At 37.5% G+C, this 122,648-nt stretch overlaps 7 protein-coding genes and 1 long non-coding RNA gene across 13 annotated transcripts; 6 read left to right on the forward strand and 2 right to left on the reverse strand.

The window, feature by feature from the left end:
- Nucleotides 1–402: 402 nt before the first annotated feature.
- On the reverse strand, nt 403–1,728 carry LOC127661373 (chromosome transmission fidelity protein 8 homolog). The gene is made up of 4 exons (XM_052152027.1): nt 1,655–1,728; nt 1,442–1,533; nt 1,232–1,349; nt 403–999 (listed from the first exon to the last, which is right to left on the reverse strand). Exons 2-4 carry the CDS (start codon nt 1,462–1,464, stop codon nt 766–768), a joined length of 375 nt encoding a protein of 124 aa, XP_052007987.1. The 5' UTR covers nt 1,465–1,533; nt 1,655–1,728; the 3' UTR covers nt 403–765.
- Nucleotides 1,729–9,841: 8,113 nt separating this feature from the next.
- LOC127661369 (TBC1 domain family member 15-like) lies at nt 9,842–22,904 on the forward strand. 3 transcript variants are annotated; one of them, XM_052152021.1, is made up of 17 exons: nt 9,842–9,912; nt 12,306–12,401; nt 12,673–12,744; nt 12,967–13,108; nt 14,696–14,900; nt 16,664–16,766; nt 17,477–17,674; nt 17,830–17,958; nt 19,825–19,928; nt 20,629–20,723; nt 20,882–20,998; nt 21,261–21,361; nt 21,535–21,634; nt 21,744–21,841; nt 21,969–22,085; nt 22,179–22,265; nt 22,448–22,904. In XM_052152021.1, exons 1-17 carry the CDS (start codon nt 9,889–9,891, stop codon nt 22,652–22,654), a joined length of 1,995 nt encoding a protein of 664 aa, XP_052007981.1. In that variant the 5' UTR covers nt 9,842–9,888; the 3' UTR covers nt 22,655–22,904. The 3 variants fall into 3 exon arrangements, with proteins under 3 accessions (XP_052007981.1, XP_052007980.1, XP_052007982.1); XM_052152020.1 differs by lacking the exon at nt 9,842–9,912 and adding an exon at nt 10,064–11,896; XM_052152022.1 differs by lacking the exon at nt 9,842–9,912 and adding an exon at nt 11,327–11,878.
- A 1,548-nt stretch (nt 22,905–24,452) lies between these two features.
- On the forward strand, nt 24,453–29,304 carry LOC127661654 (tryptophan 5-hydroxylase 2-like). Its single transcript, XM_052152468.1, has 11 exons — nt 24,453–24,557; nt 25,063–25,206; nt 25,471–25,654; nt 25,864–25,958; nt 26,080–26,147; nt 26,327–26,523; nt 27,338–27,473; nt 27,560–27,686; nt 28,188–28,283; nt 28,360–28,493; nt 28,798–29,304. Exons 1-11 carry the CDS (start codon nt 24,456–24,458, stop codon nt 28,970–28,972), a joined length of 1,458 nt encoding a protein of 485 aa, XP_052008428.1. The 5' UTR covers nt 24,453–24,455; the 3' UTR covers nt 28,973–29,304.
- A 5,236-nt stretch (nt 29,305–34,540) lies between these two features.
- On the forward strand, nt 34,541–40,445 carry LOC127661793 (uncharacterized). Its single transcript, XR_007972789.1, has 3 exons — nt 34,541–34,665; nt 34,788–34,884; nt 39,825–40,445. It is a non-coding gene; the product is annotated as an uncharacterized LOC127661793 (long non-coding RNA).
- Nucleotides 37,599–45,725, reverse strand: LOC127661792 (uncharacterized). Its single transcript, XM_052152687.1, has 8 exons — nt 45,210–45,725; nt 44,905–45,018; nt 44,606–44,719; nt 44,306–44,419; nt 41,605–41,796; nt 40,455–40,611; nt 39,801–39,989; nt 37,599–39,471 (listed from the first exon to the last, which is right to left on the reverse strand). The coding sequence occupies exons 1-8, from the start codon at nt 45,394–45,396 to the stop codon at nt 39,279–39,281; spliced, it is 1,260 nt and encodes a 419-aa protein (XP_052008647.1). The 5' UTR covers nt 45,397–45,725; the 3' UTR covers nt 37,599–39,278.
- A 5,951-nt stretch (nt 45,726–51,676) lies between these two features.
- On the forward strand, nt 51,677–61,998 carry LOC127661196 (zinc finger protein 143). 4 transcript variants are annotated; one of them, XM_052151803.1, is made up of 16 exons: nt 51,677–51,928; nt 53,220–53,344; nt 53,452–53,544; nt 53,792–53,887; nt 54,164–54,244; nt 54,419–54,603; nt 57,357–57,425; nt 57,541–57,645; nt 57,755–57,830; nt 57,904–58,029; nt 58,160–58,339; nt 58,474–58,701; nt 58,861–58,958; nt 60,263–60,418; nt 60,539–60,682; nt 61,673–61,998. In XM_052151803.1, exons 2-16 carry the CDS (start codon nt 53,236–53,238, stop codon nt 61,754–61,756), a joined length of 1,830 nt encoding a protein of 609 aa, XP_052007763.1. In that variant the 5' UTR covers nt 51,677–51,928; nt 53,220–53,235; the 3' UTR covers nt 61,757–61,998. The 4 variants fall into 4 exon arrangements, with proteins under 4 accessions (XP_052007763.1, XP_052007762.1, XP_052007760.1 ...); XM_052151802.1 differs by having other exon boundaries at nt 51,679–51,928; nt 53,804–53,887; nt 58,822–58,958; XM_052151800.1 differs by having other exon boundaries at nt 51,680–51,928; nt 58,822–58,958.
- A 757-nt stretch (nt 61,999–62,755) lies between these two features.
- LOC127661996 (wee1-like protein kinase 1-A) lies at nt 62,756–73,983 on the forward strand. The gene is made up of 10 exons (XM_052153007.1): nt 62,756–63,744; nt 64,232–64,437; nt 64,761–64,827; nt 64,946–65,118; nt 65,210–65,478; nt 65,629–65,718; nt 65,816–65,901; nt 66,007–66,177; nt 69,663–69,808; nt 72,894–73,983. Exons 1-10 carry the CDS (start codon nt 63,271–63,273, stop codon nt 73,045–73,047), a joined length of 1,836 nt encoding a protein of 611 aa, XP_052008967.1. The 5' UTR covers nt 62,756–63,270; the 3' UTR covers nt 73,048–73,983.
- Nucleotides 73,984–74,220: 237 nt separating this feature from the next.
- LOC127661997 (switch-associated protein 70-like) lies at nt 74,221–99,759 on the forward strand. Its single transcript, XM_052153008.1, has 12 exons — nt 74,221–74,456; nt 75,950–76,090; nt 80,915–81,088; nt 83,474–83,701; nt 87,765–87,911; nt 88,117–88,225; nt 88,974–89,155; nt 93,548–93,655; nt 94,998–95,164; nt 97,368–97,566; nt 98,358–98,454; nt 98,861–99,759. The coding sequence occupies exons 1-12, from the start codon at nt 74,361–74,363 to the stop codon at nt 98,977–98,979; spliced, it is 1,767 nt and encodes a 588-aa protein (XP_052008968.1). The 5' UTR covers nt 74,221–74,360; the 3' UTR covers nt 98,980–99,759.
- Nucleotides 99,760–122,648: the final 22,889 nt, after the last annotated feature.

A 122,648-nucleotide genomic window follows, 5' to 3' on the forward strand; every position in this document is an offset into this window, starting at 1 on the left:
ATGCAAGAATCCTGACTTATTTTCCTAGGCCACTTTAAATGATGGAAAATATGTTGTTACTTTCATGACATTGTTATGAAATTATAATTATTCATATTCCACAAAGGTACATTTCACTGAGAAAACATAGTGTTTTTAAACTAAATGCACAGTTGTTTTACAGATCGCCACTGTGGCAGCTTACGGCTACTTAAAGAATCTACACTTCCACAGCATAAAATACCTAAAAACGACCATCATGGTCTTTTAACTTCACATTCATTTTTTTACTAGTTATATGTATTTATGTAAATTATGTATGTAAAGGGGATTTCTGTACATAAATGTCCCTTATTATTATTTTGCAAACACTTGTAGGTGAGGTTTTGATCAAATAAAACTTCAATTCAATAATGTGTGGTTTCTTGTTTCTTTTTTAATTCAACTGGCAGGTAACATTTCTTTAGTGGCAAATACATTTAATTATTCTTCAATAAACAACCATAAGAACATCGTCTGACAACAATAAATCAACTTATATTCATCCACTGTTTGACTGTTAATTCACATATGACAAGTATACTATTTAAACCTAATTCTCTGATTTATACTGCGATTTAATCAGTGATCAGATAGTATAAATCAATACTCAAAAAGACAACTTTTCATTGTTTGTGATTACAAACAGTTAAGAGATTACTTGAATCCTGCAGTATGACTTCTGAATATCTGTGAAGCAGTTCTAGAGTTCTGTGCCAATCAGTCAGTGTGATGTTTTGAAATTGGCTACACTTTCTTCGGCACATTAGTGATTATAGGTTTGGGTCGGTTTTTAAAGATGAGTTTCTTTTTGATGAGGGCAGTGACAGTGTAAGAAGTTGCTTTCTCTTGGTTGGTTTCCATAGTTTCCTCTGCATCCTTAGAAAGTCCAGAGTGCTTCATCAGAACAGCAAAGGGCTTCTCCAGTTTGACCTGTTTGCCATACAGAATGTGATGTCCAACTATAAGGACTGGAACACCCTTGGAGAGAGGACAGAGTATATGGCAGGTCATTAAATCAAGAATTCACCATCAGTAAATGGATACAGAAGTAGTTTCATCATTAAAGTCCTTTAAAAATACATTACAATTCAAGGGGTACTGCAGGGGTTACAATACTTAAGAAATGCAAGCAACAAAACACTCTGTGTTGTTCTAATTAGACCTTTAGTTCTTTCTCGGTCATCCACCTAAACATTAGTGTAAAACAAACCTCTTTTGTGTAATGAAGGTCGCCCATCAGATGTCCAGCTAATCCTGTGTTCTGTCTTGACATCATTTCTCCCTGCAGCTCCACCAGCAGCCATTCAGCTGGACCATCACCAGCATTACTAAAATAATCATCCCATATTTGCTTAGTGAAAAGGAACAAGCACTTTTATTTCATATTGTGAAAACAATGGACTTGTATCTTCACACCTACCTTGATATGACTATTTGAACCATTTTTTAAAAAACTGATTTCGACCAGGATTCACAAATCAGTTTATGCTGTGTATACATTCTTTAAAACATCTGAAACAAACAACGTAAAACAAATTTAAATATTCCCCCCGAACATTCCGCAGATTATCTACACGCACAAATGCATAGAGACATACTACACAATATAATGTAACTCACAGCAGTCACTCACTTTTTAGACTGTAAATGTTCCATCCGCAGTTGTTCATGCTCTTTTACTGACATGCACAAGAACTTTCCCGCCAGCTGGAATTATATTTCAAAATAAAAGTCCTTAGCGCACAAAGCTCCGTCCTGTTTTTTTTTTTAGCACGTTTTGTACCACCAGAGGGCAGTCGAGCAGAACCCTTTTACGTAAAGGGCCTACAATCTTAGCATAAAATAGCATGTTTCATAGACATTCTGTGGATGGAACTGGCGAGAACACAAGAGGACGCTTTAAATGGGATGTCTTTGGAGGAGATTCTTCAGTCAGTGCGCTGAATAAACTACTTTTGTGAGAAAACAGATCACCAGTTAATGAACTGACCACCTGTTCGCTAATTTTCAACATGTTTTACACAAAAAAAATCCTTAGAATGAACTATGTGTGGAGTCTACTACGATAATATTACTCTTTTCTAAGAGGAGACGCGGAACATTTTGCGACAGGTAGGTGTCAGTTTACGGCTCACTCCAATCATTTTTTTGATGTCTGCAAAAATTGACTTACTGTCGTAACACGCTAGTTTTTTTTTATTAGGAATATAAATTATACAACAATATTTGGCAGAATGAAAGGTCATAACAACATTGAAGCTTATAAGAAACGGAGCACACAGGATAAAACATAAGTCTTAATTATATATATATATATATATATATATATATATATATATATATATATATATATATATATATATATATATATATACGGCTGTATTGCATGGATATAAAGTAAGAGTAAAGAGACCATGGAACACTTTGTGTAAAGTCTTACTGGAGAACTGGTGACCATCCATCATCAATGAAGGAAGATTGGGGGGTTGAACATACAGTATGATGTAGAGCATTTTTTTGCCATCAAAAAGATAGCAGATGGGATGCTTTGGACAACCTTATCATAGTGTTTACGGTTGCACTGAAAATTTATTTTGGACCAAGGTTTTCAAAAGATAAAACATTTCCATAATTGTCTAGTAAATGGATGACAGACCAAATGTTGTTTTCCATCCAATCCTTGAAATATAAGGACTTATTTCTAAAACAAATGAATCTGCAATACCAAACATGGAACACAATACCAAAAGTGGTTACTTTTTACTAGAAAGGTTCATGATCCAGTGGTCATTTAGACTTTAATGTTCCATTTATACAGCCAAAGTCAATGGCTTGTAGCACACCATCTTCATAGTCTTTCAATATAGTCACTTTTTTCAAATAATGAGGTTTTCTTTTCCAAATATAATCATAGTTTAATTTATTGATGGTTTTAGTAGCTTTGTTAGAGATAGACAGAGAATAAGCTGGGTAAATACATCTTGAAAGGCTTTCCGTTTTGGTTATATAGATGCAGCCAAAAAGAGAAAGATCTCTATTTAACCATCTGTCTAATCTTGATTTACATTCATCCATTTTGTTCCATACATATAAGGTTTCACTTAATTTAGGATATTTTGCTATACACTCATCTAAAGGATTATTAGGAACACCATACTAATACTGTGTTTGACCCCCTTTCGCCTTCAGAACTGCCTTAATTCTACGTGGCATTGATTCAACAAGGTGCTGAAAGCATTCTTTAGACATGTTGGCCCATATTGATAGGATAGCATCTTGCAGTTGATGGAGATTTGTGGGATGCACATCCAGGGCACAAAGCTCCCGTTCCACCACATCCCAAAGATGCTCTATTGGGTTGAGATCTGGTGACTGTGAGGGCCATTTTAGTACAGTGAACTCATTGTCATGTTCAAGAAACCAATTTGAAATGATTCGAGCTTTGTGACATGGTGCATTATCCTGCTGGAAGTAGCCATCAGAGGATGGGTACATGGTGGCCATAAAGGGATGGACATGGTCAGAAACAATGCTCAGGTAGGCCGTGGCATTTAAACGATGCCCAATTGGCACTAAGGGGCCTAAAGTGTGCCAAGAAAACATCCCCCACACCATTACACCACCACCACCAGCCTGCACAGTGGTAACAAGGCATGATGGATCCATGTTCTCTCATTCTGTTTAAAATTCTGACTCTACCATCTGAATGTCTCAACAGAAATCGAGACTCATCAAACCAGGCAACATTTTTCCAGTCTTCAACTGTCCAATTTTGGTGAGCTCTTGCAAATTGTAGCCTCTTTTTCCTATTTGTATTGGAGATGAGTGGTACCCGGTGGGGTCTTCTGCTGTTGTAGCCCATCCGCCTCAAGGTTGTGCGTGTTTTGGCTTCACAAATGCTTTGCTGCATACCTCGGATGTAACGAGTGGTTATTTCAGGCAAAGTTGCTCTTCTATCAGCTTGAATCAGTCGGCCCATTCTCCTCTGACCTCTAGCATCAACAAGGCATTTTCGCCCACAGGACTGCCGCATACTGGATGTTTTCCCCTTTTCACACCATTCTTTGTAAACCCTAGAAATGGTTGTGCGTGGAAATCCCAGTAACTGAGCAGATTGTGAAATACTCAGACCTGGCACAAACAACCATGCCACGCTCAAAATTGCTTAAATCACCTTTCTTTCCCATTCTGACATTCAGTTTGGAGTTCAGGAGATTGTCTTGACCAGGACCACACCCCTAAATGCATTGAAGCAACTGCCATGTGATTGGTTGATTAGATAATTGCATTAATGAGAAATTGAACAGGTGTTCCTAATAATCCTTTAGGTGAGTGTATGTATACACAAGTATTTGACAGTAGTTTTAATAGGGATGCCATATGCAGCCTCAAGATGGCAGTCATGTATAGTTAATAACACAAATTTTCAAGTTCAATTGTAAATCAGATGCTTTTGAGAATGAGGCAATAATTTCAATGGCCTTTGGGACCTGCTCGACATTTTTTTTAGAAACAAGGTTGTGTCATAAGCCAGTTGACTTATAATTATTTGGCTATCAAAGACATTTAAGTGTTTGATATCAGAATTTTTGATGAGGATTGACAGCATTTCAGCTGTGATTATGATGAGTGAGGTTGAAATGGGGTAACCTTGTTTTATGCCTCTGTAGATAGTGAAGCGAGGGGTAGTGACACCTGAGAGAGATGTTGAGCTTTTAGTGTCATTATAAAAACATTTTATAATGTTCCTAAATTTCTCCCCAAAGCCACAGATTTCCAAAGCCGTATCAAAGGCCTTATAAAAATAATTGATATGCTCATTATATTTAAGTAAATCAAGGACATGATGTATTGATCTACCTCTCATAAATCCTGATTGAGTGTCACTTATTTTTTGAGAGAGACCCTCTTTTATTCAATTTGAAAATATATGTTAACAGTTTGTAGTCGTTGTTTAAAAGTGTTATCGGTCTCCAGTTGTCCAAGATTTTGGGCTCTTTGTCTAGTTTTGGTATAAGAACAATTACACCTTGCCTCAACGTCTGTGGAAGTGACAGGTTGTTTATAGCTTCTTTAAGTGTTTAAAATAAAAGTGTTCTGATATGCTCACAGAAATGTTTATAAAAATTGGCTGTCAGGCCATCTGGGCCAGGGGAACGGTCAGAGGTCAAACACTGCATCGCCTATTCAAGATATATGTGATCTCTGCCTCAAAGCTACTTTTGAAGTCCTCATTTATTTGAGGAATAAAATCTCTTATTTTATCAAAGAAGGTCTCTGCTACACCAGCAGAGAATTTTGAAGAATATAAATTGCTGTAAAAGAAGTACATTTTATCAGTTATAGTTTTAGGATCAGAGCATTCATTCTCATTAATGACCAGTGTTCATATACTATTTTTTTCCTGATGGGTTTTCTCTAATCCACAAAAATAAGAGTTTCTTTCTCCTTCCTCGATCCATTTTGCTTTGGATCTGATGAAGGCTCTGTTTGCTTTCTTTGTATAAATATTATCTAATTTGGTTTGTAGTGCAAGTCATTTTCTTTTGACAGCATCCAGTATGGCTTTATTACAAGATAGACTTATCTGTCTTGTCAAACTGGTCTCCTCTAGAAGGGCGCATTGTTTTAATTGTTTACTAAAAAAAATCAAAAAATTCTTATTCTAAATTTTAGAAATTCCCATTTGGAGCTATAAGATAGGAGTTTAGAATCTTGGGTAATTTCATTAATGATGTATTTAACTCCTTGGCAATATGCTTCAGACTGCAATTATATATGCATATATTTCCAGCAACCTTTGTTTCGATTATGAGCATTAGTGGGTTTTAAAGTAAGACTAATAATGCAGTGGTCAGATAGGGGAGCAGAAGATATAAAGCATTCATATACTAAATCCTTTACACACTGTCAGAGATTAGCCAAAAGGCAATCCTTGATTTAATTGAACCATCTGGCTTAAACCAAGATAAGTTTTTCAAGTTAGGGTGTGTAGTGCGCCACGGGTCTGACAGATTATGAGTGCTGTAAAAACTGACTAAATGAGGGTTGTTGTGATTGTTATAAAACTTGGTGGGAGAGCGGTTTAACTATTCATTAAATACCATATTAATGTCTTCTAATATAATATTAGCTGTTGGATAACTTAATTTCACATTTTTAATAAGATCGTGTCGTGGAATATCGCAATGAATCTCTCTAAGTTGTAAGAAAACTCTCGGAGTCTTGAGTTCCAGATGCCAAAGTTGTAGTTTATTGAACACCAACAAACATGAGACCGGCCAGCTGTCCGTTCTGACTCATTTTTCTAAGTTCTCAGTTATATACCTTTTTGTTATCTTGTTACCCACTGTCTCTGACCCATGAGGTCACTGTCTTGTCTCTTTCCCACCAATATGTTCTTCGTTCTTTGTTAATTAAATATTGGTGGGAGATCCCTCGTCTATCTATTAAAAAGAAAAAGAAACATATATCTTTGGTAGCCTCTCATAACTTGACCTCATGTTACAGTTCATGGACAGAGTACATCACCTCCTAGAAACATCTGCGTAAACAGCCATGTCTCCATCAAATACTTTTTATCTTTTTCCTGCATTTTCAGCACATTCCCTCAATGGGCAGCCTTGTTTGTTCATACACATTATTATTTGAAAGAGAACACCAGCTGCAAAATTATAATACATTTAGCTTATTAAAACAAGACACCATTCATATAATAACTGATTAAAAGTATCTTTGAAAAGATACATTCCAGCACACCAAGGACTCTCATCAGTGTACTATTGATTAACAGAAACACTTTTTGGTTTTGAAGAAATACACTTGTTTTTCAAGGTTATATACCATTCTTTGTGTTCTCTGCAGTATCAACACTTTTAGTAACCTCATATGCTCTCTCCTGGCTCTCACAAAAGCCTGGAAACTCATATAAGTATTTTGATATATAAAAACATACTAGAATATTGAAAATATACTATAATCATCAATTTCAAAAAGTAGGTTTTTGTTCTGGTTTATGTTGTTATATCCATAAACATTTCCCAGAATAATAAAGGATTCTTTAATTGAAAGAACACATAGGACTCAGTGGCCACCTGTGCTCCTTTTGGATGTAACTATTTTCCCAGGGAAGTTGTACAGTGTCTGCTGAACGATTGGTTCCATGAAAAAACTAACATTTTATCACCCCATTGATTGGACCAACATTTTTCATCCCCATCATTAGAGTGAGTCTCTTGTAGCAGAACAGTGTGGTTTCTTGCTTTTACTAAAAAAGAAAAATTGTCTTTCTTTTAATACAGTCTCTAATGCCCCTTGCATTAAGTGAAATGAAACAGAAATTAGAATCAACAGTGAACATTAAACAGTAACTTAACACATAAGGATAATTACACGAGGTATATTAGCAGGAGAAAACTGCTTTGGAATGCAAACATAAGGCAACGTTCCTTTATTAAACAGTCAACTTGAATGTCCTTCTTAGAAATGAAACGAGTGTCTCACATATTAGTCAGTAAAGTGCTTTCAGTAGTGAACCATTATGAGAAAGTGGTAAGGGAAACACAATTCTTTTCCCATTTATGTAGCCAGCTGGGCCCCTGAAATAGGCTCGCTGACCTGCTTCTCTGGCTTGCTTAATATGTGGCCACACGGCTGCTCTCGCCTATGGCAAGCCGTTTTAACTTTTATTCATTTCCAGGATATGAATTCTTGATATCAACAATTCAATTTTCACTAGTTAAAATGATAATTATTGATATCAGGAATTCGATATCTACTAGTAACAATGGCAGTTTTTGATATCAGAAATTAAATTTCCACTAGTAACAATGCTAATTCTTGATATCAACTATTACATTTTTACTAGTTAAATGCTCATTCTAGATATCAAGAATTGTATTTCAACTAGTAAAAACTATAATTCTTGATATCTGTAATTGGATTTTCACTAGTGAAATGTCACCATAGGCTGCCATTCAAAATCAATTGTTGATATCAAGAATTGATTTCTTGTTGAAATTCCAATTTCACATATCAGAAATACAATTCGTACTAGTAAAAACCTTTATTTTTGATATCAAGAATTCAATTGTCACTAGTTGAAATGTCTATTCTTGATATCAACAATTGAATTGCTACTAGTAACAATGTTCATTTTTGATCTCAATAATTCCATTTTCACTAGTAACAATGTTCATTTCTGATATCATGAATGTGATTGTTACTAGTAAGAAAGCCATTTTAGATATCTGAAATTATATTGATATCAGAAATACATTTTCAGATATCAAAAATTAACATTTTTACTAGTAGCAATTCAATTGTTGATATCTAGAATATACATTTTTACTAGTAACCACGTAATTCTTGATATCAAGAATTCACATTTTTACTAGTAGCAATGTAATTATTGATATCAAAAACGATATAAATACAAAGCTGATATGTGTATTCGGAATTATAACTAGTAAGAAATCAATTCTTGATATCTAGAATAAGCATTGTTACTAGTGGAAATTTAATTTCTGATATCAAAAATTTCCATTGTTACTAGTAGATATCGAATTCCTGATATCAATAACTATCATTTTAACTAGTGAAAATTGAATTGTTGATATCAAGAATTCATATCCTGGAAATGAATAAAAGTTAAATCGGCTCGCCATACTCGCCTCCCCGTCAGTTTGTAGGATGTGCCCGATCGCTTGGTCAGACGCCAGAGCTCATCCCGGTAGTGCCTCATGGTGAACTGCATTATTACTTGGCGATATTTATTTTGCCCAGGCGGTGCACCGACTCGATGATACAGTCCATCTTGTCAACCCAATGTGGAGCGATTTTAAGTAGAATTTCTAACACCCTTTCTCTTGCTCTTTAAACCCGCGCAGTTTCAGATTCCAGCGGCGTTTGTAACGCTCTACTTCCAAGATTCTTTCTTTTAAAGCGTTATTTTCTGCCCCGATTCTTGTCACCTCCTTTTCAAAAGTTTGAGTTTTGGATATGCAGACTTTTGTTTCTTTTGCATTAAACCACGCTTTGGCCACTTGTGCAATCATAGCACTTTTGTTTTTCGAGCGTTGAGTATAGTAGCATTGGATACCTCCGCCTCGCTTTTGGATTTCTTGGACGAGACCGGTTTTTAAATAAATAGGGGTGTCGGGAGGAGGACAGCACACCTTCGTGGATGAGGTTTCCATGTTGTTGATCGTTAGCATCAGTGCAGTAGTCGTGAGGGAGAAGTGCTATAGCACATATAACTTTTTTTGTTTTAGAAAGTACGACAAGTGTAACATTTTGGGGTACGAACAAACGGAGCACTCAGATTAACGTGTGCTCACTTCGCCATCTTGCCAGCAGAGGTCCCGTAACACGCTAGTTGCCCGCTTCGTTCTCTCCTTTTTGCGAAAAATCATGTCCTCTTTGCAGTGCGTTCGCTAGTCCGAACAACAATAAACAACAACAACTATAATAATAATAGTAGTATTAGTAATAGCAAACCATTTGTCATATAGTAATAATGTATTGACAGCAATAATGATAATTATAATAATAATCATTTTAGAGATATAAGCATGTCACTTATTAAAACATATATAATAATAATAGGAAGAAGAACAATAACAAACAACAAGAAGAAAAATAATAATTGTATAAAAATAAAGTAAATTTGTTAAAACGCATATTTATTATTATTGTTAATAATAATTGTATTTCTATTATTACACAAAGTTGTTTATTTATTATTAAAAATGAACTATTTTAATTAAATGCAAGAATGTTCGTGCGCATGCGAGGCGCTGGCCATGCGGAAGATGACTCGTCAGTGTTGTTGTGGATCGCTGACAGGCACGTGAGCTAACAATCGACATGGCGGCCACAACTCCTCCCAAGGTACTGAGCATGCTACTCTTTAGGTTAATTCACCGTCCAAAACGAAAGAAACCTTCACTTTAACAGTGATTCGTTATATGGTTTGGTGTAGATGTTCTGTTTGCTGAACTGTTTAAGAATTTATCGGTGAGAAATCGAGAATATATTGGACTGATAAGCTGCTGTGTATAGCAACAGTTAGCCTGGCTCCTAGCAGCCAAATACACTGACAGACAGCAGCTCAAACTGTGAAAAACACAGCCCCAGGAAGTCAGTACTGATAGTATTGTGCCGTCTGGATAGTAGAATCTTAAGTGTTATTTCTGTGTTCTGTATTCATGAGTCATGAGCTGGCTGGCCTGTGTTGTAAACTAACACAGTCATATTTTATGTAAATCTTAGAAATTATTTGAGTTACACGACAGGTTATCCAACAGAAGTTAAGCTAGTATCCGGGGACGTTTTTGTTGTCAATATTGTAAAATAAGTTTCGCTTCTCACTCTGAGCTAACTATTGGCACAAACTTCACACTCTTGTGGATCATTTCTCGTCTGTGTTTACAACTCATGCATGAGCAAGCACCTTAGCACAGTAATGTTATGACGTTTGAGTATCTTAGTAAGGATATGCACAAAATAATCTTTCAGCTGCCATTACAGGTCCATTCTGAAAGTCTAGGAGAAATTACCAAATGTGAAATGCACATAGATTTAAATATTAGAAATGTATTCCCTGAGCTATACCAGTAGGATATTGTATTTGCTTAATTATATTAAGTTTTCTGAATTGTTTGATGTCATATGTTGTTTTTACTGTCAAAGAACTTGAAAGAACATGGTTTGTGTCCCTACTTGGCAGGAGATGCCAATCCTCAGTTTGCAGACTAACCAGCCTTTCCAGTCACAGGGAATGGAGTACTGAAACAAGTTCTAGAAATGTTTGCTTTCGCTGAACAATTTAGAGAGATGGATTGGCTTAAAGGGGTCATGACATGAGGAATCTTTTGACATACTGTATAAGAGGTCATTGTACTATAAAACATACTGTAAGTTTCAGAACTCAACTTGCTCCTCACTGCAAATAGAGCATTTGTTGAAACTCGTTTTCTACTTCCTTCACATTGTGATGTGTCACTGTGGTGGACATTTGCTTCTGACCGCCTCCACAACAACACATCAATGCCTACTTTACCTTATCACTTCCATAGCCCGCAAGGCAGCGGTGAGCAGTAAGATGGCAAGTAGAGAGAGCAGGTTGGATAAGAGCAGAGAGCCAATCATAACAGTGTGCATGCACTGTCAAGTCTTAAAGGAGAAGCAGCACCAAAACCGAACATATCTGACAGAGGGTCAGAATGGGGTGAAAAATTATCATATTTTACAAATATATAATTGTATTTTGTGCAAAAACCTCAAGGAACATATTCAAATAATAAAAAAGGTGTGTCTCGAATCCGGGGCGTGCTGAGTGACTCCAGTCAGGCTTCCTAAGCAACCAATTGGTCCAGTTGCTACGGTGAGTAGTCACGCTGGGGTAACCTCCTCGTGGTCGCTAAAATGTGGTTCTTGCTTTCGGTGGTGCATGTGGTGAGTTGTGCGTGGATGTCATGGAGAATAACGTGAAGCCTCCAGCATGCTAGGTCTCCGTGGTAATGTGCTCAACAAGCCACAAGATAAGATGCGCGGATTGACGGTCTCAGACCGAGACCAGAGGCAACTGAGATTCGTACTCCGCCACCCGGATTGAGGCGAGTCACTACACCACCATGAGGACTTAGAGAGCATTGGATGAGACCGATTATTAACCGATATATTTTAAATAAGTGGCAAGAAGAGTGGAATATGTGCAAGAACAATAAGTTGTATGTAATTCATCCGGAAATTTCAAACAGACTTTTTATCAATTTTAAAACAAGATTTGATCAAGTGGTCTACACCAGATGCCGTATAGGTCACGCAAATCTGACCCATGCCTTTTTGCTTAAAGGTGAAGACCCAACCCTATGTATGTTTTGTAATATTCCCTTATCTGTCAAACATATTTTACTAGATTGTCCTGGTCTTAACACAAGTAGAATGCTCTTTTATGAAGTTACCTCGTTAAAGGACTTATTTAATGAGATTGTGCCTGAAAAGGTTTTGGATTTCTTATCATATATTAATCTTAAAAAAAATATTGTATAATATGACTTGCTATTTATATTTGTTTTGTTTTTATTGTATTTATATTATATTTGTTTTTTGTAATTGAATTCTTGCCATGAAAATAGCTTTGATCGCTGACATGGCATTAAATAAAACATACTACTACTAGAGAGCATTGGGAATTGGGCATCCAAATTGGGGAGAAAAGGGTAGTAAAAAAAAAAAGTGTCATGACAAACAATGTAGATATTTACTTTTTCTTTTTATAGGTGGTGTTTGAACATGAGGGAGTCTTCATTCACTCATCCCCAGATGAATCTGAGGATCACGATTTAATATCAGGGTTCCTCCGGATCATTGATAAGGTATGGTGGTTGTCAGTTGCCGATTTTTATCAAATTCTTCTTATTTGATTGGGCTGCTGTTGTGAATTAAGATTGTTATGATTTATTCATGTTTTACCTGAATTGGATCAGTGTGACCTACATTATTAAAAAGATGTTATACTACGTATTTGTATCATGATTAGGACAGCTAATATAATTTTATGATACTCACATCTTGCCAAGTAAATTAAAATTAATTTGCAGTTACCAGTTTCTCTCTGTGTATTTCATAAATTTTTTTTAACTACAGGATGGTGAATCCCTTGTGGAATATAAACCTTTGGAGGATGCAGATCCCTCGAACATGTTGTGTGCCTGCAAGGTTTGTTTGTTCGTTCATAAATAATTATGCATTATCTGTTTCATCTGTGAAATTTTGTGCATTTATGTTGATTGATAGTCACAGTTAGTCAGTTTATTCACCTGCAGTCCTCTCCAGTATTGACATGTATACAGTTCTGCAATGCTCTATTACTGTTATTTTAAGATTTTAAATACTTTTACATATGCTGATGTCTTTTTTGTTATTTACTCTCGTGTAAAGGACTCCAGCTCAGTTGTGGAATGGACTAAGAGTTCAGAAGACAATCCTCACCGTCCTGTTGACCATCAGCTGAGCTATGAAACAGAATGGGACGTGATCAGTGCCATCTCATTCAGGAGGAAAGCCCTCGCCCATGGAGAGGGTAAATATTACACATCTGGGACCGGTTGCACCAGATATATGTACATTACAACTTAGCCTAGTTGTGGCGTAAATGGGCGCTAAGTCAAAATTTACGCACTACTAAATATTTGAGAATTGCATCTTTAAACTTAGGTAGAATGTAACCCTACCTATAAACTAAATATTTACGGGAGACTCTGACCAGGAGTAACGGATGGAATAATAAAGCAAACTCAATAAATGACTCAGTGTACTCATGTTTGTGACATGCTTCAGTTGTTTCAACATAGCCAATATGATGATGTTGCATCTTTTTCAGCATGAAACCAATCTAACGGTGCACTTTCCTGTGTACAGCTGGTGTCAAGTTTCAACATATATGAAATAGATATTAAAATGAATAAATATCTATTTTTCCATCCTTTAGTATTTATTTATTGCCCCTTGTTCATTTTAGATACAGTTATTAAATATTGTTATTACATAAGCTAAATAGCCTATACCATTAATGAAATCTTGTTTTATTACATATCGTATTTTAATGGGGATATAATTTATTACAGCTGACAGTTACATGAGCAAACAAGGTTTGAACATCAACCGTAACAAGATCAAATAGAAATGTATGAATTTTTAAAGAGCACCTATTATGGTTTTTCAAATATTTCCTTTCATGTAGTGTGTTTTATAGCTGTTTGTGAATGTAAAAAAAGTCTGCAAAGTTTCAAAAATCAAAGTGCACCACAAATGGTGTTATTGACTGCCAAAAGAAAGAACCAATTCTGAACACCTGAAATGAGTCGTTAGTAATTCCAGACTTACTTCCTGTCCTAACCTTTTGGTAATTTGGTAACAAAAAACCCACATCTGGTCTTCATTGGCTGCTCGCGAACAGCTTTGACCCACCCTCAAACACTACACTAAGCGGTAGACCAATCACAACAGACTGGGACATCTGACCAATCAGATCAGAGTATAGAATGAATGCTTTAGAACAGATCATTGAACGAGTAGTTTTTGACACTGGGGGGAAAAAGGTAATGCTGCAATTTATTATGAGCAAATTAAAGTGTTTTTTCAACTTGGATGCATGTAAATCTATTGTATGAGACCTTTAAAAGTAAATTAGGCACATTTAAAAACCATAATAGGTGCTCTTTAACTTCTGTGTACAAATTTGAAGGCTGCTTATTGGATAAATACAGTAAACATCATATTATGTGACTATGCGTTACTTTACAGAGAGCTTACAACCTACTATTTAAGTCTTGCCTTAAGAGCAGGTGGTGCAACCAAATTCAGCACTGACTTAGTTACAAACTAACTAGTAGTTACTAAACCCTTAGTGTGAACTTTACATCTCAACTCAAGTGAGACCTTACGCACAGCTGGTGCAACCCTACCCTGGTGTGTCATGTGTCTGATGGTTATTTGTGTATGATGTCGTGGTGGAAGAATTAACAAAATTCTGCCAAGATTTTACAACTCCTGGTGCTAATGTTTGTTTTTTGCTCCATCAAGTGGTTCTTTTCCTCCACATTGTGCATTAAAATAATTTAACGCACACCTAACTGTGGAATATCCCTTACTTGTTTTGTTGTCACAGGTGGATCAAACCACATAAATTACCGGAACAAGTGGGCCTTCTCCTTTAATGTGTACGACCTCAGATCTATCACAGTTAAATGTGAGGAATGGCCATGCCTCGTTTTCCGCTTGAAGGATGGCACAGCACTGCCAGCTATTCATTTCCACCAGGGAGGGAGCACAGCATTCTTGGATAGCCTGAGGAAATCAGTTCAGATAAGCAAGTAAGTGTAGTATAAGGGGTTAATTTTCTGTCTGAATGGGTCAAGCCCCATCCTTGGCTTGGCTATAATAGGCAAACTTGTACATTTGCTTAGAATGTATAAGCATTCTATTTATGTTAGATCTGAATGATTTTGCAGTGGTGTTTTTCTATGGGAGCTGTTGACCAGTAGAGTGCACCCCCGAGTTACAGACCTTCTACAAACAGTTTTAAATCTGATCTGTTTTGAGAGAGATGTGTACTTATTTAATGTTGGGAGAAGATCTGCTGAATTCATGATGAAATTATACAAAATTATTCATATTTTACCTTTAATTTAAAAGAATATTTCACCCAAAATTTTTAATTCTCTCATCCTTTACGCACCCTCATGCCATCCCAGATGTGCATAACTTTTTCTTCTGCTGAACACAAACAAAGATTTTTAGAAGAATATCTCAGCTCTGTTAGTCCATACAATGCAAATGAATGATGGCCAGAACTTTGAAGCTCCAAAATGCATATAAAGCAGCATAACGACTCCAGTGGTTAAATTCATTTCTTCAGAAGCGATATAAGTGTTAAATATTTATGTCCTTTTTTACTGTAAATCACCACTTTCACTTTCACTTCCACGGTCGTCTTCTTTTGTTTTTGCCGATTTGCATTCTTCGTGCATATTGCCACCTACTGAGCGGGAGGATAATTTATAGGAAAAAATTAAATGATGAGAGAATTTTCATTTATGGGTGAACTATCCCTTTAACTTCTGTGAAAATTTTTGAGTTATGATACAAATAAGTCATTGAATCAAAGTTTTGAATCATTTAATTGAAATGAACCATGGAATAACAGAAACTAATAATTTAAAAACTGACTAGCTTAAAATAAAAATGTAAAGGAATCTTCCAGATTCAAAACAAGTTAACTCAATCGAAAGTATTCGTAATGTAGCATTATGTTGATTACAATATATAGACTAGTGAATGGGGGTGGGCTGCAATGTTCCCGATGTTGCTTAATTTGATATTTTCAGCAAAATCATGAATATATAAATATTCCATAGAGCAGCCCTGTTGGGTTGTACATAACCATATGTACCATCAGACCTCTTCTCCTGAATGAATATAGCTTAATGCTTTCATTATTCCTGTCCTTATCTGAAAAGTGATCCCTGACCTTTTAATACACTAAATACCACAGGCATTAAGATTACTCTCTTAAGACTCATCGCCTTGTGACCAAACACAATCCTTTATCCGAAGACTTGCCTCTTTAAAACTGAAAACATCAAAATGCAACCCAATTTGCATGCAAACGAGAAGACTGTGCTGGAATATCTCAGCACCTTTGAGGAAGTCCTGCATGTATTCGGTGGCGAGAGGCTGTGCTTGTGAGTCATGTAAGGTTGAACCACAGCTGTTCGTTAGAGTTAAGGCTTCATGAAAGGGACAGGAAGACTCTCCTCTCACTCTTGTTAAATATCACACCAGATTAAATCTGGCTGTAAGCATGCTGAATTCAGTGCAGCCGAGGAACAGATAGCTGTTATTAAAGTTCTTATCTCAGGCTCCATAATGAAATGTAGGCTGGGCTTTGTTGGCTCGGCTTCTGCTGTCATTTAACACAAAGAGCGATATGAACAATGATGTCATATGTTTACTATTCAAATACTTTGCTCGTTTGTTATGTTTACATCTATAGTTATTGATGGTTTTGCATTATTGAGCTGTACAATGTATCTTCATATCATTATGCTGATTCCATTGTCTCTGTCTTTTAAAGGAGTCCGGATGATGAAAATGTCCTAATTGTCAACACCTATAGCAAAGCTTTCTCACTGTCCTTTGAAAATCTTCTGGATGACACAAACTATGGCTTTGTACAGGTATGTGAATTATAGTGAGAACACTATGTGCATTGATGCATTGATCTTTATACTCTGTTATAATCTCCAGTGTTTTCTACAGAGGGTCCAAAAATGTATTTCTAGAAGTGGGTTATGTGGTGTATAGCTTTATTTTACATTCATGGTCAAGGTTTTGATAATGTTACCGTGACAGGTCTCATGTCAGTTTCAGGGAAATTTAGGAAGCGGGAACCTGCTTACACACTTAAGTGTTGTTTATTGTGGATTTTCAGCTTACACACAAACAGAATAAACGAAATCGCTCAAACTTCAACATAATGGAATGCTATCTCTCCTAACACTGGCAGCATTGTCATAAGGCTCCTATACCGCTCTCTCTCTCTCTTCAATTACGGCTCTGGCTGCTTTTTATCTCTCTCCAGCTCTCACTGCAACACAAAACAGCTGTTAGAGATAATTTCTCCCAGGTGACAATCCTTACCGCTTTCCTCCCCTGGCCTCGTTTGCCACAGAACATCGCTCAATCATACCCCCATCTCCACAGTTACTAATGAATGGTATTATACATGGTTTTTGATAAAAACCTAGCTTTATTGTATTATGGCGTTGGGTTAGATGAGATTTTGGGTGGTTGGAAAAGGTTGACAGTACCTAATTTGTGTGATAGATTGAAAGTCAACAATGTTGTAGCCTTCACAATGATTTCACAAACTCACTTCCCCAAACAGAAATTCAAGAAGGATCCCTACACTACGACGCTAGGTGGCTTTTCCAAAGTCACAAACTACATCTTTGATGCCTTTTGGGCACCTGGGTTAGAGTGTCACCAGCGGCCAGTGGAGGAGGTGGCAGACCTGTTGGGAGAACTCATTCCCGGACTAGAGATAAACCAACAGGAAGAGCCAGGATTTGAAGTCATCACCAGAGTGAGTGGATATAGATCTAAATCTAATCCCTGCTGAGATTCAGGTTCATTCTAGACACAAACAGCCGACCTGAGGCATCCTGTACAAAAAATACTTTGACTGCAAACATGTGGTTGTAAAACAATCGACTTGAAGTGTGTCTATGTGTTTGCCAGCTTGATCTAGGACAGAGGACAGTGGTGCAAAGGACAGAGCCAGTTACAATGAAAGAATGGGCCAAATACCAGGATTCAGAGGGAAGAACGAAAAACGTACCTCACATAAAGAATCTTATATTTAAAGGGGTAAGCTTTATTTTATTTTTTTTAACCCCCTGAGATCCTGTGTCCACATGCGTGGACATTATCTTTTGGCTTTACTTTAGGCTACGCATAATATCATTTCATTTACACTGACTGTTCTCAGTAGGGCTGCCACCAAACAAAGTTTTTCAAGAACAGTATCATCTATGAGTGCTGCAAATGACCTCAGACATTTTGGCTTATGAGGTACTTTGAGTTCAGATCACTTTATTTCCACTGAGCAGTTCATTGTGAACGCAACTCTGCAGCCTATACATCTGTCATTAAATCATTAAATAATTCAAAACACGTTAATCTCGAACCATGATTTATATTCCAGTGATTATTATCATCAATATAATTATATTGTTTTATATAAAAAATTAGAATTTTTTTATGTCTTCATTTGTGTAATAATTTTCCGCCATGGTGTTAAGACGGATTCTTGCTTGAGGCTAAATGGAAAGATTTGTGTGTGTGTGTGTGTATATGTATATATATGTATATATATATGTATATATATATTATTCTTTTATCACGTAATTATTGGTATTACTTTTTCGTTTAGTTTTGAGTGCAATTTGAATATATATATTTGAATGAAATACAAGCGCTAATACCGGTGTTTGTCGTTTTTATTTGGGATTTTTTCTGCAACCAACCAACCAATCAAAACTTGGTCGATCAAGACTCTTCGATTAACCTTTGGTCGACTATCGGGGGCAGCCCTAGTTCTCAGTTCAAGAGATTCTAGGCTGTCACTAAAGTGTTAAACTTTCAATGCCCCAAGTCATATGATAAAACAACATGGCCCCGATCTCAGCTTAGTTTGTCTTTTGGGAGAAACGGCAACAAAACTACATCTGGTAAGTAACCTCATTAAGTGAGTCAAAAGAGTAGTCTCTAGTTTCATTCAATATGCCATTTTAAAATGTCATTGATTTATCGGGAAATTGCATGCCGTTAATCACGATAACTACGTACCTGGACTGTATGCTCATTTTCCTTAAATTCCTATAGTCAGTGTGCATTATCACATTGAGAATTAGTGGATGCATCCAAAAGCTGGAAAATGTTACTTTTAGAGGCTGCATACAGAGTTAGATTGAAAATAAAGTGCATTTGAAAGACAGACAGACAGACAGCACACTGGAGGTTGAATCATCCCCTAATTAGTAAGCAAGGGAGCATTCTATAGCTCTCTATGCAGCCAAGTGCATTCACTCCTAACATCGGGGTCAAAAAGTTCAGTTTCAGGCTGCAGATGAGATCACTCAACATTTTTGACAGACATGGGGCAATGGTAATCAGTACATAGATTAACAACTTTTCATGCAAAATTGTATATGTTTGGCAGCTATTGGATGGTGCTGGCCATTACTTTGAATCAGAATTATGTACGCTAATTTCTGATGTAATGTATGTAATAATGTATGTAAAACAATATGTAAAATAATGTATGTAAAACACTACTTTCTATAGCTTGGTATTATTTAAAATTTCACAACTTAGTCACAAAACTTTTTAAGAAAACTATTTGGTTTTCTTAAAAAATGTCTAGTAGTTAAAAATAAAAAAGGGAAATGGAAAATGCACAAAGCAGTCATGCTCAGATCTCAGGAGGTTAAAGCAAAATATCTGTAAAGTCTCTTGATACAGTGTTGGCATACATCACAATCTGACAGGTTTGGATGCATTTCCTTTAAAATGTTATATATTCAAACTTGGTAACTTGGTGGAATTTAAAGGAGTCTGAAATGAGCTGTTGTCATGTGACCGTTTGTCCATCTTTCAGTAAGACCACCAGATAAAACAGCATTTCAGAAGATCAAAATCATCAAGGTTGTTTTGTTGTTTTGATCTTAATAGGGTCTTTGCCATGTGGTGAGAAAAGAGGCCTGGAAGTTTTTGCTGGGTTATTTTCCATGGAACAGCACCCACGAAGAAAGGAAACTCATCCAAAAGAGCAAAACGTATGTACAGCGCCCTCAGGCCACGTCCACACTTTTACGTTTTCTTTTAAAAGCTCATCTTTTTCTTTATGTTTTGGCCTTCGGTCCACACTGAATCTCCTTTTTTGACAGCAAAAAACTGAGCTTTTCGAAAACGCTCGCTCTCCCAAGTGGATAAATATGAAAATGTGTCTTTGCGTTGTAGTGTGGACAGGGAAAGCGGAGATATCTGAAATCAATGATGTTTTTGTTGTCATGTGATGCAGTCATGTGATCCATTCAACCCAAAACAATCAAGATGGTGACCTATGTTGTTGCAGCATTGCTGTGCCTGTTACTACTAACTTTTGGTGTTGTGAAAAATAAATGTTCATTTGTACAACCTTCACAATGCATTCCTTCAAAGGCGATGGAAAGTTTACTCGATATTGCTGTCCAGCGACGGAACACGAGGACAATTTCATTTCAGACCGCACAAGGAATGCTGTTTTTTTTGCATGCGTATTAATCTGATTTAAGCATTTTCATATGTTTCAGTGTGGACAAGCAACTTTTGGAAAATGCTTGAAAATGGCAGTGTGGAAAGAGAATGTTTCTAAAATGAAAACGCTGTCTTTAAATGTATCTGGATTATTGTGACTGTAGCCTCAGTGAATCAACAAGAGTTTGATTAGAGCATGATTATTAATTCTCGTAAGATATTGTTTTCTCATTTCAACAGGGATGAATACTTCAGAATGAAGCTTCAATGGAAGTCCATCAGTGTGGAGCAGGAGAGGAGGAACTCTAGGTTACGAGATTACCGGAGTCTAATTGGTATTTCCGTAATCATATTGAAAATTTAACTCTAGTTCTCTTAAAAAAAAATTCACAGAGTAGTAAAAACAATTGCTTAAAGGAATAACTTTTGGAAATCTAATCAACACATGCAACTTTATCTGCAATTAATCTTTTGATGAATTTGTTATCTCTAGAAAAAGACGTCAACCGAACCGACCGTAACAACAAGTTTTATGAAGGCCTGGACAACCCTGGTTTGATGTTACTACATGACATTCTGATGACGTACTGTATGTACGACTTTGATTTAGGTGAGTGATTTATAAATGTTAGAATTTTTTTGTTGTGGGGGAAATACAGCACAGTTTCTCTTAATAAAAAAGGCACCTTCTGTTATGTGTTCTGACATGTTGGTATGGACATTTTAATATTTTGTTTTAAGAATTGTCTAAAATCCTCAGGCTAATGTAATTTTGGACTTTAATTGCACATTTAATTATTTTGATTATGTCATCGTAAGTGCTCTTTAAAATAATATTGCCTGTATTCACCCAGTTTCCAATTCCTGTGCAGGGTATGTGCAGGGCATGAGTGATCTGTTGTCTCCCATTCTCTTTGTGATGGAGAATGAAGTTGATGCTTTCTGGTGCTTTGTTTCCTTCATGGATGAGATGGTAATGACTTTATCTTGATGGTTTTGTTGCACAAAGACATAGTTGCATCAATAAATCATGTTTCTGTCCTCATGCTTTTGCTGTTGTGTGCAAACAATTTAAATGTAGTAAATGAGCTAAAATAACTGCATTTAAAATTGGCATTTTATTAAGATGTACAATGTCTGTTACAGCATGAAAACTTTGAGGAGCAGATGCAGGGGATGAAGACCCAACTGATCCAGCTCAGCACCTTGCTACGGCTTTTAGACCTGGCCTTCTGGAACTACCTAGGTAAGAAATCCAGAAGAATACTTATTAGAATTGCTTTTTTCTTAATAGTTACTTCATAGTGTTATTGTGAGGATGCCTTTTTGCTTACTTCTGTTTATATGTTTTGCAGAGGCACAGGATTCTGGGTACTTATATTTCTGTTTTCGGTGGTTATTGATCCGATTCAAGAGAGAACTTCATTTTCAAGATGTCCTTCGCCTTTGGGAGGTGTGTAATAACAATCCATTTTATTTTCTGTATACTAAGTTTATAAGTGTACATGACAACTTGAGCTGTTCTATCAGAATTTTGATTTCACTTAGGTTGCTATTGACATTAATATTTTTGTTGTCAGGTCATGTGGACCGGACAACCTTGCCAAAACTTTCACCTTCTGGTGTGCTGTGCCATGTTAGACTCAGAGAAACAAAAAATCATGGACAGAAAATATGGATTCAATGAAATCCTAAAGGTTAGCTAATAGTCTTAACTATAACTCCAAGTGTGTTAGTCTAATAAATTAGCTTGTGCATAAAATTAATCTATTGATATGTTATATTTACAGCATATAAATGAACTTTCCATGAAACTGGACATTGAAGAAATTCTTTGCAAATCTGAATCCATCTGTATACAGATAAAGAATTGTAAGGTAAATCTGAATAGTGATTCACAACATGAAATCTGTCCCATTACTCCAGTACAGTAATCAATGAACACTTTCTTGTGTATTGTATTGAAAGTGTTCATTTCTGTTTCAGCAGTATGTGATTTATTCTGTAATTGTTTATTTGTACATTTATATCCAGTTTTGTTTATTTTATTCCCTCTAAGGACTTGCCCCATTCAGTGATTGAGTTTCTGGGTCTCAACACAGTCACTGAAACCTCTGCACTATTAGAAACCAGTGAATATGGAATTCTTGAGTCACCTCAAACCTCATCACGATCCACGCACAGACAAGATCACCTCGCCTCCAATGGCCATAGTCACTTAAAAGAAACAACACACTATGGCTGCAAAGTAGCATTAATTTCCTAGTGTACAGCACTACATGATGTATAGTACAGATTTTTGTAAGCCCCTGTATCCAAGCAGAATGAACATTATTGGATAGCATTGTAGATATTTGTAACCAAATGCCACATTGTAAAATATATTAATGTAAATCTAGGATCTAAAAGGATCCTAAAGCATTATTTTTGTAATTTCTTGTACCTTATTGTCTTTAATTGAATAACCATTCCTTCTCACTGTATATACTTTTCACAATGTTACAGGGATGGGGCTACCTTTGTTCAATATTAAAGTATTTTTTTTTCTTATCAGTTGCCCTTCTCCTAAATCATCCAAAGATTCAATTTAAAACCAGTCTTCTGCATATTAGCTTGTGTTATAACTCAGAATGCAGTTTGCTTGAAACTGAGCTGAGCTCAACTGAAAAGTTTTGTTGTTTTGGAGAGAAAAGGAAAATTCAGTGGTGGTGGAACTGAATTTATATTTTACAATGAAACGACCCAAACTGTACCGTTCCTTATGCTTGCTGTTTTGTCAGTTCAAATTAGCCATTTAGTACTATGTAATATTATTAATAGAAGATTATCCATAAATAAATAAAAAAAATAGTTTCACTATAAATTTGCAAAGCCATAAATCTCAAAACTCTGTTAAAAAAGTGAGAGAATGACAAATGGACCCCTGGAAAGGTGTGTCACTATATAAACTAAAGTCAATAGTCCCAACTAGCATACAAATTTGGCCTCTAAAATGTCTCCGATTATTTATAGTCGGTAGCATTCGTTCAATCCACGTACTCTGACATTTGCAGATGAGTCGGTGAAAATACTGATTGAGGACCAAAATGTCTTTTATCCATTCGTAACAACAGCCCACAACAAAGCCACTCAGAATCAACTTCCATCTCTTTCATATCCTGTTTCACAGGAAATTGCCTCAGAGGCAGCTGATAGCTCACTGCACACCACAGTAATGTTATCTTTCTTCCAGCTCTCTTTCATTAAAGGAACGGCAGCATTCTGTGCACTGACAAACATTCACTCATTCAGCAAAACCCATAAACAATAAGGACAGAGGACACTTTTGCCCTGGACATGTTCTTGTTGGATGCAGGGATGCTAACAACAATAGATGCTGAAATCTGCATTATTGTTGTTAGCATCCTTTCAATTTACCTTGGTTTTTGCTCTATTCTCATTATAGCTCATAAGAGTTTTTGCTTATCCTTCATACCGAAAATGTAATTGCTGTCACTAAACCCAACGTCTAAAGGATGCACTACGCAAAGGTGGTGGGTGACATTTGCCATTGTGCATTTTGAATGTCTCCCTCTCTTTATCTTCCAGCAGTAAGCAGTTAAAAACACAATTTCTGGAAATCTTGAAATCTGAATTCTTTAGCTCAAGATTTAATTTCGCCTTTAGGTAAGATGATGCACTGAGCTTATCCACTTAAATCAGGGGCCTGATGCGTCAGCATTTTGTAATGAGGGAGCAGCCTCCATTAGAATATCACCTACACTGTGAGAGAGCGGCTCTTATCAACGTCATTCGTCACAGTATATAATCCAAGCTCTGCTACTGATGGGAGGAGTATCAGGTACTGAACCACAGCCAAGGAGCTGCCTATGACTTAGGGGGGGCTGTTCAAATAGAAATCATCTTAGGCATTAGTACCTTTACCATATGACATGCAGGGAAAGAAGACGTCCCAAGAGACAGTAACTATGTCCTCTGAACTGCAAGCTTGTCCGAAGGGGACTCCAACAGCCCCTAAATCACCTGTGGGACTTCTTAGGAAGAGGGGTCAACAAGCAGTCCCCAAGATGCAACCTGCTATGATGATGTTCTCCAGCAAATACTGGGCTCGCCGAGGACTATCTTTGGATTCAGCAATGTTTGACCAGCAACACCTTGGAGCCTCCATGGTGCGTACTGAAAGTTGTGATAGACATTGACATTAGTAACCTTTGATAGTGCAATCTGTGTTTTTGCCATGTCAGATATACATATTATTCATATATGGGGAAACAGTGACTTCACTTAGGGACTATGTGAAATAATATTAGATTTTTGAATTTTGTTTTACCTAATTATTCCATCAATCTTATATTTACACTGGAAAGCTTATTGAGAGGTGTGTTAATTGGGGATGCTGAATGTAGAGAAAAATCTAATGAATGTGAAATGACTAAATTCTCTCATTTCATTTCTTAGCTTAAGTTCAGGTACAGTGCCATAAAATGTTTTAAAACCAAAAATCTGTCAAAGGCAGTTAAGGTCAACGTGTCTCTATGAAAATTCTGCTGTTAAGGTCCTTTCATGCAACACTTTCATTTAAAGCACTTAAAAAAAAAAGAGAGAGAGATCTGCTTTAATCTCAGGCCACATTGCATCTTAAGAGTTTTATATTCACTAAACACCTCCACACAGCTCCGTGGGACATCCTTTAATCGGATAGACGAAAAACCTGACAAAGAGGAACATAAATCCACTCATGACCTTGGGAAACTATCAGTGATTTTCTCTCTGAAGAATGAAGTGGGCTGTCTGGTGAAAGCCTTGAGGCTCTTTCAGGTTAGTGAATATCCTTCCATGGGGTAAGTAAAAAGTACATTTCAATGAATGTATCCAATACAGTACATTCATCCCAATGTAGAAAATAGCCCAACTTACCTTAATTCACTATACTTACGTATGAATAAGATACTTCAAGCATCTTGAAACGTTTCTTCATTCTGTAATGTTGACACTGTGATGCAGCCGTGACAACAAGTAGCATCTTGTCATTTTAGTAAACTGACTGAGCATTGTCTCTGTTTGCTGTACCTATATTTAAAGGAAAAGCATGTGAATTTGGCCCACATTGAGTCTCGTCGATCCAAGAAAGTTACCAATGAGGTGGAGATATATGCAGAGTGCAATTGCACAAAGAAGGAGTTTAATGAGGTGGTGCAGTACCTGAAAGATCATGTCAACGTTGTCTCGTATAACACGCCTCAACATGTGTGGTCGGAAGAGACTGGTAAGCCTCTCATATGCTTGTACACGTGCATCTTTATTTGGAGACACTAGGTCATTTCTCAATCAGTTTTATTAGAAGCACTTTGATATTGCTTTGGATTTGCTTGAATGGAGTATGTACTTGGCTTTGAAATGATGCTAATGTTGTTTGGCTCTTATGTCTAGACTGTTTGGACTGTGTGTGCGTTTTGGGTGGGTTGCCAAGTGGAGAAGGAATACCCTGGTTTCCCCAGAAGATCTCTGAGCTGGACCAATGCTCTCATAGAGTGCTAATGTATGGTTCTGAACTGGATGCTGACCATCCGGTAAGTAAATCTGCTAATAGTTTTGTGGCACTATGGTATCTTGAATGGTACCTCCTTTCAAGGATGTACAATATAGACTGTTTACTCGTGAATTTAGAGATTGTCTAATCTCTTGTTGCAGGGATTTAAAGACAAGGTGTATCGGCAGAGAAGGAAGTACTTTGTGGAGGTTGCAATGAACTACAAATTGTTAGTATTGATTATAGTATAGTTGATATTCTCATACAGTTAATATTGGTATTGGGTTCCTGTAGCTCTGGTAGAGCATGGAACTACTTACACTAAGGTCATGCATTTGATTTGATAAAAGTTGCTGAGGTTTCTTCCATTTCTTCCTTATAATGAATCGGAAATGTTTTGTTTAACAGTGGGCAGCCAATCCCACGGATAGAGTACACACCAGAGGAGGTAAAGACTTGGGGAGTGGTTTTTAGAGAGCTGACAAAACTTTATCCAACCCATGCCTGCTTCGAGTATTTGAAAAACCTCCCTCTTCTCACAAAGCATTGCGGGTACAGAGAGGACAACATCCCACAGCTGGAAGATGTATCTCTATTCTTACGAGGTAAAAGTGTGAAAATCACATCCATGTAAATGCTTTAAAAAAAACTTACTTAAGGGATAGTTCACACAAAAATGAAAATTCTCTCATCATTTACTCACCCTCATGCCATCCCAGATGGCCAGATGTGTATGAATTTTTTTATATTTTGCAAAACACAAAGGAAGATTTAAGAATATTTCAGCTCTGTTGGTCTATACAATGCAAGTGAATGGTGGCTAGAACTCTGAAGCTCAAAAAAAAGCACATAAAGCCAGCATAAAATTAATCCACATAACTCTAACAGTGGTAAATCTATATTTAGAAGTGATATAATACGTGTGGGTGAGAAACGGATCAACATATAAGTCCTTTTTTACTATAAATATCCACTTTCAGTTTCACATTCTAAAAATTAAAGTACAGATTTATGGTTATAAAAAAGGACTTATATATTATATACAGAAGGCATATATTAAACCACTGGATTTTTGGCTCTTAAACACTGCTTTCTCATATAGCTTGTTTGACAGACAGACCACAGCCTTCATTGGAAGTGTGGTGCCAGAACATGAATGGGGCAGATTTTTGGAGCTTCAAATGTCTGGTCACCATTCACTTACATTGGACCAACAGAGTTTAGATATTTTCTAAAAGTCTTTGTTTGTGTTCAGCAGAATAAAGAATATCATACACAACTGGGATGGCATGAAAGTAAGTAAATTATGAGAAATATATATTTATTGTGAACTTTTTCTTTAACTAATATATTCAATGTTACAATGAAGAAAAAACTGATCTCTATGAAACATTAATATGGAGGTTGTGAACATTGCAGAGAGGTCTGGATTTACCGTACGACCTGTAGCGGGGTATCTTTCACCACGAGACTTCCTAGCTGGTCTGGCGTATCGAGTGTTTAATTGCACTCAGTATATACGTCATAGCACAGACCCGCTCTACACACCAGAACCGTAAGTCGCAAACATATTATTAGTTTTTTTACTCTTATCACTTTTAAGCTGTAAATAATTTCCATTTGATCAATGCTTGGCCACAGTGACACCTGCCATGAACTACTGGGTCATGTACCACTCCTGGCAGATCCCAAGTTTGCTCAGTTTTCACAGGAAATTGGCCTTGCCTCTCTTGGTGCTTCAGATGAGGACGTGCATAAGCTGGCAACAGTAAGTGTGACACCAGCCAAATGAATCTTTAAATGTCATCTTGACTTTGCGCACTTGACTGGCACAGGTTCTTAACATAATCACAAATGATACCGAAATAAAAAGGTCACGGGATTGTTTTGTGGTTTTATTGCAGCATTTTACTGTCAAGGTTTGATCTATAGTGTCGAGTCACATACATTTGCACTGAGTTTAAATCAGATCAGTGGCTCTATGTGGCGAATTTCAAGAAGAGACAATCAAATCTGGAGATAAGGCCTTTGGGGCCCCAAATATGAGTGGATACTTCTCATAAGAGCCTCATATGAGAAGAGAGGACAGAATTTAAGTACATTACTTGCTTAAGCAATACAACAGCTCTTATCACACTTAACCATGGTATATTGCAAGATTATAATGACATTTCTACTAGATAATTGTTTTTCTGTACCTTTTATGCAACGTTTATTATGTAACAGGTTTTACACACTACTGTAATAAACCGCTGTGCTTTTTTGTCAGTGCTATTTCTTCACAATTGAGTTTGGCCTGTGCAAACAGGATGGTCAGTTGAGAGCCTATGGAGCAGGTCTATTGTCTTCTATTGGAGAATTAAGGGTATGAAGCCAACATAGTCAAACATACTGCACATGTTAATTATTATTTGAATGAATAATTTTCTTTGATTCTGCAGCATGCACTATCTGACAAAGCAACTGTTAAGATGTTTGATCCCAGAACCACATGCTACCAGGAGTGCCTCATTACAACATTTCAAGATGTTTATTTTGTCTCTGAGAGTTTTGAAGAGGCAAAAGAGAAAATGAGGTAACTATACAGTTCATCTATTTAGTAATGAACAGAAATCTAATAACTGATTTCATCAGTGTAAAAGAGACACATTAGGACTTTATTTGACATTTTAGGAATGAACATTGAACAAGAATTTAAATGGATAATACATTATTTAAGTATTATCAAAACCATTTGGCTTTTTCGTCTGTGGTACATGAAGACGCTGTCATTCCTTTACATTTGTAATTGTATGAGGATAAGTAAATTGCATTTGTTTGTTGTTTTAGGTTGAAAAAAACCCTTTAATTCATGATCTAACAATGTTCTCCCTTAACAGGGAATTTGCTAAAACAATAAAGAGGCCTTTTTCTGTCTACTACAACCCGTACACTCAGAGCATTGATTTACTGAAGGATACCAGGAGTATTGAGAATGTGGTGCATGATCTACGCAGTGACCTAACCACTGTCTGTGACGCCCTGGGAAAAATGAACACGTACCTTGGGATCTAGAGCCAAAGCTAACAATGATTACATGGCTTAATTGCAGATGAATTATGAATGCAAATGCAACTTTGTGTTTTACTTTAGAAATATATTTTAATTAAAATTACATAAACTAAATACTGTAACTGTTGCAACCTGTATCATTTCAATATGAAGTTAATTAGTGTTGCCTTGTTATCAGGATGTACACTAATTAAAGGCGTTAACATGGCACAGTCCTGAAATACTGCAACCATATTCATTATAATACATACATAATCAACATTATAGTGTAATAAAACAAAATGTGACTAACACATTTTTTACCAGGACACCAAGGAAAACAAGATTTAACTTTATTCAAGTCATCGCTAGTTATCAAATATTGCCTCTTTGTGCCTCTGATAATTGTAATGTGCTTATTAAAGAATTATAATGGATTATTTACTTGTTTAGGTGTTTTATTTTAACTACATATTGCAGCATGCAGCACATGATGCTAGTTTATATATACATATATATATATATATTACCCAACAACAAAAATCAATGTATAAATCATTAAGCACTGTTCTGATTTCAATGCCATGTACGAGTTGGTTTGTGGTATTTGCATTATGTGTTGCTAAGAATGTCAACTTCAATAAACCATTATATTTTAGCATTACATGTTGCTAAGCACTGTGTTGAGAACACGTGCTATTTTATCTTGACAGATGCTTCATGAGAAGTTTACTGACTTCACAGTAATTTTGTGTAAGCAAGTTATCAAACCACAGGAAATTATTCAAGAGCATATTCTGGGTAAAAATACAGATTTCCTGATGCAACAAGATCTTCATTTGAACAATCTTGATATCGATTCTTAAATCCCAAGATCTATCTTTTTCTCTGTGAAACTGCTGGTAAATGTTTCGATTTCACTCACCAGTGATTGAGTAGTATATTGGCTAAGAAGTTCAGAATACTTTCACTGTGTGTTTAAGGTAAAAGTTTGTTTTGACTCGTCCAAAGACAAGATTCACACAATACATTTGTCATTTAATAATGTCTCTTTTAATACCCTTTCTTCTCTTTGCAATCAATTGTTGATCAAAAACAACAAAAAAAAATGTAACATTTAATTCTAATCACGAATAGCATGGATGAGGTAAACAAGCATTAATATGCATCATTAATATGCACCCTCTTACAAGCAAGTGCTGGTTTTCTTAAAGAGATGGTACTGATGTATAGCACATGTTCTACAAATCAATGTAAATACTGAAGTGTTTTGAAATTATGCATCGCACAACAATCATGTAACAAAATATAATATCATATTTATTGATGGGGTAATTGGATTTTGACATTTTTAAAAAGCTCAAATGTGACCAAAAGGATGTAAAGGTACCCTTTATAATTAACAGAATTAGCTGTTTTCATATGTAAGCAAAATGGATAGTATAACTGAAATATACCCATATGAATCGATATTGAATCAAAATCTGAATCAAAAGCTTGTGAATTGGAATCGAATCAGTACATTTTTATCAATACCCAGCTCTAACAAGTAGTATAGAAATAAATCAAAATTGTATTAATTGTATACCACATACTGTGTGGGTTTCACAGTAATACTACTGAAAGACTGCCATGCTTATGCAGTCATGTCAATGGACTTCATCATCATCATCATCAACGATAAATGCTTTCTATTCAGAGAATCAGATTGCAATAATACATAATTAATGTATTGCACATTATACAAGTATATTATGAAAGTATGAGTAATTTATTCAGTAAAATAGCTTCTGTATAAAGCATTCATAGGACTATGTTTAATAGTGAAAGTACGAGCTTTCTACAAGCACAATGCAACGAGAATTTACAGGATTGAGACTAAACAGCTGTGTGGCCACAAAAAAGCCACTTGTTGGTGAGGCTAATCAGAAAAACAACTTAATTTTGCAAGGGAAGATAAATAAAGATGGGAGCAATGGAAAAAGGTAATGTTCTCTGATGAGTGCAGATTTACTCTATATAAATTTTTCACACACTAGGTTTTGGAAAGCAAACGATTGCAGGGTGAACTTCGACAGCAGTGAATTGGAGTGAATGGGAGACCACAGCAAATATTATTTTCACTTACCCATTTGCTCCAAGAGCAAAAGAAAAAATCCACCATTACATTTGAATGACTTTCCAGAAGAAGAAAAAAACAGAGCAGTATATTAAGACAGCAAAGAAACCCCCTTGCAGCTGTGGTATTTCAGTTTTTACAACTAATTCCAGGGTAATATAACACAAAGAGTAACGTTATAAACGTATACACAATATTTAAAAAAAAATTATCGTATTAACAAAAAACATTTGCTAGATTTACGCTGCTAAATAAGGTGGAAAAGTGCCATCACGGTCTGTGAAAAAGGTCTATTCCAAAGCAATGGGCGCGTCAGGGTAAGAAGGGAAGCACCTGTCCCATCAATGGATTTTACATTCCCTGACAGCCTGGGCATATTCCAGGACAGCAATGCCAAGATTCATCAGGCTCAAACTGTGAAAGAGTGGTTCAGGGATCATGAGGAATCACTTTCACACATGAATTGGCCACCACAGAGTCCTAACCTTAACCCTATTGAAAGTCTTTGGGATGTGCTGGAGTGCACTTTACGGAGTGGTTTGACTCTCCTGTCATTAATACAAGATCTTGGCCAAACGTATATATATATATATATATATATATATATATATATATATATATATATATATATATATATATATATATAATTTAGCCGTGGCCAAAAGTATTGGCAGTGACATAAATTTTGCATTTTACAAAGTTTGCTGCATCAGTATTTGTAGATTATTTTTTACATGTTTCTATGGTATACTGGAAAACAATGATAAGCATTTCATAAGTTTGAAAGGCTTTTATTGGCAACAACATTCAATTTATTCAAAGAGTCAATATTTTCAGTGTTGGCCCTTGTTCTTCATAACCTCTGCGATTCACTCTGGCATTCTGGATATCAGCTTCTGGGCCAAATTCTGACAGATGGCGATCCATTCTTGCCTTATTAGTGCTCAGAGATGATCACAATTTGTGGGCTTCTGCTTGTCCACAAAGAGAACAATATATATACCTTCTTCAACAAGCCTCTGTAGAACGTTTAAAAAGAACACTGAGGTTATCTATGGGATTAAGATCCGGGGAGTTGCCAAAATTTCAATGTAATGATCTCCGAGCCACTTCATCATCACTCTTGACTTGTGACATGTTGCTCCATCATGCTGGAAAATGCATGGATCATCACCAAATTGCTCCTAGATCATTGGGAGAACTTGTTCTTAGAGGACGTTTTGATACCATTCTTTATTCATGGCAGTGTTTTGGGGCAGAATTGTGAGAGAGCCCACTCCCTTGGATGAAAAGCAACCACGCACATGGATGGTCTCAGGATGCTTCACTGTTGGCACGACACAGGACTCATGGTAGCATTCACCTTTTCTTCTCCAGACTATCGATATTTCAGATGTCCAAAACAGTCGGAAGGGGGCTTCATCAGAGAAAATAACTTTGCACCAGTCTTCTGCTGTCCAATCCTTGTACTTCCTGCAGAATGTCAGTCTGTCCTTGATGTTTTTCTTGGAGAGAAGTGGCTTCTATGCTGCCCTTCTTGACACCAGGCCATTGTACAAAAGTCTTCGCCTCACTGTGCGTGCAGATGCACTCACACCAACCTGCTACCAATATTGAGCAAGCTCTGCACTGGTGGTGACACCATTCCGTAGCTGACTTCTCAGGAGGAGACAGTCCTGGCACATGCTGGACACTGGGACACTGAAAGCCTTCTTTACTGCAGTTGAACCTCTCTTCTTGATGATCCGGTAAATGGTTCTTTCAGGTGCAATATTCTTTACAGCAATTTCCTTGCATGCGAGGCCATTTTGATGCAAAGTGATGATGGCTGCAGGTCTATCTTTAGAGGTAACCATTGCTAACAAGAACACAATGATTGGAAGCACTTCTTCCCTCTTTTTATAGCAATCAGTCTGCTCTTATAAACCAATCAGAATGATAGAGTGATTTCACCTGACTAGTACTCGTTCACACTTTTCCAGGTGCTGCTGATATGATTAGTGAAATTATGTTAGCTGGTAATTTTGTGCCAAGGCCAAAAAACAGTGAAATTGAGGTTTTTGTGATAAAGTAAATGTTTTTGGCCAATGAAGCTTTTTTGCAATTATTTTAAATGCATCTGATCACTCTTCACTGTAATCTAGAAACAATGTGAATCAACACCACAACAACGGAAGCAGAAAACTTTGCGAAACACAAAATTTATGTTTGGCCACGGCTGTACACAATACATATTATCAAAATAATCACTAGTTGCAGCCCTAATATATATATATATACATATATTAGGGCTGCGGCTGTAACTAATTATTATTTTGATAATCGATTAATCTAACGATTAGTAGAACAATTTAGTAGTAGAAGAGAAATCGCCCCTGGATTTTACATAGAAACTTGCCCCATTCGACATATCACGGTGCCGTTTTGCGGCCCTCTTCAACCTGTCGCGGCCTGTTCGGCATAACGCGGTGGCCCTTTACAGCTTATCGGTGCCCATTCGGCCCTATTTCGCGGCAGTCTTCTCTTTACTGTTGTACATGAAACTGGTGTTGAGCAGGTAGAATTCAATGAAGCTGTCAGCTGAGGACATGTGAGGCGTCTATTTCTCAAACTAGAGACTCTGATGTACTTATCCTCTTGTTTAGTTGTACATCTGGTCTTCCACATCTCTTTCTGTCCTTGTTAGAGACAGTTGTCTTTTGTCTTTGAAAATTGTAGTGTAAATCTTCAGCATTTTGGTAATTTCAAGCATTGTATACCCTTCGTTCCTCAAAACAATGATTGTCTGATGAGTTTCTAGAGAAAGCTGTTTCTTTTTTTTGTGTGCCATTTTTCACCTAATATTGACTTTAAGACATGCCAGTCTATTACATACTGTGGCATTTCAAAAACAAACACAAAGACAATGTTAAGCTTCATTTAACTAACCAGGTTTCAGCTGTGTTTGATATAATGGCAAGTGATTTTCTAGTACCAAATTAGCAATTTAGCATGATTACTCAAGGATAAGCTGTTGGAGTGATGGCTGCTGTGATGTTTTTTGTGACATGCCCATGTGGTCTTACATTGCAGGTTTTGCTTAAATGCAATTGGGTTGTTGACATGACATGGCATTTGTGCTGTCACACAAGATAAAAATAAATAAATAGTGTTGTCATCATTTAAAAATGCATTAAATGATTTAACATTTATTTGCTTTATGTCGACCTGTTATTATACAAACTGCATTGTCATTAGATTTTTAAATTCTTTGAGCAAAATCTCAATATTTTCCTATGGTGTGACTGTCTCAAGCAAGGTTCAATAAATTCTAACTTTTATAAATTAAAAAACAAATCGTACAATTTTTTATAAATACCACTGGCATAATTTTACAAGTGTCTATTTTAGTAAATGGCAGTTCCTTTTTTTTCTTCCTTATATTTCTAAAAGAACAGGAAGTTGATACATTTTGTCACTGAAAACCACGTTCTCTGGTGTGACACCATATCCTCATTTTAAATTGGGCAATTCCATGGAGGAATTTATTTAGCTTCTATAACCCCATTCAAGGTCATGTTTCTGAAGCCCCCTGTGAAGGCAAGGACATGTGCACATGGTAAGTTTTTGTCTCTAAATTGTTCAAATATTTAACTTGTTTCAAATCTCTAAAAGTGTTAACGTTTTGTTGTCTTTTGGAGTGACACTCTACATTTTTATTTATATTATTACTGTAATCAGGACTCAAGAGTCTCGAGCCCCGAGCCCTCCAATGTCGGACAACAGGCCAAATATGATTTACTCTATTGAAGATTACATTTGCATGCAAACTACTAAGGTATAAAATGTGGTCCTTCATTCTTTGGATTCTTTCATTTTTGGACAGAAAAATTGATTGGGAGAGAGAGAACACGAAAGTATAAAGAGGTTTATAGAGGTTATAAATGAACAGGGATCCACGGAGAAGGGAGGAGATCCTAAGAGAACGACGATGAAAATAAATAGTTTAAATGTTGCTTAGAAAAATGCAACAATTTAAAAATTTAATTAATCTGATTGAATATACTTTGAGCTTCAATCATATTTAGCTGTGCTGCATAGTACAAGGTTATGATTGTTTTGTTTTTTTATAACACATGAATAATTGAGTGCTTATAACTGTAGAATTATGCAATTGGAACACAAAATAACAAAAAATAAAAAAACAGTTTGATATTGTTTTTATGAAATTAAACTTTCTTCTTTGACATACTACCATTTCTGTCCTTTAGTGTGACATAATGTCCTATAGTGTGACACATAAAAGAACCACAAATAAATTTTTATCTCAAAATATGTTTTAAAAAACTGTTGAATATTACAAGATATAACCATCACTCATCTTAAACTGGTAAATTTTCACAATTTTTGAAAGGATGACAGCAAAGTTTGACTTGAATTTAATGAAAAAGTCCAAAAAGTTCAACAGCTAATGAGGGGAAAAGGTGTTATTCATAATAAATAAAAAAAACATCATGAAAATAAGTGTCTAACAATGAATAATAATAAATCTCTCTCATGCTCTTTGTATATTACTAAATGTCACACCATAGGACAAATTTACAGCAAATTTACAGTGAAAATGTGCAAAAAACAGTGAAAGAATTGACAAAGTTAGTGACCCCCTTATATTTTCTTAAATATCAGACTTTACACTGCATAAATAGATGTATTTTTTTTTTTTGTAACAACATAAAAATCCAGCTTCTTGCTGATGGTTACAATGCGAGTACTAATAGACATAACTTCACTTTTGCCAGAATAAACCTACTTCACCTGTTTACTGCTGCATCACATCCATTTCTAAAAATCTTATGGCACAAGCATTAAAAAAGATTATAATAATAAAACAGTATTATCTAATTAGTCTCGGTAAAGCAAGCTATAAGAGAAAACAAGGTACTTTTACTAACACATTTTTACTATTCTCTGCATTTAGGAAAATAAAGATACCTTTCGTTCATTAAGAATTTTTTGAAAACCCTGAAGAACAAGAAGATCATTTGGATATACGTGACTACAAATCCCTTCCATAATAATGACTTTACATAATCACAGTCTTTATATGAGTAAAAATGGCATACAACACACAAAATGTAAATATGAAATATAACATAATAATTATGAATAATTTTAAGTGTACTTATCTTACAAAATCAATGTTCTAGAAATATTTTAATGACCATGTACTTTCATGAAGTAGCACCGGTCATATGAGAAACTTCAACAAGCTATATTGGAAACTTCACTTGGATTGCTGCAGCTCTTGAGTTGTTTGCAATTTTCCAGCATCCTGTTTACTGCAGAATATTTGTCTTGCACGAGCAATGTAAAATGTAGGCCCAATACAGGCCCCAAGACTGGGGAAAGCATGGAACAGATTCAAGAGATCGCAGTCTGAGGCGGTAAGATGGTGTTGATCTTCTTCAGTTAGTGTCATGATGTAAGGGGCCAGAGCCAGAAGAGGAGCATAGATTATAACTGTTGGGATTAGAACCACTATAGTATTCTTTAGTGCTCTGTTCTTTATGGATGACCCACTTCCTCCACCAGTTTTGCTGTCACCTGGGCCCTTTTTACACAGTACAGACACAATGCCCACAAGACACCCCAGCATGAACAGTAAGAAAAAATCAAGAATGATCGACAAGTATGCAGCCACTGTGGGTAGTCTGAGGTAGAAGGTCACCACTGCAATGGAAAACGTAAAGACCCAGATTAGGGCAGAGCAGAGAGCTCGATACTCCCATTTACTCGCTAGTTTCATGTAGAGCACCGCATGTCCCACGGCCATATAGCGTTCTGCACACATACTGGTCAAGAGGAGAGGACAGCCAAAGATGTTGAGGATTGAGATGGCCTCTGAAACTGTGAGAATCAGACCAGAGCGTCCACTAACAGAAAGGTACATCTCAAGAGGAATAGAGATAGAGAAGATCATGTTAACTAGGGCAAGATTGAGCCCCAAAACTTCAGAGGGTGATAGTGATTTGCTGCCTCTCATTAGCAGCCATAGCAGAGCCACATTCGTTGGGAGAGCCACCACGAAAGTAAAGATGCCAAATGGTAAGCTAATATAAGAAGCATCTTTTGCATTGCACATATCCACAATGTTAAGAAACAGCACACTCCAATGATTTTTATTGTTAGTGGTATTTCTGTAAATTTGTAGATTTGTAGTGTTGGTATATATTTCATTTGTTGTGTTGATTGCCATGTTGATTGAGCACTGCAGATACAGCAAACAACAAAGAATATTACTTTTAATCCAAAAAGGCATTCAAACGGTTAGACTTTGCTTTATACAATGGGGTTAAACAATTCACAATCAAACTCTGGATTCAAAATCTAATTTAAATCTGGAAATACACAGAAAATTTTAGGACTGATATAATGTAAAAATAAATTAGAAATATTAATAAGACTATTATATATATGAGCAATTAAAATGAAATTAGCAAATTTGATAGATTGACCATTTTAGCTCTTTTGTAAAAGGTCAGATTTATTTGCTCTTTAAACAATTAAAACAAAGGTTTTGTGCAAACATTTGCAATTTTCACTCAAATTGTTATGCTCATAATAATTTTTTTAATGGAAAACATAGCTCATGTTCATACATAGCTATTAAAATTAGTACATACAATTCAAATGAGTACAAAATACTGATAGTGTTAAGACATACACCTACCGTGTGATGTGAGAGAAATATTGTGTCTGCTGTATCTTCACGCTCTTCTTGATAGATACATATATTTTCTAAAATACATACTTTTATCTCAGTCCTTGTTCAGTTGTGTCAATGTAAATGAAGTAAAATTATTTGAATACATGTTATGGATCAAGTACAAAGTGTCCACCCAATGAAAATCAGGGATTTTTTTTTCTTTCTTTTCTGGTTTAGAAACAAATACTAACCAAATCAACAGGAGCATCTGGTTTCACTTAAGAAAAACAAGCTGTTTTATTTAGTGTAGAATACTCATAATTGAATGAAGGGAGACACGTTCAAAAAGATGGACACAACAATATATTACAAATTAGTGCGCAATAAGTGCATTTAAAGTGCAAATTTTACAGTTAGATTTTAAGTTAACAATGGTTAAGCTTGATACTTTATGAATATTGTAACAAGAGTATATTCTTCTGTTTTTACAAGAAATCATTAATGAAAAATGGTGGTAGATGACCACCTCAAAGTGATAGTTCACCCAAAAATGAAAATTCTCTCATCATATACTCACCCTAATGCCATGTTTATGACTTTCTTTCTTCTGATGAACACAAATGAAGATTTTTAGAAGAATATATCAGCTTTGTAGGTCCTCACAATGCAAATGAATGGCGGCCAGAACTTTCAAGTTTCAGAAATCACTAAGACTGCTTGAAAGTAATCCATATGACTCCAGTGGTTTAATATATGGCTTATGAAGCAATGTAATTACTTTGTGTGAGAAACAGATTAATATTTAATAGCTTTTTACTAAAAAATCTCCACTTTCACGTTCAGAATGTGAAAGAATGTGAAAATGGAGATTTATAGTAAAAAAAAAAGTCTTCTCACCCACACCTATCATATCACTTCAGAAGATATTGATTTAACCACTTGAGTCATATGGATTACTTTTATGCTGCCTTTATGCAATTTTTGGAGTTTCAAAGTTCTGGTCACTATTCACTTGCATTGTACTGACATACAGATTTGAAATATTCTTCTAAAAATCTTTGTTAGTGTTCAACAGAAGAAAGAAAGTCATACACATCTGGGATGGCATGAGGGTGAGTAAATGATGAGATCATTTTCATTTTTTGGGTGAACTGTCGCTTTAATGCAGATCTCTGAACTGTGCAAAACAAAACATTTTGATTAGTAGTTATATTCATTTGCTTACAATGTCATCAAAACTTCTTACAGTATGATTACATTTAATTAATGATCTGACAAGAATAACTAGGCCCACCCCAAAATATTTACAATACAAGAAATGTACTGTATTTAAACATTAAAATATCTTTAGCTTTCCTGCAGAAATATCAAAGTGCTTCTCTTGGTCACAAATTTCTTTTCAATCTCCTCACCATCTATTTGGCTGTATCTATCATCATTCTATTCTAAAGTGTTTTCAGTGTTGTCTTTGCCACATTCAGAGCTGATGATGGGAAAATAGAATAATGGTTGCATACCCTTTGAGTCTATGAGTGGGTAACAGAAGGATCGTGTGTAGTCTTGTTTTTTGGAGGAGTAGAAATTTGTACGTAAACAGGGTTGTTGGTGGAAGTGGTGGGGTTTGGCTCAGTTTGGACCCTCTGGAAAACAAGGGCAGGGTAGATTTGGCTGTTGGCTTGGTATGTGGTATGGGGGCTTCTCAGCAGGCTCTCCTGACTCCTAGTAAGAAGGGAGAAAAGCTTTCTAATTTAATAAATCATAGAATGTTGAACCTATTTTTAAGTCTGCTGTAAATTATTATGGGTAAAAGGTTTATATTCACCAAGACATGAAAATGTTGTCATCGTGTTTTTTGGTGGAACACACAAGGAAATTATAAGCAGAATGTTGGAGTCTGCCATCCACAGTTACCATCATATTTATTTTCATACATTGAAAGTGAATGGTGAAATTTTACCTAACATCTTTTGATTTTCACAGAAGAAAGAAAGTCATACAAGTTTGGAATAAATTAAGAGTGAATATCCCTTTAAAATGGTTCTCCTTACCTCTCATACCCTCTGTTCTCATAGGCTCTGACCACCTCAGAATAAACAGGGCTACCAGGAGGCAGTGGTCGGTCGAGACGCTGGGACAGGTTGAAAAGTTTAGGTGGGGGGAATGCCTCCCAGTCCAGCTGCTCTCTTTGCAACCAGGATGGGCTCCTACAAGATCTAGTACTCCGCTTTTCTCTTCTCCTGAGGGTCAGAAAAATAATGATTTTTGAAGTTTAATGTGTAACACCATCATCAAAACTATAGAGCACAGCATATTTGCTTATGCCTGTATATTCAAGGAAATGTAAATACTCATTCATGAACAGATGAATATCAGGATCATACATAATTGTTTAGATTATTCTATTGAGAGATCCCAAAACTGTTGGCATGTCCTCATGATTATGACTGATTTTTTAAATTAATATGAATGTGCAAATAATGCAATAAGGTTTTGTATTGTGTCTAAGAAAACCCCCGTACTTGTGGTACAATCACTGTAATGCATGGATTATAGTGGCCTACTGCTTTTATAAAACAGCAGCTACAGAACTATAATAAAAGACACCAGTGTTCAACAAACTCTTACATTTATTCCACTATGTAATACAGTTCATTATTTTAACTGTAGGCTGTTTGACAAGGTTTTTTTAAAGTGACTCTAACCTGCTCCTGCCTGTCCGTTGCTTTTCCCTCTTTTTACTGATGTGCTCTTGACAACAGCAGAAGATGAAGATCACACTCATGAGCAAGATGACCACCCCACTGACTATAGAAACCAACAAAGCAATGCGAAGTCCCTGGTCATTTGGCTTAGGGATGCCTGGAAAAATAATGTGATGCTTTTAACAGATATAATTCTATTTACAAGAAACAGAGAGAAAAACTGCAATTCATTATATTATATATTTAAAAGCTGAAGTGTGTGATCCCAACCAGCCTAACATAGTAACACTGGCTAGAGTGAGTCTGGGGGCAGAACTATCTGTTTGACAAATATTTTTGCAGGCATTTTTGGAAAACATGTTTGAAAACAATCATTAGTTTTGCTATTCCATTTAGTGACGCTAGTGGTCTATTATACACTTTTGAAATGACAAATTTCAGCATTAATCTCAATAAACAGCATTTTGTGGCATGATGTTGATTACCACAAAAAATACTTCAACTTGTCCCTCTGTTTCTTTAAAAAAAAAAAAAAGGAGCAAAAATCTGGGTTATAATGAGGCACAACGAAAATGAATGTGGGCAATTGTGGGAGGTTTAAAGGCAGAAATGTGAAGTTTATAATTTTATAAAAGCACTTACATTAATTCTTCTGTTAAAACTTATTTGGGCTGCATAGTTGTTTTAATCTTCATTTTCACAGCCATTTTATTGGTTAGGGTGTTGTGTTGTCATGGCAACAAAGTTGTAAATCTGGCTATAACTTTACAGAGAAAAGGTTAGTATGGTATTCTATCACACAAAAATCACGTATTATTTTATGTCTTGTGGCTATACTTTTGAAATAATGAGTATTCTAATGTTTACTAATTGGCCCCTTGGGATGAGTCTAAATTAACTTTTGTGATAATAAATAATATGCCACAAATGCTGTCGATTGAGCTTAACTTGTATTGAATTCAGAATATTCTTTTTAACCTGAACATGTCCTACAGATAATAACAGACATGTTCCCACAGTATATTTAGGGGAAATAAACAAAGTTTTCAATGTTCACAACAATAGAATGGAAATGGATCAATTTTTATTTTTTTTTCAAACTATTAGGACACATTTCTCCCCATAAAATATAATTCAATGGCTGCCATACTCTCACAGACTGGAAGGTAGCTGCTCCATCGAGGGGTGCCTGCTTTCAGGAGACAGGTGATTTTCTCATGGCCAACCAGTTGGTAACCCTCCCTGCACCAGAACACAAGCATAGAGCCCACAGATACCCCTGTGCCATGCTCCACATAGTATGATCCCCGTCGAGGGGGAAGCAGAGACATACACCTACGTCCTGTAAGAACATATTGACAGACAGAATTGGTCATGGACAATCAGTCACATAGATAAGATCAGAGCAAATAGACTTATACCAACATGAATTTAATTTTATATATATATACAGTGGGTACGGAAAGTATTCAGACCCCCTTAAATTTTTCACTCTTTGTTATATTGCAGCCATTTGCTAAAAATCATTTAAGTTCATTTTATTTCCTCATTAATGTACACACAGCACCCCATATTGACAGAAAAACACAGAATTGTTGACATTTTTGCACATTTATTAAAAAAGAAAAACTGAAATATCACATGGTCCTAAGTATTCAGACCCTTTGCTGTGACACTCATATATTTAACTCAGGTGCTGTCCATTTCTTCTGATCATCCTTGAGATGGTTCTACACCTTCAATTGAGTCCAGCTGTGTTTGATTATACTGACTGGACTTGATTAGGAAAGCCACACACCTGTCTATATAAGACCTTACAGCTCACAGTGCATGTCAGAGCAAATGAGAATCATGAGGTCAAAGGAACTGCCTGAAGAGCTCAGAGACAGAATTGTGGCAAGGCACAGATCTGGCCAAGGTTACAAAAAATTTCTGCTGCCCTTAAGGTTCATAAGAGCACAGTGGCCTCCATAATCCTTAAATGGAAGACGTTTGGGACGACCAGAACCCTTCCTAGAGCTGGCCGTCCGGCCAAACTGAGCTATCGGGGGAGAAGAGCTTTGGTGAGAGAGGTAAAGAAGAACCCAAAGATCACTGTGGCTGAGCTCCAGAGATGCAGTCGGGAGATGGGAGAAAGTTGTAGTAAGTCAACCATCACTGCAGCCATCCACCAGTCGGGGCTTTATGGCAGAGTGGCCCGACTGAAGCCTCTCCTCAGTGCAAGACACATGAAAGCCTGCATGGAGTTTGCTAAATAACACCTGAAGGACTCCAAGATGGTGATTAATAAGATTCTCTGGTCTGATGAGACCAAGATAGAACTTTTTGGCCTTAATTCTAAGCAGTATGTGTGGAGAAAACCAGGCACTGCTCATCACCTGTCCAATACAGTCTCAACAGTGAAGCATGGTGGTGGCAGCATCATGCTGTGGGGGTGTTTTTCAGCTGCAGGGACAGAACGACTGGTTGCAATCGAGGAAAAGATGAATGCGGCCAAGTACAGGGATATCCTGGACGAAAACCTTCTCCAGAGTGCTCTGGACCTCAGACTGGGCAAGGTTCACTTCCAACAAGACAATGACCCTAAGCACACCACTAAAATGCGAAGGAGTGGCTTCACAACAACTCCGTGACTGTTCTTGAATGGCCCAGCCAGAGCCCTGACTTAAACCCAATTGAGCATCTCTGGAGAGACCTGAAAATGGCTGTCCACCAACGTTTACCATCCAACCTGACAGAAATGGAGAGGATCTGCAAGGAGGAATGGCAGAGGATACCCAAATCCAGATGTGAAAAACTTGTTGCATCTTTCCCAAAAAGACTCATGGCTGTATTAGATCAAAAGGGTGCTTCTACTAAATACTGAACAAAGGGTCTGAATACTTAGGACCATGTGATATTTCAGTTTTTCTTTTTTAATAAATGTGCAAAAATGTCAACAATTCTGTGTTTTTCTGTCAATATGGGGTGCTGTTTATTCAATAATGAGGAAAAAAAATTAACTTAAATGATTTTAGCAAATGGCTGCAATATAACAAAGAGTGAAAAAATTTAAGGGGTCTGAATACTTTCCATACCCACTGTATATATATATATATATATATATATATATATATATATATATATATACACCATATGTGTGTGTTTAGTCTGAACTGGACAGCAAATAATCCATACCATATGTAATATATATATATATATATATATTACATATGGTATGGGTTGATTTTACTCATGTCATGTTGTCATGTTGTGTCATTATTGTAGACATATGTATCCTTTGCAGTGATACATCTCGTGCATCTTTGTATCCTGTGGTGAACCACAATACATTTTCATAATTGTGTACATGGCTGTCATCTATTTGCATGGTGGTCTGAGAGTAAATTACACTTTGTATTCATATCTGTGACTGTCTACTCTATATGTCCTGCCTCTTAAATGTTGCATCCCCTCCCAGCTTACTGACAGGAGGCCTCCCCTCTTTTGGAATAGCATCCGATTAAATAAAGATAAGGCCCTTTATCAAATATTGATTTATTCCTCTAGGCTCTCCTATTATTTAGAACATGTGAAAGTGCACTTAGTGCCACCCAGCTGACATGTTCTGTCAAGGCTTTCTGAGCACAGGTGAAGAGAGGTTTGTGCTATGGTGTGCTAAAAGAGTATGAAGTGCTAAAAGAGCCTTGTTAAAAACTCTGCACAACTGTTGTAATGAAACAATTTATAACCAACAGGAAAGTAAATGTATTGTGTAATTTTGTATATCATATCATGTCTTCTAACACAGCCACTGTCTATAAATCTGTCCATTCATCCAACTATCTATCATTGTGTGCAGTTGTTCTCACCTGTGTTTTTGTTGCTGGATGGATCAGTAGAATCAGTCTGATGTTCTGGTTCTGTTGACTGCTCCTCCGTGGATGGAGCAGATGTGGTTATGAGCAGAATGGGGCTCAATGAGGCTGCATGAGTGTGTGGAAACCACACAGTCAGTCCACGTACAACTCACAACAAGGGCCACACTGATATTATCATCATTGGCCCCCAGGGGCCACAACACAAGGATCAAAACAGCAGATGTGTATGTATGTGTGCCTCCATCCATCCATCTATCCATCCATCTACTGTATCTATGCAGTTATTCTCACCTGTGTTGTTGTTGCTGGATGGATCTGTAGAATCAGTCTGATGTTCTGGTTCTATTGACTGCTTCTCCGTGGATGGAGCAGATGTGGTCATGAGATGAATGGAGCTCAATGGGACTGCATGAGTGTGTGGAAACCACACAGTCAGTCCACACACAACTCACACGAAGGGCCAGATTTTAACATCAAACACCCCAAATCAAGGCTCCATCAAAACAGCAGATACTGTATGCATGCATGAATGTATGTATCTGTCGGTCCATCCATCTATTCATACATCAGTGTGTGCAGTTTTTCCTCACCTGTGTTGTTGTTGCTGGATGGATCTGTAGGGTCAGTCTGATTTTCTGGATTTGTTGACTGCTCTACCATGGATTGAGCAGATGTGGTCATTAGCAGAACGGGGCTCAATGACACTGCATGAGTATGTGGAAAACCACACAGTCAGTCCACACACAACTCACAACAAGGGCCACACTGATATTATAATCAGATGCTCCCAGCGGCCACAACACAAGGATCAAAACAGAAGATGTGTATGTTTGTGTGCATCCATCCATCCATCCATCTATCTATCTAATCTATCATTTTGTGCAGTTTTTCTCACCTGTGTTGTTGTTGCTGGATGGATCTGTAGGGTCAGTCTGATGTTCTGGTTCTGTTGACTGCTCCTCCGTGGATGGAGCAGATGTGGTCATGAGCAGAATGGGGCTCAATGAGGCGGTACGATTGTGTGGAAACCACACAGTCAGTCCACATATAACCCACACCAAAGGCCACACTGATGTCATCATCAAAGGCCCCCAGGGGCCACAACACAAGGATCAAAATAGCAGATATGTCCTCAGGTTATTACAATAATCTGCATAGCAAGATAAACATAGCAGACCATAATCCATCCATACTGCCCAATGAGAGAATATCACCAAGAAACCAATTGCTCCTATTGAAGACGTTTGTAAATATACAGGTTTGTGAGATCGTCCAAGCACATGCTCATAGCTCCTAAAAAGTTCAGTTCTTTGTGTCTTCTTCTCTTGTCCTTTTGCTGTATTAAGTGTAGGTTTCCCTTTGTGTGTATTCAGCCTCTGATCTGTCTCGCCGTTCACTGCCTCTGTTATCCTACAGCATACAGTGAGGCAGTCAGGGCTCTTACATAACATGAAGGGCACGTGTGAATGCAATTTTGTGCACTCTTAAATCCCTGATCTCATCTCTCAAATAACCCGTGCATGCTCTCTCTCTCCCTTGGGACAGCCGAGGGTGAATTAAGGCATGTGGTGATGCCAATGTAAGCCTCTGTCTCATATCTAAATGCAACAAAAATAGAGAGGCGATCTGTAGGCACACAGCATATTATATATTTATAATATTTCATCTGATCAACATGTTGACAAATAATGCATCACGATTTCTTGTGCACCCTGAAGAACAATAACATGTGTGCTTGCATATGTGTGTATAAACAGTGTGATGCAGCAGATGGTGTTTAAAGATGGCACGTGGGCCAAACACCAGTATGGTATGAATTTTGTTCACTCGAATGAGCACAGTGGGTTTGAAACTCACAGTGTAGGGTGTCTGTTAGACTGTGTGGGATGTGTTAGAGAGATGCTATTGGGAGGTTTTCTCTCTGCATAATACTAAAAAGGTGGTAACAGTGTCACTATCTGTACAGTATTTCAGTGTTCACCATAACAAGACAGGGTACGATAAGATGTATGTAATGCAGGCAGTTCCTTCTTTAATCTAGAGATTATTACAGTGTTTATCCTCATCTATGGTCTTATTGTAGAATGCCCTATGACTGTTTCTTAAATCATGGAGTAGCCACAAGATGGACATGTTACCAAGACACAATCAAAAACATGTTTTTTTGGTTTGTTTGTTTTAGCTGTATTCAGTCACATCTGTTGTATTTTTTAAATTTTTGAAACTGTGTACTGGAACAACACTAAGAATGTTGACTTCTATGAGGGATTTGATACAGTATGCAAAAATGTGTTACCCTTCTGACACTCACTCGACGTTGTGTCGATGAAGTGACACTAGGGGTCACTCTTGGGAGCCTCATTCACCTTCAGATATTTGAGAAAAGGCCAATGAGAATTGGCGAGTTGAATTTGCACGCCACTCCCCACAACATACAGGTATAAAAGGGAGGCCAGCAGGCAAGTTCATTCAGACTTCTTCTTCAGAGCCGAGTGGTTGTATTAACAGCAAGCTGAATACTACTGCCATCCATTCACCTCTCTGCGAAGCATTGCTGTTGGATAAATGCCGCATTCCAGCTGTTCTCTCTCCACTCTGCACTCCGCTGCAGATTACCCTGGGCACTTCGACAGTGATTTAAAGAGCTTTTCCTCTAAAAGAGTGTTTGTTTCTTCTATTAGAGCAGGCACAGTGACGTTGAGCGTCTTTTTAAAGATGCCTTTCCGTCTCTGTGCCGTTCCTGGATGCGGTCGTTAGCTATCTGCCTCTGAAAGTCACAATCACTCCCTCACATGCCTGGGCTATAAGCGCGTTGGGGAAGTGTTGTGGATGATTTATGTTCTCACAGCGAGAGCGTAACCATGGCAACGTTGTGGTCACGGCTATCCTTCTTTAGAGGGAAAACCACTTTGGCTGTCCCCCTCGTGGCTCCTCTTGCCTACGGGTACAGGACCGTTTTGGTTGACGCATGAGGCGATTCAGGGCCATCAGTGGATACGGTTCCGCTGGGTGAATTCCCCACGGACAGCCCACTCCCCGGTATGCTCATTTGCTTCCATCCAGCACTGGAATTGGACACAGGCTTGCCTCACTGCCAGCCTTATGTCTCTTCTGGAGCTTGTGAGCCAGATGAGATGTCGATCGCTGTATCGGAGAGCGCCTTGGTGATGTCAGACCCTGAGGACTCAACTGGGCTGCCATGAGTGTTGGGCTTGAGTGGAACGTTTCCCCCGCCCCCGAGCACTCGTGGGTTGACGACTGGGTACCATCCCCCAAAAATCACCATCCTGCCAATCATCATGCTGGTAAGCACCCAGTTTTTTATGTGTTTATTCCCTACGTTAATACCTGCCCCATCACCCAAAATACAAATTCTGGGGCAGAATAAAATCTGAGAGCTCAAGACCTCACAGACATAACTCTGAACCCTCAAACAAAACTCTTGAATCTTAGTACAGAACCTAAACTTGGGCTATGTCTCCATCCTCCAACTGGCATCGCCAGCAAGTAGGTGTTTCTTTTAGACCAAGCCTTTCCAATCTAGAGGGAGTCTAATAAAAACCAATAGAATCTTAAATGAAATGAGGTGCACCCTTGCATCCCTAGACATAGACTTGACATTTTTAAAAATCCTTCCCCATTCTTCACCAGTTGGTGGCGCTACAGTTTAGGACGAGCTCCCACCCTTACGGTTTGAAAGCTGCACATCTCAGCAACTACAGCCTGAGTAAAAACAGCATGAAAAAGTCAATTTCTCGCAACATAATATTGGAGGTTGACCGCAAAGCCTGATGTACGCTACATCGGTCAATATCGAATGGATGGCTAGGATTAAATGGGAGAGGTTTTGGTGCCTGTGAATCAATGTCAGAGTATGAGGGATAAGAAACAGAGTCAGGGAAGCGTTTACGCTTTCTAGCTGACTTGGGACCAGTGCGAGAATGGCCAGCCATATCCAAAATAATAAGAGTAAAGGTGTTAGTGTTACTGTGAGTATCAGTCATATGAGAAATAGAAACAAACAATACATACACATTCATATATACCCAGTTTAGGGCTGCACGATTTGAGCAAAATCATAATTGTCGATTTTTGCCTTAGATATTGTAATTGCGATAATTAATGTCCATTAAAATATTAAATTACCATGACATCACAAAGTAAGCAACCGTGTGGTTCTTCGGAGTAGCAGGCTTCAATAGTGGATATGAGCTGTGGTCCAGTTTCTTTTAAGCATTATATTGTATTGTTTTTTATATTGTAATAATGTTTGTGAAGGTAAGGCAAATAAAAAAAATATCTATGGTATGGAATTAATTAAATTATTGCTAAATTACTGCTTAAATTATTAGTTCACGTACAGTAAATAATATGGCATATTCAATATTAAAACTTATAACAGCCGATTTAAATCGACCAAGTTACTCTGTTCAGTAAGACCTTTTTCATGGAGAGACAGGGGACCATTCATCCCGTTAGATCTTCAATGGTGATCTTGTTCATGTAAGATCATCATTAGGTCATTTTTGGCCTCAGTGGTTGCACTTTGGAAATTAAGAACAGTCATATGCTTTCGGAGTTTGTGCGATTCCTGAAAATTTTAAATCTACCAATACCAGCTGTGTGGCAAATGGGTCTTATTAGATGGGTTTCTTCAGTATTCATTTTCCTGTGCCACCACAAACGGAGGTGGAACATAAAGCATTAGTATCAGTTGTCATTACAGATAGGACAGAGTAGTCCTCTGTCTATGCGGCTCTGATTGGCCATTGCCGTTTCATTGCTCAACGGACATGTTGGATTGGTTAGAATACTCAACCGCTGCAAAAATACGTTGTAATTGAAACCATTGACGCAACAGGAGCAGATTTAAATTGTACGCTGTAATCGTCAGTTTCCAATTGGTAGCCAACATTGTGTTCTTAAAAAATCCAAGTTTCACAGAAACTGCCAAAAAAGAATTATATAAAAAGTAGGGATGTTGATTTAACACGTTAATTCAGTGCGATTAATTTGACCAAAAATAATGCATTAAACAATTTACGCAATTAATCGCATGCCCACGGACCATAATAAGGGAGATTCCTGAGAAATGCAAGCTTGAAGTACCACCTGTTTACTCCAGAAGGCAGTAAATGAAATTTCAGCTGTATGAGCAACGTGCAGTTTATACAGTGAAGAAAACATTCAATTAGGCAGAATAACAAAAGCATGCGTTCTTGCGTTCAAAACACTCGAAGGAGTGCAAATGCGAACTAAGGAATCTCAAGATGTGTTTAAAGATTGAGTATTAAACTATATTTAACTTGACACAGTGACCTAAACATTTTATGTTTATGATGCAACGCACCCGAGACGCTACACAAGCATGTCTGACACAGGTGTAAATTGACGGGCTCTTAAACAAGCCCTCATAATAAATCTCCAACTGATTGACAAATTCACTTGTGTAATGGATTGCTGTGAACTGTATGCCAATGATTGACTTATGATCAATAATATGGTAGTAAACAATACATTGTATTCTAAAGCCACTTTTTGTATTGTCTTATCAATGATTAACTATTCTGCTACAGGTATGTAAAGCATATTAATTATCTGAATATATATATATATATATATATATATATATATATATATATATATATATATATATATATTCAGATAATTAATAATTAATAACACACACACACACACGTTGGTCTACCTATAATTATGATGACTTTCCATAGACATAATGATTTTTATACTGTACAAACTAGTTTCTATCCCCTAAACCTAACACAACCCCTTAACCTAACCCTCATAAAAAACTTTACGCATTTTTACATTTTCAATAAAACATAGTTTAATATGTTTTTTAAGCTATTTAGTTTATGGGGACACTATAAATGTCCTCATAAACCACATTTATAGCATAATGCCCTTGTAATTACCAGTTTGTAATCACCATATAATTGTAATCAGTAAAAACATACTGATCAAATAGCCATGTCATATGCCATTATAAAGCTCTCAAAGAGTAGAATGCAACCAGCATAATTGTTTTACTCACAGACAAAAATACTGCAAGCAGTAGCTAAGTACATGTCTTTGATATGTATATTATATGTACACAGGTGTACGCTTATAACTTCACAAAAAATACACAGAACATAAAATACATGACACACAATGTAATCAGATGCATAGATCTTTAGATAAGGAAATTTTTAACTAAAAAAAAAACATCCTTTATTCACCTTTGTTGTAAACAGTGTTGGGTGTAATGCATTACGAAGTAATTCATTACTGTAATTAAATTACTTTTTCATTGAAAAAGTAAAGGGGTTACTCTTAATTTTTCAGTAATTTAATTACAATTACATGTGATATAATTATGTTAAATACTATATAGACTATATAAAAATTCTATATAAAACAATAGTGAATTTAAAATTGAATGTCTTAAGTTAAAATGTTTTCTAATTTAACGCTGCCCCCTTAAATTCTGTGGCCAGTTCATTAATATTTTATTTTATATGATTTATTTGAAATAATTAAAAGACCAGTTTCATGTCTATCCTTATATTTTTCATCTGGTCGAGGTTGATAAGGGTTTTAGAAAGTAATTAGAAATAAGTAATGCAATTACTTTTCAGACAGAGTAATTAGTACAGTAATCTAATTACACTGTAGATGTAATTAGTAGTTAGAAATGAATTACGTTTTTAGAGAAACTTACCCAGCACTGGTCGTAAGGACTTCGAATGGCTCCTAAATATTAATAGAGTTCTAAATTACAAATAGTATCAAAATAATCAAAGCAATGGTTTTATTTATTGGCCTACTAGTGTTCTAAATCAAAAAGCAAAACAACAAAGGAAAATAACGAGAAAGAAGGGAAATATTGTTTATTTATTTATTGCATACAAACATGTATGCAAAAGTAAACATGTAACCTATAAAAAAAAATAAGCAAAGTTAAATAAATGATGTAACTCTGCTTTAAAATGATTCTCCATCACAGACTACTCCACATTCCTCAATCAGCCAAACCAGCCAAGAGGAAACGAGCTGTGCCAACAGATGCCACTGTTTAAACCGCATAGCCAATGGTTTCTCTTCCCTTTCTACCGCACTGCATTGCCCATGTATCCTCACTCCATCCATGGCATGTTAAGCTATTCAATATGGCTACCAAGCCTACTTTGACACACAGTAAAATGTGCTTTTATAAAACCTTTAAAACCATCGTTCACACTTTGATGTTTGAAGAAATTCAAACAAACAACCCGGCATCGATCTGCAAACTGACAATGTCATGCCAGCACAATGCTGTGCTAGATTTGCTTATTCATGCTTGAACAATACATACAACAGACCAGAATGGCGTCTACAAGGTGCCCCTGAACATGAATTTCAGACGGGGAGCATTTCATAGACCGACGATGAACAAATGGGAACGTGGTAGTAGTGTTCTTTAGCCAATCACTTGCGCGTATTACGGATCGGTCGGCCCTCTGGCGGAGAAACACTGCTGCTATACTGGTTCTGGGGTTGCGTTCCCTGCATAGCGTTTCCTGCCCTGGTGCATGGTGGTCGAACGAAGGGATTGTTGGAAATTTTTCGGAGGTTAGTATATAAATGTGTTTTTACCCAGTGTGCCTTATTTCCTCAGACGCCGCTTAGCTGGGAAGGGCGCTGATGGAAGTGTCGTGGAAGTGGAAGTGGGATTCAGTTTGAAATAAACAAGTGAAAATGCATCGGAAGCAGTGTTTTATTTATTAAAGGCAGTTGGACGCGGTTGCAACATTGTAACGTTCCGATTATGACTGTCAAGTTACCGCAGCAACAAACTCAATTTTGGCTAACGGTCGTTCCTGTATGATTTAACGGCTGTATATATGACAGTATTGCATTACACTTACTTTGGAGGTTGTATAGTCTAAAAATATCAACGTTCACTATGTTGTGTAAACAAAAGGACATTGCGAAAGTTAAACTTGAATGAATTGTAGCACATTCGCTAACGTGTTAGGATGTGTTGGCATGATGTCAACTAATCAATTTAAATACATAAATAACTTGAGCTGTGGGTGGTTTGTCATTTCTTATATTATTAATCAATTAAGATTTTGTTGTCGATAATTAACGTTTAAAAATATGTTTCGTAGATAACTGGCCGAAATGGAGATTAATGAGGAAGTCAGCGCGTTAGCACATTGTTTTCATTGAAGACACGTATTAAGCAACATGTCTTTTATTATTTTCTTTCCTCCCCTCAATTTTAAAGAGAAATGTAATGGTTCTTGCTGAATACTAAAGTTGTATGCTCTATGAGCAAATCAATAGTACAGGCTGCACTGTTCTGCACAATATAACAATCTGGCAAATTTCAGTGCTAATTTATTCAATATGATGGTTCAATCTGTATAATCAGATATTTATTACACACCTAATCTTGATACTACGATTTGGCATAAATGTATATAAATATATTACATTAATAAAGGAAAATAATTTAAACTGCCATGAGATGGTCATATATGAGTACAGAGGCACAAAAACATGATCCTAATCAAAAACTTTATATAATACATGTAATATTTTTTTTATTCCAATTTGTATTCGCAGTGCATATATTTTAATAAATAAGTGCTTTTATAAAACCCATACAAAGGCAGTTCATACTTGTCTAATGCAAAGAAAGTGTACTACCAAAATGTTTTAAATATATTGAATGAGGATTAGTTGCTATATATATATATATATATATATATATGTGTGTGTGTGTGTGTGTATATTTTTTTAATTAATAATTTATTTTACAATAGGGGAACCTCAAAACTAATGACAATTTATCGTCATTATGTGTTTTAATGTGTCCAGGTTTTAACACAAAAATATCATCATCGTTAATTAGTTTATACAGGTAGATCATGCTGTTAGCCCAGGTGAATCGAGACACACAGGGCATGGAGTTCCAAAGTGTTGATGGGGACCCACAGCAGGTCACCCTATGCCTGACCGAGGCAGTAACAGTTGCAGGTGAGATAAAAGTGTAAACAAGCCTAAGCTGACATATCTGTAATAATATTATTCTTTGCGCATATTACAATGTAGTAGACTCATAACAGCTAACTGTGACCATACAGATAGTGACAACATAGAGGGAATGGACACAGTAAGTTTGCAGGCGGTGACTCTGGCGGATGGCTCCACCGCATATATCCAGCATAGCCCTAAAGGTACAGAAACTTAACATTTAGTACTGCTTTTCTACATGCATTAGCTAATAATCAGGTTCCTTTGCTGCTGTACTCCATACGTTTATTAAAATCACATCTATGAATGTGTCACATCACTGTCTTAACACATTTGAAGATGCAAATGTCCTCCTGAACATAATTGAGCTTACAATAAATATTGTGTAGTATCAAAACCTGCACAAATGTATTTGCTCAGCTGCTCTTCAAGTCTTACAGCATTTCATAGTTTCTTTCACAGAAAACAAAATAATGGAAGGACAGGTGATCCAGTTGGAGGATGGATCTGCTGCATATGTCCAGCACCTACCAATGTCGAAAGCAGGTATTTCACATTGACCTAGACATGTTTAGTTGCAAATCGGCTAACGGTTGTTTAATTGAGAAGCATGGTGATTGTAGAAACAGCAAACTGCAGGTGCATACTACCCTAGTTTACCCTTAAGGGTCATTGGGGACCTTCTAAACCACAATAAGTCTTGTATGTCTAATGGAATTTGACAAGTTTAATTAGACACTTCAGTGTTGTATAGACCACTGGAGCTTCAAACTTTAGAAATTAAACTGGTGTAGAGCTTAATGTAATGTTCTTATTTCTTAGGTGGAGAAGGATTGAGTCTAGAGGATGGTCAGGCTGTGCAACTGGAAGATGGAACAACTGCTTACATTCATGCACCTAAAGGTATGTCTCTAAACAACTATCTACTATTGTGTGTTGTGTATCAAAAGATACAGTTATCCTTCAGACAAATCATTTTACAGTTTTGTCTTTTTTTAAAGAGTTATTATTTACTGCTTGGTTATTATATTAATTAAGCAAAAATCAATTGATTAAAAAACGTGTATTCGTTTTTAGAAACGTATGATCAGGGTGGTTTACAGGCTGTTCATCTGGAGGATGGCACCACTGCATATATCCAACATATGCCCCAGTCCAACACCATCTTGGCCATCCAGGCAGATGGCACTGTAGCAGACTTGCAGACAGAGGCCACGATCGATGCTGAGACCATAAGTGTGCTGGAGCAATATTCAACTAAGGTCAAGATCATTGCCCTATTCTGTGTACAGAGTTTAACTCACCCAATTGTACAGAATATTCTCTGATAATCTCTGAAAGGGATGATTATGAATAGCTGTTAAATGTGCAGGTTGGGATTGAAATCCGAATTATTTTGACCCCTTAAACCCGCCGGCAAGTCCAAAGGGGGGTGCTATGTCGCAAAAACATTTTTATGCTTAAAACTTTAAAGTCCATGTATACATAAGTCAGGCATATGAGGTATAATTGGAAAGCTTAGAATATGATCTTTTCAGAAATACAAATAAAGTTGAAATATTTATATGAAAATATGTCTTTCACATAGCACCTAAATGGACAAACTTATTTTTTATGTGCTGATCATTGCTGCTGTAAGCCCCAAGAAGCCAAAAACGTTCTTGGCTGAATAATCCAATTTTCTATCTTTTATCTTATAGATCCAGAACAAAATATGCCATCCAGCAGGAAAAGCATGATATACAAAACTAAAAAAGAAATGTTGATGATAAGATATTATATCATCGTAACAGGGAGGATCTCAGCTTTCTAATGACACTTAGATTGAGCTTCTAGTCCACTCCAAGTCCCAGATATTCAATGAACAATGATGGTTGTTCATTAACTGAAAATTAGACTGAGGGTGCTTCTCATTTCTTAAATATGTACCCTCATTTTCTTTCCTTGCTTCCTAGCTCCACCCTCTTAGGAAACAATGAAATGATGGAAGGAAAGGAAATAAGGACAGAGGAATCGAAGCAAGATGTATTTGTAAAATGGAATGTCCTGCTCACTTAAAAGTGCTGTTTCTGCGCAGCTGCAGTACCTCGGCATGCTTGCTGTTATATTATTGAAACTTTATTTATAAATATATTCAAGATGTACTGTTGAAGTATGTGACAATTATGGTTTATTTAAACTGTAAATGTGAAATTTGAATTAAAACTATTGTACAATATTTAAAAGGGGAAGATAATTTATGCGTGCCAGGTGTTTTACCCAAAAAGACTTCAGCATATGATACTCCTGTGCTTCCTCACTCAAGCTTCCTTTGTCCTCCGTCTTCACCTCCTTGTGGTGCATTTAGAATTGATACATCCTTAACGATGTCAGACTTTTATCAGTTTCCGGGTCAAAGGCTCGAGTATGAAGCAGCGAGAAAACGAGTATGCACAAATTAAGAAATAAGCACACTGAATGTCTATGGACAAGGACATCCGTGACCTACATTTCAGATATGTACAGTGCATCCAGAAAGTATTCACAGCGCTTCACTTTTTCCACATTTTGTTATGTTACAGCCTTATTCCAAAATTGATTAAATTCATTATTTTCCTCAAAATTCTACAAACAATACCGCATAATGACAACTTGAAAGAAGTTTGTTTGAAATCTTTGCAAATTTATTAAAAATAAAAAATCTAAAAAAATCACATGTACATAAGTATTCATAGCGTTTGCCATGACACTCAAAATTGAGCTCAGGTGCATCCTGTTTCCACTGATCATCCTTGAGATGTTTCTACAACTTGATTGGAGTCCACCTGTGGTAAATTCAGTTGATTGGACATGATTTGGAAAGGCACACACCTGTCTATATAAGGTCCCACAGTTAACAGTGCATGTCAGAGCACAAACCGTGCCATGAAGTCCAAGGAATTGTCTGGAGACCCCCGAGACAGGATTGTAGTGAGGCACAGATCTGGGAAAGGGTACAGAAACATTTCTTTAGCATTGAAGGTCCCAATGACCACAGTGGCCTCCATCATCTGTAAATGGAAGACCTTTGGATCCACCAGGACTCCTATTAGAGCTGGCTGCCTGGCCAAACTGAGTGATCGGGGGAGAAGGGCCTTAGTCAGGGAGGTAACCAAGAACCTGATGGGTTCAACTTCCAACAGGACAATGACCCTAAGCACACAGCCAAGATAACAAAGGAGTGGCTATGGGACAAGTCTGTGAGTGTCCTCGAGTGGCCCAGACTTGAACCCGATTGAAAATCTCTGGAGCGATCTGAAAATGGCTGTGCACCGCTGTGCACCGACGCTCCACATCCAACCTGATGGACCTTGAGAGGTCCTGCAAAGAACAATGGGAGAAACTGCCCAAAAATAGGTGTGCCAAGCTTGTAGCATCATACACAAAAATACTTGAGGCTGTAATTGGTGCCAAAGGTGCTTCAACAAAGTATTGAGCAAAGACTGTGAATACTTATGTACATGTGACTTTTTTTTTTTTATAAATTTGCAAAGATTTCAACCAAACTACTTATTGCCAATATTTTTATAAACAAACTGTGATGGAGAAAAAAGTATAGTACTTGGTGCCATCTAGTGGAATAAAATAAGACTTTTCAAAGTGAACTGAACCATTATAAGTTTACAGAGTTAGGGAATGTTTTGTTTTTGCTTTATCACAAGATTTCAAGCATGTCTTTTTTTTTTTATTTGGTATTATTTGGTGGGTTTTCTGAAAAATGAGAACTAGTTTTTGCAATTAGTCCACAGTATAGTAAAGGATGAGGTTTTTAAATTTGATTGGTGCATTTTTGGGCTGCCGTCTGCAATTTTTAGAGTTTAAGGGATTTCACTCGTATAAATTTTTTTTTTTTTTTTCTGTGCAATTAATGTGCATTATGATACATAAGAATCATATCATAGTCAGTTGGTTATCCATGCAAACTGTCAACAAATTATACAGTATTATAAATTCAACAGTATAACCACAAATAAAAACATGTGTACTTTTCTTGCAGATGGAGGCCACAGAATGTGGTACTGGGTTACTCGGTCGAGGGGACTCTGATGGCAGTGTCCATATGCAGGTGTAGTATCTACTGATACTATCTGCATGTTCACAATGTTTCAATCAAATAAACTTTTAAAATAAATACTTTGTTGATGATTTGGTTGCCCTTATGTGCTTCGATTGTCCTGCAGGGTCAAGAGAGCAGATCTCCTCGAATTCAGCATGTTGGGGAAAAAGCCTTCCGCTGTGAACATGATGGATGTGGAAAACTCTATACTACTGCTCATCATCTAAAGGTAAGATTAAATCATTTGCTGTGTGTGATACAGAGATGATTGTTTTTTGTCTCTGCAGTAATTTATCCACTTCTTAATGTGATTTATGTGGCATTCCGAATATTCCTAGGTGCATGAAAGATCGCATACTGGGGATAAGCCATACATTTGTGATCATTTGGGTTGTGGCAAAAAGTTTGCAACAGGTAATTATTTTGCCATAAGCAATTTTTTACTTTTATTTTGTACATATAACAGTTTTTAATCCTCTGTTTTCAGGGTATGGCCTGAAGAGTCACGTCCGAACACACACTGGAGAAAAACCATATCAGTGTCATGAGCTCAACTGCCTCAAGTCATTTAAAACCTCTGGGGACTTACAAAAACACACACGAACCCACACAGGTTTGTTTAATATCTGGCAGGCCTCCAATAAAGTGGTGTTTTAGCTTCAGGAATAACTTGTCTTTACAATAGCATCTACACATCAAAGTATTCAGTCAACTGTGTTTTTAAATTGACTTTCTTTTTGCAGGTGAAAAGCCTTTTAAATGTCCATTTGAAGGCTGTGGGAGATCTTTCACCACATCCAACATTCGTAAGGTCCACATTCGTACTCACACAGGTGAGAGGCCATACTATTGCACTGAGCCCAACTGTGGAAGAGCTTTTGCCAGTGCCACTAACTACAAAAACCACATGAGAATCCATACAGGTACTTGCCTTATCTGCCCTATGGTCACTTCAAACATCAAATGAAGAATCAAACGACATGCAGTAATGAAACCAACAGCTTTTCAGACTGTATTCTATTCTCATAGTTGGGTTTGTCTTGTCTCTTTTGTCCAGGAGAGAAGCCTTACGTCTGCACTGTGCCTGGCTGTGACAAGCGCTTCACAGAGTATTCCAGCCTGTACAAGCACCATGTGGTTCACACGCCCTGCAAACCTTACAACTGTAACCACTGCGGAAAGACGTACAAGCAAATCTCTACCTTGGCCATGCATAAACGCACAGCACACAACGACACCGAGCCCATAGAGGAGGAACAAGAAGCTTATTTTGAGCCCCCTGCAGGTCTGTTCACTTTTTAAATTCGCTGGCCTCATAGATTGATATTATAATCAGGAAGGGGAAGAAAGCTAGTTTGATTCTATCATTTTGGCTATTAAATAAGAACAAATCTGTAACTTTCAGAGGCCATTGATGACCCTGGGTTAATGTATACTCATACAGTAGTAGAGGATGATTCTGGATCTGAGCAGATATCAGTTGGATCAGAGGTCATGGGACAACAGCATGTGGCTCTTATATCTCAGGATGGCACACAACAGGTCAGTGATTACATTTAACGTCACTTAAGCCAAGCGTACACAACATGACTTGCAGTCGGTGCCCGTGTTTGTGCCCCTGACTGAGGAAATGTGTACACCGGTATTAAGATGCGTTTTGGGTGATCCGATATCAAACGGACCACTTTTGACCATTTCTGATCGAATTGCGAGGAGAAAGTCTCTGATTTCATGAGGACATACGACAGTCATTACATCTGTTTTACTAAATGATATAAAAGTGCAAAAACATTAAAAGATGATAGAGGAAAGTGCTACAAACCAGCGCACAGTTATCCTTCATAAAGGACTACTTTCATTTAGTGGCACAAACATTATGTTTTAGAGCAGAATTATGAGTTATTTTAGTGCAGTACCTGTAACTGAGCTTTAATGTGCTTGCTGCTCATATTAGTGTCTATATTGTGCATGTTCATGCATTTTTATTTTTTATATTTTCCAATCGTATGCTTATTTCCCTTTAAATCTGCACATAACCGGCTAAAACCTGGTTGTAACAGTTGCCTTTAGCATCATCCCGTTTTAAAATAATTGCCCAAACTGCATCTTAAAATTAAGATAATTAAATTAAGTCACAAACTCCTGCAGTTTAGTCTTAACAACAAACATTAAAGAACAACTTGCGCCCGTTTTTCGTGATTTATTGGCACCATTTGCAAAGGAAAAAAATTATAAAAACCGCTGAACACTGGGTGAGGTTTTATTTTATTACTATTTTGTCACCTGCTACCAAATACCTTGCTCTCCTCTTTCAACAAACGAGAAAGAATGGCTTGTGCCCATTTCACTATTTGCAAAAGGAAACATTTAAGAAAAAACGCTAAAAATACAAAAAAACAGTGGATTGGGAGATGTGGATTTTTTTTTTTCCTAAAACCTTGCTGCCCTCTTGTGCTCTCTGTATATTTAATTGGCTTTGGCTTAATGCTGGTCTCTCACTCGTCCGACAGTGTGCACATCTGATGACAAGGCATCTAGATATCAAGCTTGAAAACCATTGTGGCGTCAGGAACTAGTCTCGGCATGTCACAGAAGTGCACACACACACACACGACCATTCGTCGTGAGATCCAAGACTTAATGCCGGCTCAAAGGAGATGAGCATGAGTCATGTAGTGTACACTAGGCTATATATATATATATATATATATATATATATTAGGTGTACAAATACTGTGTTCATCCCACACTATATCATCAAACCCAGTTTTATTCTATGCCTCAAACTCTTGTAAAACTCAGATTGTATGAATGAGTAACTACTTCTATTGCCTTTGCCCTCTTAGATTCTATCTCAAGCAGATATGCAGGCTATGGGAGGCACAATAACCATGGTAACACAAGAGGGAACCACCATAACCATCCCAGCGCATGAAGCAATGCTTTCTTCAGGAGGGGCACATTCTGTTACCATGGTATCTGCAGACGGCACTGAGGGACAGGTCAGGGTTGTTACTTTAGCTGATTTGCAAGTCTGTGTATTTTTGTTAACTTGTCTGAAGTAAGCCCTCAGTTGGCTAAATACACAGATAAATTGAGCATGCTAACTCTTTTTGTTATAGGTGGCTATCGTGACGCCAGACTTGTCTGTGTACCAGACAGAGGAGGGGGAGCTAGTACAGGATCAGGAGCAGCATGTGGTTTCCACAAGCCCACATCCAGTCACACTGTTAGCTACCTCTAATGGCACACACATTGCTGTACAGGTATGGAATACACACACGCGTGCTTCCCACACACTCTTTAAAGCCTAGTGTACACTACACAACCTGCAGTTGGCACCTTATGACTCAGTCTTATTTTCTGTTGTGCTGGTGCGAACACTTCAGGACTGTAGTGTATCAACTACATGAACATTCATCCCTGACTGGGGCCATGTGTACACTGGTATTAAGAGGCGTTTTGGGTAATCCGATAACAAATGTACAAGACACATCACTGTTACAGTTGGTCGTCTCTTGACCACTTGAGTTCAGATTTTGTGGAGAGTGTCTCTGATTTCATGAGGACATAAATTGATAATTACATCTGAATGAAAATAATGTGCAAAAAAAAACTAGTTTAGCACTTGTGTAGTAACTGAGCTTCTAATGTGCATTTTTATACTTCGCAAACTCTACGTCAAAGTTAGTGTCATTTTAGGATCAGGCTTTGATTACTTTCAGTGCATAAATGTGATAAACATCCTTTTTTTTTTTTTTTGCACGAAAGGAATGCAACATTAAAAAATATAATATACATATAACTTTTTTGTTTAGTTTTAACTACTTTAATGCTGTCTTTTAAACGGAGTTATTTATTCACTCAAACAACTTCAGATATATATTTCAGATATTAGTGTCTATAATGGATAATGACACCATAGTTATGATGTGATTTTATATCACTTTTTGTTTTACTAATGAGGAACTAATTGAGCAACCTAGTTGAGTCCAATCAATCTTTCATTGATCTTTTTGCTAGTTTGCCATTCAGTCCTGATTAATGAACCATCATTGCCAACAATGGTAATCTATGTCATTGTTTTGAAAATGGGAATGCAACTCTGTGTTTGGTGGGCTTTGACCTGAGCATTGTAAGGTCGGAGGCTGAAAGTTTTAAATGCAAATATTGAAATGATATATTGCAATTTTCTTGAAGATGCATAAGTTTTATTACATTTTAGTAAAGTTTTAATAAACTTTTCTCCCTCTCAGCTAAGTGATCAGCCCTCCCTAGAAGAAGCCATCAGAATAGCATCAAGAATACAGCAAGGAGACACCCCCGGAATGGATGATTAACTAATGTTCTGCTTATCACATTAAACGTAATATCTCAAGATTGTGTGCAAGTGAGTGTGTGTGTATATGCGTGTATTGAAAACCTGTCAAACATCATGTTTTCTAATACTTCAACATGACCGCTGTATATCAAGAAGTCAAGATATTTTTGTGGATATATGTATATAACTGTTTTAAAACTAGAGTTTTTGTATATATTTGATTCTGCTATTTTTTGCAATCTGTCAACAAGGAAAGATCAATGACAATAATAATAATAAAAAATAAAGTCATTGTACTACCTTTATTCTTTGTCATCCATTATAATGTGCAATTCACAGATCAGAGTTGAGTGCAACACAACCACATCCTTTTAAAGGAAAAGTGATGACGTTATATTTATATAAAGCTATCTGTATTTAAATGAGCACTTGCCAAATAGGTTCTCATTTTAATGTTTTTACTGAGGGTTTTGTTTCCAGTGTTGTCATATTACAGCATATGAAAAGAGTAAGACTTCCCATTAATACGGTTAAGATTAGAATGTCATTAGTGAAAGGCAGCTTGTGTGACTATTCCCTTTCAATCCATTCACCGTAAAGGCATCGTTCCATCAGACAAGCTCAGTCAAAACAACACCATGTGGCTAATATACACCAACCCCCGCATGGCATGAAAACACTAATACAAATTTTAATCCCATCAATGTAATGCTATATAATTATTCTAACTTGTACTTCAGCAAAGATAGGTGACAATGTGCCTAGCTAATATTTTCTAAAAAAAAAAAAAAGCCTTTCTTATGCATTCAAAGACCAGAGAAATTAATTCGCGCCACATTGAGGTCACAGCCAGTGGGCAGGTTGGGGGAGGATTTTATGAAGTTTCACCCGCCCATCTTTCAAACTTTGAAAGTCGGCGCTCATTGGTACATAACACGTCACATGATCAACGGTCGCGGGAAGACTGACCACGCTTGTTGGTGGGAGGAGTAGCTCGTCATTCAAACTAATGCTGGAAACATTATTGGCTTAAACGACACTGTTTTGGATGCTTTGACTCGTTTTGAGAGTTTTACTTCTTACGTCGACATTATATAAATATATCGCGTAATCGCCATTAAGGTTTTATAATTTCTATTCGTTGAACGTTTTTGGAGCAGCCATTTTCTTTACCTATACCCAAAAACTTCGCCGTGACAGCTGGTTTGTACGCTTTTATCCTCGTTATCGGTCTCTAAAAGCGTTTAATCTGAATTTGTGCGGATTTGTCAAGGAGATTTCAGTCGGCAGGTGAGAAACTACAGAAGAGATTTCCTTCGATAACTTCCACCAGGAACAAGTTGGGAATCCCTGATTTTCTGGACTTTTCGTCATTGGCGCTCCGGTTGTTTGATTGCATGATCAATATTAGATATTTTGTATCTAAATTACATAACCTCTGTCTGATTTGCCAACCGTTTGGGCTGGTTTCTTATATTTTTACACAACTTTGTTTTTGTTTTTTTTTTGACTTATAAAACTTCAACTGGCAAGATGAGTTTCAGTGTACGGAGGCACGGCAAGTCTCCAAATTTAAAACCATTTCGACAGAAGTTGCAATTTTCCGCCAGTGATAATGAAGAGGATTGTTTAGAGGAGGCGAACAACAGCACCGGGGCCGAATCGGGCTTCACGGAGCTGGACTCTCCCGTCTCCGTGCGACGAGGCAGCGTTTATAAGAGACCGGAGGACCTGGGCAGCAGCCCCCTCAGCCGATCCCGAGACGACGACGAGTCCTGGGACGACGAGGAGGGTTTCGGATCACCCTCACGCGTGAAAACCCCTTTTTACATGAAAAGCTCCCCGTCACCAAGGAAAAGTCCTCCGGCTTACGACAGTTCCCCCGAGAGAAGTTACGTTCATGATGACATGGAGGGATCCAGCTCTCCTGTCCCGGACTGTCCTGATACACCACCCCACAAAACCTTTAGAAAACTCCGTCTGTTTGATACCCCTCACACCCCAAAGGTTTGTATTCATACGGTTAACGTCTTACTATATCACAAGGAAATTGTTTGTTTTTTACACTTTACATAAACATATTTACATAGAGCATTTAATTTTGTTTCGATTCTGTATAATACTGTCACCCTTTTCAGTGTTTCGACTCTACCACTCTGAATTGGGTTTTTTTACGTTTGAATTTTGATTTTCAAATACCAAGTCATGCATTTTCCCAGGTGGATGACTTCACCTAGTGACCCAGATACTGTACTAACTGTACAGTTGCATAACAGCTCCCAATGAATCAGTCCATTGATACCAGCACAAATGGCATTTAACATTTGTGCTGTTTTTTGTGTGTGTGTTTTTTTTTTTTTGCCATTACTTTATTGCGTTTAATTGTAATTCTAGCATTGTGAAAATGTGCCTTAGCCATTTTAATATAAGTTCCAGTGTGCTTTATTGTATTATTCTGATTTGTGCTAATGGATTATATGTCTCTGATAAACAGAGTTTATTGTCGAGGGCCAGGACAACGCCATCGACAAGCCGGAGAGTCGCCCTCTTCAAGAATGTGGATTCCACAGGCAAATCCTGTCTGGAGGGACGACGAAACCAGACACCCAAAGTCAACATCAACCCCTTCACCCCGGACTCTGTCCTGATGCAGTCATCAACGCTACAAAGAAACAACCGGAAACGATTACATTGGAATGAGTATGTTTGTCCACTATGGATACATTGTTCATAACGGTCCTTTTTTAGCCTTTCCATTTCTTTTAACACGCTGGTCAGTGACCGTTGTAAAAGAAGAGCTTTAGTGTAGTAAAGCATTATGGTTACCTTGGACAGGTATGGCACATGTTGCGAGACTGTTCGTTAAATTCGTTTACTAATCAACACCGAGACAAAAACTTGGCGAGAGCCCAAACCCTCGTGCTCATTCACCACGCCATGTGCTTAGTCCGGCCTCTCGGCTGCCTACTACTGTTGGATATTTGCATGTGCACCCTTTTTAATAAGACCTTTTCGTTCTTCAGCTCCTGTGGGGAGGACATGGATGCAAGCGATGCTGAAATTGAGGATGAGCTGATTCCTCCATCAAAGGTAATATTTAATAAGTTATAGTTCATTTTTGATTTCAACATTATTTTGTGCTTTTCTCACATCGTAGTTAAGTTCAGTGTTCATTTTCATGCCTGATTGAAACTTTAATTCCACACAGAGGATCACAATGATGGATAATAACATGATGTCCAGATATGTGTCTGAATTCCACGAGCTGGAGAAGATCGGCTCTGGAGAGTTTGGCTCCGTTTTCAAATGCGTCAAGAGATTGGATGGTTGTGTCTATGCCATCAAACGTTCCAAAAAGCCCCTGGCAGGCTCTGTGGATGAGTAAGTGAACTTTGCAACTTTTTATAAATCATGTACTTGATGTCCCTGATTACTAAGTGGAAATTCTAAATTGTGAATTCTCTCCTAATAGGCAGAATGCACTTCGTGAGGTCTATGCACATGCAGTTCTTGGACAGCATCCTCACGTTGTGAGGTATTATTCTGCTTGGGCAGAAGATGACCACATGCTGATCCAGAACGAGTACTGTAACGGTGGAACCCTGTCTGATGTAATTGGAGAGAACAATAGACGCATGCACTTCCTCTCAGAGATCGAGCTGAAGGATCTGTTGCTGCAAGTCTCTCGTGGACTCAAGTACATTCACTTGACCGCACTTGTTCACATGGATATCAAGCCAAGTATGTATTTGCTTATAGCCTTTAAAAATATCTTTTGGATGTGTTTGAGATGTGTATGACTACAATTTGAGTATAAGGATTCCAAAAAATAAAGAATGATTCATCTATTGAAAAATAATATCATAACAGAGTATTGTGGATGTCTTCCAGGCAATATATTCATTTCACGCAAACCTGCTGCCAGTTTAGAGGAACTTGAAGATGAAGATGACGGACCTACAAGAGTGGTATACAAAATAGGTAAGAAATTGAAATATTTGCCCAGAGGATAACACTCATTTAATACAGGCCCAGTTTAATGAAGTAGATTAGATTTTGAAGATCTTTTCTGTATCAGGTGATCTAGGTCATGTTACAAGGGTTACCAATCCCCAAGTTGAAGAAGGTGACAGCAGATACCTGGCTAATGAAGTCCTTCAGGAGGTAAGCACTCTTTTGTGCATTCTCAACCTGATTTACATAATTCTTGGAGGATTACAATTTTTTTATATATATTCACTAATATTTGTTGATTTTTTTTACCCACAGGACTACAGTAACTTGAAAAAAGCAGATATATTTGCTCTGGCTCTGACTGTTGTCAGTGCCTCTGGAGCAGAGCCCCTTCCCACCAATGGGGATAAGTGGCACAAAATCCGACAGGGCATTCTGCCTCATATCCCACAAGTGCTTTCTCAGGAATTATTAAACTTGTTAAAGGTAAGTTAAAGTAACATTTGTTAGTGAACTACAAAATCTCATGTAGAAAATAGTTAAGCCTATAAACATATTTCTGTAACCAGGTTTCCGCAGATCCTTAAAAAGCCTTAAATATCTTAAATGATACAACAAAAGTCTTAATTTTTATTTAAAGAGGTCTTAAATTTGGGAGCGGAATTACAGGAATCGTAATATGACCTAATGTGATTATCAAAATTGAAAAGAATATGATTTAATTAAACAAATGCATGTGCTGCATCCTTCAAAGTGAAAACACGGCACTGTTGCATTTCTCCAAGCATGCAGGGACTTGTGAGTGTTTTCAGCTGCTCTAGAACAGTTCACAAAATAATTGATTGTGACTATTTTAAAATCTAGTCGCCACTGGCGACAGTTGGGTTGTGTGCGTTCATATGCGGTTTCATCCAATATCATCTTGTGAGTTAAACCCAGCGCAAAAGAGTTTGACCAAATGACTCTCTTTCATAAATCACCCTAAAAGAACTGAGGGTTTGAGCTCAGGTTAGCAGTTTGAATCCGTCACTTTCTCAGTGAATTGGCTGTCAGTCACAAGTGGGAGCGCAGATATTTCAAAATAAGATTCCTATGTGTATTTCGGGCTTCTTTATAATTAAAAGTCCTGTACTGTGTACAATATCTTTTTTTTTTTTTTTTTTTTTTTTAAATTTCTTTCTTGTAATTATTTATTGGGAATGGAGTAGCACAAACTGCATCTGAGATTTCATTCAATTTGCACTCTTTTAGTCTGTGTCGAGGCCATCCGTTAACAGTAAAGAAAGACTAAGGCAATATTTTAAAGCAATTTATATACTGTGTGTGTATATACAGTGAGGAAAATAAGTATTTGAACACCCTGCTATTTTGCAAGTTCTCCCACTTGGAAATCATGGAGGGGTCTGAAATTGTCATCGTAGGTGCATGTCCACTGTGAGAGACATAATCAAAAAAAAAAAATCCAGAAATCACAATATATGATTTTTTAACTATTTATTTGTATGATACAGCTGCAAATAAGTATTTGAACACCTGTCTATCAGCTAGAATTCTGACCCTCAAAGACCTGTTAGTCTGCCTTTAAAATGTCCACCTCCACGCCATTTATTATCCTAAATTAGATGCACCTGTTTGAGGTCGTTAGCTGCATAAAGACACCTGTCCACCCCATACAATCAGTAAGAATCCAACTACTAACATGGCCAAGACCAAAGAGCTGTCCAAAGACACTAGAGACAAAATTGTACACCTCCACAAGGCTGGAAAGGGCTACGGGGAAATTGCCAAGCAGCTTGGTGAAAAAAGGTCCACTGTTGGAGTAATCATTAGAAAATGGAAGAAGCTAAACATGACTGTCAATCTCCCTCGGACTGGGGCTCCATGCAAGATCTCACCTCGTGGGGTCTCAATGATCCTAAGAAAGGTGAGAAATCAGCCCAGAACTACACGGGAGGAGCTGGTCAATGACCTGAAAAGAGCTGGGACCACCGTTTCCAAGGTTACTGTTGGTAATACACTAAGACGTCATGGTTTGAAATCATGCATGGCACGGAAGGTACCCCTGCTTAAACCAGCACATGTCAAGGCCCGTCTTAAGTTTGCCAATGACCATTTGGATGATCCAGAGGAGTCATGGGTGAAAGTCATGTGGTCAGATGAGACCAAAATATAACTTTTTGGTCATAATTCCACTAACCGTGTTTGGAGGAAGAAGAATGATGAGTACCATCCCAAGAACACCATCCCTACTGTGAAGCATGGGGGTGGTAGCATCATGCTTTGGGGGTGTTTTTCTGCACATGGGACAGGGCTGACTGCACTGTATTAAGGAGAGGATGACCGGGGCCATGTATTGCGAGATTTTGGGGAACAACCTCCTTCCCTCAGTGAGAGCATTGAAGATGGGTCGAGGCTGGGTCTTCCAACATGACAATGACCCGAGCGCACAGCCAGCATAACCAAGGAGTGGCTCTGTAAGAAGCATATCAAGGTTCTGGCGTGGCCTAGCCAGTCTCCAGACCTAAACCCAATAGAGAATCTTTGGAGTGAGCTCAAACTCCGTGTTTCTCAGCGACAGCCCAGAAACCTGACTGATCTAGAGAAGATCTGTGTGGAGGAGTGGGCCAAAATCCCTCCTGCAGTGTGTGCAAACCTGGTGAAAAACTACAGGAAACGTTTGACCTCTGTAATTGCAAACAAAGGCTACTGTACCAAATATTAACATTGATTTTCTCAGGTGTTCAAATACTTATTTGCAGCTGTATCATACAAATAAATAGTTAAAAAATCATACATTGTGATTTCTGGATTTTTTTTTTTAGATTATGTCTCTCACAGTGGACATGCACCTACGATGACAATTTCAGACCCCTCCATGATTTCTAAGTGGGAGAACTTGCAAAATAGCAGGGTGTTCAAATACTTATTTTCCTCACTGTATATATATATATAAATAAGAGAGATCTCCAGCTTTTGACACTTAGAACAATTGAACTTGTTCACAACTATTGCACGAAGTGTAAACATTTATTGATGCTCAAAAAGTCAAAACACTACTAAATATAAGTCTTTTCTCTTATATTTGTATAAATTATGAAAGGGGTGTGAACATTTGAGACAAAAGGGGATGCAACCGTATCTTAACTATATATACAATTTATTAAACCTCCGATTTATGGATTATCAGCTCTCTGTCTTCGGCTTTCTATCTTGTTTCTGAACAACAATCTAAATCGAGCAATTCTATGATTTGGCTCCATAATGTTTCAGTTTAGGAGCCAATGGCTCCCAAGTCATGTTTTTAGTCTGAAGCCCTGATATTGTAAAAGTAGATTATTGTAGGAGTGCACATTTTATAACCCTCATTTGTTTGAATGAGCAGCTGGAAGCAGTGAAGCGCAAGCATTTAAAAATAAAAGTGCCTTTAAAGTCAAAAGAATCAAATCTGCAACCCCCAATCATAAACTGCATCTGAAATTGAATTAAATTTGGGCTCTTTTAGCCTCTGTCTGGCCCTCCCCATCACAGAAAGGAAAGACTTTTAATATAGTAAAGAACATTTAATATAGACTACCAATTTTAAAAATCTATTGGCAGATTATAATTTCAACACATTATCGAATCAGCACAATCCAATATCGGTCTACCTCTAATTTGTATCTATTCATATAATGGTACATAAAATAATTTTAGTGTGATAAATATGTGGTAAACATGTATAAGTATTTTAAACTTGCATATATCCTACCCTGTTTTACTGCTAAGCAAAGTTAAGGCCATGTTGAATGTGTGCCATTTGAATGCGATTTGTGTGGGTTTGGTTTGGGGGTACGGTATTAATTTATATGTTCAGATCTTGAAAAAGGTCATAGTCTTAAATTTGATTTTAAAAACTCTTCAGCAATCCTGTATAAACATACCACTGGTTTCTAATGCTGTACCCTTGTAATTAAAATGTTGTCTTTTAACAGCTTATGATCCATCCTGACCCAACGCACCGACCTTCAACCTCTGACCTCGTCAGACACCCTGTTCTGCTCACTGCTTCCAGAATGAGTGCTGACCAGCTTCGTGTAGAGCTCAATGCAGAGAAGTTCAAGAATGCACTTCTACAAAAGTATGTACCTTACTGCTCAATGGTATTTATAAGTGTGCTGATGTAGTGGCCAGGGGAAATTTTCCACCATTTACAATAATTTTTATTTATTTTGAAACTTACAATTTCAAATTCTGTCAGTCAGTTTGACAGATTAAAAAAAAATATATATATATATATATATATTATTATTATTATTATTATTATTATTTATTTATTTTTTGTTTGTTTTTTTTTAAACTAGTGCATCAGTTTTTACTTAACTGTCTCTTCTCACACACTCCCGCTGTGTGTGTGTCCTGTTTATTTTCTGGTATTAAGATTAACTAGCATTGTAACGATTATTGGTAAAAAAAACTAACCATATGGTTCGCCACCCACGGTTCGGTGAGCATTGGCACTGCGGTTCACCAAATTTAATGACACATCTGGAGCACAATAGACACATCTATGCCCACAGTTAGAACCACCACTAATGTACGTGAATGGATCTGTGAATAGATATGCTCTGCCTGTTTCACGTGGGTCAAATTGATGACATCACTGTTCTGTACACTTCTTTTGTGATTGAAAATGGCAAGCGTCACGTGGAGAAAACAAGCAACTGATAGAGAAGCCCCCTGCATTTTCAAGTCTCCTGTCTGGGAAAATGTTCTTTTTGTAGTCAATTACAACCGCGATGGTCAAAGTTTACAAACCAGGCACTGTTTGCAGACATTGCTTGACGTGAGTGCTGTATACTGGTAATGCATCGATATATGATTAATCATGTACGCCGATATCACCCGGCGCACCCAGAGCTTCAGGTGAGCCGAAACTGCACACACTCCATTCCGTTTTTAAGGCACTCTGTGTTAATTCAGACATAGGTGAAACAGTAACTAAACACTTGTGGTGCTCATTGTCATGAAGTTATGTTGCCATACTGTGCTGATGAAGATTTGGGATTTCAGCATATTAAAACACTCGAGCTGCGACATCCCGGACCCTTCTCGTATCCATATCAATAGCAAGGTTCCTTCTATAGCTTCTGAATGTTGAAAATGTGTTGAGTTTGAAATGCACTTTATGTTGATGCATGTAGCATAATAGTGTAGTTATTAAGTTAAAATATTGATTTAGTAATTAGAGAAGTTTTTTTTTTTTAAACTATGGTTTTACTGTAGTAATATTGTAGTAACCATGACTGCTGTCACCAGGGTTTTCTTTGCAGAAATCATGGTTTTGATACAAATAACCATGGTTTTACAACAGTAATACTGTAGTTTAATATAGTAAACATGGTTTTACTATATATTATAACTATGAGTGTAACCATGTTGATTTTGTGGTTGCTATGGTTTTACTACAAATACCATGATTTAAATGCGGTTACTGTTGTAAAACCATCATTTTTATTAAGGGCAAACCTGTTGAAGTGTTTGTTACCAAATACAGTATTCTTACTTTGGATTTGTAAGTAATATATATAGTAATGTGCAAAAGTTTTAGGCACTTTAAATTTTGCATAGTGAGGATGTCTTCAAAAATAATGACAGTTTTCATTTATCAATTAATTTCATACGAAGTCCTGTAAATATAAAGCTAAATTAATATTCATTGTGACCAACTTTGCCTTTAAAAGAGCACCAATTCTCCTAGGTACACATGGACACAGTTTTTCTTGGTTGTTGGCAAATAGGATGTACCAAACTTCTTAGAAGAACCGTGAAGAATTTTCCATCTATTTAGTCTGTCTCTTTATGTAATCTCAGTCTGACTTGAAGTTCAATGGGGGCTTTGTGGGTGCCATGATATCTGTTGCTGTGCTCCCTGTTCTTTTCTATTTGCAAAAGTTAATTTGGGGAGTCTAACATTTATATTTCCTAATGACTTACTAAGCTGAAGATATAAATAACCATCTTAAGACAAATACTTTTGTGAAACATCTTATGTGCCAAAGACTTTTGCTTCAGATTGTTTGTGTATGTGTATATTATTATTATTATTATTATTATTATTATTATTATTACACACTGATCATGCAGTAAAGCACAAAATTAAAGCACGGAAAAAGTGGTGCATCGTTTCGGACAAATACTTGCATTTATTATAAGCACAACATTTTTTTTAGAGCAGAATTGTCAGTTATTTTTGAGGAGTACTTGCATTAGAACTTCAGAGAGTGTTTACATGCATACCAATACGCTTATTTAAAAAATCTGACATGGCAAGAAATCTGCGTTTTACATGACATTTGAAATGTTGTTCTGTACTTTTGATGTCAAAACCATGAAGAGGCATTCGCTCAATAGGTGTACACCCATTGGATAAGCCGGCAAGAACGCTGGTAAAGGTGTTTACATGGCACGAGAAATCTGCGTAATGGGCACAAATCTACCCTTGTCGATCGGGTTATTCATAAGCTGTTTATGGCATTTACGCAGATAAAGGAACACGGTTTATTGCCTTTTACTTGACCACACACGTTGTCAGCTTATGAAGTTTGTGTGTGTGTCCTGTGACACTTTGTGATATCATGCATACTTAAGTTCTGTGAAATTATGCAAGTAGCCTGTGTATATGCATTTTCAAATATTCCTAATCTTATGTTTATTTCCTTAAAAAGCCACACGTAACCTGAAAGTTTAAAAATCTTGATTGACAGGTAGATCTTTACCCAAGAACTGCTTTGTTTCAACAGACTTGTGGTTGGAGTCAAGTCTATCATATATATATATATATATATATATATATATGCCATTATAAGGGATGCTACACCCCTGAATGTGTACTTATAAAATAAAACAAGTATGACGGATAAAAATAGACCATGACTGAAATTTTGCAGTCCATCAGAGTGACGGTAAAGATTTTTTGAGTGCAACCCGTCTGGTAATGGCACTAGGCAAACTGCTTGATTTGAGCCAAGGCTGGTTAGACCAATTTATAGCATATTCTTGCCATTACGTTTTTGTTCCCCCCCCAGGCATCTTTAATTTTTAAGATCTTAATGTAATTTGCAGCCCATCTTACAAAGGAACTATTTCTGATTTCAAAGCCTGTCTCTTTGAAGGACAGTTCTTATGACTTATAAATTAATTGTGTGGGTTTTTTTCCCCTCCAGGGAGCTCAAGAAAGCTCAGATGGCAAAGACCGCAGCAGAGGAGAGGGTTCTGTCTACAGACAGAGTTCTTACACGTTCCACAATTCAATCCAGTTCCAGAGCATCTCGACTCATCGGGAAGATGAACCGCTCCCTTAGCCTCACTATATACTGAACTGCAGATAAAAGACATGACCGGACTTATCAAGCATTTGTTATGTCAAAAGACTGAGTGGGTACTACAGTGGTGCTGTATAAAGGATTTGCACGCAGGCATCTTTGTCTGTACCTGGAAGCAAGACTGAGAAGGTCCTGGAACTTGTAGTGCTTATACTGCATCAAGTACCATGGGCTTAACTAAAGAACAAATGTTTTTACTGAAGCTTGGCTTCCTCTACTTTAAATTGTATTTGCAATAGACTTGCCTTTGTGTACATAATGCAGATCTGCCTTATTAGGTTTGCCTTCTCAAAATGTAGTCTTCTCATGAGGCAGAATTTCCTCAAGATGGTCACGTTGTTAGTATAGTTCTGTCTTCCTAATCTTTTCTTTAAGTTCCAAAAGTAAGGGTTAAAACATAGTCTCTCTGCACTTGTTTCTTGAATGTGCTGTGGTGCTCTTTACCAAATGGGAGATGTGTGCCCCTACAGGGCACTGATATGTGAATGTACCAGATCAAAGATTTGTGCACCTTACTGCCTGTGAAAGAAATGCCTGTTGAGCTATGGAAGTTGGGGCCCGAGTTAGATTGCCATTAAATGAGCACTTTGGAGGCAATGGCTAGCTTGCCACAGAAAGCCTGCTGCTATTCATGTTTGTCTGTATCCAGTTGGGGTTGGAAGATTTAAGATAAAGGTATTTTTTATTTTTTTTTAAATGCCCTAAATCATTCTTTATCCATCCAAGCAATAGTTCCTGTCCTCATTGTCATAATTGTGTGTTGTGTTCCAGTGTCGTCTTTTGCAGATTACATCCACCAATTTCTAGCTTTATCCAATCCTGTCAAATCTTTCTGAATCATTTTCACCATGTGACCAATGTATAATAAAAACTGTAAGCAGAATATGATTTAAATGTATGAATGCCATTATCTCCAACACTGTTTGTAGCATTAAAACAATCCTTGTCCTATTCATATTGTATCACTTTGAGTTGCGTTTCTTCAACTGCATTGATGGGGTACTGTTTAGATTGTTTATGTTGATCCATGAAACCTTTTTTTATTCTGTTAACGTTCTTTTATAATATTCACCAAAACTTCCGCACTGCTCGTGTTGCAAACGGTAGTTGCGGATTCTTAATGTGATGTCATAAATTCCTGCTAAGTTCTTCAGAAGCACGCCAGCACCGTGCGCTCATCGCTGAGTGGTGCTCGTGCCGCGAGTTCTGTAGTTTGAGTTCTGAGGTCATGTGACCGCTCTATTGTAAAACCCTCAGAACATATTTCACATCAAGTGCGACGACGGTTCGTGTACGCAACCTCTGAAAATGGGACTAAGGGACGAACTCCTAAAGGCAATATGGCACGCATTCACAGCACTGGATGTGGATAAAAGTGGGAAAGTGTCTAAGTCACAGTTGAAGGTTTGTTTTTTGCCGTTGAATTAACTTTTGTTATTTTAAGATTGTGCACCCAATGTAAGAGTTATTTCAATGGGCCAACGTAGGAAATTCCAACGAGTTTAAGGACGTGTGACTCAAATGCAGCACAGACTGTAAACGTAACAAAAGTTTAAAAAGCTTTACGTGGATTTGTACATGTTGTAAAAGTCAGTAATTTTTGTCTTTATACTTTAAAATTCTAGTTCGAACTGAAGAGCTTTTGTAGTGTAGGCTTAGAGACCGATATTTATCAAAAAGATGAATGTGTTTGTCTCTCATAAACAGAAATATTGTGTTACGGAGTTATTCGCAAAAACGGCTGACTAAACATTTACAATTTCGAAGTCCCTAACTTTCTTGGTGATTTTTAGTGTTGGGTTATTCTGTGAACGTTTCTCAAAATGTTGACTAAATTATTTAAGAAACATTCGGCTGAATAGGAAACCGTTATTTTCAATGATTTATGTAGCCTATTGTTTTGGGTGCTTAAAAATAAAGAGATGATAAAACTATAGTGAAACTGTTGGGAGAGCTTTGTTTTATTATCTTCCCATTGATTATATAAATGTCATCAATTTAATATTTAGTTTGAGTTAAACAGTTTTACATTATTGATGTCTGAAGATGGAAAAGAATACATTAGAGATAGTGGAGATGATGTGACATCTGAGTGCAGGTGTGCCCACCAAAACAACGGATATACACAAAATGAACGCAACAATGAATTATATACACTCACTGAGCACTTTATTAGGAACACCTGTACACCTGCTTATGCGATTATTTAATCAACCAGTCGTGTGGCTGCAGTGCATAAAATCATGCAGATATGTATCAGTAGCTTCAGTTAATGTTCACATCAACTATAAGAATGGGGAAAAATGTGATCTCAGTGATTTCGACTTTGGCATGATTATTGGTGCCAGAGGTTTAAGTATTTCTGTAACTGTTGATCTCCTGGGATTTTCATGCACAACAGCATCTAGAGTTTATTGAGTATGGTGCCAAAAACAAAAAACATCCAGTGAGCGGCAGTTCTGTGGACGGAAATGCCTTGTTGATAAGAGAGGTCAACAGAGAGTGGCCAGACTGGTTGGAGCTGACAGAAAGGCTACAGTAACTCAGAAAAGTTGCTAAAAAGATGCCGCCGCATTTGGCTGCTTCAGTTGTTGTGGAGCTCTCTAGTTTGAATGGCAGAGCATACCTGATAATATTTAACCTATTATTTGTGTCTATTTATACTCTTACTTTGTTTTATATTCTGTGTCTCACTGTAATGTCCTGTGCTCTTCTTTCTCCTATCACCAAATAAGATCATTCTGATTCAGATAACCACTCTGTACAATTGTAGTGAGCAGAATAGCATCTCAGAATGCACAACATGTTGAAGACCACGTTGGGAACTTTTATAGGACCATTGTGTATATTAATCTATATATGCATTATTTTGGTTTAAACTCAGTGTTGTCTTTTAGGTGCTTTCCCATAACCTCTGCACAGTGATGAATATCCCTCATGATCCTGTTGCTCTGGAGGAACACTTTAGAGATGATGATGAAGGTCCTGTTTCCAATCAGGGATACATGCCCTACCTGAACAGGTTCATTCTGGATAAGGTGAGCAGTTTTGTTAGCACAGAGATGTGAAGACATAGTCATCATTGAGTGGAATAAAATCTTATAGTTCCTCTAAAAAAAGGCTGTAGACTTGAAGGAGACCTATTATGCCCCTTTTTACAAGATGTAATATAAGTCTGAGGTGTCCCCAGTATGTGTCTGTGAAGTTTCAGCTCAAAATACCCCACAGATCATTTATTATACCATGTTGTAAATGTCTCTTTTTGGATGGAATCAAAAACACGCTGTTTTCGTGTGTGTCTCTTTAAATAAAATGAGCTGCTGCTCCCCACCCCAACATAGCTCTGGTCTCCATAAATACAATCAGAGACAATGGTAACATTAGCTGCATTAACTGTGGAATCAGCTAACAAGCACATTCAGAAGGCAATTTGCAAACATTCCCAAAATATAAAGTGCGATACTTACATCTTCAGGAAATTAAGCTGGAACACGAACATCCATTCTTGAGAATCAGATCTTGAGGACCTATGATAATAGGGTGGAGTCCGTCAGCAGTCGTAAACGAGGCCTGCTCTAGAGTAGAAACGAAAAACCATTAATTTTGACACTGTTTTTGATTAATAGAAATATAAGAAAGAGGAGTGGGTGGACTTTTAACATTGTAGGATGGTTGTGTATGCACAATGCCGACTCACATTTATGTAAAAACACCATGTAAAGTGAATTTTTCATAATAGATCCCCTTTAATAGTAGATAAAACACTTGAATAATAATATTAAAATATACTGGTGGTGGCTGAGGAGAGTCCCCTGTTCTCTTTTTAAAGTGCTTTGAGTACAGTGTCAGAAAAGTGCTATAAGTGTAAAAGAGTGTTGTTTATCTTCATCAAAACAAATAATATTTCCGTTTCAAATGTTTAATCGTATAAAATAATAGCAACTTTAAAATAGACTCAAGCTCATCACACACAGGCGATGTCCAGAAAAGCTCAAATTGGGAGATTCATCCGCCAGAAGAGCCGTGCCAAAACACAACTGACGTAATGTATTCTTCCGCAAATTGCTTGCAATTTTAAGTTTCAACAACAGATGTAGTGCAGCTTTAAGGTTAGATAAAGTAATGGTCTCTGAGCATGACAATTCATACAGTAAGGGTTCCTTTTTTGTTGGGGAAAAATGATGTTGAAAGTAACTTGGACGAAATGCTTTCTCTGTTATTTCTCATTTTCTTGTGCAAAAGGAAATGGAGGAGGGAAGAGATGTCTTTCACAGTGAACCACAAAGCAGTGCAACTGCTGGTGGTGTGTCTAGGAAAAAGCAATTTGTTGTAGAAATGTGCAATTGACAATGCTTACTTTTAGTCAACAGATTGTGATTTTAATTGTTATGACTCCGATTATACCCTAAGCCTGTTTTATATTGGTTGTCCCATTGTCTAACACACTTGCCACAAATTGTCAACTTTCTTAGGTCACAATTTTGCTTCTGATTTTATGGTTGTGTGACTGACCAAACACTCACTCCACCCTTCTGTAAAGAGACCCACCTTTCCCCTTTCCCTGCCTTCCATTCTGACTCACAGCCAAGTAGCGTAAGTTATGGTCATTGGGACAAAACACATTACAGTACCTTTTCTCAGCCTCAAGCACAATCAGCCGTATTCATTGGCTTCTGTCTGAGACAGTCCACAAACAACAGACTTGATTACAGCTACTTGCATTGTTCTTACATAACTCTAAAATGTCCTTGATGTGAAAGCAGTTGTAATTTTTGTCTCTTTAGGTTTATAACTCAGAATTATTAATATAATAAACTCACAATTTTCCGGATCAGCTTAAATCTCTCCACATTTTAATATGCAATATCATGATTTTTTTTTTGGAGGGGGTGTGAATTATACACTAGATCTCTTTCTCACCCTTTTTGCTCTCATGATTCCAGTAGTGCATTGTCTATAAAAAAAAATTATAATGTCAAATAGGGAACAAAAGAGTGCAGGGCCGCTTCACAAACACAAGACCAAAATAGAGTGACGCTATTAAAACTGGCTGGTGTGAGATGACCAAATTCTACTTCATATGTAGTGTCGTTATTGTCCAGTGTTTTCAGAACACATTGTTGCTATGTTTTGCTTCTGTTGATAGATGCCATTTATAAATAACTTATTTAAATGATATGTATTATACGTACATAATTGAATTATTTTTGCTTCAATGCAATTTATACATTATCTCTCTGGAATAATTGAAAGTGTCCATATATTTATTTGCTCAGTAGTGGCCCTGTAATAAGCATGATAATCTACAGTCAACTGGTCCTTACTTCTTTGTTATATTGAAAGAAGTGACTTTTTTTTCATCATGTGAACCTATAGTTCTCAATATGCAGTTCAATATGAAAGACATTAGATTTTACATGTAGGGCCTCTATAGTTATAGAACTTATTGCAGTATGCACTAGCAATTTAAATCCTCACAACCCTTCACAGTCAGAGAAACCATAAAGCATTTATTCTTTATTCATTATTTGTGATAGTCTATTTATGAATGTGACTGAACCAGTTCCATTGAATACAAATGAACAGCTTCATCTGGAGAAGAACAGAGGCTCCACTGGCTACTCAGGTCTCCACAAGGCTTCTATTGTGAGTCTCCCAGAGAAAGCTAGGGCGCGATGTGAGGTGCGTGTGTGTGCGAGGTATTAAATCTGGCACACATGCAAATAGGAGCTGTCATTTCAAAACAAACATACTTGCACCACTACAATTTAAAAGTGCTGTGGCTTACGGTGTTACAGTGTTTCATGGGAGTTGTCTGTTCTCTTTGTTTTAAACATCACTCCACCAGACAGAGGGCTATTAATAGTGTAGGTCCGTGACGTCACGGTAGCTACTCGGCTTCTTTTGGTTTGGTATTAATGTGCTAGTCTGTAACAAGTGAGATTAGGATTTCAACACAGAAATTATAGGAAAACAAACACATGTAACTTGGTCTACAGTAGTCTCAGCCCACATCCACACTAATCTGTTTAAAGTAAGTTTAATACTTCCGTTTTCAGCTTCCTAATGTCATTGTTTTCCAAAGTATGCGGTTATGGAGAGCGCTATCAAAAAGTATCCATTTTCGGTGGAGGAAATACCATTAGAGTGTGGTTGAGGGGTGTAAACTGTGTGAAATCAATGCATTTTCAAATGAAAACTTATTAGTATGGATGTGCCCGTAACTTGGTCCTTTGCTATATTTATAACAAGTGACCCAGCAACAACGGTTTTTACAGTTTTGGGATAATTTCTATAAAATTCTGCTTAAAACTACTCAAACATTACTCCCGTAGGCTCTCATTGGATTAAAGCAAGCGCTTGTCAGTGAAATGTAAGATGGCAACAGTTGCTAAAATAGGATTGGTCAGAAATGTTTTTAGGTTGGACTTAGGGTCATTTAGAATGTCATTATCAGGCCCAGTATGAATCTGCAGACTGAATGGATGTAAACATGGTAAAATGTATTAAAAGGAGCTGAGACCACTACACTTTTATTGGTATCTGAAAGAGTTATGGAATTAGCTGAAATATTGGACCCACTTTATATTAGGTGTCTTTAACTACTTTGTACTTAAGCATTTGATACAATGTACTTCTTATGTACATACATTGTGTTGCATTATACTTACTTTAACCCCAGTTCCTGCATTTAATTACATCTGTAGTGAGGTTAGGGTAAGGGTTAGGTTGGATTAGGGTTAGGTTTATGTTTAGGAAATTGTGTTAACTTTACCCCAACCCTAAACCTAACCCTAATCCAAGCCTTACCCTAAACCCTAGCCCTAATCTAAACTCTACCCTTAAACCCATACCTCAACCTCATTAGCAGCAAATGTGAATCTTTTGAGGATTTTTGTAGAACAACATTTAGTTACACAATAAATACATCATATTGCATGTATTTAAATTTGAGTACTTAGTAGTTAAAGACACATAATATAAATTGGGACTGAAATATTTGATAAAAAACGCATGGGGTGGGGGATGTTTAGCACTTTCTGTTGTTTATTCATAAATGATAGACATTTTAATTCTGCACAAATGTGTGGAGCTTTATTCAGTAGCAATAATAATCGTATGGTATTATAATCAGAATACATGTTTTAAACAGTCTTTGTAATGATTAGAGGTCTTATTAATGTATTAGGGTTCAGATTAAATAATTACTGTAAGAAGTGCCAGATTACTCATGAGAAGTCAAGGTCATGTGTTTGTTTCCCAGAGAACACATCCTGATTAAAATGTGAATTGAAAGCACTGTGTATTGCTTTGATTAATAGCAAAAGCTGAAATGTAAATATGGAGTTACATGGAGTGTTTTCATGGGGCTCTCCCAAATCTTTTATAGTGGCTTCCTGGTTTTAATGTATGCTAATTCTGTCCAACAAGAATTATGTGCTTTACAACTTATTTCGTGTTTAACCAGGTTTGTTTGATTTAGTTAAGGATTTTTTTTACATTAATTCTGCCTTGCAGCTATGCCAAAATGTTCTGCAGTTTCCCAACAGAATGTTCAGCATTAGTCAGATGGGCATTGGATGCCAAACTGTGTTCAGAATGCTCCAAAGGTATCCATGGGAACTCTAGTTAAGTACTGGGGGGAAAACATGGCTTATTTGCTGTATTGTGTGTGCCTTGAATAGTTTTCGCCCTTCTCTGCACTTGTAAATGACATTGAGGACATTCTGTTCATTTTGAGTAGTCTAATCAAAGCTGAACTTGTCTAATACTTTATTATATTTTATCGTTGTTTGTCATCTCCCCCATTATATTTATATTCCTCAGTTCCATAAGACCTCATGAGGACATTTCTCCTGCAGGTCCAGGACAACTTTGACCGAATGGACTTTAACAGGATGTGCTGGACTCTGTGTGCCAGAAAAAACCTCACCAGAAATTACCTACTTATCTCAAATGATGATGCTTTTAAGATCTGGTGCATTTTCAACTTCCTGTCTGAGGAAAGATATCCATTGGTCATGGTCACAGAGGAGGTGAGAAGGACAACAGAACTACAGTTTAATTCATTAATTAATCAGACTACACAACAGTTTGTTAGTAAAGTGATGCATATGATTCACACGGTAAGGGTGCAGAATAAAAAGATTCCAGTATATGTAACCCCTGTTTTCTATACAATAATTGTAAATGCGAGATATATTTATGTGTGCTAGATCTCTCTAGATTTATCACAGACATACTTAAGCATGTCAGTTATCGAATATAATCTATTACCTACAGCTCACTTAAAAATTATCAGTTTCTCTGGATTTACTATTTATAGGTGTGTGTTTGAGTAAAATGAACATTTTGTTTTATTCTATAAAGTACTGACAACATTTCTCCCAAATTCCAAATAACATTATTGTCATTTAGAGCATTTATTTGCATAAAATGACAACTGGTCAAAATAACAAAAAAGATGCTGTTTTCAGACCTTGAATAATGCAAAGAAAACACATTCATGTTAATTTTTAAACAACACAATGCTAATACTTTAACTTATAAAAGTTCAGAAATCAATATTTGGTGGAATAACCCTGATTTTCAATCACAGCTTTCCTGCGTCTTGGCATGCTCTCTACCAATCTTTCACATTGATGTTGGGTGACTTTATGCCACTCCTGGTGCAACAATTCAAGCAGCCTGGCTTTGTTTGATGACTTGTGGCCATCCATCTTCCTCTTGATCGCATTCCTGATGTTTTCAATGGGGTTCAGGTCTGGAGATTGGGCTGGCCATGACAGGGTATTGATCCGATGGTCCTTCATCCACACCTTGATTGAACTAGCTGTGTGGCATGGAGCATTGTCCTGCTGGAAAATGTCAGAGCAGAAGGAAGCAAGTTTTCTTCCATGATAACCTTGTTCATGGCTTGATTCATGCATCATTCACAAAGGCGAATCTGCCTGATTCCAGCCACAAGCCATCAAACAAAGACGAGCTGCTTTAATTTTTGCACCAGGAGTGGCATAAAACCACCCAACAGCAATGTGAAAGTCTGGTTGAGAGAATGCCAACACACTTGAAAGCTGTGTTTGAAAATCAGGGTTATTCCACTAAATATTGATTTCTGAACTCTTCCTAAGTTAAAATATTAGTTTTGTGTTAAAAATTAATATTAACTTGTTTTCTTTGCATTATTCAAGGTCTGAAAACACAGCATCTTTTTTGTTGTTTTGACCAGTTTACATTTTCTGCAAATAAATGCTCTAAATGACAATATTTTTATTTGGAATTTGGGAGAAATGTTGTCAGTGCTTTATAGAATAAAACAAAAATGTTAATTTTATTCAAACACATACCTATAAATAGTAAATCCAGAGAAACTGATAATTTTGCACTGGTCTCTTAATTTTTTTCTTTTAAACTCCTTTGATGATTAACAATACAGTTCCTATTTCTAATCTCTCATGGCTCTAAATCTAAACTCTAAAAAGATTATTTTTGTTCTCTGGTACTTCTGTTTTATACCCCAAGTTCTCCCATTCTTGTTATGTTTGTGAGCAGCGTTTAAAAAAGGAAGCTATTTGCATGCGTGGTGGTGTTCTAATTCATTAGGATTTAGTTTTGTGCTCTTATATCCTTTTGTTCAAAAGAGAGAGAACTATGTCAGTATCATTATACTTTTTGTATTGACATCAATACATTCTTCCAGTGGTTACTCATATTTTGTGAATGTACCTGTAACGGGGAGGGTGGGGCCAGCCCTGAATCGGGATAATCAGCCAGGAGGGGGATAAAAACCAGCCAGAGGCGCCAGTTAGAGAGAGCGAGAGATGCACGTGGTCGTGTTGCATGTGTGTTTGTTTATGTTTTATGTTGTGTTTTATCATTAAAAGTTATGTTTACTGCTCAGCTGCTTCCTGCCTCCTTGCCCATCCTTGATTTGTACAGTACCAAACAGAAATTGGCTAGTGGCCAAGTTGCAAATATCACCGAATCTTAGCCTGCAGAGTCAAATGCAAGACCAAAATCACTGAAAAAAATATAAAAAATATTTTTGTATAAAAGCATCACTACAAGCCAATCAGTTTTGTTAAATCCATGGCTGCTTAAAAAAACTGATTGGCTATGTGGTTGCTCAACAATAATTGCAATCAAACAACAAACGTGCCTTTGCAATAAAATCTGGGGTTTCTTTGTTCACATTTAAAGGAATATTTCAAACAAAAATGAATCTTCTCTCATCATTTACTCACCTTCATACCATCCCAGATGTGTATGTCTTCTTTCTTCTGCTGAACACAAATTAAGATTTTTAAAGAAAGTCATGCACATCTGTCATGAGGGTGAGTAAATGATGTGAGAATTTTACATTTTGGGTGAACTATTCCTTTAAATATAGCATTCTTATGTGTTTATGATCTCTCCCTTAGATTGAGTACTTCCTTCGGAAGCTAACAGAAGCCATGGGCAGCATCTGGATTGAAGAAAAGTTTGAAGAATACAAGATTCAGCTTAGTAGCAAACAGCAATGCTTGAGTGTGTGGGAGCTGATTGAACTGGTGGGCATGGGCCATTTTAGTAAGGGCATGGACCGCCAGACCCTTTCCATGGGCATCAATGAAGTGTTTCAGGAACTTATTCTGGATGTACTCAAACAGGTAAGAGAAGCATTGCTTCAGAATAATATTTATTAAATGGCTCTCTGAAATACTTTATTCTGATTGGTAAACTGTAGCATTCAGCATTCAAATATTTTTGTATAATGACCACTAAACTGTATAACTGATGGTTGTCCTAAGCAATCAATTTCCTACATAAAGTAGATGTGCTAATTTCATATCTCTCACATCACTCCAAAGTCTCTTTCTTATCACATTATAAAATAATTTAAATTCATGGACATTTGATGTATTTGTTTATTTGCTATGTAGCATTTTAATATATGGGATAATATATAGTCTGTAGTTATTAATTGCTAAATAAACCTCTTAAGGGTGATACAAGATCCTGATCACCCTGTCAGAGTTTATTTTGCAATAATGACAGACTAATTGTAGATTATACTATATTTTGTACTTTTATTGGTAATAAAATCTTTTTTATAGATTTTTGCAAAAACATGTAAACATAGAATCAACATTTAAACACCACAACCACCCCTCCCAATCCCCAACACCGCCCGACCCTGTGGTCACACATGAGTATATACACAAAAAAGCACACACAATTTATTTTTTTTATATATATATGTGTATATATATATATATATATTTATGCAATATCACATGAGCAAGAGTGCGATTCAGATATCAATTGATTTCTGAATCAGCACTGCTGTGATTCGGCTGCAGGCACAAAGCCACAGGCCGAGTGCCATAGGTAATATGTGTTTGTCTGTGTGTGTGTGTGTGTGTGTGAGAGAGAGAGAGAGAGAGAGAGAGAGAGAGAGAGAGAGATGGAGCATGTGCGATCACCTGTTGCCACACCCAATCAGAGATGCTTACAGCTTTCTGAAGGTCAGTTTTCTCAGTGGAATATAGATGGATGTGTGTGTTTGTCTGTGTGTGTGTGAGAGAGAGGGAGAGCTAGATGCTTACAGCTTTCTGTAGGTCAGTTTTCTCAGTGGAATATATGGATGGATGTGTGTGTTTGTCTGTGTGTGTGTGTGAGAGTGAGAGAGAGAGCATGTGCGATCACCTGTTGCCACACCCAATCAGAGATGCTTACAGCTTTCTGAAGGTCAGTTTTCTCAGTGGAATATAGATGTCCAAGCGGGGTATTCCTCTTTATTTTGGTGTAGCCAGTGCGCAACTGTCATTCACTATAAAAACAGCGTTGTCCTCCGCCATTTTAAACAATATGCATCTGAGGCAGGGTGGAGGGTGGGGCCGGGTCGTGATCCTACACACCCGGTCCCGTATTAGGCTAATCAAGCCTCCGAGAGGGATAAAGGTCGACTGCAGAGGATCGTGCAGGAGAGAGAGATCGTTTACGGACATGTCCGTCATATGTGTGTGTTTGTCTTTTGTTTAGGTTGGTAATTAAAATATTATTTACATTGTCAAGCCGGTTCTCGCCTCCTCCTTTCCATTGATCCCTTTACAGTATCCAATGTGGAAACTCACAGAGTGCTGTTCTATGTAAACAATGACTAACAAATTCACTTTACGTCACCAACTGGCTCATATTTCACACAAAAATGATCTTTTGCCACCACCTGCTGGCTAACATATGTAATTTTAAAAATAAAGACAGTAACTCCTAACACATATGCGCTACATTACACTTTAATTTAGAACAGCACGAACACAAGCGGAACACACAGTGAAGCGTCTGAGTGCTGATGCATTCACACCATCAGTTCTCATGGAACGTCTCTCGTCCAATCAGGTTCGAGGACGGAACTAACTAATATATATATATATATATATATATATATATATATATATATATATATATATAAAATCATACACATTTAAAACTATACTACTCTCTCCACTGCCCCACCCCGAGAGCCCTCCAAAAACTCAAAATATTAGCCCCATTTCCCAACAAACAAATCAAAGTTACCCGTCTTCCAAATGACACCTCCTCAAAGGCCGCCACCCTCCATTTCTCGGTGCACCACTCACGAAATGGGGGTACTCCAGTTGACCTCCAACCCAGCAGCATGTGGGTGTGTCTTTAAGACCAAGCCTATACAATTTATAGGGGGGTCCAATAAAATCTATGTAAAATCTTGAATTGCATAAGGCACACCCTTGCATCTCTAGATGCAGACATGATGTTTTTTAGAATCCTAGCCCACTCTCCCTCCTCCAATACCAAGTTTAAATCTTTCACCCATAATCTCTTGATAGAAGTTAAAGCTTCGTCCCCCATACTCTGAATTAGCACAGAATAATACACTTATACCTCGTGACCTCTTCCAAAAGCAGTAATCACCACTTCCAGAGTATCTGCCGCTTTAGGGGGGTGTATGCTACTCCCAAAAATAGTACAGAGCAGGTGGTGCGGCTGGAAATACATATAGAACTGAGATCTGGGAATCACAAAATGTTGAACCAAATGGTCAAAAGATCTTAACACTCCACTCTCATATATGTCACAGAGTATAGTAACCCCCCTCACAATCCACTCTGACCAGCAGATTTTTGGGTTTTGCCATATGCTTGAGGCAACATTTAAATAAATGTTTGAATTCAACACTCTGGACACTTTTGTCCATACCGAGCGCAAATGCGTAATAACGGGTGTAACTTTACTTCTCTGATTATTTTGATAGAAAGGCTATGCAATGGCGAAATAGTGTCAAGAACTTCCTGTTCAATACAAAACAAGGGAGGGGCTCTTTCAGGTGGAAGCAACTAATGAGCCAAATGTTATGTCACCCTGCCGGGTGCCCCTATCCAGATTAACATAATCTGAAATTAATAAATTTGTTTGTACCACCACTAATGGGTGTCTATAAAGTAACTTAATCCATCCAGTAAATGTACTCCCAAACCTGTACATTTCCAAAATCTTAAAAAGATAATCCAATTCTACCATATCAAACGCCTTTTCAGCATCAAGTGAGATGGCAGCGACCGGAGACTGATCATTCGCCACTGACCACATGATATTGATGAAACGCCTAGTGTGATCAGAAGAGCTGCGGCCAAGAATAAACCTCACTATTTTGTATGTTTTTACATCAGTCCTCTTTGAAAGAATGTTAAAAATGCAGTTTGCTATTATTAGTGTTTTACTTGTCAGTTGTTGCAAAACCTGTTAAACTATTAAAATTTGATTTCCTCATCACAAAAGTAGGTCACACCTGGTATGCTAATGTCTTTACAGAGCTAATTAAATATGTGTGGCAACCATAACATTTAATAGTCATTGTAGAATAACTTCTGACTGTGTCTAGTTGTGTCAATGATATCAGCAGTGATATTTGACATCTGTGTTTTTGGGATCTGAGGGATGTATGAAAAAAGCACACTGGCATCAGTGTTGTTTTCTGCTTTGACTATGAATGAGAGAGAGAGAGTGAGATTGGTGCCAACTGTGCACTGACATGAACCAGATACAGATTAACTAAAGTGTTGGAAACTGGTACTCAAACAGGATGAAATGCTTACATGGTGTGAAATGCACCTGTTAATATCTACAAACAGGGAAATTATTCTAAATGTGATTACCACCTCAGAAGGTTGTGATTCAGCATGGAGGATCCAGACATTTTGACACTAGATAGTTTGACTCATGGATAATTTGAGGAAAAGCATTCACAGTAGTTTCCGTTTGTTAGCTGTATCAGTGGCGCTGTCTTCAATATGTCTGGGTAAATGACTAATAGGGATGTCTGAAACAATAAAAATGAGAAACCTTTAAAAAGAAAAAGAAAAATGAGTTAGTTTCACGCCTTTTTGTTTTCAACAAAAGAGTATAATCATTAGTAAAAGTGAAAAAGATCAAATATTTTCCATGCACCTTGAGTGTACAAATGTAAAAAAATATATAATTTTTTTTTTTAATATCATGAATCTTTGAATAATTTTACATTTTACTTCTTTGCTTTTTCCTCTAGAAATTTACAATTATTGTTTTTTTATTTAATGAGAATTTTTTGGTAACAATCTGTGGGCAGTTACACCACCAAGACAATTTTACATTAACCCCTTAAAAAATATCAAAATGAATTTGATTGTGATCTGTTTCTTTGACCCATTTTAGGGTTACATGATGAAAAAGGGGCACAAAAGGAAGAACTGGACAGAACGATGGTTCCTATTGAAGCCAAGCTCAATTTCATACTACGTCAGTGAAGATCTTACAGAGAAGAAAGGGGACATACTATTAGATGGAAACTGTTGTGTTGAGGCAAGAGCTCGATTAATGATTTTCCTCAAGATTTATTTTTAACATTATTACAACATTGCAAATACTGCTTATTGTAGGTGATATATTTACTGCCAGTGACACTAAACGAGTTAGTGTCTAATAGTGACATCAATCATTCACATTTTCATGCTTCATCGCATATGCTTTTCCTCTTATGCTGCTGACCTCATGCATTCCTTTGTAGTCATTACCGGATAAGGAAGGAAAAAAGTGCCTTTTCTACATCAAGTGTTCTGACAAAAGTTATGAAATCAGTGCCTCAGATAAGAAGAAAAAACAAGAGTGGATTCAAGGTGGGATATGATTCGTTCAGATGATTCACTCTGGTGTGGCTTTTACAACAAAAAACTAAAAAACCAAACAAAGGGGAGACCAGGGACTAGTTGTATCAGCTTTCACTCCAGTGAATGTTTCGTAAAATAGGCTTATTTTAATTTATTTACTGGCACATACCTTAAGTCAGGCCTATTCAACTTGCCCATGGGCCAAATCTGGCCCGTTTGAAATTTTCAGTGGCCCGCATGAGGTTGTCAGATGTCTAAGGGCTGTTCACGTCAAACATGTTTTGTGTCTGATCTTGCTGTTTTTTCAATTGATTTCCTTAGGTAACTTGCGCTAGACAGAATTCGCACCAGGTCTCAATATTTTTACAGTGTCTCATGCAGAAGTGACTAATTTTTAAATGATTTCAAAGGTTGTGGTACAAATAATCATCCAGAATTTAGACGAAATGGAAAGATTAAAAACTAAAATTATGAATGTCATAATAAGAGTCAAGAAGACAAAAGTATAAATCATTGCATCTTTAACAAACTTTACTATAAATAATTTGAAAATGATTTACAAAACCACTGCTAGAGAAACATTAATTTACACATTTGTGTAATTGGAGTTTTGACACACAACTTTATAGATATTGAGATACTGTATAACTCTTTGTGACAGCTAGTCCCAATCTCCCCTATATATGGTCCTATTCTCCTATACTTCCGTTCACCATTGGCAGGAAATGTATAATTTCTGTCCTTCATGTCCTCTCAGCTATTCAGACGTGTATCACACTGTTGAAGGTTGGCCGTCCGGCTCCACACCACGAGACGCGACAGAAACGACGAGAGTTGAGACAGAAACAACAGGCTGAGCAGGAAGAACTTGAGCTTAGGATGGGAGAACTGCAGACAGCCAATGAGAACAAACAGAGAGAGCTGGAGGCCTTGAGGAAGGTCTGTAATGTTTAACCAAAACATTACCTAACCTTCCACTCTCACTGCTTTTATATAAACTCTGATAAACATCTGTGTCTCTCTCTGCCCTTTTTCTTTCTTAAAACCCCACGTTCCTTCACATCTCTTTCTGCCTCATTTATATTAATTGCCAGTCAATGTTTGGACAAATTTACTCATTATTTATTAGTACTTTTTCATTTAAGAACAGGGTACAACAGGGCTAAAGGCACAATTTAAGGAAAATGTGCTGGTCACATTGTATCAATATTGAAAACATAAATTGATTTTTATTAAATATTGATGAACAAAATATTTAAACTTGCTTTTTTAAGTAACAAATTAAGATAATGCTTTTAGGAAAGGGTTAACCAGAGGGCCTGGGTAGCTCTGCGAATATTACCGTTGACTACCACCCCTGGAGTCACGAGTTCGAATCCAGGGTGTGCTGAGTGACTCCAGACAGGTCTCCAATGCAACCAAATTGGCCCGGTTGCTAGGGAGGGTAGAGTCACATGGGGTAACCTCCTTGTGGTCGTGATTGGGGGTTCTCGGTCTCAATGTAGCGCGTGGTAAGTTGTGTGTGGATCATGGAGAATAGCATTTGCCTCAACATGCTGGGAGTCTCTGCGGTGTCATGCACAGCGAACCACGTGATAAGATGCTCGGATTGACTGTCTCAGAAGCGGAGGCAACTGAGACTTGTCCTCCACCATCCGGATTGAGGTGAGTTACCGCGTCACCATGAGACCTACTAAGTAGTGGGAATTGGGCATTTTATATTGGGGAAAAAAGGGGATAAAATAAAAAATAAAACAATTTAAACCGTTTTCTGTTAATTTCATTCACATTTGGCATTTTTTAAAACAAATAAATCTCCATTGTGATTTGATCAGTCAATGGGAGACGACTTTGTGAAGTCCAACTTAAGAAAAACAATATGCTTTATGAGGGCCTTTAGCCCCTGCAACAAGGGGGCTTTTTACCCCAAATGCTCTCTTTTCACTTATTGGACGGTTCAAAAAACTATTGATTTAATAATAATTAAATTATTATGGAATAATGGAAATTATTTTGTCTAAAAATAAATGTGATAAATTCTCATTAGTTACATAAATTTGAAACATTTAAAAAATGGATAAATATTAGATCAAACTGCCTCCAAATCAAATTTGAGACCTTGCACGCAAACAAACAGGTGTTATGGAAAGTACTGTGGTGGACTGTGTTGCTGTTTAGTGTTTTGGGAGAAAATCAAATGTGCCTTTTACCCCGGGGGGCATTTAGCCCCATTGTACCCTAATAGTAAAGTTATAAAAACTATGAAACAACACAAATTGAAATATGGAAATTATGTAATGACCAAAGGTTTTTAAACATAATGTATATTTATAAAATATATTTTATATTTTGTCTAAAAAACTTATTTCAAGCATATAAGCATAAACCTTTAGACCAAAAGTGTTTAAGATGATAAGAAATACATTTTCAACCAAGTGTCCAATCTTTTGATTATTAGTGTCAAAATATAACCAATGTTGTGAAAAATCAGTATAAGAGTTGATGTCATAAGGTCATACTGATGTTTCACAATAGTTGCATTTTAAACACAATAACAATGTTTCCCCAGGAGCCCATGGTGGTTCTTTGTAATCTGTTCTCTGCTATTTACTTAGCTTTGTTTTCAAGTACTACAATCCCTATTCATGACCTCTACAGAAACCTTTCAACACAGGTTGCTTCATCATAAATGGCCAGTACTGATAGAGAAAACCAGATTAGCTCGTGTGTATGGTTTCGCACCCAATAGAGGGATGTGGTATGGGCAGAGAGGTAAGTGTGTGTGAGTTTTAGGGGGGTTGGGTGTTTTTAGGAATGGACCCCTAAACCTTCTTTCTTCTAATTTCTCATTATCCTGCTTATCTTTTCCAGTTTAATGTTTTAATATTGTTAAATCAGGGTTCAGCCAGACTTATCCCCAATGAGTTTTGTGAGCAGTAAGTGGATTTTAATCAGTAAGATAAGCACAACCCTGTTACAACCTTTGCACAATGGCTAACCAAACAAGACAAGCTTTTAAATTAGAGTAAATGCACACCAATGTTGAGTATTATGAAGTCAATGGACTTCCATTAATTTATATACATTTATAGACATCTAGCATTCCTAAACTACATTATTGAAGGAACAATATGAAATAATACTTGGAAGACATTATTTGTTGACTAGCTGTTTGACTACCCCTCTGTTCTTTTGAAATTCACTTTATGTTTTTGAATCACAGAAATCCATTGCTAAATGCCTAAAAAAAAATAATAGTAATTCAGACATTTACATCTTATTTTCACTTCATGTTTTTCCTGCTTAAACAAAGTAGCCAGATATTATCAACGCTTTGTCTCTGCTTGGTGGGCTAAAGCACATAACTGTTAATCAGAAGGTTGCTGGTTCGATCCCCACAGCCACCACCATTGTGTCCTTGAGCAAGGCACTTAACTCCAGGTTGCTCCGGGGGAATAGTCCCTGTAATAAGGGCACTGTAAGTCACTTTGGATAAAAGCGTCTGCCAAATGCATAAATGTTAATGTAAATGTGCTTTAACACAAAGTAGGCATGCACATCTTTAGAAAGATAAATGTTAACTAGTATAATAATATTGCTTTTGTTTGTTGTCAATTTGACCCCAGTAAAAGCAAATTGTAGAAATATATAATAAAGCAACCCAAATTAAATTAAAGAACTGGCAGGAGTGTAATTCTAAAATCAATCAGAAATTCTGATTATTTGAAAATTCATTGCATTTTTTATGTTGTTTATGAGGGTTACTTATTAAGATAATAAATGGAATAAAACACAAGCTCAAATGCATTTTAAAATATTATATTTGCCAGGTCTAAACCCCGGCAGCTGATACACAGTACATCTCACACACAACAACACAATATTCCATTAAACCGATGGAGTATGATACAGTGTAAACTAGGAGCAATAATTTTATACATTGAAAATTCCCATTGTCTGATCCAACTGTACATGAGCTGTTGTCTGTATATAGAACAGTCCACTATTGATGGGACAGTGCCTTTCCCCCTGTCCTCCAATACAGAGTAGGACAATGCATGCCTGAGAATAGAGCTAGAGAGGGTTGTTCCAAACCCGAGGAGTTTATACTGAAACAATACCTGCCCTGTCACTCAGCTCAACCTCCTGATATCTCACACTGACCTGCAATGCTGGCCACGCTATTTACTGGGCTGATCATCTCACCACCACAAAACAGAAGTGATTGAGGGGCGAGAATGTTGTCAGCTGCGTTAACAGAGTATATGTATTCATTTGTATTGAACTTACACTGTAACAGTTGTAAAAATCAAAGTGCAGAATTGTTTCTTTTACAACTTTGGGCTGTTTGGCAATTTAAACCTGTCGTACTGGGAAAACTACATAATGAAGGTGTGATGTTTTTTCTTTGCGACATTGTAAAAGGGTAATGATAGTGGTGGATGTGTCAGTTTTAGTGGCTCTGTGGTTTAGTTGTGTTGGGTTTGCTAAGAGGTCCGACTGTGCTGACGTTTGTTGGCATGCTTGAAGTCTCTTTTGCATTTGGGTTTGATCCAGATGGTACTGCCTATCATTGACAACTTGCATTCTGTTTAGAGGTATTATTTTCCAATGATGAAATCTGGTTTGTTCTTGTGGTTAACAGGGATACAGGGTTTTCCAATGGCTGATACTAATATCTAGAGAGGAGGTTGGCCTGATATAGACAATGTAATTATAGAAAATGAGGTGTATGTCAAATTCCTGAATTTAAAGAAACACTAAAGCAATATTGAATAATTTAAATCTGAAAATGTACATAATCCATTGACAAGGACGTTGGTCGATTTTGGAACTGACTTTAGGCTGAATACACACTTCTGTTTATCGGCCAAGTAGGCACACACAGTTATTGTCCTCTGCTGAATATTCTTACGTTGACCTGGCTGATATACCATTCTATCACTACTACTTTAATAATTCTTAAAATCTGGTTCAATATGACATGCCATTTAGTCACTACCATTTTATTCTTTGCAAATAAGAAAGTTAAAGGGGAAGATCACCTAAATATTTAAATTCTGTCATTATTTACTCACTGTCATGTTGTTCCAAACACAAAATATCTTTCAATGGATATCACCGTCTGTCTATTCAATACAATGACAATTGATAGTGCCTCACTTTTAAAAAGGAACCAAAAGTATCATCAAGTCGTCCGAAGACATAGGATAGGTTTCCTTAGCTTGTTTACAGAATTAAAAACAACTCAATTGCTCGTATTTTATCTGTAGAGTTAAACAACATGCATTTAAATGAACATATTATGTGATTTGTCTTTGTGTTGCACAGAAACTGGAGGATGCATCAGCCAATGCAGCAGAAGAGGAACACAGACGTCTGCAGACCCACAACGAACTGCAAAATCTCTACAGGGTGGAAATGGAGAAAGAGAAAATGGTACTTCTTTGCTTTGCAATCCTATGTAGGGCTGCCGGTTGTGACTTTTTGCATACTGTTACATGACTTCTAATTATGCATTTACCACTTGCTTTTCTGTGATTTTTGATGTGTTGCCCAAAAGAGGTGTTCTGACCAATAAGGTGCTGTATTACTTCAACTCTGCAGGTCAATTTTTTTTATATTACAGGAAGTATGCTTCAAGTTCTGCTTTCTACAGTTAAAATTGGAAACGTGGAAGCTTGTACAGATTAAAAAATGTGCACACAGCCAGAGTCACACACACATCAGTCTCACTGCCTCTCTCTCTCTCTCTCTCGCACACACACACACACACACACAAATACATGCATTATTTTGTAGATGGCTGCCATGAGTAGACTGTGTACTTTTAATTTAATTTTAAAATGTACTTAAGTGCTTGAATAGTTTGGTTTGAATACTAGTGTCCTACCACAATTCTTACGTCAAATTGTATGTAACCATTTGTAAAGGGATTCACCAAAAAATAAATAACATTCTGTCATCATTCACTCACTTTCATGTTGTTCCAGACCTGTATAGATGGTGTTTTGTTTTGGTTTTTCTCCCCAATTTGGCATGCCCAATTCCCAATGTGCTCTAAGTCGTTGTGGTGGCGTAGTGACTCGCCTCAATCCAGTTGCTATTCTCTGCGGCATCCACGCACAACACACCACGTGCCCCACTGATAGCATAAACCACATTATAGAGACCACAAGGAGGTTAACCCAACGTGATTCTACCCACCCTAGGAACCGTGCCAATTGGTTGCTTAGGAAGCCTGACTGGAGTCACTCAGCACACCCAGTATTTGAACTTGCGACTCCAGGTGTGGTAGTTAGCATCTTCACTTGCTGAGCTATCCAGGCACCTAGAACTGTACAGTTTTCTTTCTTCTGATGGTCAAAACAAGGAGATATTTAATGGTCAGTCTGTGCTTTCCCATACACTGAAAAGAGGCAGTCAAGCTCCAGAAAGCACAGAAAAGCATCCTTAAAGAATCCTAAAAGTGGTCCATATGACTCAAGCATGAGTCTTCTGAAGCCATATGATAGTTTTATGTGAGGAACATCCAGAAGAGTACATAAAGTCATTGTGTAGTTTTAAACCTCCCCCTTCACCATAGCTCTCAAATCTCATTCACTTATTCGCATATAAACAGTTATGTACATTTCATACATTTCCTTGTGTGCTCCATAGAGAGAAAAAACTGAAACGAGAGTGAGTAAATGAGTATTTTCAATTTTGGGTGAACTATTCCTTTGTTACAGTGAATAATTTTTTTCTTCATTTAGCGTGTGTGTGTGTGTGTTTGTTCTAGGTGCGGCAGCAAATGGAAGAACAGGTGGCTCAAAAGTCCAGTGAGTTAGAGCAGTACCTACAGCGTGTGCGTGAGATGGAGAATATGTACCACCGCTTAGAGGAGGCACTGGAGGAGGAAAGACAGGCCAGGCAGGATGAGGAAGCAGTCAGAAAGCTACAGGCCAGGTACACTTAAACATTAAAAGTAACACAAAATAATCACAAGTCACATTCCAATAAGACATTCCGGTACATATTTGAATAAAGTGGAGCAAAACTACTATTCACACTTGCATTACCTGGAACGCCACTACGTTTATGAAGGTGAAAACGTGCGTGTTCTTGTGGGAGTAACATCTAGCAGTAATGCTAGTCACTTCCATTTTTATTTGAATGATGGGTTCAGGAGATACTTGTTGTTAATTGCCATCATGACATCTGTGACCCTATGTGTAACAGAACAAAATGTTGCCCAATCCTGCATAATTTTCCTGATTGTTGATGTGTTTCCATTGTTGCGGCTATTGTGTCAATCCTTCGCAAAGATGATTTCCCTGATTTTCGTTGACACTTGACTTTATCACTTTTCTAGTAGGAAGTTGGAAATTCAGGTGTTCCAAATTGAATGACCAGCTTAGACCTGCATGAGAATTGGTGCCTGTTAGTGCTGGTCTAGCTGGTTGGACCAGCATGGTCTTTCTGATGAAGCTTGTTAAGCTGGTTTAAAAGCCTGGTGGGGACACCAGCACAGCGACATTACATGCTTGGGGGGCCAGCACCCAAAACTAGAAGAAGATGTAATCGCCACAAGAGTATACTTTTGAAAAGTGGATCGCTTGACCGTGAGCGAGACAGAACAGCTTTCAGAGAACAGAAATATGCCCTAGCCTTAAGATGTGATCAAGGACCTTTATACAGTGCATTCCATTCTACAGACTGTAAAGCTATCCCTCACAGCCTCGTTTTTATCCATGTAAAATTCAGTATGGCGTCTACTATTGAACTCAAATCAATTGCTGTTCTCCTCAATGTCCTCAACCTGTTACTGAACAAAACATGCCCCTCTCTGTCTCCTCCAAGATGCACAGCATCATCTGGCTCGTTTGTTCATTTCCTCAATGCTAGTTGTGACAGGTAGATGATGGATGTTTGGTGTGTATGTGGTTTTAACATTTACCAAGACCAAGTGGTCTGATCTGCTCAGTGGTGGCTAAGCAACAAGTGTTTTGCCTCTTTAAACCACAGGGACACATTTAAGGTATGACGAAACCTTCACAGTAAGGTCATATGACACCTGGAACCATTGAAATTCTACAAAGGACTGTCCATTTGACTTGTGAGGTGGAAAGTTTGCGTAACGGACAAATATTTCAAGTCTGCAGTTCCTGTTCCCTGTCTCACCCTACAAAACCCAACTTACTTCCTGTGTTTGTGCTGACCCATCACTATCTCATCACTTTACCCAAATACACACACAAAACTAACACAGTCTACACTATTGATGGCAGTGGTGATTTTCCCTCATTTAGTTGGTCTTGTAGTTGAAGCCAACATCTGTTTAAAATATAAAATACTTTTCTGTACATGGGTCATTAATGCATAACATGTCCATGACATTTATATGAACGTATAAGGGTATAAGTGTATATTTAAGGCATTGTGACTGGTTACCATTTCTGAGGTTCACTGTGTGGTGGTAGTGTAGTGGTCTAAGCACATAACTGGTAATCTGGTAATCAGAAGGACGTTGGTTCGAGCCCCACAGTCACCACCATTGTGTCCTTGAGCAAGGCACTTAACTCCAGGTTGCTCCAGGGGGATTGTCCCTGTAATAAGGGCTTTGTTAGTCGCTTTGGATAAAAGCATCTGCCAAATGCATAAATGTAAATAAATATAAATAGTGTGACATCAAATTAATTCTAAAAGTACAAATATTCCATGTAGTTTTTCAATTAATATGAGGACATAAACTGCATGCATTATACTAATAAAAGAATAAACATTAGGACATAAAGAACATAAATAATTTCTTGTAAACTGCACACATATTTACTGACCATTTTTTTTATAAACTCTAAAAGGTAATTGGATTACGAATGACTTATCAAGTAACTACTTATAGTTTCTGTCACAATATGGGCACAGTTAATGCTGTGGTGCAACATTAGTGAAAGTGCACATAGGAGCTGTGGTGCTCACACGAGAATGCAGGTTTGAACCGGCCTGTGTCATCTCCAATCCCATTTGCCACTGTCTCCCGCCACTTTCCTGTCTCTTTTTTTTTACTGCTTGTCTTATAAAGATATATAAAGCCCATAAATAAAACTATAAAAGTAGTTTAATTTGAAAAATCCTTTTTTAATGTCATGTGCATTTCTGTGTGCTGCAGGCTATTGGAAGAGGAGGTATCTAAACGTGCAGAGCTGGAGCAGATACACCTGTATCAGCAGCAGACCATTTCTCAGACGCAGGCAGAGAAACAGGAACTGGAACGAGAACGGCTTGCTAAGGAGAGCGCCTTGCAGGCTGCCATGCAACAACTGCAGAAGCTGGAGTCTGACAGGCAGGGTGCGCTTGAGCAATATGAGGTAAGAGTCTGAATTCCTAATATTGAGTGTGTAGTTTCAGTCTCCCTGTACTGGGTCAAATCCTGGCAAAAGTCACATCTGCGTCTGAATTTGTATACTGTTAAAAGTATGAACTGCATTGGATCACTTACTTCTCCACCGTCATAAGAAATACGTTCTTTAGGTGTGCAGGTGAGTAGTATGAATACATTTCATCAGGAAGCCTAGGTGTGTCCTGTGACCCGAGTACATGATGTAATAACAACAACCGTTATCTTTAGTACTTTAAAAAAGCTGTCCAAAGTTCTCCAGTGTTTTTTTTTTAAATTCACTGTTTTGAATCTGATGTCTCCTTAGCTCCCGTGGCAAAATGGGATAGTCTAGTGTCAAGTAGAAGTGCACTTTCGAATCTCAGCGGATGCAATCGGTCATCCGGATATTTCACGCTTATTGTTTTTTGAATACGGAGGAGTTAGACACCATACTCAATTTGCATACTGCTTTTGGCTTACTGATTTTGTTTGGGTATGCAAGTAAACATTAGCACTAGCTAAATTCATTGTCTTTCATTTGTATTTCATTATTTGCTGAACATACTGGATCATAACTTAAAAACTGCTTCTGTATTTTATTCTATGGCACTTTTTTCTATGGCAACTGTTATAAGTAATTTACAGGTTTATTATAGGGAATGTCCTTTGTGTTTGCTCAGGAGACGTTTCTGTGTTGATCTGTCATCTAGTGGCTGAATGGTGCAATGCAGCCAATGTTGTTACCTCAACTGGTGATTTTGCATGTGTTTGCCTAAACAGGAGGTGATGAAGAAACTTGCAGATGCTGCCAACAATACAAAGAGCTGGAAAGACAAGGTGACCCAGCATGAGGGACTCATAAGGCTCATTCAACCAGGTGACCTTCTTTCACTTCTCTCTCTTTCTCTTTATTATGTGTGTGTGTGTGTGTGTGTGTGTGTGTGTGTGTGTGTGTGTGTGTGTGTGTAAAGTGCATCTGTAAAGTATTCACAGCCCTTCACTTTTTCCACATTTTGTTATGTTACAGCCTTATTCCAAAATGGATTAAATTCATAATTTTTCTCAAAATTATACAAACAATACCCCATAATGACAACGTGAAAGTAGTTTGTTTGAAACCTTTGAAAATGTATTAAAAATAAAAAATGAAAAAAATCGCACATCACTTACATAAAATACTTATATGCATGGTGTATGTGTACATGGGAACAGGTCTTTATTTTTATTGCATCTTCAAAAGCACCTGTTTCACTTTGTCTCATTGTGTTTTTTTGTCTGCTCAGGCCCCAAGTACCCTCAGAAAATTACAAATTGGGGACCTGCATCATTTACAGAGACAGAACTAAGTCTGAGAGAGAAAGACTGGCAGGACAAGAAAACCAGGTCTGCTCCCACCCAATAGTGCCTTAAAGTTTTCTCTTAATGACACTGTACTGTTAATATAATGTTTCTGTAGATATAGTATATAAACTGCCTCTGTGGGGTTAGTCTTTGGCCACACTAAAAGGACTTTACATAGGGTAAAGTTTAGTTTCCAATCTATACTGTAACCATTCCAGTGTCATTTTGCCATTGCTATTAAGTGATTTTATAAAAAAAAAAAACATTTTTGTACAATACTCTACATTTTGTTAATGTGTTCATTTTGCTGCATGCAACAAGTAATGGCAGATGTTTTTTTTTCCCCCTGATAGTTGGAGTTTTGATTGAAACTTTATTGATGTCAAAAATAACAAATAATAAAATAAATAACCTCAATGACCAAGTAACTTATTTTTTAAAATATTTCAAATCCACTGTAATTCCTGTTATTCACTTCAGCATGTTGTGTCAGATTCAAAAAGTTTTATGTTTTAAAAAGTACTACATTGTGCAAAATGGACTAATGAAGAATTTCCAGTACTGATATTTACATCAATATGATACTGTATTTTATTTTAATTTGATTGACATAGTAGAAATGTTTTTAGTTGTTATCATACTGTAAAGGTAATCTCATTCAATGAGACACAATTTCAGTATTTACTAATTTAACACAAAATTGTTTTTTACTAGAATTTATCTGCATGTTTTTGGGATTATTCAGTCATGATCAATACTATACCAAACTACTTTTTTTGCCTAATACAAATGACCAGAGAGTCCTGAGACTGTATTGTTTATTATTCAATAAAAAGGCATTATTTCATAGGTGTTATTGAAATATTATTTTCATTGTTTGACTGTAGCGAAAACATAATTATTGAGTAATTTTATTTAGCACATATAAGGTATTGGTAGGTTTGTGTGTGTGTGTTTTCTTTTAATCTAGAGGCCACTAGAGGTCTCTAAAACCCAAGTATTGATTCCTGTATCTGGAGCCTGTTTCGAAACTCTATTACTGCTGCTTGAACAGATTATAGGATATTGAAGGAAACTTTAATTGGGTTGAACAGAGAGAGGGGAATTAACTGAAATGTTTCAATTGATCTCTAAATCCATTATTAATTTGTAAGCTCCGATGGTGCAAGACACCCAAAGTTACAAGTGCCTGACATTATTCTTTTTCATTTTTATTTACATTTGAGAACTTGACTAATGTTGTAATATTTAACTATGATCATCTTTATTTTAATATCACCCTGATATTTGTAGTGCTGTGCAAACGTTTTAGGCACTTGGGAAAAATGTTGCATAGTGAGGATGATTTCAAAAAATGAATAGTTTTCATTTATCAATGAATAAATGAAAACAAAATAAATATGAAAATAAATTTGTTTTCATACAAATTCCAGTAGAGATAAAAAAAAAAATGTAAATAAAAGTTATATAAATGTTTGATGTGACCACCTTTGCCTTCAAAACAGCACCAATTCTCCACAGTTGTTCTTGGTTGTCGGCAGATTGGATGTTCCAAGCTTCTTCTATCTTTTTGTTTCAAGTTTGTCTCAATTGGTTGTCTGTCTCTTCATGTAATCTCAGACTGACTCAGTGTTCTATGGGGGTCATGGCATGTCTTGCAGAGCACCCTGTTCTTCTATTCTAATCTTTTCTATTTGCAAAAGGAATGTTTGGGAGTCTAAAATGTATATTTCCTATTGACACTAAGCTGAAGATATAAATTACCATCTTTAGACAGATTTTGTTTGTGAAACACCTTGTGTGCCTAAACCTTTTGCACAGAACTGTATGTGTGAGTAATGTTTTACAAGGAAATGTATACATTGGCACTATTTATATTTGTCTGCAATTTTTGTTTTATTATAATTTTCTTTTATCAAGCATTTATTCATAAGTTTAAAAAGGTTTATTTGATTATTCTAAACATCAATCACATAATGAGTCCAAACATTCTATTCTTTACAATCACGTAATTAATCCAAACTTTAAACCGGTAGTGTGACATATAGGACAAACAATTAGACATTATGCATGTCAGAACAGCAAATTCATCTAATTTAAATACATGCCTTTCAAGCAACTTGTATGTGAAGTGCAAACTGGACAACACGTTGTTAGCTTGTGCAGTTTTTAAAGTCAGTGGCAATGGGAGGTGCTGAAGTCTGTACTTGGTAATATTAAGGTCTTTGAACTGGCATGTTATTGTGCATAAATGTGTTCCTGATCAAGCGTGACACAAGGCTATTAAAAGGTTGGCCACCTCTCAGTCCTCCGCTTTCTCCAAGGATATAATTGTATTCCTTATACACTCACAGTTTCCATAAACTATTTCCATGTATCAGTGATTAAAAACTGCTCATAGTCTAAACAATCAATACACACATTTAGCTTTGACTTGGCAAAGAAAGGAATGCTGGCTTAATTTCTCAATGGGGAGTCATGAATTCAGATAACAGGAGGAAGTTGATTTTTTTTTTTTTTAGCAGGATGTGGTATATGCACCTCATGTACAGCATGAAAAGATTAAAATGAGATTTGAACTGTGATTATTTTACAGCTGTAATTGACTTGGAACAGAGCTCAGTGCTGCTCTTAATTAAGAAGCTGATATTTTTATATTTCTACACACCAGAAATTGTATTGCTCCCATTCTTGTATGGATGTGTCAGATGTTTGTTTTCCATGACCTCATTGTGAGAAATTGTCATAAAAATTAATGTCAGTTGTCATGCAGGTTGATATTACATGCTTCCTTCAAGTCCTGTGTGTCACCTATAGATAAATAAGTTCATTGGAAGAAAAAAATGCTTACATTGTTAATGAAATAATTAGGGATGTAGATTTAACATGATAATTTGGTGTGATTAATTATATTTTAAAACATTACGCAATTTAGCATGTTCCCGGACCTTAATAAGGGATTTCCCTTATATCTGAGCATTTCAAGCTGTTTTCTCCAGGGGGCAGTGAGCGAATCTCCAACTGTATAGGCAACCCGCAGTTTATAGACATGTTCTTGCGTTTAAGCAAGCACAGCTTGAACGGGGGTGTTCGCTGTCCTTTTCTGCATATCGCGGCGCCGTTTTGTGGTTTGGAGTCGGCCTCAAAGAGTGTCGGCCTATCGGGAAAATGCCCGGTATGCCAGATTACCAGTCCAGCCCTGCTATCTTCCCTGTTCTGGTGTAGATGGGCAATTAGGCAGGAATTACTGTCTCCTTTAAGTTTCTGTACATGAACACCTAGAACAAGCACGCAGACTGCAAAAAGGTGGACCAAGAGGAAACATATGAGCATCTTATGCAAGATCTACACAGCTGTGGTTTAACCGAATGGTGTAAAATTGACAATATCACTTAAAAATTATCAGTTACTGCTAGGATTGACACAGTGACCCATCGGCCCGTCCAAAAACAGAAAAAAAAAAACAAGAAAAAAACAATTAGCTGTCAATTAATGCTGAAATATTTTGGCACATTATTTAAAACCGGGCTTTGCGTGTGTTCTCACATGCAATCAGATATTTGATAATATAAGCGCTATTTATTTCGTTCAACTATGTCCCCTCTGGCTGAACGCATGGCTCCGGGAAAGACGTCATTAGTGATGTAAATGGGCGATTCTCTGCATTCCTGCAAATCTATTTGATGTAGGTAAAAAATGCTACAGTTGAGAACAACAACAACAGAATAATCTTGGAATCATTTGCAATATCGCAGCCTCATATTTATGCATCCATCATCATTTGTTGTTACTTCACGGACACGCACTCACGTCTTACCACTCCACACTTGGAAAAGCCTGTAGTTGAAATTTCTTTGACCTTCAAAAACATTTAAGAAATATTGTGCAAATATATGCATTCTACGTGATTGACTGAGAGTAGGAAACAGGCGAGAGGTAAATGTGCGCTCCAGATGCACGCCTGTGCTGGCTGCGCTTCCTGGCGTCTCTTTACGCAACGCGATAGAGGTTCATTAACATCTGTGCTCGTGAGGCACAGCCTTCCGGATGCGCCCCGCTCCCCAGCAGCGCCTGCATCGCATCATTCCTATTTCAAACTTTCTTGAATCCATCAGCTCCGGTTTGGGGCCTTCTGCATCAGCGCAACATTCCATAGAAATGATGTGAAACAGAAATGCATCAAATTCCAGATCTGGAATACATCGTTGAGATATGCCTGTACGTGGCCCCTCGGTAGATACTGTAAAAAGGGGCTCTGGGGTGTTCATGGAGAGGCATTTTACATCTGCATTGTGAGAGGAGCTGCAAGCACCTCTGGGGAGCCATGTGTTCACTTTAATTCTTTATGTCTTTGGAATGTGTCAGTGCTGTAAATGTCACAACTATCCATGGAACTGATTAGTTACTTGTTAAGCACTGATAGCCTGGAGGCATTTGCCCTATGGGAAATATGACTTACATTCTTCTGCTGAAGACAAATTATGATTTTTAGATTAATATTTTAGTTCTGTAGGTCCATTCAATGCAAATGAGTGGGGACCAAAATTTAGAAGCTCTAAAATTCACATAAACGCAGCATAAAAGTTTAGTTTAGTTTAGTTTATTGTCCAGCCATGATTGAAAATTATTCTTTGGTTTTGACAAAAAACTAAAATAAATAAAAATGATCCAGAAGACTCCAGTGGTTCAATCTATATCATCAGAAGCGATTTTATAGTGTGTTCAAGTAACAGATCAATATGTGAATGTGGAGATTTATGGTAAAAAATGACAAAAAGTATTGTAATATGTTAATGTTATATCTGTTTCTCACCCACACTTACGGTATATCGCTTCTGAAGATATAGATTTCATCACTGAGTCTTATAGATTACTTTTATGTGCTTTTTGGACCTTCAAAGTTCTGGCCACCATTCACTTGCATTGTATGGATCTACAGAGCTGAGATTTTCTTCTAAAAATCTTCATTTGTAATCAGCAGAAGTCATACACATCTGAGATGGCATGAGGGTGAGTAAATGATGAGAGAATTTTAATTTTTAGGTGAACTATATCTTTAATAATAGTTTGCACTGAAGCTGGCATCGACTCCACAAGTTTGTGGAAAAACCTGATGATCCATATCCCAGCATGATTTAAGAATGACGCAAGGAAATCTGAACTTTTGTACAGTAGTTAACATAGCGAATGTCACAAATTTGCTTATTATTGACTATTTTATGCCATATAATTTCCATTAAAAAAAAATTACATTTAAAACTTCTCAAAAATCTAATTTTTTAATGTGGTCTCAGACTTTTGAACAGAATGTATATATAAATCTTGCATCTGATTTGTGCATTTTTGGTGACGTTGCTGTGATGCAAAACTGATCAAAGGTGTAAAGACTAATAGTACACATTTCCCTGCCTACACATGCAAAGCATTGAAGAACCTCTCTGACTTGACCTGCGTGTGCTGCTGGCATTTCCGGCATCAGTCCAGTCTAAATAAGCTGTAACTTCCCCTAAAATACCCATTTACCCAAAACTGGCCTGACATTAGTTCTCGCTCTGTCCTATAATGTTCACCAAATGCTCTGATTGTGATGATGGGTCAAGGTGATAAATAGAGGAATATTCTACTAACATTACAACTTTCCGGAGTTTAGATGTTTGTGGTGATTCTCACAAAAACATGTCCAGGTCATATTTCAGTCAAAAAAAGAAGAAGAAGAAGAAGAAAAATTATATTTTGCATAAATAAAATGAAGCCTGTTTGTGCCATTTCGATTTTTGGCATTTTTATATTATTTCCATACAATAAAGGACATTTCCTCACAAATGTTCATTACTGTTTTCCATCTGTTGTTATTTAGTTTTTTTTTTTTTTCTTTTTTTGCAATTCCCTTTATTCTCACTGGTGATTATTTTAAGATTACTGTGATACAGCAATAAATATAAAAAATTACAATATAATATAATAAAAACATTTTTTTATCACCATTAAGTAAGTAGAACATTCGCGTTCATGATAAATAATTAACAATTAAAAAAGAAAATGAAAAATGTTGTTCAAACCTGTTTGATTTTTTTCTTCTTCTTGAAGTGCAAAAGATGTTAGGCAGAATGACAGCCTCAGTCACCATTCACTTTTATTGTATTGAAAAAACATGCAATAAAAACGAATAATGACTGAGACTAATCTACTGCCTGATATCGCCTTTTGTGTCCCATGTTCTATTCAAAATAAACTGAATCAGTTTATTTTGAATATAAATATTACTACAAGGATTCATACTGTATATTATAATGGTTAGATATTGTAATTAAAGCTATGTGGTCATTTTCTTTGCTTATGATTTCTTGACCTCTTCCTGAGGAACTGGGTAAAGGTAAATATATTCGCTTAAATCATTTTCCAAAAGAAAACAAAAAAAAAAAAATCCTGGATCATATTCTAAGGAAAAGAGTGGTATATTAAGCCTTCCCTTTTTAATTGTTCCCTGTGGTTATAAATATGCTCAGTGGCCACCTTGACCTTTGTGAAGCATTTTATATAGAAGCAACAGAGAAGATGGGTTTCATAATAATAGACAATAAGTCTACACCACATCTCAGATACATTTCTCTCTCTCTCTCTCTCTCTCTCTCTCTCTCTCTCTCTCTCTCTCTCTCTCTCTCTCTCTCTCTCTCTCTCTCTCTCTCCCTCTCTCATGCATCTGTTTGGAATAGTGGTGCACCAATAAGTAGCAGGGATTTATTTTTAAGGCACAGTCCTTCCTCATCCCTCCTCCTCCTCCTCTTCTTCTAGCACTGAGGAACATGAGGAATTTAACAAATATAAACCATCAGTGCCTCAACAAAAATGTAAACCACCCCCCCCATGGATCTATCCCCTTTTCCCGCCAGCTTCTCAAAATCTGCTTTTCTTTATAATTCCTCTGTTTTAGAGATGTCTGGCCTGGTTCAGCAGTCTGAAACTCAACCAACATGTTGTTTACCAGCACCATTTTGCTCAAACGCACACTGAACCTCTGAAAATAGCATAAACAAAGAGAGACAAAATGGCTAAATGTTTGTCTGGGTCATTTGAATTTAGGTACAACAATAACCACATTTTAAGCCACATACAACAGATACATTCACATTGATCCCTTTTTTCTAATCACTACATGGTCATTAGAGTGACTAAAAAAAGAACAAATTTGTATTGGACTATATTTCAAACCATGGCACAGCAAGATTTACATGTCAGAAAACAAATCACCTCTGCAACCCTCTGACGATGAAAAAAAAAACCTTTAACACTACACAAGTTTCGAAAAAACTTGTGATCATGGTGGTTAATAGACAAGCTCATAATTCAGACTCTGATCAGTACAGAATTTCTTAGCGTAACTTGTTATTTTTGGGTCACTCTTAATGTCTGGTAGCAGACAGATCCATCTCTCTTGGCTGGAGACACGCTTAGAATCATGACACAATATCTGGAAAATGTCCGATGTAACAAGCTTGAACATCCTGTCAGCCATGTAGAGGGACACAGAGAAATGGAAAAACAACAACATTCACTATAGTCCTTAAAATGACATAGTAATTGAAGCAAAAACCACAAAATTATTCTTTAGGTAGTAAGTGGATTATAGTAGGGCAGCTGGGAACTGTTCAGTACGTGTTTTGCTTATGATTGTTTAGAAAAGTTTACGTAGTGCAAAATAATATACAATTAATTATGGAGTGAGTAAAGGTCATCTAGATATTTCTCCCTTTATACAAAGAAGACAAGTTGAGCCAGACAGAATTAATGTAATCTATCTCTAAGTGTCCAAGCAAATAGATGTTATCTCAACAAATAAATAACATCAAAAACTGTTTATCATGAGACGGCACAGGTGTATTTAAATGAATGGGAACATCGCCTCTCAGTCATCTCAAAAACGCACATGCATATTTGCTGGACCAGCCAGAAAAATTGCATTTTTACTGTGATCTGATGCTAAAGAAACACAATATTCTGTATGATAAAACTGTTGTCAGAATTAAAGGGACAGTTCACCCCAAAATGAAAATTTCTTGCATGATCACATCATACCATCCCAGATGAGCATGACTTTCTTTCTTCTGCTAAACACAAAGATTTTTAGAAGAATATCTCTCTAGCTTTGTAGGTCCTAACAATGCAAGTGAATGGTGACCAGAACTCTGAAGCTCCAAAACACATATAAAGGCAGCATAAAAGTAATCCATATGACTCCGGTGGTTAAATCCATGTATTTAGAAGTGATATGATAGGTGTGGGTGAGATCTTTTATTACATCTTTTTTTTTTACCATAAATTCTCCTCCCTGCCAAGTAGGTGGCGATATGCAAAAATGATGTGAATCGCCAAAAACAAATGATGTGAAATTGGAAATTTATAGTAAATAAGGACTTAAATATTGATATGTTTCTCTCCAACATGCCTATCATTTTGCTATTTTAGATATTCTTCTAAAAATCTTTGTTTGTGTTCTGCAGAAGACAGGAAGTCATACATATCATGAGGTTGAGTAAATGATGAGAGAATGTTGATTTTTTTGGCGAACTACCCTTTAACTGCTGATTTAAAATATGTTCTTAGATTGTTATCTTGACCAACCTTTCTTGGAGATTTGGGGGCCGTGTCTATAAGGGATCACTCTCTCAACTTCTCGCGCATACTTTCTGTTAAGATGCTCCTTGAATGTCTTTTTCTATGCAAATGACCTGGGTTTTAATCCTCCAACCCCCAATAATAAAAACAAGCAAATACAACCCCCCTAATATTTATACCATGATAAATGGAAACATGTAAATTCTTCACATTGTAACTCCCCCAATGTTCAAGCCAAATCTACCCCCTTGTTATGAATTAAGTTCTTATTAAGGCACATACTACTTTAAATCTTAGATTCTGTTATTGTGATTTGATTGACATTAATAGTAATAAGTGTTACATAAATAACATTTATTATTAAATATTATTTTATAATAAATTATAAAACACTAAAAAGTGTTTGTGCTGTAAAAAACTAGCTGCTGTTTAAAGACGTTAATCTCTTTCAGAACTGGAAAATGTAAAACAAATCTTGTGGAGATTTTGTTTGTGTTCAGCATTTCGTGCTCCTTTCCAGCTGAATCGCAAAGAAAGATATACGCCCCCACTCAATACGCACACTGAGGTGCAGATGCAATCTTTGTTTGTTAAAATATAAAGTTACATCTGAGTGGCTTAGAACCCGGGGCTTCTTATACAAGGGCAAATATGTTTTCACTTGACCACCAAGTCAGATTCTCAACAATTTTGCTGACTGATGTAATTCTCCATAGACCAACAGTATCTAATGACCTAAAGTAGCAGACGTAGAGCTAAAATTATCAAATTTATTATGTAAAATATTTCTTTTAGAGCTTGAATTGATCATCAAAACAGACAATTTGAAATAATCTTTTACGAACGCTTCTCGTTGCTGTGCAACTTCAAAATAACACTGTGTAAGAATCTCGCGAGATTGACGACAGAGGGATCCCTTCTAGACACGACCAGATTTCGGTCTTTCCCCATTTAGGAAAAAGGAGCTGTACTTTTGCTTAAAGGGCACCTATTATGGAATTTTGAAAATTACCTTTCATGTATTGTGTAACAGATTTAAGTGAACAAAAACATCCTGCAAAATTTTATATACGAAAGTTCACCGTAAAAGAAGTTATTGTCTCTCAAAAGTAGGAGTCGACTCTGAGTCAATGTAATGAATCGATTTTCCAATGAGTCATTTTCCTTTTCGTTGTGACGTCAAGACGAAAAGTTATCAAATTGGCCGCGCCCACTCATTGCGCGCGCAGACACCAGGGAAAACTTTAAAACATCATGATCTGAAGTGCATATCAAAAGCGACCTTTTTTTTCACTGCCCAGGGATGAGCATGTGAAGAATCAGTGGCTAGAGTTTATATTTACAACTATACCACACAAGTATAGCCCGAACCTTGTGCTGTGTTCGTGTCATTTTAATGATGATTGCTTTACGAACATGAATGCTTTCAAGTGTGGATTCGCGAGCCGGTTGATACTGAAGGAAGGTTCAGTACCAAGTTTATTTGGATCAGCTTCCTCCGACGAATCACAACCTGTAAGTATTATTAATAATTGTTGCTTTTATGTGTTTTTTAGCATGCTTAATAAGTATTTGTGTGTGTTGTGTAAGTTACGCTCAGCGCAGCTTCTAGGTCTCCAATGTCAATTTTTTTGAAATATGTGAAATGTTTGTCGATGTTATTGGAGTTGTCATAAAGAATAGAGCAATAACTTGTAGTAATGCAGTGCTTTACCAATATGTTTATGCGTTGGGCTAACGCAAACAATAACTGATTGGGTGTTTACCACCGAACTTTGGGCTATGATCGCTAACATAAATCAACTCAAATTCCTTCTCTGATTTAGATTTTTTTATCACAAAGCGGTGATGGGCGTTCCGTTTCCGACAATCTCTGCACAGAGTATACCAATCACAACTGACTGGGTCATCTGACCAATCACCACAGATTAGCATCACGCAAAGGAGGGGTTTGGAAAAATGAGTCGTTGAACGAATCATTTGGGAGTCGGTGAGCAAATCAGGTAAACATAAATGCATATTATAAGACAAAAGTGTTTTTTTTCATTGCATGCATGTAAAACTGTTGTTGGGGACTCCCAAAACAATATTAGGAACATTTTAAATGCCATAATAAGTGCCCTTTAAATCCATTGAAAATAGCTGGCGGGGAGCGTTTCCATTGATGGCCACCAAGTGGACTGACTTGCCTTGAGAAGGACTTTAAAGGAATAATTCGTAAAATGTACCCTGAAATCAACCCCATTCAGCCGAATTACTAACAGGCACCATCCCCCATCAGACATTTTTGCATTAATTCGAACATGGTCACATTTTCCTCCATTGCTACTGACAGTGTGTCAGTATGAGACACACATGTTGTCTGACCAGCCAGTTGTGCCTTTGGCTTGTTTCATCCGGCCCGGCCCTCTAGCTGCTACCGTAGGTGCACACCAGGCTCAACACCAAAACGGGTCTTTGGACCTTCCACTGCAACCAGGATCATCTCCAGTCGTCTTGACTATGTCTTGCCACTGGGTACAGATGAGGCTGGTCGAGAGAGTGAGGTTGAATGCTGCGCAAATCACCCTCACTTAAATCCAAGTTCTCTGCGCAAGTCATGGCACTTTTGATTGGAAATCCAAGTCCTGTGGCGATGGGTGAGTGACGACGCAGCAGGCACGGATATGCTGGAAGCTGTAGCCGCAAACCTGCACGCAGGCGGCTCAGGATATTGGTCGTTCCCGCACTGGACGGAAGCAGCAGTGAAGTCCGGCAGCACCCTGAGTGACTGAGCAGCCCTATTCAGGATCGCACTGCTCACCTCCGTAGTGAGGAAAGGGTTAGAAAAGGTACCCTAAACATTGTCTGCTTCAAAACATCCTGGCCAGCCTACCGCAGCTGGCGAGATCCCGTACTTGCGGTCGAAAAACAAAAAGAAATATAAATAAAATGAAAAAGACCAAAGTGATACCACTCACTGTTGGCGCCTGGAATGTGCGCACATTGATGGATACATCTGGATCAAAAAGACCTGAGAGACGCACCGCCCTCGTGGGCAGAGAGCTAGCCAGATATAATGTGGATATTGCCGCCCTTAGTGAGACTCGACTGGCTGATACTGGACAAGTGACTGAAGTGGGTGCAGGTTATACATTCTTTTGGAGCGGACGAGGCCAGGAGGAGAGACGTGATGCTGGTGTTGGTTTAGCAGTAAAAACTCACCTGGTCAATCAACTGGCAAGCCAACCCAAGGGGATAAACGATCGTTTAATGACTTTACAGCACCACCTACTTGGTAAAAAGGCAGCCACCATCATCAGTGCCTATGCCCCTACCATGACCAACTCTGACGAGATCAAAACCAAGTTCTATAATGACCTGGAAGTCATTATTGCTGCCACAGCCAGCTCGGATAAACTCCTGATACTGGGTGATTTCAACGCCAGAGTTGGAAGTGACCATCAATCATGGAATGGAGTCATTGGTGCACATGGTATTGGAAAATGTAACAGCAACGGTCTTCTACTGCTGCAAACATGCTCTGAATTTGACCTGCTCATCACCAACACGATATTCCAATTACCAAAGCGCAAGAAAACTTCATGGATGCATCCTCGTTCACACCACTGGCACTTGATTGACTATGTCATCGTGAGGAGAAGCGACCGGCACGATATCAGGGTGACCAAGGCAATGTGTGGTGCTGAATGTTGGACTGACCATCGTCTCATTATCTCCAAACTAAACATCCGGATTAAGCCTAGCAGACGCCCACAAGGACAAAGATGTGTTAAGCGTCTTAACATCACTCGCCTACAACAGGAACACACTAGACTGGCCTTTGTTGAGGCTTTAGACCATCACCTGGAGTCTCTAAACTTCGAGCATACAGACGCTGAGGCTGATTGGACTGCACTCAAGACCGTACTGCATTCTACAGCCCTTGAATCACTTGGTGTTCCTTTACGTACACATCAAGACTGGTTTGATGAGAATGATGCAGAAATCTGAGCACTCCTTGATGAAAAACATCGCCTGCATAAAGTATATCTGAATGACAGCAGCTCAAGTTAAAAAAAATTGCCTTTCTCAACATTCACAGGATTGTTCAGCAGAGACTCAGAGTCATGCAAGACGCCTGGCTGTGCGCAAAAGCTGAGGAGATTCAATCTTTCGCTGACAGTAACAACACCAAGTGCCTCTATTATGCACTCAAGCAGGTCTATGGTCCGCAACACTCAGGAACTCCATCTCTCCTGAACCTAGATGGAACAACACTCCTTACGGAGAAGGACAAAATACTTGAAAGGTGGGTCGAACACTACAGTGCGGTCCTCAATCGCCCATCATGCATAAATGAGGAGGCAATAGCGAGATTGCCTCAAGTTGAAATAAACCAGTCCTTGGCTGTTCTACCATCCACTGAGGAAACCAGCACTTCTTTCATCAGGCAGAGCTCCAGGGTCTGATGCCATTCCAGCAGAAGTCTACAAGGCTGGAGGGCCTCGCTTAGTCGAGAAACTGACCGACCTCTTCCAGGCTATGTGGAAATTAGAAGCCGTTCCCAAGGAGTTCAAGGATACTACTATAATCAATTTATATAAAAGGAAAGGTAATCTGCAGGACTGTGACAACCATAGAGGCATTTCCATACTATCAGTTGCTGGCAAAATCTTGGCAAGAATCCTTCTGAACCGCCTAATTGTCCATCTAGACCAGGGTCTGCTACCTGAGAGAAAAGAAAAGACCGCGGAACCACTGACATGGTATTTACTGCTCGGCAGTTACAGGAGAAATGCCAAGAACAAAATGTTGATCTATATATGGCTTTCGTTGATCTAACAAAAGCATTCGACACAGTCAGCCGGGAGGGCCTATGGAAAATCATGGCCAAGTATGGGTGTCCAGACAAGTTCATCGTCATTGTGCGCAATCTCCACGATGGCATGATGGCCAGCGTCAGACATCAGCAAGAACTCTCTGATCCGTTCCCAATCTCAAACGGGGTGAAGCAAGGCTGCGTTTTAGCACCAACGCTCTTCAGCATGGTGTTTTCTGCAATGCTGCGAGACTCATTCCAGAATTACAACACTGGGGTTAACTTCATCTACCGTTTTGATGGTGGGCTATTCAATCTGCGGAGGATGCAAGCCAAAACTAGAGTGGAGGAAGTCACTGTTCGAGAACTCTTGTTTGCTGATGACTGTGCTCTGGCTGCTGGCTCAAATAAAGAGCTACAGGACAGTATGGACCACCTTTCCTCAGCTTGCAACAACTTCGGCCTAACAATCAGCACAAAGAAGACTAAAGTCTTATACCAACCTGCTCCTGGGAAACCCTATACTGAGCCAACCATTTTTTGTGAATGGGCAAAAGCTTTCAGCCGTTGACAACTTTATCTACCTCAGTAGTACACTGTCTCGTGCTGTGCACATAGATGATGAAGTTAACATCAGGATTGTCAAGGCCTGTGCAGCCTTTGGACGTCTACGTGACTCGGTATGGGAAAGGACTGGCATCAAGCAGGAGACAAAACTGAAGGTCTACCGGGCTGTTGTTTTGCCAACTCTTCTGTATGGGTGTGAAGCCTGGACAGTCTACCAGCGCCATGCCAAACAATTGAATCTTATCCATTTGAGCTGTCTGAGGAAACTGCTGAGGATTAAGTGGCAAGACAGAATTCCTGACACGGAAGTCCTCAGCAAGGCAAACATCCCCAGCATCTACACCATGCTTGCGAAGGAACAGCTTAGATGGACTGGTCACGTGACTAGAATGTCTTACGTGAGACTTCCAAAACAAGTCTTCTTTGGCGAGCTGAAAAAGGCAAGCGAGCACAAGGTGGCCCCAAAAAGCGCTACAAGGACACTCTTAAAGTTTCCTTGAAGAGTTTTGGACTCGACCTGAAAAGCTGGGAATCCCTAGCACAGGACCGATCTGTCTGGAGAAGAAAAATCCAGGACGGTGCAATCCTCTGTGAGAGCAGGAGAAGCTCCTGTGCTATCTTGAAGAGGCCGCAGCGCAAATCTACCAAGGAAGGACATGTCGCTGTACCTCAGAGTTCTACATCCCTCCTGACCTGTCCAGTGTGTCACAGGGAATTCCAGGATCGGATTGGTCTCTTCAGCCATCTGCACACTCATCAAAACCCAACAAAATGACAAACGTGCCATGGTCATCATCAACTTTGATGGACGAACAAGAAGAAGAAGAATGAGACACATGTTCTGGTCCTGTGGGAACCAAGAAGTAATCGCTTTGACATAAACAATGGTGAGCCTGATTCAGAGGTTGCATTTTGCTTTAAAAATAAATTTTTACTCCACTGACGGCAAGGTTTAGTGTTGGAGTTTGGGTGTAGATTTAATAAAATATGCATTCCTGTTGATAGTATTACCTCATTTACAAAAAAAAAAAAAACAACAACTCACTTTTGCACTACTCCCGCCCAGAATATAGAGCTTAAATGTGCCCATTAATTCAACAAAACTACATTCAACTGGCCACTGGGGACAGTGATTTGAATTTTGGGAAACAGAGCAATTTCAGCATACTGTTGCAGAATTCACAGTGCAGTCAGTCTATAAAGGACTTTTTTGAAGAATCTTCATGCAACTCTTTTCCATGGAAACAACAGTTTATGGTAACCACTGCTGTCAAGCTCCAAAAAAGGACAGAAAACAGCATAAAAGGACCATAAGTAATCCAAAGTTGAGACAACATTGAAAACCTTCCCCTCTATTGCAGCTCTGAAATACATTTTCCATCCCGCATATTCAAATTGGTTTGTTGCATTCTGATACAACACTTACAAAAACGTCTCGGTTAATGTCGTAACCTTTATTCCCTGATGGAGGGAACAAGACTTTGTATCAATGTAGTGACACTAGGGGTTGCCCTTGGGAGCCCCCCACACCTCTGATCATTGAGAAAAGGCCAATGAGAATTGGCGAGTGGAATTTGTATGTCACTCCCTCGGACATATGGGTATAAAAGGAGCTGGCATGCAAGCACTCTTTCAGGTTTCGTACTGAGGAGCAGAGACAAGGTCCTGGCCATTTCATTGGGTAGTTCAGTGTTTTGGTAGGAGGGACACAACGTCTCGATCCCTCCATCAGGGAACGGAGGTTATCTCTCACAGGTGTCAAACGGTCCCCTGCATATCGGGAACAAGTCGACTGCCAAAAAATAAGGACCGGCTGACCCAAAATCATTCAGCAGGGGGCCATATAAGGTCCGTTTCCCTCCCAATGGGAAGACACCGTGGAGACCACACCCCGCCCAGACGGGGGGCACTTGAGTGGAAATAATGTTGGAAGCATCTCATATGGAGCAGTCCAGTAGTAGGTCCTACCCAGGTGGGGAGGAGTTCTACAAACACGGTGACAAGGGGCAGAGGGACCTCTGCCCAAGGAAGAAACGGTTTACCAATGGGGAAAAAAATTTGTGGAAAATACATCACACGCGGTTGCCTGAGCATGATAAGCCATAGCGTTGGCGTCAATGACCCAGTGGGCGATCCTCTGTTTGGAGGCAGCGCTCCCTTTCCGCTGTCCACCAAAGAAGACAAAGAGCTGTTCAAAGTGTCTAAAACTCTGCATGCTATCCAACTAGATGAACAAAGCACACACTGGACACAGCAATGCCAAGGCTGAGTCTGCCTTCTCCTTGTTCAGTGCTTGCGGGTTCACCATCTGATCCCTAAATGGGGTCATGGGAACCTTGGGCACATAGCCCGGTCGGGGTCTCAGGATCATGTGAGAATAACCCGGTCTTGAGCCGCGCAGGGTCAGGATGTGTTGGATAGCCTCTGTCTGCTTCCTCACCATTGAAAACTGCCAGGAAAAGTCTTCGAATAGGCCAAACTGGGAGATGGGGTGTCAAGGAATCGAACCTTGTCAGCCTCTCTTGACTTGACTCTTGACTTGACCAGGTTGAGCCAAAGGTGGCGCTTCTAGACCACCAAGGTGGGCATCGCCTGTCCGAAAGACCGCGCCTTGACGTTCGTCGACTGGAGGGCGAGATTGGTCGCTGAGCACAATTCCTGCATCAATCCCGGGTCAGGACTACCCTCGGGCAGTTCTTTAAGTGCCTTGGCTTGGTGCATCTGCAGGAGAGCCATGGTATGCAGGGCAGAGGTGGCCTGTCCAGCAGCATCATAGACGAAGTAAGCCTACAGGCCATGGACAGCAGTCTCGGGAGACTCCGCCAAGTAGCGGCGCTCTGTGGGCACAAGTGCATCGTGACGGCCAGATCCACCTGAGGAATAGCCGAGTAGCCCCTGGCCGCCCCACCATCGAAGGTAGTGAGAGCGGAGGAGACTGCAAACCTGGTACGGGCAGTAAAATGTGCCCGCCATGATCGTGTATGCTCCTCATGCACCTCCGGGAAGAAAGGAACGGGGCCGGAGTACGGCTATGAGCGACGCTCTGGCCCCAGGAACCAATCGTCAAGCCGCGAGGGGTGGGCTTAGTGGTGAGTTGTGTGTGGATGCTGTGGAGAATAGTATCTGCCTCCACACATGCTACCTCTCCACGGTAAAGTGCTCAACCAGCCGCGTGATAAGATACGCGGATTGATGGTCTCAGAGTCAGAGGCAACTGAGATTCGTCCTCCGCCACAAGGATTGAGGTGAGTCAATTGAGCATTCCAAATTGGGGAGAAACAAAACAACAACTATACAGGTCCGGAACAACATGAAAAGAAGATTTCATATTCTCTGAGTATAACACTGCCTCTAGTAATAGTAGTATAAACAAAGACACACTCTCAATCCACACGATACATCAATTATAGCAAATATTGTCAGATGAAATGGTCTCTGTACTTCTATTATTGGACAAAGACAGAGGGACTAATAGAGAAACTAAAAAAAGGCACCTCTGACCTCTCTCTGGATCTGTATTCAGCTGGCTCAGACACACTGCTGCATTTAAGAACTGGATGTGCTTAAAATATTACATGGCAGACAGCTACCCTCCCCTTTGAGAGAAAACTTTTAGTGCCAGTGAAGGACACACAACAAATGCACGTATTTACTCTGGAATAAATCTATAAACAAAGTCAATGTGGAGTTTTCAGAAGCACTTTGTTTGTGATTAAGCATGGGATTTGTTTAGACAGAGAAATTACATTTATTGTAAACAGCTTTAACCTGTTGTTTCACAACAGAAAAGATAAAGAAAAGTGTTATTCTGTAGACAACATCTACCAGTGGCGGCTGCTGGTCTTTCAAAGAGGGGAAGCTCATTTTCGGCCTACATTATAAACTTATTTACCCTATTTTTTGCACTAAATCAATCTTAGGTGTTGATCTGCCCTGCTGTTTAATTCAAATTTTTTCCTCATAAGGAAGACTTTCAAATGGCTTCGCCAAAATCAGGTCGACAATATTAGCACCGTCTGCCATCGTGCGCAGTTTCACCCGTACGACGCTAGCCTAGCCTACTGTATGAATGAATGAATGAACGAACGAACGAACGAACGAACGCTCTAAAACAAAATATATTAAACTTGGTAAAACTGAAACAAGGAATGTGGTGTATAATTGTGTGAAATGTATTATGCAAATTGACTAGCAATTTCGCCGAACAAATATAAAGAAATAGGTTGCAGCAGTTTGTCTTTCGACTACACTTGAGAAATCCACGATGGGACTGGCGCGAAATAGCTTCAGTGACTTCTTATAGTACAGATTCAGCTGTCAATCAAAAGGAGATGCAGTCTTTCGACAGATCCTCCAATCATCACGCGGAAGCCAGCCCACTCCTCATTCACCCCAGAGACGCTGAGCGTCCGTGGGCGGGACATAATCGCAGCATTTATCCAATGACCGTCTATTTTCGGAGCACTGAAAAAAACTGTTCAGAGCAGCCCCATTGAAGTCAATGGACGCTCGGCTTCAACAGGGAAATGCACTGACGCTACGGGAATGTATGAGAAGTAAATCGAGTCAGCCGACCTGCTATATGTAATGTAGCTGATTCTGAACGAACTCGTCTTCGAGATGAACGTGTTCTAACGCATTTTTAGTCAATAAATTGTTTACACAATAGTACATATTTGACCATTATTTTTTTGACATTATAGGGGAAGCTGAGCTTCCCTTGCAGTCTTAAAGAAATCCCCACTGACATCTACATATAATGGTTAATGTTAGAACTTGCATATTTAGAATTATACTACTAAGTATTGCTCAAACCTCAGAAGATAAAAGCAGTGAACTAACAATTATGTCTGGAGATATGATTTGAAACTTCCAACCTTGAAGTGTGTGTGTGTGTGTGTGTGTGTGTGTGTGTGTGTGTGTGTGTGTGTGTGTGTGTGTACGAGACAGCCAGATTTACTGCAGAAATCATTCAATCTTTAAACAATAGCTTATATTCTACCAATTAACTCATACGTGAGTTATGATAATATCATTATGGTTTTTAACAATAAAGGTAATAAAGATAGTTTGTGATGTCCTTTCCAAGCATGTCATTGTCCAATACGTTACACAATGCAAACTGTTTGCACAATTTTTAAAAATCAACATTTGTGAAAACCCAAATATGCTGTCAATTTAAAGTGGAGCCTGTGGGTGTGGATGTGGTCATGTGATCTCAAAATTTCTCACTCATCTTCTGCATGTCCCACAAGCATGCATCCTTATCCCCATAGACCACCTCTACTGGAAGTGTCTGTCATTAATGGTGTAATAGTGATGGTTTTCAGTGTGACAAATTAGCGAGTGGTCTCTAAAACAGTAACTTGTTACAGGCATTTATGAAAGGATTCAAATGAAGAAAGATACGCAGTCATCCATGACAACTCACATTAAGTGGACTACTTATGTTTTTTCGAAGGCCCTGAACATGTCCCTGTTTTATTCTATCAAAATGAAAAATGTACAGAAGTAAAGCCTACAGCAAATGAGTCATGCAAAAACTCTCACATATAGAACATAGAAGAGCAATTCTATCTGACATGTTTATAGCACAAACATCATAATGCCTATGCTTAAAACCCCTGCACAAAGAAAACATTTTGAAACCACAGCAAAAGGCGGTTCTAGTTTGAAATAGCACAGTAAGCCCTTATTCAGTTTGTATCTTCATTTGAATGTTACGTTAGTTAAAGGAACATTTCACCTAAAAATGATAATTCTCTCATTACTCACCCTTACGTTGTCTCAAACTTGTATTTTCTTCTGCAAAACAAAAATTAAGACATTTTGAAGGAGATATGATGTTTATCCATACAATGCAAGTGAACTGTGACCACATTTTCAAGCTCCAAAAATGACATGAAGGCATCATAAAGGTAATTCACAAGACTCCAGTGTCTTAATCCATGTCCTCTGAAGTAATCCAATTGATTTTGAGTGAAAACTGACTTAAATATAACTCCTTTTACATTATAAATCTTGCATTGCAATCTCTAGGCATGATCATGATTTCATAATTTATCATTAACTCAATGCAACCATTGAATTTTGGTTTTGCTGTACGCAATGCATAATTCAAATAAATTTAAACCGACTGAATACAGTTTACAACACTCTAGTCTGTCATTTAAGTGTTAAACTTCTGGTGCACCAAGACATTGGTAATGTTGGGACATTATTCCCACAAAAGTTGAAAAAGCATGTTAGCTATTTTGAAGAACTTTCAACATTAACAGATCTGTGAGTCATCTCGCTTCATTTTAATATAAAATTTGTTTTATTTTATTATCACTGTACAAAATGATTATATTCAGTAACATTAGTGAATGCATTCCTACACTCACTGTGCATTTTAACATTAGGAATTAATGGCTTCATCCAAAAGCTGAAAACATTTGGTTTCAGAGTCTTTATATGGAGTTAGAATGAAAATAAGGTGCATTTCAAACAGTTCTGTGACTAGTGCTCACAAACAGCACACTGGAGGTTAAGTCATTCACTAAATAGGGAACAAGGGAGCATCCTATTGCTCTCTAAGCAGCTAACTGCATTAACACCTAAAATCAACCAAAAATTCAGTTTCAGGCTGAAGATGATGTTTGGGCCACTCAAAATATTTGGCAAACATGGGACAATGCTAATCAGTACATAGATTCAGAATATATAATGTATCATTTTATTTTAAAATGTTTGGCAGTGATTGGATGATGCTGACCATTTCTTTTGAATCAGAATTAATTATGCAAATTTCTTACGTAAATGTCTGTAATGTCTAAAAACATGAATAGCAAACACTCCTGGAAACATAAAAAAACTATTTAAGAAAAAAAATATCTGACTTTCTGTAGTTTTGTATTATTTAAAATTGTACAACTTAGTCCCACTGTTCACATATGTGGACATTTTTAGGAAAACTATTTGCTCTATAAAAACAAGCAAACATTTTTTTGTTGCTTATTTATTAGGAGCTACTAGTTTCAAATCAAAAAGGGAAATCGACAATGCACACAGCAGTCACACTCGGGTCTCATGAGGTTAAATCCCAATTGTGCCAGTAGGGTAATTTTAGTTATTCTTGGGATTTCTGGATACTTCTTATTGCATTAAAACACAACTAGGTCAAGAAAAATGTGTGAACATGATATCTTCATTTATTGGCCTCTGAAGCTATAAAGGATATACAACCTGGGATGCTTCTTTCAGCACTGTTTAAATCTTTTTGAAAAATCTGAGGTCCTGAAAATACAGTGGCCCCAAATATTGGATATACATATAAATTTATTGGAGTGTCATGGCATTTATATCTACATGTATACATATATATATTAGTAGCACATGCACACTTTTCAAGCAAAAACAAAATCACAAAAACACATTTAGATTTTAAATTAGAAAAAAAAAAATACACAGAATATAAGACAAAATTATTTGGACACTTCTTGGTTGTGTAATATTTATGTCCATAGATAATGTAATAAACTGCACTTACAATGTAATTCACACATTCAATAAAAATGATCATTACACCAAACTAGTTCTGAGAAAAGGTCAAGCACTATTCACTTGGTTTGCTATTATGTCATATAGTTAAATTAATACATTTTAAGTCTAGTGCTCAAAAGTTTTGAGGGCTTTTGTATAAGTGCTACTGTATAAGTTCACAATAATTAAAACTGACAATTTAAAACAAATCTGAACAAATGTGTAATCGTTTATCTTAATTAAAATTACTAAACTGAAATTAGCACAAATGATTCTAAAGCATAACAAAAGAACATAAACATTATGCAAGTTTTATTTTTTATCGTTAATTATTTTGGTCCATTGAGCAAGAACAACAGGAAAGTCCCAAGGGCCAAATTAACCCTGGTTGACCTCTGGGGTGAAACTCAATCTAAAGTGTTCAGAAGGGACACAGACGGTGTTGAAAAGATCGTCTCCCTTTGCAGTGCTGTATTCTTGGAATGTCTGAAGTTAAAAATATCTGATATAAAACCACAAATGACAGTTCTGAATCTTCTAATCCCCCAAAATAGATTGAAATATCCTAAATTAATTCAGTGAGAAATTTGATATTACCTACAATGGTGTTGTCATACTAGATTTAACAGAAAGCAATCAGAGGAACTGAACATTCTGGATATACAACTTATAATCACCACCTAGAATATTTAATGGAACAAGACAGCCCATTGAAGGATTTCTATCAGTCTTATCACCTCTCAGGGTGTATTGCCCTGGGGTCATTTTGGGTACGCCATAACAGCCATCTCTTTTTGGAAAGAAAACATTATGATCCTTTCCATCGATCAGCACCCTCCAGGCACCATATTTTATTACAGATCAGTATAATCTTTCAAGCAAAACAAGTGTAACTCTAAACACCACTAATTAACTCTGTCAGTATAGGAAGTCATGCGCAAAACAGATGATGGATATTTTTCACTGTCGATTGTTCCCAATAATGATTTTCAACTTCAACTGTTTTCTTTCAAAACAAGAGGTCAAAATATGTCTAAGATTATTTTAGCCTGTTTTGAAAACCTGAAATTCATCACGATTATGAATGAATGTCTAGGTTCTGAGATTAAATGAATGAGGACTGGTTATTTAAGCTAATTTCCAATTGCTTTATCTGACCTCATATATTCTGTGAGGGTTATATCAGACAGTGTTTGGAGAAAATACGGTGTCCTCAAAAGCCTGATGCTCTAAAATGTGCTTTGTGGTGAAAGCAAACAATTTGAATGTGTCAGAAGAATTTCTATTGGGGAATTAAATGCAGACTGAAAATAAACCAAAACATAATTCACCTTATTTATAGATCCCAAAATCATTTAAATGTTGTGCACATATATGGATATTTTTGAAGCCAAAAGAGGAGAAATAGAGGGATTCACAAAAATGGCTTTAAAAGTTGATAATTTCAGCAGAAATATACACTCACTAAGCACTCATACTACTATAAGGAACACTATGATCATAAAAAAGTGCCCAACATGGTCTTTTGTTGTTGTAGCCCATGGTTCAACATGTGCATTCTGAGATGCTATTCTGCTCACTTCAATTATACAGAGTGGTTATCTGACTTACCGTAGCCTTTCTGTCAGCTCAAACCAGTCTGGCCATTATCCACTGACCTCTTTCATCAACAAGATGTTTTCGTCTGCAAAACTGCAGCTCATTGGTGTTTTTTTGTTTTTGGCACCATTCCGAGTAAACTGTAGAGACTGTTGTGAGTGAAAATCCCAGGAGATCAGCAGTTACAGAAATACTCAAACCAGCCCATCTGGCACCAACAATCATGCCATGGTCAAAATCACTGAGATCACATTTTTTTCACCATTCTGATGGTTGATGTGAACAATAACTGAATCTCTTGACCCATATCTGCATGATTTTATACATTGCACTGCTGTCACATGATTGGCTGATTAGATAAATGCATAAATAAGTAATCGTACAGGTGTTCCTAATAAAGTGCTCAGTGAGTGTAGATACTTTCACACAATCATATGGAATGACTTGTTATATAAAAGTGGTTTTAAAGATGTATCAACATTTAAATGATTAAAGACTTAAAGTTTAAAAACTTTTCTAAAACTTTTTCTCTATATTTTGTCTATTTTACATATGTTTATTTATAGTCTGTACGTTTCTATATATGAAGCCAAAATAAGTTTATAAAGTTTTTTTTATAAACATTT

This window comes from Xyrauchen texanus, chromosome 21, assembly GCF_025860055.1.
Source record: "Xyrauchen texanus isolate HMW12.3.18 chromosome 21, RBS_HiC_50CHRs, whole genome shotgun sequence".
Classification (NCBI taxonomy): domain Eukaryota; kingdom Metazoa; phylum Chordata; class Actinopteri; order Cypriniformes; family Catostomidae; genus Xyrauchen; species Xyrauchen texanus.

Coding starts and splice junctions, on each gene's coding strand:
- LOC127661373 (XM_052152027.1), bottom strand. CDS start 1,464: ATGGTTCAAATAGTCATATCAAG. Junction 1,350..1,441: donor GTTCAAATAGTCATATCAAG/GTAGGTGTGAAG, acceptor TGATTATTTTAG/TAATGCTGGTGATGGTCCAG. Junction 1,000..1,231: donor ACCTTCATTACACAAAAGAG/GTTTGTTTTACA, acceptor CCTCTCTCCAAG/GGTGTTCCAGTCCTTATAGT.
- LOC127661369 (XM_052152020.1), top strand. CDS start 11,861: ATGCCTTTTTGCTTAAAGGTGAAGACCCAACCCTAT. Junction 12,745..12,966: donor ACATGTTGTGTGCCTGCAAG/GTTTGTTTGTTC, acceptor TCTCGTGTAAAG/GACTCCAGCTCAGTTGTGGA. Junction 19,929..20,628: donor CTCATCCAAAAGAGCAAAAC/GTATGTACAGCG, acceptor TCATTTCAACAG/GGATGAATACTTCAGAATGA.
- LOC127661654 (XM_052152468.1), top strand. CDS start 24,456: ATGCAACCTGCTATGATGATGTTCTCCAGCAAATACTGGGCTCGCCGA. Junction 27,687..28,187: donor ACGTGCATAAGCTGGCAACA/GTAAGTGTGACA, acceptor CTTTTTTGTCAG/TGCTATTTCTTCACAATTGA. Junction 28,284..28,359: donor CTTCTATTGGAGAATTAAGG/GTATGAAGCCAA, acceptor TTGATTCTGCAG/CATGCACTATCTGACAAAGC.
- LOC127661792 (XM_052152687.1), bottom strand. CDS start 45,396: ATGATGACATCAGTGTGGCCTTTGGTGTGGGTTATATGTGGACTGACT. Junction 44,420..44,605: donor ATCCAGCAACAACAACACAG/GTGAGAATAACT, acceptor ACACTCATGCAG/CCTCATTGAGCCCCATTCTG. Junction 39,990..40,454: donor CAACGGACAGGCAGGAGCAG/GTTAGAGTCACT, acceptor TCTGACCCTCAG/GAGAAGAGAAAAGCGGAGTA.
- LOC127661196 (XM_052151800.1), top strand. CDS start 53,236: ATGCTGTTAGCCCAGGTGAATCGAGACACACAGGGCATGGAGTTCCAA. Junction 53,345..53,451: donor CGAGGCAGTAACAGTTGCAG/GTGAGATAAAAG, acceptor GTGACCATACAG/ATAGTGACAACATAGAGGGA. Junction 57,426..57,540: donor ATGGCAGTGTCCATATGCAG/GTGTAGTATCTA, acceptor ATTGTCCTGCAG/GGTCAAGAGAGCAGATCTCC.
- LOC127661996 (XM_052153007.1), top strand. CDS start 63,271: ATGAGTTTCAGTGTACGGAGGCACGGCAAGTCTCCAAATTTAAAACCA. Junction 64,828..64,945: donor AGCTGATTCCTCCATCAAAG/GTAATATTTAAT, acceptor AATTCCACACAG/AGGATCACAATGATGGATAA. Junction 69,809..72,893: donor AAGAATGCACTTCTACAAAA/GTATGTACCTTA, acceptor TTTCCCCTCCAG/GGAGCTCAAGAAAGCTCAGA.
- LOC127661997 (XM_052153008.1), top strand. CDS start 74,361: ATGGGACTAAGGGACGAACTCCTAAAGGCAATATGGCACGCATTCACA. Junction 88,226..88,973: donor AAAACAAGAGTGGATTCAAG/GTGGGATATGAT, acceptor ATGTCCTCTCAG/CTATTCAGACGTGTATCACA. Junction 98,455..98,860: donor CATAAGGCTCATTCAACCAG/GTGACCTTCTTT, acceptor TTGTCTGCTCAG/GCCCCAAGTACCCTCAGAAA.